Genomic DNA, 121,896 nt, shown 5'->3' on the forward strand with positions numbered 1-121,896 from the left:
AGCAGGCAGCAGTGCAGGCAAGCAGGCAGCAGCAGTGCAGGCAGGCTCCCACCTGCTGGAGACAAGCAGCTCCACAGCTACTTTTCCAGGCTGCCTGGCAAGAGGGTTCCCAGCAGATGAGGACCGGGCAGGGATGGCCACGCTGTGCAGCCCCAGCATCGTCGTCCAGGGGCCAGGGTGGGTCGGGGAGGAGGTGAAGGGGGTTTGGGGGGCAGCTTGGGGCTGGTTCTGGGTTGGTCACACTGAGCAAGCCGTGGCAGGAGTGGAAAGGAAAGGGGGAGTAAAAGCAATACAAAAAAATTCTTCCTAAGGGGAGGAATAATTTTTTCATGCAAAAAAAAAAAACACAACCAGGAGACTCTTCTTTAGTATACATGTGGCTTTTGAGGGTCTTGCTCGGGTACTTTGGTGTAGCAGGGGAGTTTACACCAGCATGAAAAAGAGACAATAAGCAGATGTGTATTTGTATCTGGAAAGAAACGAGACCTTCCTGGTACCCTCTGGGGAAGGGAGAGGGCTGGGGAGGTCCCGCACAGCCTATAAAACTGCCCAGCATGGGGGAAGTGTGAAAAAATGCAGGTTGCTACAGTCCATAGCCACCTTAATGGTGGATAACTGGGGACTTCGGGGGGGGGGGGGGGTTGGCTGGGCTGCTCCTGCGGCTGGTAAAACTCACCCAAAGATGAACAAAACCAAAATAAAATATACCTATCCTTTCTTCCCCCTCCTTCTTCAAAAGACACCACTCTGATTATGGAAAGCTGCCTAGCATTAGTGGTTTTGTTTATGGCTTTGGTTTGAATGGCAGTTTCACTGAACTCTCAGGTACTTGAAAACAGTCTCTGATTTCTTAGGCCAAATCCTTTCCCCTCCCTCTCTGGCAAGAGTGAATTTGTTATCAGAGGCTTGATACTAATAGCATTTGAATGGTTTATCTTTAAAGGAAAATAATGTAATTATTTCAGCGAGAAATCCAGAGCAGAGCTAATAGAAGGGGAGATAGTGGTTGGAGAGGCTCTGGGCAAGGGCCCAAAAAGCAGACTGTGGGCAAGTAGTTGCAAGTTTATGGCTTTGCAGCACAGTGTGCTGATGTCAGCCCAGAAATAGTCCAGGAAAAGCTCTGGAAATTCAGCCCACGGTATGTAGGAACACGATGGCAGAGTTTTGTGCTGAATATATAAAGTATAACATGTCTGGGAAAACAACATGCCCTTGCTAAAAGAAAGAATATTCGAAGATCAGACTTAAGTTTTGATTTTATCAGGAAGAGAAAGTTGGTTTTCCATGATCAGCAATGGAAATACAACATGATTACACTTGTCCATAAATTATAGACCTGCAATCACTGTAGAAAATGGAACTGCATGTTTTTTCCAAACATGGGCACTTTCAAAGTGTGACCAAGAGACTTGGGCTGTCTCATTGGGTTACTGAGCATACTCACCGCTGCAAGTGAGTACTCTTTTATGGTGGTGATACTCTGCTTTTTCTGCGTATGGTGTCAGAGGAAGGAGACATGTTTCTTTTTGGCCATTGCACTGAAGACTTCCCTGTGTAAGAGGAGCATATGGGACAGACCTGCTTTCCCCTGCCTACAGTGGGCCTCAGGTAGGATCACTATATTTCTGGCAGAGAAAAGAAGGAGTGGTAGAGAAATATCTGGGAGCCCTGTGCAGAGCAGGGAGATGTGGAAGAACTGCCCCATGTGCCTGCGAGGTCCCAACACACACACATTATCATCAGAGGTCAATGCATGGTGTCCTATGCTACCACCCAGAGCTGAGGTCTGAGAGAACTGCATTTAAAAAAACAAAACAGAGAAAAAAAAAAAAACCAAACCCCAAATCATCTTCCCCTCTCCATTAAAACATTTCTGCAAGCTTTTCAAACTTTTTTGCTTTTGTTCACTTCCTTCATTTCCCTATCTTCTTTTAATAGTAAGACTGAGCAAGAAAATGAAATAAACCCAGAAAAACGACAAAGCAAACATTTCTAAAGCAGCACGTTTTGAGACAGAAAATGTTGGTGAACTTTTTGTTAAGACTTGATTCTTTTAAAACCCCAAAGCTCAAGAACATATTGGGATTTCTGCAAAATGTTGTCTGTTCTTTTTTGTCTTTAGTGCTGGAGCAAATTAAAAAAATGGATGTTATTAATTTGTACATGTTTTTTGCACATGGCTTCTGCAGCAACTTGGAAGAGCTCATGTCTCCATTTGGCATTAAAGGTATTTTGCAGTGTGCCAGAGCCAAAAAAGCCAATAACAATCTCCAGGCTGGCATCCCTTTAACAGTAACTTCTTTCATACCCCAAAGTATTAAAGAATATTCAGCATTTTTGAGAGATGATTAAGATGATCTAATAGGGCTGTTCCATCTTGGATGTCAATAATCAGAGATTTTCATCTCTTTGCTCACTTTGTATTGGTGTCACAAAATTTTCTGTTGGTTATAAATGTGGCCTGTAATTTCCATTACAGCATATGCAGAGTTGCCCATGAGTAAAAAGAGGTTGGATTTTGCTTTGTACTGAGAAGCATAAAGCTGCTCATGGACTTTACTGGTAAAAAACAGTGTGTGAAAAAGGCTCAGAGAGGGGTTGATGACTGTTTTCTCTGCTCACATCAGTACCCAGCCCCCATTGCTTGCATGGCAGCCTGCTGGGAAGCCTTGTTTGCACACCCGGGTACCATGGGCTGACAGCCCTTTGGTGGTCAGGGACTTCTGGAGATGTCTTCCCGGAGCAGCATTAGCCTGAGCAGCCCCATGGTGTTTCTTCTCATCTCTCTCATGTGCCACAGTGGCTAGTTTAAGCCACGGCGGGTTTGGGGGTGCTGCTGGTCAGGCCGCTGCATTGGTAGCATGATCGCGCAGCGGTGGAGCCCCTGCCCTCCCATCCCTGGGATGCGGGGAGAGGGGAAGCCCTTAGGGGGAACATCATGCTCCCAGACACGAGCACAGGGCTCTTCCAGGTCCCCTTAACACAAGTGTACATAAATGGCAAAAACTCTAAGGAATCACTTAAATAGAAATTTGCAGAGTTCAACCTCACTCACGCAGCCTATGTACCTCGCTCCAGCTGCAGCGATTAGTTGCTAAGTTAATCACCTGCTGCACCTCTTTTGAAGTCTCTGCATATGACAGTATCTCCGCCACCAGCCTTTTTCCCTGTTTGAAGTCCTTTGCCTGCACAGAGCTTACTTTGTTCTCACATTTCTTACAGATTTAATCTGCTTTCCACAGCTTGGCATCACTGTGCAAAAGCAAGGTGAAACAGAAAGGAGATGAAAGAAACCCCGACATCTGAGAGATCCCATTTTAGCTGCTGAGGACCCACGCTGCTCAGGAGATGCGAGTCTCATTTGTCTTCTCCTATTCACATGTCACAGCTTGTGGGGCTTCTCCTACTTTATGTACGTTTATTTTGTGTAAGTCAATATACTGTAAAATATAAAAAGCACAGGTAAAATGGAATAATTGTTGCTTTAAGCCATAACTGTAAAATTCCTTCCAAATCTTTCCTGTGAGATCATCAGTAAATCAGTAGGAAGATTCCTATCAGATCAGGAGTAAGATTAAATACAGTAAAAAAACCTGTCCTCACGAGTACAAATCACTTTCCTATATGTGAATCAGTTTTATTATATCCATATGCGTATATCACAGGATAACCATAGCGATTTTTCTTTTTCAGTGGTAGAGTAATCATTGACACTATTTATTGATGTTCCAGTGGATTTGGCTTTCTGGTGAGTTTTGCTTTTGATCTCATGGCTTTGGGAGAATCTCTCAGACCCTCTGCCGGGGTGGGTGCAGGTGCTGCTGTAAGTCCCCCCTGTAAGAGTGACACTGGCACAGCCTGGAGACACGGTGTCACCTGCAGAGGAGCCCAGGAACCAGCTCCTAAAGCCTCAACTCAAGGAATGTCTTAAAGGAAGGAGAGGAACGTGAGTCAGTGTGAAATGCATTGCTCTCTTGCAAGTGGAAGTAAAGGTCCCAGGAGCCTCCTGATGGCTGCAAGGGTGAAAATCTGTGTGTGTGCATCCACTACGACACCGGCTGCCGGGATCTGGGCGGCTGCGTGGTCCCCTGCCAAAACCCCGGCTGCTTAAGCTGGGTTTGACCTCCTGCTTTTCACAGCTGGTTTCCTTGTGGCTGCTAGAAGGTGAGGGCTGGATACCCTGGCCCCCCCCTGTGCAAGCACAGCCCAACACAGCTGCACCCCTGCTCCTCGCACCTTCCTGGGGAGACACGGTACAACCCGGCGTACTCTGACACCCACTGGCCAGCTGCAAACACCCGTGGCCGTGGGCAGGGAGAAGGCATCATCCTGACAGATGCAAGAGCCATGGCACAGCTGGGGCTGCACGAGGCCATCTCCTGCATCCCCAGGGCACGGGGTCCGTGTGGTGCCCCCCTCACATCGGCTCCTCTGCCTCATCTGCATCACCAGGCTATGGTGCAACATATTGTATTCTTTAGGAAACAAGCTCAGCGCTCCTGGAATTAGGATCCGAGTGACGCTGGCTGAATCATAACCTTTAAAAAATAGCAGATTTTTTTTTTTTGGTCTATTTTTCCTGCAGTGGAACAAAGCCGGATTTAAAGGTCTGCTGTGGGTGGATGATTGCAACCCTTGATCCCCAGCCAGAAGCATTACATTACATAAAGAGTTCTTTTCTTCATTAGGAATTAATCTGTGCTAACCAACTGTCAACTGCTGGTAACGACCGTTTATTAACGTGCTGCCCTCCCCGGACTAGGGGCATTTAACTGACTTATTACATTAGATGTAATATGAAAATGCACTTATGCATATCCCAGGCACGCACGGGGCCCAGCTTTCCACGTGTGCTGGTGCAGGGGAGCGAGGGCAGCCAGGTAGGGGCTCAGCCTTCCTCCTGCCTCCCCACTGCCCAGCTGCAGGATGTGGCCCCAGCTCATCAGAACCTCCCCGATGGAGAGTCGAGCTGATAAGAGACCCATCCTGTGAAAGTCCTGCTTTGGATTAGACTGGGGGCCTTATTTGCCACCATGGTAGGAACCAAAGTTTGCAGCGATGCAGAAGGCATGGAAAAGCACTTCTATGCGTTTATGGAATGTGTGTGTTTACTGATGATTAAGTTGGGAGAGGGATTGATTCTGCCTAGTAGAATTTTTGTAAATGTTCAAAACTAGTCACTTCTGGGCTGCCAGCTAATCTTAGCAGGTGTTATGGAAAAGATGAGGCTGTTGTTCATGGATGAGTTATCACCTCTATGCAGTATAATGAGACATTTAACGAAATAGCTGAACAACATATATGCAAAAAAAAAGTCAAATTCCATCCTCAAACCATGCTGCTGCTTCCACAGAAGGAAATGTTGGGGACGAGCAGGGCTCATATGGCTTGATTGCAGCAAGGCTGCTGTGACGACTTTCTGTAGACAAACTGGGGGGGCTTCGAGGAAACCTGACTGATAGATATCTGCACAAACTTAGGTACATAAACTTTCCTTCATACCCACTGCAGGTAGCACAGGGCGTAACAGGCCCAAGTTACAGCAAGAGAGCTCCAGCCTGGCTGCCAATAAACACTTTCTAATTTTAAGGCTGGTTAACCACTGGTATAAGCTGCCTGGAGAGGCGGTGGGATTGCAGGTTTTTAAGAGCAGGCTGCACGAGCCTCTGTCAGAAATGATTTAAGCACGGCCGAAGCTGCCTTTGGGTGCGGGAGCGGGCTGGCTGGCCTCCCTGCGGCCCCACCGAGCCCGTTTCGGCCTGGCTCGGCACGGCGGCCTCGTCCTGGTGGTGGGGACGTGCCCCAGGTCTGCCGGTCCTGGGCCAGCAAGGTGTTGATGTGGGAACCGGGCTGGGCCTCACCGTGCCATGCCAGAGCCCCGGCACCCACCAAACCTTTGCGCCAAGCACCCAGGGACCGAGCTCAGCAGCTTCACCCTCTCCAGCCGTCTCGTCCCTTGAGAAACACTTTTCAGGGACCGAGGTCAGCAGCTTCACCCTCTCCAGCCGTCCCGTCCCTTGAGAAACACTTTTCAGCCTCTTTCCCTCTTCTGCGGCTGCCCTCGGCTTTTTTCTGGGTGATTCCTGATCTCCTTTCACAGCCTCACAGGGATAAGAAACGAGGCTTAGACACCAGAAGATGGCCAGAGAGGTGGCTGCTCGGCTGCAAGTGCCTGTGAAGTCTTTGAGTGCGTTACCTGCTCTAGTGGGCATGGTTAATGGTTGGACTCGATGACCTTGAAGGTCTTTTCCAACCTAAATGATTCTATGATTCTAATGACAGTGGAAGGCGGGGAGGCTGGGCTGAGACATGGGCAAGGTGCTCAAGGCGTTGAGGCACGTCCAGGTTCGGGCCGGCAGCTGGGAAATGGCACCGGGGCAGTTTCACACCACAGGGCTGAGCAGGGTGGACCAGCCTGAAGGCTCATGAGAGATGAGTGTCAGGGCTTTCAGCTCCATGCAAGATGAACCCGGGACCAGGAGCATGCCTCAGAGCGACCACGAGGGTCCAGGGCAGCCTCCATACCGGGAACGGACACTCCTGGAAGCAACGGTGAGCATTTTAGGGCTTAGGCGGCAGCCCAGCAGCGTGGGATGGAGAAGCTGAGGAATGAAACTCTGGATCTAAAGCGCTTCATGGGTGGCCGCTCCAGTCCTGGGTGCACTGGTGGTTCCTCCTGTGGGCTGAGTCCTGGACCTGCTCCCATCAGCCAGCAGGGCCAGACCTCTCACGGCTGCGTGCTGTGCATCTGCTCCGGGCTGCTTGATACCTGAAGTGAGGGTAAGCCTCGGACTTCTTTCTGAGGCTGCTTCCTCCTCTGTGAAATCAAACTGAATATGTTTTTTTTTTATTTGTACCAGGCTGCTTTACCTCCTCCCAATTAAACTGCTTCAACTAATTGGTTTATTGGATTCACACAGTAAGGAAACGGCCTTACGGACAGGGTTTGTACTTGTAAAGCAGCCTTGATGGTTTCTTCCCGTGGCAGAGCACCAGCACAAAGGTGGCTTGCACTGGAGCTGTTAGTCACATATTTTCATGGCTTTCATCACCAGCTGAGACGTGGGAAGAATATTGACATGCTGTAATGTTTACGTCAGCTGCCAGAGGACTCAGGAAGAGAAAGCACAAACATTACAGCCATGATTAAAGAAAAGCTGGAGAAGTGAGGAGCAGCTAATGGCTTGGCAAAATACTGCCTTCGGCACAGTCACAAAAATACTTACTTTCATTTGGGGGGGGACATTTTTCCTCTTCTTACCTCTTTCCCTTTCCCTTCTTTTTTCTCTTTTTTAAGGAAGCCATGTCCTGCTAAGCACTGCAGGAGATGGGGAGAGAACTTCTGTGGGAGGCTGAGCTTGGGGAAGGCAAGCTGATGGGCAGCATAGATCCTGGTAGCATCACTGCCGGGCACCAGGCATTCCTGTGTGTGTGAGCGAGGTAAAGAATGAGCTCCTACCTACAGAGCTCCTACCCTGGCCTTACTCGGTGTGAGTGGCGGTGAGGGCTCCGGGCAGCTCAGCAAGCACCATTTCTATTTAGCAGCTCAGTTCAAAATTGGGTTTCACAGTTTTCATGTCCTCTGTCATTTAGGGCAGAAGGCACCTGAGAGCCCAGGGCAGACCATTTGACCCCAAGTGATCAGCAGGGCTTCCCATTTTGATCCTTTCCTTTGCTTTCTGTGCTGTTCAGCCCCTTTCCAAAGGAATCAGCAATCCTTTGAAGCAAGGGCTCCTCCTTCTCCTCTTCTGAGCCATCACCAGGAGGAAAGGGAGGTCTGGGGTGGCAGGAATCTGACAGCAAAATCCTGCAAACAGCCACCACAGCTGCTGACCAGGGCACTGACCTCCCTGATGGGCAAAACACACATGGAGAGCCCCCCCACGCCAGCCCCCAAGGAAGAGAAACTTTTCCTTCAGAGCACTGTCCGGGGCCAGATCAGAGCCGTCTGGGGCAGGTGGACACCTTCCCCGGGGTGGCAGTTTGTACCTGTGTCACCGTCACGGCTGGGGATGACCACCTGAGACTGTTACTGTCTCCAGATCTGGCCCAAGCAGGAGCTTCCCTTCCTCCCCATACAGTCCCCCTCAGCACTGCGCCCGAGCACCTCAGCGTTAGGTGCTGAGGCTGATATCTGGTGCAGATGAGACGGTCTTTCTCTTGTCTCCCTGCCTAATGGCCGAATAACTCTGCCTGTCCTGTTTTGTAGAATGGCAGCCCTCTTAAAACTCTAGATTAAAAAAGTATTTTCACTTGGAGGCTGCTGCAATTACAGTCTGTGCACGACACTGAAAGTTTCCTCCCAGCCGTACCTATAAAAATGTGGTCATTATGCACCTTAATAAGAAAGGTTTAAAATTTCATGGTTGAAATGAATTTGGACCCTAATAAAAATCCAGATAAAATGGAAAGAGCCAGGAGGCTAGAGAGTTTTACAGCTCTAATGTTCTGTCCCATTTCCCAAAATATATTTGTTCAAGTAATTCAAACTGTCGTTACAATTAACTTGTCCTTTCATTTCCCTCTCTGAATTCCCTCTAAGCTAAACACACAGTTTTCTTCTATAAATCTGCGTGACAAGTAGAGCAGTAAATTTTTTTTTCATGTCATTTATATGCATTTTGCATGGACTGAGTTGCCAGGCACTTTTCCTAAGCTAATTTCTATGGTTGCAATTGTGTATATCCACACTGAGAGCTCCCTAAGAGACTCGTGGGAGAAGTCCAGTTTGGACAACTGGCCAAGACGAGTCTTGTGTGTTGTCTCAAAGATAGGAAATCTTAAAGATCAGTCTTCAGATTATCTGCTGAGAGCTTTGTCGCTTGCTCCGAGGAGCAGGCAATGCAGGGCTGTCCTTGTTCGGGTGTCTTCTTTTATGGGTGCAACATAGGCTAGTGTCAAAAGGCGGTGGCGTGAGGCACGATTCCTTTAGAGAAAATTTTGTGGACAGCTGTGGGTGCAAATATTGCTTAACTTTCCAGGTCCTCCTGCCTCAGGCACCAGCCCACAGCCAGCCCAAGCCTAGCTTCCAGCAGAAGAAAACATTTTCTTGCCCAAATCAAAGAGTGCCACATGGTGATGTGTGATGCCCAGGCACAGAGTGCCTTGGAAAAGCTGGGTCCTCTGATCCGCACCTCCGCAGCGGGCTCTGCTCAGCCTGGGATCGCCCCTGCCCTACCACAAGAGCTGGATGCCAAGAGCAGCACCTTGCCCCCTGCTCGTGCACAATTTCCCTCCCCACCCTTCTTGCTTCATCTGCAATGGCAATTCCTCTGACCAGGAAAGTAATGACCCTGATACATTATTTCAAACGTCATTTTTGCAAAGGAATTAATCAGCTTAGTGTCAGACGGGATTACATTTTAATTTTAATAGTGCTAAAGTCTTGCTGTTTTTTAAATACGTTTTTCTGTTCTTTAAATTTCAGCAGGGCAGTATCTCAGTTAGTTAGTCTGTACCTTGCTGTAATCTCTTCATTGTGGAAATTTGACAGACAATAGCCATTATTCAGTGGTCTGGGTATCAGCCTCGCCCATGCGCATTTACTTTAGTCCCATTGTCTGCATTAGGGATAATAGCTGAGATCGGGCAGCCAGGACCTCAGAGCTGTTATATCTTCGATTGGTAAGTGTGGAGACAATCTTTTCAAAAGCACAAAGGAGGAATTAAATGACAAGTTCTCATTTATAGTCAAATGGAGATTGGGATATATACCTACCATTTGGGCTTTTTAAAATGTGCCCTTAAATATAAAGTAATTATTGAAATTTCTTCAGTTGTGGGCTGCAGTTTTCACAAAAGGTCTCTGTAGCTTATAGCTGTAATTAACAGCTCAGTTTTCCCAAGGAGCTTTGCATACTTCAAAGTACTTGCATGCTTCCACTACATTTCTTCCATCTTTTGAGATGCTTTTTATTTTAAATCAATTACAAATGAGTGTTTATTCAAATCCTTTACCCCTGGGCATTAGCTCATAGGTGACAAATCTCCAGACAGAATTAAAATCGTACTTTAAAGTTCACACCATGAAATGGATTCTTTTCCACCCTTTCCATCTGTTATTTTATTACCAGGTTTGATTACAGTGATCAGCACAGTGGATTGTACCTGTTGTACAACCAGTTTATCATCAGCCTTTCTTGCAAACTTCTCAACACTTCATTTTTCAGAAGGAAAATGTGAGACAACCCATAATTTTTGCCAATACCTCATTTCTTGGCCCTTAGCTGGCAATAAGAGCCTTTTTTCAATTCAACATAGTAAGTTTTCTGGGCATAATAAATGGTAATTTACATACAATATATTACAACTTCACATATGTACACTATTTAACATAGGTACACATCCCAGTGTCTTCCTTTGTTATATGCTACCTGCATATGCATTATACATCTGTGTACATATCTATATACAGAGTTACCTTCTTTCAAAGGAATGATTTGGTTAGAAGTAGAAGTACAATGGAGCCAGACGCAGAATGAGCGGGGCCAACATTTTCTCTCTTTGCAATTGGACCAGGTTATTCAGAGAAGGCGTATTCATCCATGGGCTTCATCTGCCCAAATCCCTTGCACACTTCTGAAAATCCTGTCCTTCAGTAGGTTAATTGTTCAGATGCTCAGTGCTTCACAGAATTGGGTTGTATCCATCAAACAATACTATTCAGAGCCTAGCTTCAGGCACTATTTCTCAAAACATGGATGGATCTTGCAACTAGAAGTTAGACAGTGCTCATTGAGTCTCTTGTAATCCAGGGGAGATGAAAGGTGGAATACATTCTCAATACCACACTTCAAATATTTGTTCTAGCTTCATGCCTAGCCACTTTCCTCCTAATAAGCAGAAAAATACAATTCATACGCTGCCTGAAGGAGATGTCTTGGTTTTATTTGCATCTATACTTTTCATCTATTGTTTTAATGAATAATAAGTGTAAGTGATGCCTAAGATAGAGATGTTTTTTTCCTTCAGTGGAAAAATACCCTCCTTGATGGTTTTATAGGCTGTATAATTGTGCCTGGTAGAAACAGACAGCAATCTCTTCAGTTATGTACACATGCATATAAAATAACAGTAAGGTAGCATCTCCAAAAAATGTTTACTAGCTAGCATTTAAACTACAGGCAGTGCTAGTACAAAGACTATAGGATCTAAAGGACTGTCTTTGTTGCCGCATAACTTCTAAGGGAACAGGAGATGTAATAAAAATAATAAAAACAAATGGCAAAGTAAAGCACTAGGATTTCTCTTTTTTTATATGCCAGGAGGCTTTATTCATTGACAGTGCTCACTTTTTGGCTGTTGGGCTACATTTATCTCTGGTTTAATATCATTGTAATGCGAGGGAGCTATCTGGCTTAATATCACTATAGGGTGGGTGACATACGCACTTTCTTCTAGCTGGACTGAATCAGAGGACACATTTGAAGAACTCAGTGGTAACGAAGACAAAAACCTTTGTATTTCCACTGGGTGACTTGCTCAGAAATCGTAACTGTGCTCCGCACACGTGCTAGTTAAGCAAGTTAAGCCCCTCGGCACCTCATGAGGTAGGTACAAGTTATTGCTCCCCACTTTCCAGATGGAGGAGATGAGGCACTGAGAGGTTAAATGGCACGTGGCATGAGTGATGCAGAAAGGCTGGCAAAACGGGGGGCACAGGAGCCGAGTTTCTCACTCCCCGCGCTGGTGACTTCATGGGGCAGTCCTGCTGCCTTCCCCCAGCCAAGGTCCCTTCGCTGCACTGTCCTGCTGCCAGCTGTGGCGTTGGTTCCTGTTTTACACTCAAAACTCCTAATGCTGAAGAACGCACACTGTTCTGTCCAGGCTTTAACCTCACAAAAGATGAGCGGGCTATTTCTTTAATATTTTTTGCGTCTTTATTGTAGTGATCTCCACCTGTCGATGTGAGAAGTATCCAGATTTCAGGTCCAAGAAGAGGGGTGTGTGGTAAATGCACTGATCTGGTGGCTCAGGAGAGAAGTGGCAGGCTGGGATACAGGGCAATCCTTCCTTTCAGATACTGTCCTTCCATGGCTCCTCTTCTTGCCAGCAATTTCAGGGCTGTGTTTTCTTACTTTATAACCAGACAGAACTGCATTCAAGTCAGTTATTAACATGGCTGATGAAAGGGGAACACAGTTGGTAATTTTAGTTTCTCTCATCAATTTTGTTTCCAGTAAATTAGTGCAACCTTCAGTGTAATTTAGGCAGCAATATTTGAGGCACAAGGGAAAATCTGGGTGTTGCTGACAACCTGGAGTTAACAATTCCTTGCCATATTCCACATCCCTTGAGATTTAGGACATAAGAATTACTGTTACGGTAAGCAGAAAATTTCACACGCCAACAAATTGTTACAGTTTTATTAGTACTTTTGTTTGCTTTTCCTTTATTCATGTGATTTATCTGAATCTTCATGGCCCAACCCCAGTCAGATGTATAACTTAATCTTATAATTGAGTCAGCTTCTAACCTTAGCCCTGGGTCTTCACGCTTCAGGCTCTGCCCGCCCTCCCAAGTTTCAGCTTGGTAACCAAATATTTTGATGAACATAATCTCCACCACAGCCAAAAAGTCACGGTGTTTTCTAAAAATAAGGAGCACACAAACCTGGACATTGTTGTCCTGTTGCTATCATGTTTCCACATTTGGGTTTTGCTGTCAGCATTGTTAGTAAAGGAAAGGGACATATCGCGGGATGAAAAATGAAATGCCAAGCACAGAAGCTTGTTACAATGCTCTCCAGCAGCTTCAAAGGACTTACATCGACCTTGGAGCCAGAGGCCAGACAGGGTCTCATTGAATCCCACAGTATTATTCTTGGCCATTTAATCTCTGATATGCCTATGTTTCTGCAGAGAGAGGTTCTGGCAGACATCTCTCCCTCTTGATCCAAAATGCCTGAACAGAAGGACAATGTGTTGATTGGGAGAGGCACATTGGGATAAACAGTTTCTCTGTGGGCTGCACTTTCCTCACAGGGGTGAGGAAAAAAATTGAAAGCCACCAGTGCTGCCCTCAACACTGTTTTCTGCTTCTGGAGAGAGAAAGTAATGGTCCCAGAGACACTGCCTATTCACCATGTGCTAGCGGTACATGCTACATGTTGGCTTCCCCTCTCATTTTAGAGGGCAAGTGCTACATATCATGTGCTGTGCTCAAGTTATATGGAGAACACATGCCTAAACCTCCCTGTTTTCTGTTACTCATGTACCCTGGGAGCCATCTTCTCATGAGTCTGTGGGCTTCTTTGCTCTGTTTCATCATCACTCCTTACTTCTAATCTGGAACAAAAAATAACTACTACCTCAAACATACCACCTGCACTCTGTAGCCAACCCTGTTGATCCTGGCCAGTCAACTGTCCTAATCGTATCAGTGAAGGTCCTTTCCAGAGAAAGCAGAATTTGGACCCTAAAAGGAGGTCTTCTTCATAAACCAATGGAAACAAATACGATGTTCATATGCCAAAGAAAAATAAAAGGATTTTCTCAAAAGCAGAGCTTTTGAAAAGGAAAGCCCTCATTCAGTTCCCGTGCAGGAGATGCACTGTCCAGACCTTCCCTTGCAAGCTGCGTTTGTCTAATCCCTGGCAGCCCACGTGAGCACTGTCTCTGGTTGTCCATTGCACAGCAGGCACCACCAGTGCGGCTGGCCTCAAATGAACTTACAGCACCTTTTGGGTGAATGGTGAGCACATATTTTCAAGTATGAGAAACGACATTGTGTCATAAAGCAAACGGGAGCTGGGGTGTGGCTTGGAAAGCAACCAACACAGCAGGTTCCTCCATGATGCCTGTGCATGGAGTTGCCCGCTGGAGGATGTCCCCTCCCCTTTACCCTCCAAAGAAGCAATAAAATAATCAGTTTTCTGGCTTTACATCCAGATTAGGCTGAAAAAGAACCAACAAAAGAGAGTTTTGTAAATATCTTCTGCTTCAGTCACTGCTGTGCCAGCATACTTAGCTAAAGACAGACCAATATATCAAATTAAAAAATATATAGGTGCCTGGAAATATTAATCTTGAGTATTTATCAATTGCATGACTGTTCTGGATGATGCGCAAGCCCACATGGCCCTTCAGGCCTCTCTTCCTTGATGAATGAGATTCATTGCTCATAGCTAAGTGCACAACCATCTTTTCTTGTTTTTCTTCCTCTGGGACCATCTGGTTTCTTGTATATCCTGCCAGGCTGTTGGCATCAGATTCACTGTAGTTTCCATCCAGCATCATAGTTTTTGAATGAGGTATTCCACATGTACATGGAAACTAGGAACATAAACAAGAAATATAGCTGAGCACTGGAAGAACACATTAGCAACAGAAATGATGCCTTTCTATTAACAGACAGCTTGTAAACAGTTGAGCTTGAAATTTTAGTTGAGACACTATAAGTTTCTCTTTGAACAAAAAAGTCGCTTTTTTTTTGCTTGTGTTACAAAAGGAAGAGACATGGTTTAGCTACACTGCTTGGACAAGCAGCTTCAGAAAAGATTAGAAAAATGTTTTAGCAGACATAAAAACTAACTAAAAGGTTTTGTTAGCTAGCTCTGTTCCGAGTTGCTGTCTTGAGATTCCTTATTTTGCAATCTCTGTGTTTATAAATATTCAAGGACAAGATGCAGTTTTATCTGTGGAAATGGCTTATCCAGTACATGTTATGGAAAAAAAAAAGGGCTGAGTTCTGGTTTCACAGATACATATGATTTCTTTGTAAATCTGATTTTAAACCAAGGAGAGGACCAGTTAAAAGCCTAATGTAAAATCCCAGCTCTGTTAAAGTTAATGTCAAAAATTGCATTGACTTCATCAGCACCAGCATGTATCCCACAAGTCTAAAAAAACCAATGAATACAGGTAGAATTTTGAATAGCAAATATTGTCTTCTACTGTTTAAAATCTGCAGGTTTTCTGTCCCAGCAATATGGATTACATATTTGTATGCCATGAAAATGGACTCCAAAACCTCCTTTCTGCTAGGAGTTCCAGCCTCTGATACCCCACAGACTGCTCTCCTTACCCAGTAATACTCTGCCCCCCAATTCCTTCCTCCACCAACTTTCATGTGTGGATTTTCCAAGGACTTGTTTTCAAGGATAAGTTCAACTAAAATAATTAAGTATATATGCACAGAAATGTATATATCCTGAATATTTATATATTTTTTTAAAAAAATTATATATACCTGAATATGTAATATTCAGAATTCCACTGGAAAACTCTGCACTCAAGGTTTTTTCTTCAAATTATTTAACCAACAGGTCACATTGCTTACCAAAAACCTGAAAATCAACTTAGGAATTGTTTTCTGTGTTCTAGTCATAACCAAATGATTTGGTATCAGCAGATCATGTGCAGAAAAACATGAGAAGTTTGTAGTTGAGTTTTAAAATATATTTTATACTAAGCAGGTGTACCTCAAAAAAACAAACAAACAAACAAAAAAACACCAAAAAACACCAAAAGAACAGAGGGAAGAATTGCATCAGGCTCTTTATCATCAGCTGATGACAGGTCTGGGAGACGGTGGGTGGGTGGAAGGGAAAGCGGTTAACGGCAATAAGCTAATTGCTGCAGGACCCAGCAGAGAAAGAAATTCTGCAGATTTATTCTTAGCCCCCAGGTCAAATTACAGTTCCTATTGCTTCATGTACATGTGATGACAGTCAACTCTATGGACGAGGGAGCCTAACGTACTAGAAACCCACCTCCACAGAGTCTTAAATTACGCTCATAGGCACATACATGGAGAAGTATGCTACATAATTTCACCCTGCAGCAATTTTAGTTTATGTCTACACTAGTAAATTAAACACTGCCAAAGAGCCTCCCTGGGCACGGGAACTCAGCTGACAATACTATTAGAGTGTCAGAAATGTCTCTGGCCTGAATTTTGTCCAGGCCAACAAGCACCAAAAAGTCCAAATTTCTCCCAGTGTCAAAGGCAGTAGGTGACCCATGTTACCTGTGAACTAATGTGGGAAGTTCCTAATGGGAAGAGAGAAGCTGTAAAATATGGCAATGTTCTGAGTCCGTGAGGACTGAAAAAATTTGGTCCCAAGCCTTAGTGTTCAAAAGGTGATGGTGTTTTGTTTAATTACAAAGAAGGGCTCACAGGTCTGTAGGATAATTCATGCTGGAAAGGGCCTCAGGAGGTCTCTAGTCCTATCTCCTGCTCACAGCAGGACCAGGCTGCTCAGGGCTGTATCTGGTCAGGTGTTGAAAAACTCCAAGGATGCAGGATAAGACTCTTCATAGCACATTAAAAAGTACAAGCATAAACTTGGCTGACTGTTTTTTGTGTTTGGTAATGGGGAACAACTCCACTATTACATCCATTGAATCCAGTTTCCAGCGTAAAGCTGACCGTAGAGGGAGAAAATTAATTTGGTCGGAGTAACACCGTTAGCTTAAAAATATAGAAATTGTGGCGGCTGCAGTGAAGTATCAGATTTGATACTTTCTCCTTTTGTCAGCCCCACACAGTTCCAGGTTGCAGTCTTCCCCAGTTCAGATCACACTCTCCTCTTCTCTGATGTTTCTGTGAAGACCCATGAGATCAACTGTTGTTTTTCTGGTTTTAGCAATTCAGCCTGAGGTGGAGCAGTCTAAACAGATCCAATTATACACACATGGATGTCAGTGTTTTCCCTTTTATAGACACAAACCAGTCAATATAACGACCAGATCAGCTGTAAGAAAAAAAGGAATAAATGGATGAACAAAACAAAATTTTTTCTCACCCTCTCCCGCAGTTTCCTCTCCTTCCGCTCTTGCACCGTAGTCAGGTAATTCACTGCCGCGTATTCCAGCACCGAGAGGAAGACAAACACAAAACTGACCCACAGGTAAATGTCCACAGCTTTGATGTAGGAAACACGCGGCATAGAGGCGTTCACCCCAGTGATGATCGTGGACATGGTCAGCACAGTGGTTATCCCTGGAAAGAACCAAGAGAAATAAATGTTATTGACTGATACAGTCCATAAGGCTTTTGTCTCAAGAAAAACAGAAATTATACTCTACATGATGCTGTAAAAGGTGTTAGATGTGAAATAAAATTGTGATGAGTATCTCTCCTGCCATTGCAGAACTGTTCCACTGCCTGCATTTCTGTGCGCATGGTGGGTTTAGCTTTGTGGAGCAGCCGTCATTTTGGAGCAGCAGCATTTAACTCCCTCCCTAACCTCTAGGGTTTTAACACAGTGCTTATAGTCCGTTCTGCTAAGGCCAGTGGTGACAAGGACTCCTGTTTCCAAGCTGTACCACTCTGTGTTACAGGCACTGCCAGGAAGCAACCTGGCATTGACTTTTGGTCACAGCTAAAGAGGATCACTGATCTTAAAAAGGATGTGCAATAATGCTAAAATGTTTTGCATGAAACCATGCAAAAGAAGAGCATTACGTTTTTACCTCAAGGACTGTTTGTCCACAGTTCAGGCTGTGGGAATCAAAAAGTTTTGAACAACAACCGTTGTATTATATAGAGAGATATGTGCATGTGTATGTGTTCATAAACATATATGTATGTATGTTTATATACATATATGTGTGTGTGAATATGTGTATATATATACACATGTGTATTTGTATATATATTTAGACAGCTATAGATAAAGTCCTGCAAAATAGTATAAGTTTTGGATCGTCATGGAGAGAAAAGTATTTACAAGTTCCCAAAGCCACTTAAATAGAGAAAACAGAGCCAAAAAGAATTTATAGCTACTTCAGACTGTAGGGGTGAGCAGTCAGTGCTGGGCTTTGTGCCCCCAGCCCCAGCATCCCTGTGGGGGGCTGCCCCGGCCCCCTCACAGGGATGCTGGGGCTGGGGGCACAAAGCCCAGCACTGACTGCTCACCCCTACATCAGACATTTCAAAACAGTGACCACGGTAAACACAGCTACTGTTGTTCACTTTTCATCAGGATCTAATTTTTCTTTAAATAATATCCACTGAACACATTTCTTTCAATGGAGCAGACTCTCAACTGCCTTTTCACATATGTTTGCTGCAGTGCATAGCTTTCTAAGTGAGACATACTCATGGGCTAAAATACTGTTTTTACACTTTTAGTATTGGAAGCCTTACATATTAAAATTCAGAGATTTTTCCTGTTACATTTTTGCCTTCCTCTAACCTATGCATGGAGTGATAAACAAATCGTCTCTTTTTATGCTCAGCTGAAAGAATTTCCTCCAGTCCTGACGCAGACAAAGCTCCTCCTGATGGGTTTTAGTTGTCCAGAGAGGCGCTGGATTTTCAAGCAGCTCCTTCTTCGCTTTCCCACTCCTTCAAATGAATTGGATCCTCAGTGCCAGGCATCCTTGGGAGAGGAGAAACCCAACTCCACCTCACCTCAGGGCTGGTGGCCTCTCATCCTCAGCACTGCAGATGTGAGAGGAAAGCCACGTTCCCTTCACTGCCCAGCTGTGGTCTGATGTCACAGAGATGCCCTGAGTGTCCCCAGATGGAGGGACACCTGCGTCTGCAGAAGCTGAGAGGACTAGATCCCTTGCTGCTTTTCTTTCCCAGCTTTGTGAAGATGCGCCACATTGGCGATCTCCAGGCAGCCTGGAGAGAAACGCCGGCCACAGCACCAGTGCCGGCTGGTTGGGAAGACACATACCTGGGCTGGGACACCCGCTGTGGCAGCTGGGACGTGGCAGGATCCTGCTCATGAAAGGCATTCACGAAAATTGTAACAGAAGCCTTTAACTCCCTGTAGGTGTCTAAACTCCGGTGAAACTCTACCCTCACCAATGGCAATGTGTGTCTCAGAACTGCAGGACTGGACAACAGGGAAAAATCTTGATTCATTGACTTATAAATACTGAAACCTCTCTTCTCTGCCCAACTTTATTTTTAAAACCACAGCCCTTTCTGTCCTGAGCTAAGTGTAGATCAGGAGGACTGCTTAGCGATGAAGGACTTAAGGCAAACTGCAAGTTTTACATTATATTAATCATCAGATAAAACAAACATTTGCTTGCCCAATATATTTAACCATCAAAACGAACAGTTCCCTTTCCTGCCAAAACTTTCACATGCAAAGATTTTCACGCAGTCATGGCTTGTTGCAGTTGTTCTCACCCAACGAGACTCTGGCAGGAACTGCTCGGCGATCGATCCAGAAGGACACCCAGGACAACATGACCATGAGGGTGGCGGGGAAGTAGGTTTGGAGCAAGAAGAAGAAGATGTGTCGGCGTAAAGTGAAGTTTATATAGAGGCGGTTGTACCAACCTTTGAGAGAGGAGGAAAGCCAGAATCAGTGAGAACAGCCTGGATGGTAGGCATAGAGAGACAAGATCTTTTTTTTTATCTTGTATTTCTAAAGGGTAGTGAAAAGAGAAACTGATCTTTCAAAACATGTATTGTCCAGACTGTGGAGACTACATTTCAGTGACATATAACGTCACATTAATGTAGTTAATACAGCATTAGGTTTAGCAATAGCATTAAATCAGAAAAAGCCAGTACCCGTGCTACTGTAGAAAGCCAGTCTTGATGTAGTGTGGAATTTTTGTATCAAAAACTGAGACAAAGAAATCTTTTCATCAGTTTTCAGAGATTCATTCCCATTTTTCCAATACAGCATCAGATCTTCATCAGTGTAAGCATCTTAGGGAAAGAAGAAGAATGATGTGATGTGACTTTAGCTTGGAGGGGAAACAAACGTTAATAGATCCAGTCAAAATTAACAAACACAAAGGCATCTTTGGCATGAAGTAATGCCACAAATAAGTTTGCTAACACCAGTGAGTTAAAAAGATCTTGCCATATGACATACCATGACAACAACAACAACAACAACCAAAATCCAGGTCATCCTGATTTGGGGAAACACATCTTCACACTGATGAAATGACAGCTAGAATGGTACTTTTCTGAGCATCACATATCAAAAATCATAGACAAAGTATTGCTAACTGATAAGAATAACTCAGGAAATAGTTCTTCCTTAGAGGAAGGAGGAAACACAGACTCCTCGAACTATCTTAGAAAGATAAAAGCAAAAGTGGCAGGTGTGATTTGAAGCAAAAGTCTAGAAATATTTGAAGGCTGTAAATGAAAAAAAAAAATAGTCCACTAAGCAGCAGGAATGGGGAATGAAAAAGGGGTTATCAAGATGGTCAGGGGGCTGGAGCACATGGCGTAAGACAAGAGGCTGGGGGAGCTGGGTTTGTTTGGCTGGCAGAAGAGCAGTCTGTGGTGGGGTCCAACTGCTGCCCTGCTGGGGGTCATAGAGAAGATGGCAGCAGGCTTTTCTCACACTCTGCTCCAAGATGCAGAGCAAAAGGACAAGAGGCAAGGGATGCAAGTTACCACAAAGGATTTTTTCCGAGCATGTAAAAGGAAATTTTTTCAGGATGAGGGCAGTCAAACATTTGAACAGGTTACACAGAAAAGTTGTGGAGCCTCCATTACCTTGGAGATGTTCAAAACCCAACTGGACACAGCCCTGAGCAACCCACTACAAAGTTCTCCGTGCTCTGAGCAGGGTATTGGAGCAGCTGAGCTCAAGATCAACATAAATTACCCTGCGATTTTGTGATTGTGTTATTTGTAGAGGAAAATTTCAGTTAAACAGCTGGGAGGACCTCAAAACAACTGGATATTAGTCTGGACAAAGTTCACAGAACAGCCACAAAAATCTTACTGTTCACATCACTTTCTCCACAGAACAACTCCTTCCCAAAGAAACTGAGTCCAGGTCACAGTGTTTGCAGATTCAGGATTATATCATACATAAACCACATTAGTGATGAAATTTAGATAAAATCAGTGATCATTACAACCAACTTTTTATTGTGACACTTGAAAGCACCACCTTCCAGTCAGAAGCAATGAACAGAGCAAAACTTCTCCCCCCCAGATTTCTCATCAGCAAGCTGCTGAGAACCAGGATATGTTGAACACTTCTGTTGGTGTTTTTTTTGAAAGTGCCATCCACTAAAATTCATACAAGCATGCTTTCCTTGCAAATTCCCCTGTACTGCAGCAGAAGGGCTAGATATACAACACAGTAAGTCAATAGAAAGACTCTTAGTAACTCTGATGAACTATTTTTTCTGGCTCTAAAATAGACTGTATTCTGAAATGTGTCCAGTCTATGTGCATGCAGCCAGCCAGGGAGCACGTCTACCTAGAAACACAGATACAACGTACAGCTTTCCAGCTCCAGAGAACACGTCTGAGAGTCCAGGGGGAAGCGGCTGAAGTCCATGTTGCACATTGCTGTCACTGTGATCCTAGAAGTCAAAAAATGAGAAAGGTTGGTTTCTATGAGGAGCAACAAAGGGACAACATTATCATAAATAAATCATTCTGCAGCTTTAGAGCCAGCAATTATGCATAATGTTAGCACTAAATCCCCAGGAAAATGGCTACCAATTCTCCAAGTCCAAGTGAGATGGATTATACACAGAAACTCCAAAGGAAGCTGTCATTTCAATATCTATCAAGGAACTAAAGCACTATATTGTACATTACAGTAATACTAATGTCAGCACAAATACTTCCACTGTGTTTTATATCTGACTATTCCCCTACAAGGCAACAACATAAAATAACCTCACCGTTTACATTCAAAGGTTCTCTTATGTCCAGTTTGATTAAGGTTTCCTCGTTTTCCCCATAGCTCTTTTCCCTCCATAGTCACCCCCAAAATGACACAAGCCTGAGGGACATGACCATCTTTATCACAAGCCACAAAATTCCTCCTGTATATATATTATTAAGGCAAACCCAGTTTATTTCAGTCCTTGATCAAACTCTTTTAATCTGGGGGGTGTATTTCTAGGGCAGAGGGTATAAAAATGGGTGCAGCTGTTTTTCAACAGGTGAGATTTACCTAAGTTCGTGTCTTAGCTAAAGAGCTCCAGCAATCACAGCTCCCATTTTTAAGCGAGTCCAGTTGTGCACAACATTGCATAACAAGTTTTCCAGTGGGTCAGTGAACTTTCTCTTGTGGACAGATTTGCAGTGGAGCTCCCGATTTAGTAGGAGCAAATCAGCTGTGAGTCATCGTTTCGGAGGCCGACTTACGTTGGCTGTGACCATTATCTAGATTCATTGCAGATGTTGATAAAGAACTTTTCTTCTGTTCAAGGGATTGTGATCCAAATCCTACACTGACCTATGCACTCATCACCCCTGAAAAGCACATGCTGTTCATTTTGACTATAAAACTAGAGCAAAATTTTGCCATATGAGCAAAACTTAGAGAAGCTTTTGGGGGATATGCTCCAGAAGCTATACTGTAGCAGTGACCTGCCCTAGTTGTGTGTAGCACTTAAGCATTTTATAACTCAAGTCTCATTACAATGTGTTATTTTCTTTCCTCTGGGTCACCTAAACCGTGGCACAACCTGTGGTCATGAACATTTTGTTAGTCAGGGACAGCACAGAAACTCAGCTCATCAATAAGATAGTCCTCAATTAGAGTGCAGTGTTCAAGTGATCTTGAAAGCCCAAGGCCCAAATGAGGAATGAAATATCCCTCAGCCCAGTGCCAACCCCATGCAGACATCTCAAGACACCTGAAGGTATTTCCAGTGTCACTGGACGCCCATGCTTGGTCAGCTGGATCATGTTCTGAGTGTCCTAAACACCACCAGGACCAAATGCCATGCAGATTCTCATTCTCTGTGGATTTTACGTATCAAATCATCCATTTAACTCCTGTGCTGTCAGCTGTGGTTAACTCTCACATCCTTCTCTCTTGTAGGTAACATTAGAAAGTCACATCACCTCCTCGACAGCTCACAGAAAATTTTGAAAGTAAATACTCTGCATGTAGGCAAATGAGCAGATCTGAACAGAGGCAATGTTTGCCATTAAAAATACTTGCTCCTTCATTTTTGTTGTTGAGCACTACTAACAAGTGGCGTGCTGCTGGCTTTAGTGCGTGAGAACTGCAGGGTATGAGCAATGGAAACAGATATTCAGTTACACCAAGCAACAACTGTGGAGAAGGTCCCTACCCTCCTCCTCCTCTTCTCCCCTCGCTGCTGACCCAAGCTTATGCCTAACCTCCTTCTTCATTTTTCTTTCTCCTTCTTGTCTCTCCTGCTGCGTGGCACCTTCATCCTCATCTGGTTCTAATAAAATACACAGTGTCTTTAGGTGCTTAGTTAAGGTGTGGCTAATCAGACCTTTCATGCAATAAATGGATTTATTAAATGGGTTCAGAACAGGGAAAGTGTTCCTAAGTGTTTGGTCAAGATGGGATTTTCATCATTAGGACCAGGCAAAATGAAGTGACCATATAGTGCATACTCTTTTTCTTACACACACACACACACACATTTCTTTGTGGTTTTAATAATTTGTCCAGGGTTTTTTTTAAATAAATTCAGTAGGATTATATTTAGACTATGAAACCAGTGAACTTTATTGCCCCCTGGTTCAGTGGGATATTATCCTACTTGGGACAATATTGCCCACTATGCTCATTCTTCAAAGAGAAATAGCCTCCTGAATCAAACTTTATAGAAAGCCTTTCCTAGTTTTTAAGAATTACTTTACCATAGCTGAAGTAAGTAAGTTCCAGAAAGATCCTAGAACAGAAATCCTTGGCTGCAAAGCATTCAAAGGTAACTGTACACTGAGAGCATGTTTTCTGTCCTAGGGAAATGTCCTTTTGTCTGGGCTCTCGAGCTTTTCTCCTCCGGCAGTGTATTTTTCTCTGCATCTCTTTTTGCATTCTTCTGAAGGAAATTAAAACTGCTGGGATGCTGATGTGAGCAGCCATAAAGGTGGCCTTGTTAGAAGGGGGAAATTACTGAGCAAAAGAAAATGTCTGCTTGAAAATATTGACAGAGAAAGGCCTGCCAGCCTAGGAACCAGACACGTCTTTGAGAAGTGCAGCTGGATTTTTTGGAGTGCAGACAGGGTACCTAGAAACTGGACACATCCTGAGATACCATCGATAAGTGCAAAAAAAAAAGGGGGGGATTGTAAAGGCAATTGATTGTCTGAAAAGGTGGAAAACAGTCTGGAAAATAAAAATTGGCCTGAAAGAATAGGAAACATCATCATCTATTGGCTGTCGCAGATGAAAAATAGAAATTAAGAGCACCTATTGGCTGCTCAGAGTGTCCTACACCTTCTTATATCTCTGTCATATAAGGAAGACATAATTTTTATCCAAAATGGAGCATCTTTCTCTGAGGACTTCCCATGCTGCACATACTTTTCCATTCCTAAACAGGTTGAATTCACTGCATGAACTTTCTAACAGCTCTTGGACTGGGGATGCCCGGCTGACTCCAGACCCTGTGACGCAGAGCATCTCTGAAGTGAGACTCTCTCTGTTGTCTCATTCGTCCCTGTCTGGGCTCACTTCTGCGGTTGTTGTGGTTTGTCCTCCCACCCAGGGGATGATTTGGCTTACTTGATGATGATATCACTTGATACCAGTATTATACACCTATACAAGCAATCTAACATAAGTATGCCTGCTGTTATATTGTTGATGAGATGCTCCACTAATGGTAAGTTTGTATTAACCTCTAACAGTATATACCTCGTTAGTTATTGCTGTTATTTTCTGTTGCTACACAATTGATTGATACTATATTATGGATCACTGATAGTCATTTGTAATAGCACGATTGATACATATATTCACTTTATTAATCATACATATACTTGCTAGTGGTGATTTTGTGGTAGTTTACTTGCTCATGGTGATTTTTGTGGTATTTTTGGTAATCTGTAATAAGGTAGAGAAGTTTAGAGGATTAAACGTCTCTGTCCTTGTGTATTACAGAATCCTGCAAACCCATGGTCACAATCTGTGTACACCCGCAGGCCGGGTAACCCTTCAGGTCATGACAGACATATCTCAGGATTCTTCCAGCCAACAAGTCTGCTAGGGACTATAGGATGTCTTTAATACTAAACATTTCAGCTTCAATAAACTTAAACCTTTACATCAACATGGCACCACCACCAAAAAAAAAAAAGTTTTTCTAGACAAACAGGAAGCAAAATAGGATAATTATAGAGGTCACCATCTGGTATATCAGCAGCTTCCAGTTTAATCACACACTGACCCTGGGACCAACATCCCCGCTCGACTAAGCCCTCCTCTGACTGCAAAGAGTTAGGGGAATGCTTCCCCTGGGAGGAGATTATCCTGTTATTGCCCACAGCATGGTTTCTCGCAGCTTCCTGCAAAGCATTCTGTACTGGACGTGCTGGAAACAGGGCTCTGCATCAGCGGTGGGAGTAGTAGGGCTGGCAGTAGCAGTCCTGGTGGTCACCAAAGCCATGCCGGGAGCAAAATTGCCAGTGAAGCCCCAGGGGATGCTCAGGAGCAGTAAGGCTGCACGGTTACCTCATGCTGTAGAGGACATGACCGTCGGGGAACACTCGCAGCATGATGTTGTCCGTGGTGGTATCGTGAATGAAGGACCTTTTGGAATGCACGAAGAAGACATCGGGGACCCAGATCTTCTTTACCAGCCTGCCGTCGAAGGTCATGCTCTTGTTGGTGGTGCTGGGAAATGAGAGACGCTCATCCTTCCAGTAGTGCCTTAAGTACAGAGTCATAGTGAAATCCTTCACAAAAAAGGAAGAGAACCAGAGAGAGGTCTGTCAGTGTTGCTCTCTACACCTAGGAAACACCAGAAAGAAAACTCACTCCTGCCAGGTAGATGAAATCCCTCCCCTCTCAACTCCTGTTTCTGTCCTGGACCAGTGCTCTCTGTGAATAGATTTTCCTGACAAAATAATTTCAGCCAAAACAAAACATAAAAAGCCAATCAATGTAGTACAGTACCCACTAATGTTCAGACCCCAAAGGGATATAAATATGCCTCAAGAGGAGCACCACCCTGCAGAAATGATTCTTCAATCCTGGCAAAATTATCTCAAAGGACTATGGTATCTGTAGCATGTTCAAGAGGAAAAACTTTCAAAATTAGCTTAGTGGTCAGGCTAAACACTAAGAAATTTATCCCCCAAAGAACTAAATTGTTGCAAACAGCAACGAAGTGATGGAACTGTTTTTCCTACCATACAAGTGTATAAATAAAGCTCTCTTTTAAGCTCGTTGAGGGAGCAGGAGCTTCAGTCACACAAAGGAAAACATCTGTTTGTTGATCCCAACCTGGCAGCTGCTGCTTTCAGAGCTGAATCTACTCTCTCATGCTGAGAGATCAAATACAGTTGTTTTCTTTATATTCCCAATTAAGCGAGCGGTTATGGGAGCTGCAGCCGCCAAGCCTGGGCAGGCAGCGACACAGGCTGGGATCTCTTCCTAACCACGCGGCAACTGTTTTCTAAAACCACCACCTCATTTTGCTTTGCTGACGACAAACCGCCAGTTAACCTGACTCACCGTTTCAAAGGGCTGCCTGGCAACAGTCTCGCGTTACCAGCAGGTTTTTCATTAAGTTGTGGAAGAAGTCTCCAGTGCCAGCCCTCACCTTGCTGGCTGGACACCTCCCTCCCTGGTCATGGCAGAGACTTGCCAGAGGGACGCTTCTGCTCACCCCCCTGCAGGTCTCCACCTTGGCAGACTGGTCCCAGCCTCCATCCCCGCTCCCCCCAGGGATGCTCCCAGCTCCTGTTCCCTACTGGCCACCAGCCACCTTCCCCTTACAGCAATAGTCCCAAAGAAACACTTCCAGGCTGCGGCTGCGAAATGCCTCTGTACAGCTCCATCATCAGAGCACAGGGGGACAGGGACCGATGTGGCGTCAGCCAGGCACCCTCGGCACGACTGAGAGCCACTAGGGAGGAGGGGGAGATCCTGCCTGCAGGGACAGCGCGGGAAGGGCCACACCACTTTCCAGGCCACCAATTTCCCTGTCCCACCGGACAGGAGCCCTCTCCTCTCTCACCTCCAGCTCCCTTCTCTCTCCTAACAGGCCTCCAATGGCCAACACACAGGGCACCAAACAGAGCTGCAAACGTGAAGCCAAAGTGGCAGCTGATGACAGCTTCTAAGTATACAATCCAACTTATGGATGTTCTCTCGTAGCGTGAGTCAGATGAGACGGTTTGCAATCACTGACAGCTTGTTCCTTTCTGACCAGCACACATGCTAGTTACAAGCCCAGAAAAGGAGTTTATTTCAGCACTCATGAGTAGGAAAATCCCTTAGGAAAGAAGTTTTACAACAAACTGAGAGAACAATAGTACCTGCTGGAGGCATAGCAAATGCACACACACAAGTTCCTCACTTCTGGCAGCACTTTTCATGTTCATGCCACGCTCCAGGCAGCCTCAAGAGCATGCCCTGCCAGTGCACACAGCAGCAGCCCATCCATGCCGACCGGCCAGGCACCAGTTTTAAAACCACGTGCTTTAAACAGCCCCTGGCTGCTGCCATTAACGCACACTGTCTTGCTGGTACAGTGGGTTGCGGCTGGTGATGCTTCCGTCTGGTGCCTCGTCGGGGCACCGGGTGCCTGCTCAAGCAATGATAGGCAAAGACTGCCCAGCCGAGGGTACCTGATTTCTAGGGCCACTAACCCTTCAGAGTGGTTTGAAACAAGCCCTGCCTGCAGCTCTGCCCTGCCTGCAGCTCTGCCCTGCCTGCAACGGGGAGACGAGGAGGGCACCCTGCTGCAGGCACAGCCAGCCCGGGTGCCCTGGCCGTGCAGAGAGCTTACTGCCCGCCCTCCTCTCGCAAACACCTATGCTGGGAAAAACTGCTGGAAAAACAAACCAGCGTAACCCAGACTGACCTAGGAGACCATTCTTCTACCCCAAATACAAGTCAGCAACTGCTGTGGAAAGCACTTGTCCTGTGGTGGGAAAATAGAACTGCGGAGCTATCAACAGCAAGGGGAGAGAACTGACCTCAAAGCTTTCTGATGGGCAAGATTTTTGTTGAAATCAGATGCTCCTGACAGAAAGCACTGCCAGTTATTTACTTGCACTAATCAGGTCTCTTTGCTGCTCTGACATTATCTTGATATATTGGAGCCTCAAGTCTCCTTGCGATGGCCATTTCCTGCACCGACAGCTCCCTCCCACGCGCTTCATTGCATCCCCCCAAACCCTCTCTTTCAATATCCAGGCAGGCAAGCTCCCTTGTTTTAATGAAGATGTAATTGCACCACAGTAAAAACCAATCAACCTAAAGCTCTTCCTTTCAGTCTTCAGGCAGAAGGAGGAAGGAAGCAAGAAGTTTCCTCTTATCCTCTATGTTCCCCTTTCCACTTCTCTTTCCAGTATTTTTATTCCATTTCCCATATTAGGAAAAAAAAAACCCAAACAGGAGAATGCGTGCGAACACTCCTTTTGCTGGCAACACCTTGAAACCTGTTGAGGGTTAACAATTGCATGTATTTCTTCCTCTTTTTTAATTAATAAAAAAAATAAAGATACTAAATCACAGTTGAACTTGGTGCAAATTTCCTGAACAGCATCATCAGTGACTGAAGGACTATTCCCCCACACCAAATTCCACTTTGGCAAAGGCAGTTCAGGCTCCCCCTGGCAGTTCCCACTCATGCACCTCAGTCACGTTACTCCCAGTGATGAAGATGCAGGAGCAGCTCCTTCTCATTTACATTGCCAACTTAATTTTCTAATGTGCCTCCCAGAATCATGCATTTCAAACAAATGGACTTAATGATTCCCTAAGGAAGAAAACCCTTGCAGTAAGCATGGCTTATATGAACTTCACTACGTACCTTCAAACCTTCGTATGCAGCTGTTTATAATTTTGGTTGTGATAGATACTTCATAGCACTGATTATTCTCCCATTTAAGATCCCTTTTTCCTTTATACTTCTAATCTTTATCTGAAGATACAGAGATAAGCCTTTCATCACCTGGTTTTTTCAAGTCTTTAGTCCTGAGTACAAGCCTCTTTGAATTTGCCAAACACTGCCATTACTTTCATCTGACCAATAATTTGAAATCTATAGGTTTCAAGTAGGAGGGACTTTTTATGACTAGGAATAATTGAGGCTTAAAAGAGGATTACGTACCATGTCAACCTCAGAAATACTGTCCAAGCTTTCAACTTGCACATCCACCCCAACAGGAATTGCAGGGCCTGTAGGAGAATGAGATTTAGATATGTAAATTACTGTTCTTTTATATCATCTGCATTTAATTAGCACTATAAGGTAACATGCAAAACATTTCTGAGCTTATGTTATACTTTTCTGTCCTTGATTCTTCACGAGAGGGCCGGGGGAAGAATCAGTGAATAACCATGTAAGGCCCCTTTTGAAACACTGAATTATCTTCCCCTTGGCATGCGCTATGATGGTGACACTGCCCAGCTAATCCAGAGCTTGGATAAAACATTTGTGTATGTTTTTAAAAGCTGAGCCATCCCATCATAAATTTTAGGCCTTTATGAACAAATTTGGCCCCAAGAACAGGGGATTGAGAAGAAGAAACTGCAAGCAATGAGCTTTTCCTTGTGGGTTTCTCATTTCTTATCAACAAGACAAGCTACATTAAACTCTCAAGAGCCCATCACCATTTTCATTCATACAATTCATTGATGATGTTAGTAGTTTTCGACAGCAGTTTTAAAATTAGCAACCAGAGAATTCACAAAGAGTAAATAAGCGGACAACATCCCATAACAAATGCATACTGCTCTATTACTAGAAAGCCTGTATCAAAATTTCACCGTAGACTGCTGCTTATTAATGACCAGGACCTCCTCAGCTGATTCCAAAGTTCCCCACAGCATGTCCTCACGCAGCCTTTTCCCTTGCTGGTGCGCTGAGGAGGTCAGCGCCTACAGCGACGCACACACCAAGCACAGCCCACCAGGGCAGGTGAGCGGGAACTGCTGAGGAACGGTCCAAGAGGATCAGCGGTTGCCTTGAGCTCTCAGCGTGTGGCAGCGGGTCTCGCAGGGCTCAGGCTGGTGTGGGTATCCAGAGCGTGTCTCCAGCCTGGGCACCGTCAGCCAGACAGACCGTGGGGAAGGAAGTAGCAGCTCTGCAGACAAGGCTGGGACTTGCCCAGCAGAAATGAATTTTCCAAGGACCATAGTGGCCTCCATGAAGGTTTGCAAAGATTTTTAGCACCTAGATTTTGAACCTGATTAGCAGTTCTATGGTATTTAAGAGGCACCACAATCGCTTGGTAGATCCACACCCGTATTTGCGCAGTGCCATGCACAGCAGGGCCTGCTGCATGCATGTGTTTAGCTACAGTAGCATCTTCCTCAAGACCACATCCAAGATCTGAATATGCTGTAAGCCTAACAAGACAGCAGAAATGTTTTGAGAAAGCAGTGCACATTTGCAAGCTGCCACCCATCCTGCCCCGGTACCTGCAGCAGCACACAGACTCCCACGCATCTTCAGGGCTTTTGAACACAGCTGCCCTGGTCTCAGCTGGGACAGAGTTAATTTTCTTTCTAGTAGCTGGTATAGTGCTATGGTTTTGAGTTAGGTGTGAGAATAACATTGATAACACACTGATGTTTTCAGTTGTTGCTAAGTAGTGTTTAGACTAAGTGAAGGATTTTTCAGCTTCTCATGCCCAGCCAGCAAGAAGGCTGGAGGGGCTCAAGGAGTTGGGAGGGGACACAGCCAGGCCAGCTGACCCAAACTGGCCAAAGGGGCATTCCATACCATAAGATGTCATACCCAGTATTTAAACTGGGGGAGGGCTGGCTGGGGGGCACTGCTCAGAGACTGACTGGGCGTCCATCAGCAAGTGGTGAGCAATTGCACTGTGCATCACTTGTTTTGTACATTTTAATTCTTTTATTATTACCATATTGTTGTTGTTATCATTATTATTATTTTCTTCCTTTTCTGGCCTACTAAACTGTCATTATCTCAACCCATGAGTTTTACTTTTTTTTTTTTTTATTCTCTCCCCCATCCCACTGGGTGGGGGGAATAAGCAAGCGGCTGTATGGTGCTTAGTTAGTGGCTGGGCTTAAAGCATGACAACAGCATTATGTTTGCCTCTGCTGGAGGAGTGTGGTGGGTTGACCCTGGTTGGGTGCCAGGTGCCCACCAAAAGCCACTTTAATCACTCCCCTCCTCAGCTGGACAGGGGAGAGAAAATATAACGAGACGTTCATGGGTCAGGATAAGGACAGGCAGAGATCACAGAGATCACAGGCAAAACAGACTCAACTTGGGGAAATTCATTTAATTTATTACCAATCAAATCAGATTAGGGTAATGAGAAATAAAACCAAATCTTAAAACTCCTCCCCCCCACCCTCCCTTCTTCCCAGGCTCAAATTCACTCTTGATCACTCTACCTCCTCCCTACTCCACTCCCAATTTTCTCTACCTCCTCCCTCTCAGCAGCACAGGGGGATGGAGAATGGGGGTTGGGGTCAGTTTGTCACACGTTCTCTCTGTCCTGCCAGCAAACCTGCTCCAGCGTGGGCTCCTCTCTCCACGGGGCCACAGGTCCTGCCAGGAGCCTGCTCCAGCTTGGGCTTCCCACAGGGTCACAGCCTCCTTCGGGAATCCCCCTGCTCCGGCGTGGGGTCCTCTCTCCCCGGGCTGCAGTTGGAGATCTGCTCCCCCGTGGACCTGCCTGGACAGCAGGGGGACAGCCTGCCTCACCGTGGTCTTCATCCCCACGGGCTGCAGGGGAATCTCTGCTCCAGCGCCTGGAGCACCTCCTGCCCTCCTGCACTGACCTGGGGGGCTGCAGGGCTGGTGCTCTCACATCTTCTCGCTCCTCTCCCTGGCTGAAGTTCCTGCTGCGCAGGGCTTTTTCCCCCTCTCTAAATCCGTTCTCCCAGAGGCACTACCACCATCACTGATGGGCTCAGCCTCAGCCACCAGCAGGTCCGTCTCGGAGCCGGCTGGCATTGGCTCTGTCAGACGTAGGGGAAGCTTCCAGCAGCTTTTCACAGAAGCCACCCCTGTAATCCCCCCACTACCAAAACCTTGCCACGCAAACCCAATACAAGGAGAAAGAATCACCAACTCAGCTTCGGTAGGGAAAGGGTAATCACAAAGCCCATGAGACAAGCTGATTACTGCAACTGGCCCTGATACAGATTTTACTAGGGCTTTGATAAGCCAGCCTCACCGAATTACCGCAGAGCATGCTGACGGTGACACCGTCCCCCTTCCACATGCACGGTTCTGGGCAGTTGCGCCTGCGCCGTCCATCAGCAGCTGTGCTGGGTACCGACACCCTGAAGCAAGCCCTGTGGAGCAGGACCAGACTCCTCAGCACCACCAATTCCAATTTAAGTGACTGTTGCCCCCAGCAGTGAAGCTGTAACGTGGCCAACCCAGCACTTTTAGATGACTCCTAGATGCTAACAAACACCTACACGTCACATTCAGACACACAGCCATGCACTTCATGCTTTAAAAGAATGCCAGCAAACATTTGCTCACTACTATTCGTGTCTTGGTGGTGTCTGTTCAAGCTGAAGGGTGTTTGCCACAAAGATTCACTTGGGGTGAAATTCCAGTTAATCAGCACTGGCATGTTTCTCAGGAGCCCAGAGACTTCAGTAAGATTTTTCACCCAAATGACACAAGCCCATCTTGCTCCCTTTCCCGGCTCCCTTTCAGTTGTTTATGTACTATAAGGAGTCACAGGAGGCCAAGGAAATTCTCACCCTGTTGGCATTCCGCTCCCCTTCTCCCAGGCATTTCCCAAAACAGGAAAACCCACAAAGGCCCAGTCTGCACCTGCCGATGAAACGCAGACGTGCTGTCACAACCGCATCCAGCAGCGGGGCCGAGAAGTGCTGAAGACTTTTTTTCTCTTGTACACAGGTCTTCGTAACACAGGCGTGCTCATTGAGCAGGCGAGAAGAGTCCTCAGCCTCCTGAATTACACAGGGAATGACTTTCAGCAGAGGATGAGGTTGCATGGAGGAGCAGGCTGAGCTTGCAGTGGGACCTCCCTTAAGACTGTTTAGCTCACCGACCCATAGAAAATTAACCCAGCCAAAACCAACAGCAGCAGCAGCAACCGGACTATTTTCTTCCAAATCAGGGACTTGAATCAGCCCAGGGAAAGACCTGTCAGGCGGCCGAGTCTGCTGCCAGGGTCAGAGGAGAGGTGTGGAGGAGGCCAGCAGGTCAGAGAGCCCTCTGCCTTTGGTGGCACGGGCTCAGCTCCTCACGAGCCGGTCCCTGCCTGCCAGGCCAGGAAACATGCTCAGTCCCTACTCATCTGGCCACGAGATGGGACCGTTCATCAGCCAGTGGATTCCTTCCACTGGATTCTCAGACCATCGTAACTCATCAAAGAGAGGCAAATCCATGGCAAAATCACAGATGTCTTCTCCTTGCCACGTGTCCTTTCTTTTGACTGGCTCCTTGCCCTGGGAAGAGACACTGCTTATGTCCCTGGCAGATGTGTCATTCCTAACATGCAATTCAGCATCCCGCAGACATGACCAGCACATGGTCCTTCTCTCACCCCACAAATGCATCATCTTCTGGTTTGGCCAGAGGAAGTGATGGCTTCGTTACATGGAAATATTGTAGCAACGGCTCTGCAGTGTTCTGCTCCCCTTCATCCTCTTCAGTTGAGTAGTTGTGGAGTATGATAAGGTCTAATAAGCAAATTAGCTTATAGAGTGCTGTTTTTAAGGAGGTGGTTTGTTACTTCTGGTTCTTTCAGTTGACAAAATAAGTCATGCTACGCTGCTCTACAAACCCTGCCTGTCTTATATACGGTATTTTAATGCAATCCTTTTCAATCTGAAATTACTCTATGAGTTTATACCTTGGTTGCAGCCACACTTCTTCCTACTCTCTATGATTATTTAGGACACTGAGTAAACAAAAGTTAAAAACAACACCAAGAGAAAGAATTCCTATATGACATTCCTCCTGCTCAGTAAAATGTGGTCTAGGTTTTTTTTAACAAGGTAGACTGTGTAGCAAAAAGCACTGTATTTGTGGTGATAACACACATTTTGATGTGCAGTATAATCAACAGGGAAGCAACACAAGCTTGCTGGTAGGCAGTGCCCTGTTAGCAGCCAGTTAGCCTTTCTTTGCTCAGATACCTCATAAAGTCATGCATGGTAATCAAGGAGACCCTGGGAAATGACTCAAATACTTATCTATTCCCTTAATGCCTTTAAATACCCAATAGCTCTTCAGTGTAGCCATATTTTTGATACTTAACTTGGGCCTCTGCAAGAGCAAGGCTCAATGCTGAGGGTAAGACACTTCAGAAAGGCTCCTCAGTCCAACACAGCCCGCATCAGGGCAGGCACAAGGCTGCCACCAGCCCTGCCTCTGGCTCTGGCTCTAGAAAGCACTTGTAATTAATATTATCCATTGTCACACACAGCTGTTCGCATTGCGGTGGCGCCCACAGTGCTGCCATCCCAAACTGCCATGTTGCGGTAGGCACGGTGCTAACAAGAGAAGACGTGGTGTCTGCCAGGACGGCTTCACAGCGCGGTCAGGTTGTGCCAGAAGAGGAAGGCAGCGGTCGTCCGTGGTGCTTCCCGCTGGGTCTCCCTGGTGCCGAGGGGCTGCATGGCCAGCACATGCCGGGAAGCCCCCCCAGCTTCCAGGCTGCAAGAGACACTTTCCGTGTAGGAATGCTTAATTTAGCCTTGATTCAGGAAATCAACACCCATCCAAAGTCTATTTACTGCTGTGATTTCCATGCTTGACTGAACACTAATCACAGATTTAAAAAAAAACAACCGAAAACCAAACACAAAAAGCCAAAACCAAAACAGAAGAACACTGCCAAGTTGGTATTTGTCCCTCTCTCCTATTCCTTCCCTATCTGCTCTTGAAGATAAAATACTCTGCCCATGTTCTTTTCTTTTTTCATATTCCTGCACCAAATGCTCAGTTGGGCTCGCGGATAACCAGCCGTTACCTCATTGCAAGGCCGAAGTCTAAGGTTCAGTCTGGAGCTGCCATGAAGCTTTATTAAACCCAAAATAAAGGGTGTTCAGTGTAAAGCCAGATGGTCTGGAAAGCCCTTGAGAGGAGAGGCCTGAGGTTGGGTTAGGTGTCTTGTACATCAGTGAAACTGCTTTTACTTTTTTTCTTTTCCGCAGTTAATCATGAATTTGAGGGATGATAGAACAGTGAGTATAATAGAGAGTGGGAGAAATCAGCTGTACTCTGGACTCACACATGAAGTTCTTAATACAGACAGTATGAAAATGAGACTGTAAAACTTACTTCTCAGTGGAAATATTTACCCTGCCCTTCTTCGGCAAAATCCTACTACAATCAGCAGGAGCCGTCACTGCTTTTCCCTTCTCCCTGCTCCTCATTCAGCACTTGGGGCTGAGGCGATGACAAAGCACATGAATGGGAACGAGGGCACGTTGAGACACCAAGACTCTTTGGAGGAGGCTTGGACAAGAGGTTGGGCTGAGCATGGAAGAGTGGGTGAAGAGCCAGAGGGGCCAGCCCAAATGTTGCTGCCTGGGAGCTAGTGGCAAGAACCAAACGATCACCAAGTCCTGCTCTAGGCAATGAGCATAACTGATAATGATAATTACGTATTCACTTGGCCCATCCCTCTTCAACACTTCTACTAAGATGCGGTTTTGCAGAGGCACTTGATGCGAGCAACACTGTAAATGCATGCAGTGTCTGAAGCAAAACAGAAGCCCTGTAAACAAATGCCCTCTTTAAACCACAGAAACAAACCCTGGGTTTCCTTAAAGGTCATCTTGGCTACAGCACATACCATTGAATTAAACGGCTGTTGATCAGTCACAGAAAGATGTCAAGAGATCTTTGGTCTCACTAATCCTTGGAGTCGATTGGGAACTGCTAGCTTTTTAATCCTGTCCCTCTGGAAACTATACTGTTGAACCACTGGTGCTCCAGATGCTTTGCCAAATTCCCCATCAAATACCACTAGGGATAAGCAAACAGAAAAAAATCTTTTTATTGAGAGGGAGCAGAGGATGAGGAAACTGTGAAGGGGAAGGGGAAAGAACAGCTGAGATAGTATCTGACACATTGAGCAGGTAGACAGAGGACAAGTAACTTAGATTATAGCATTAAAAGTGAAAAAGCCCCCATTGACCAGCTTTTCCTTGTCATAAACAATGTTTTATCAATACACATTTTTTTCTTCAGAGAGAGGAAAAACAGAAGGGTCAGCTTGGAGAATTACAAGCAGGAAAAGAGCTGAATACTGTAATACTAGAGAAATCTCAAAGCTCAGGCTCCTCTCTAGGTTGTTCACTGCTGGATGGGAACTTAAACGGATCCCATGTGAAAGCTGTGGATTTGGCTGAGACGAGGAAGCAGTGCTGCTTTGCTCAAAGACTGCAGGCCCAGCAAAGCTTTTCAGCTCATACTTTAGGGTCTCTGAAAAATGTCAGCCAAATTCATAGAATTTTTCAAATTAAACATGAGCTCAAGCATTTATAGACCAAGGTCTAGAGAGAAATCGTATAACCTTCAGCTGAAGCATTTCTTCCTGAAACAGCAAACACATCGACATCAATTACCTCCATCACTGTCCACAGCAATATCTTGCAGAACTGAAATCCTAATTCAGCAGGACTGATACAACCAGAAAGCAAACCCTGGAATCTTAAAAAACTTCATAAAAGTCACAGACTTTTATGGCACAGACTTCCACTTGCAACACAGAAATGAACCCACGAATAGACTATTCCCCTTGCATCTCAGACACAGCACAGCAGCGGTTTCCACTTAAGACACTCACGCAGTCACCAGCAAATTTGATGATATGAAAATTGGAAATGGAAAACAGGAGATTTTTCTTTTGAAGGAGTTATTTGTATTTGCATGTTGAGAGAGGATGTAAGTGACCTGAAGCACAATCCAAGGCTGATAGGAGTGCTTCTACTTTCTCTCTTGTATTAGGCAGCATCCATTAACCACACAATTTCTGCACAGGATTTACATGTGACATGGTAGAGCACCCTTGCATCTTCTTACTGTAAAGCAGTGTCTTCCGAAACTGAATCAGCGACAACTTATTTCTATAAATTCCTGCACGTCAGTGTCCTTGCCTTACATCAAACTTGGGTGTTATTAAAAAGACACTCAGGGACCAGGCTGTCAAGGTGTTTGTGGCTTTATAGGTATTTAGTCCTTTGCCAAATTCACAACCCAGTGTCCTGAGAACCAGTGGTGAGAGTACTCCTTCATTTCTCTTTCTTCTGCAGTGATGTGCTGTTTTGTGACCTACTCTTCAGTGAAAGCCATTACGCATTCGACTTAGGTGCCACATACAGAAAAGATGCCGTACAGAATACCTTTAGAGAAGACCCACTTTGCATCTGCATTCAGTGGTTGTACAAGGAGAACAGACGGACACAACAAGTCTCCATTTTAGACACCAAGATGACTTTGTGCCTTGTTTCACCTTGCAAAAACTCCAGTTTGAATACTAAACTCTGTCCCAGGTTGCATGGCACGTCTGGTCTGGAGCTAACCCCTCCAGGGAACCCAGGAGGTTTCCACAAGTGCTGTTCAGGAATGACTTGAGAAGGTGCCCAGCATTAAAACCTGTCACGTCCCAGGGTGTCTCAGTACCTACAACCACCCACTGAGGAGCAGCATGAAAGCTGCAAAGGACCAGCCAGTTCCCAGTCAGAAACAGGTACTGCACACAAACATGGTTTTTATTTTTTTAACAGTGCAGCAGGCTTTGGAAGATAGGGAATAGCATGCTACCGTGAAAATGTCTGGAGTCAGTTTTCCACTCCAGCTCTGAGACTAAAGCTTTGCAATATCTCTTTAATTTTTCTCTTTGGCAGTGATTTCAAAGGCACATTGGTTTTCTCTGAGACTGTCTCTCTGTCGCCTCATCTATCTTTGAAGGAGTGAGGCAGACATAGGCCCTGAGATAAAAATATCTACATGGGAAACAAGCAGGTTTGAGACTTCTTTGCTGCCAGATACATTGCACACACCCAGAGAGGCTCACAAATGTCCATACGGGATCCCATGTCTGCAAGCTGCAAAACAGTCTTCGGTGTTTCTGCATGTATGTGTGTGTGTATATATATTTATTTTCTTTTTTTTTTAATGTATGTATGTATGTCTGAGACTTCTTAGGTGTGGGCAGCTCAGCTTCCAGGCAGTCACAACCGGGATACGCTCATCCGCTGCCACATGACTGCAGAGACCTTCGTTTCTCCATGTCTCATTGAGGGAGAAGCAAGTTTTATTCCAGCCCTTGATACAAACCCTAAGTGAACTACTGATGCTTCATTCACCCCGCCATTCATCCATCCTGACAAAAATACTGCCAAGAAAGGGCAGCAAGGACCAGCTGACATTAGGCTATTAGGCTATGAAGAAATATAATAAAAGTACAGCATTAGGCTGTTCCTCAGCAAAGAAGATACAGCTATTTTAAGTATCAACTAAAGCTGCTTATTCACAGGCTCCCTGTAAAATACGAGATGTCATAGATGAAATGCTTAAAATGGATGTTTAAGGAAGGCAGCAAACCAAACATTTACATAATCCTTAAATATTAATATTTGTAAATAATACCTGAACATCTGCTAGCTAGAACAAGGTCACTGACATGGAGATAACTCCCTAACGGTCATAACAAATGCAGTCTATTTTAGCTTATGGAGGCTACTTTGAGCATCAGCAAAGCAAAAATCTTTGTCATTACCACCATACCCAATAGCTTGTCTCTAATGGGCTGAGAGCAGGCAAGACAATCATGTTTATTGGGCTGTTAATAACAACTTACACAACACTTGCTTCCTCACTTGCTCTTTACAGAGATACTCTTTCTTGAAAAACCCTTCGCCTTTCTCTAATGTTTTTCTTCCATTTCACCTTGCATAACCCCAGCCTGCTGTGTCCAGTGGTCACGGCTGTGTTGTGCTGACAGCTTGCTGACTGTCCTTTGCAGACCAGCAAGAGTCACCACGGCCACCATAAAGCAGATGCAGACCCCTTTTTAGCTTAAAGTTCAATGGTGAAGGTGTAGACTGGTCCACCAAAAATGTTGAAGGTGAACAGCTGCCCGTTATTTCACCAAGCTTGGGAACCATCATATTTACAATACTGGGCTTCTTTGTAGTCTAATGTCACTCACAATTTCCTTACGATATTATTTATGTTTTCCAGAGTCGAGTTGCCTTTTCCACCTGCACCATAACATCACAGGCCCAACGCAATGCTATGGGGCTAGGCTCTCCTTTAGACCGTGGTGCTTGAGCTGCTCTTAGACAGCAGAGACAGTCTTAGGGCAGCGACCAGGTATGGTCACACACATCCCACAGGCTCCTCTCCTCTGCTTCTGCAGTACAAAAGCCGTTTTATCCTACATAGGTCAGACCACATCAGTTTGATTGGCATTGCCACTGCAAAAAACTGGAAGATTCACAGTGCATAGCAAATCACTGTGACTGCCTGACGAATAACATTACAGGAGAAAATAAATGGATCGCCTCTTACCAGACTTTTGTTTTCTTTCCCTTACGTTTTTTTTCCGTCAGGCTTATGATCTGACACTAAAAATACACTGCATCACGCTGCAGCTGTGCAAGAACCTGTACCACCTGAGCTATCTCCGTGTGTGAGAGTCATGCTTTCCAAGGCTGGAGCCTCAACAAAGCTGTTGCCACGTTTGTTCCTTGTCACATGCAACTTCAGCACGACTTTGCTAGTATCTCACCTTTGTCCCAGGTAGCTCTGCAAGATAAGGAGGTTTTGAGCAAAAATTAATGAAAGAAAAATTAAAGAAACACCATGTTTTTCCTTTATAAATAAAGTCACCTTCTCACTGAAAGCTGTTAGGATATTTCCTAATTTTATAGATGTTACTCCAAGTTTTTAGGCTCTAGGAGTATTCTAATGCCATGATGGGGTATAGCATGGGAAAACAAGACAAGAGGGAGATTAAAATGCAGTTACATCAGCACTGGAAGAGTAATCATGTGACTATGTGTGTCTCTTTGGTGTGAACTGTGCACAAAGTTGTTCCTCCCAGGCTCTGTGAAACTGATTAAAACAGTAAAAATTTGGTCTGTTTACAGAAATACAGTGCAGTGGTGACACTGGACATCAAAACCTAAACCATCAGCACAACAGAACAAAACCCCTCAGGTTCCCCAAAAAGCATAGGCATCATGCCCTGACATACATCCAGCTAGGAAAAAAAAAAACCAAAATCACAGTGGCTCCCCAGCTATCTCCAACCAAGTCAAGGGAAGGAGCCCAAATCTCCTCCCAGAGAAGCCCTGTCATTCCACCCCATCAGAGCCAGGAACCAGCAGGTCTTTTGGCCAGAGTGGTAACAGCTGCACCGAGGAGAGATCAGTGCTTCCAGTCTGTCCACATCAGGCATTCAGAAGTCATCAGCCAAGCTCCAAAAACTGAGGTTGGCTTAAAATAAATAAATAAATAAATAAATAAATAAATCTGAAAGCCTGACACAGCGCCCCAGACTTTAACAGCTTGGCTTTCTAAGGTTTTGGGGGCATTTGCTTTGAGGCTTTTCTCTGCTGCCTAGAAGACTAGAAAATTCCCTCTCTGACACTGACACTAACTTTTGCCTGCCTAAGGGAAGATCCCTTCCTTTTGGGATGAGCAGAGTTTGTCACTGACTTCGCTGGCTGGGAAAACCATTTACTGTTAAAACCAACTCTGTTCAACCTAGAGTCACCAAGACAAATATGGATCCCATAGCTGCACTCTCTGTCTCTCTGAGCCAGCTATTTTTCTCTGCTTGCTCTATTCCCTCGCATTTTAACATGACAAAGTACGGTTTGGATGGCCACCCTCAGTGAGACTAGTTTAGTAGCGACTGCTGTCTCATGAGCTGGCAAAAGGCAATCATTTGGGATTCTCCTCCTTCCCACTGCCGTAATTTACAAGCTGTGCGTGATCCTGTCCACTCGGTGCCTGCAGCTGCATACAATGCGGGCAGTACCTGTCCCAGGGCTACCAGCCCGGGGTCCTGTGCGCCTTCAGATCTGAGCTTGCCTCTGCACTTCGCTTCTCCCCTCTCGTTTGCTCCAGGAGAGCCGCTAGAACAAGCACGCTTACCTCCCAACATGATCAGGGGCAAGCAGGGCTGATCTTCAGCACCAGAAACACTATCTTCTCTTCTCTGAGTGAACAGGAATAATTCCAGCTCAGGCACCAGCCTTGCAGTAAGGAGTGAAAATGGTCAGAGGAAAATGTATGTGCAGCCAGATTATTATATGGTAGTGGTTCCTATCTGAATGTGGGAGAAGAATAAAGCCAAGAAAAAGTTACCCGCCACAGGAGCTTTCCACACTTCTCTCTTTTAAGGCCTTGGGGAGTGAAGAGGAGAAGGACAGAGGATCTACAGGATGTGAAGTAGGGGGGGATCCTCTGAGCTTATAGCAGGAGAGGGCATACCTGGTATTTAGGGGTGTTATGTACACTTTAGTGAACTCACTCAACAGAGCATGGTATCTACTTCTCAGCATCTAGTCTTCTGTTAGGAAAGGTGAAGTGTACCAGATCAGCAATCCATCTTCACGTGTGTGAAACCATGCAGCCTCCTATCCCCCTTCAGAAGACAACATACAATCTAGTGAAACAAATCAATGAAGCGTTGATCGAAATCAATGAAGTGTTGATCCCATCACTGGAAGTGTTCAAGGTCAGTTTGGATGAAGCTTTGAGCAATCTGTTCTAGTGAAAGATGTCCCTGCCCATGGCAGGGGGGTGGACTAGATGATCTTCAAAGGTCCCTTCCAACCCAAACCATTCTGTTAAGCTGTGATAAAGCACTGCTGTGCTGGGCAAGCCATGTGGGATCACCAATATCCATAACAGAGCAGCATGCCAACAAAACAAAGCCAGACTGAAGGTGGTGGACATCCAGCCAACACCTCACAGATCCAGGCTTTGCAGGCAGAACAGAAGAATAGAAAAAAGAAGGCTAAAAAGTCAGGTAAAGAAAGCCAAGACCAATAAACAAACAAATGGGAGACTGAGCCAACAAGGTGGTTGGCTGGACAATCCTGATAGTAACCATCTCCTCCTGGAGCCAAGAGGATTTAGGTCGGTCCCTGAAAGCAATCTCACGGCTCCCTGGTCTATTCATCTTTCAGAGGTCAGGTTCCTTCCCAAATCCACCCTGCTGAAAGGCTCACCTTCCTAAAGCAGCAACCCAGCAGGAGAGGAAATACCAGCAATAAGCCATAATCTCCCTTTCCCTAACCAGAGGGTGAAGCACTATCACTGTCAAGGAAATACCCACCTGCAGCTGGTGAGAGGCCCAGGGGCAGCTCGTTCAGCATCGCTTTTACAGACGATTCAAAAAGAAGCGGGCATGCCCAGTGCCTCCCGAGCCAGCTCCCAGACCTCAGCCCAAAGCCTCAGCTGCACGTCTGGGCTTGTCAGATGTGCTCACGCCAGCCCCAGGGAGATTTGCCTATGTTCCACCCAAAGGACAATTTAAGGCAAACTCTTCAACCCTAGAAATAGCAGATCAAGTTTACCACTGACTACCAAAAGAGTTACCTCCAATGGGCAGTAAATTACAGTGGGTTTGGGGCAAACCACTGGTGATGACACATTTTGGGCTCTGGAGATATATAAATTGTGAGCATGGGGACAGCACCGTGCTGTCAGATCAGCACGTCTGCGCTGTGGGATGAGAAACATCTTTCCAGCCACACCAGGAACAGGCAGGTCAGAGAAGTTCTGTTCTATGGACTAGGTGCAAAACGCAAAATACCCGTGTGACCCTCTGGACAGGGAGATGTTGCACTTCATCCTAGAAGGCAGACTGACAAAGGATGCAATATTAGTCATTCAGCGAAAATTGCAGAAAACTCGGTCCTTCTGTCTGGGGAGGCCTGGTTATTGATCTAATCAGAAGAGGGATTTCCCTACTGGTATTCCGGCACATTTTTTATTCAGGTACTCTCTTACCTCTGCAGCAGTGATTCAAGAAAGATCAGGTGAGCACATTCCTGTAACTGGGTACGACAGAAGACAGAAGTGAAGGTGACGGAAGCCTCCCCTCCTGCTCTTTTGGTTGCTTTAGAGAGTTTGAGACAAGATTTTTCCTGGACAAAAATACTCCATTTTCTCCTAGCAAGGATGGGATGTGATCCACCTAACGAGTTCTTTACTTTGCAATTTGATCGCATAAACTGAAAAGCTCATTGCAACTTCACAACTACGAACGAACGTTAAAACCTGGAGCTTGTTCGACTTCTCAACAGAGTGAAACACTTACTGGGAGGGTCCATCGTGAGCTCTGGGGAACACTGGCCAAAATAAGAGCCAACTTCAGCAACAGCAAGGAGCACAGGAGCTGTACAGAGGACTATGAGGTGAGGATGAGGCCTCTCTGAATTGCCTCGAATATCTCCTAAGACCGCCCAGGTCCTTTCCCTTCACACCAGTGCATCTGGCCAGAGATTTTTCCATCTTTTTAATTAGAGGATTAATGAGATAATTAGATGAGCATGAAATCAAGAGAACCATTTTATTCTCACCTCCAAAAGCCGGCCGCATGGTGAAGTCATGGTCGTCCACTCTGAGAAGCTGCTCCGTCTTTCCTTTCCAGGTTTTGGTCACGTCATGATTCTTCTTATAGATATGACTGCAAAAGACAGCGACAGCATCGGTCTGACGGGGTCTCTGGGGTCCGAGCGGTGCCCTGCAGCCCACTCCTGCCTGCCCGGTTTCATCGCCGCAGGAGCAGCGGCTTTGCGGGCGCAGCCCGGGGAGGGCAGCGGGGTTGTTGCCGGCGTGGTGGCCCCAACGCTGCTTCTCGGCAGCTTTAACCCAGACCAGCCCCCCCAACCCTTCCCTGCGGACAGCCCTGCTGGCTCCGAGCGGACACGGTGCTCTCTCCGCCCTGGACGCCACGGCTCCCGGGGAGGCACGAGGCCGAGAGCGCAGCATCTCACGGAGGAGCCGGGATGCAGCAAACGTGACAGGGCAAGCAACAGTAGGAGCGGCTGACTCTGCCCCACACGTTACCCAGCCGGGACTTGGCCGGGTACCAAGGCAACATTATCGTGAGAAAAACTCTTTTCAGTGGCGGTCACGCAATGTCATACGCTATTCTGAGACTGTCTGCCCCACAAACATCGGCTGAGTACCAGCAGTTTGTGTGGACAGAGGGCTCGCTTTGCCTTTTGACTATTAACAATGACAAAATCACCCATTTCCCTCCACAGCAGCAGGAAAAGAGGGGGTTTATCTAAAGAAGTCAGCAAGATCTGCAATCCTTCACTTTTCTGAATATTGAGCGGGGAAAAGTCCTAATTTTTTATCTGAGAGATCATGTAACAGTAGAACAAGGATGACAACAACCCCCTGAGAAAAGTGTAAGAAAGTCACTAAAATAGCATAAGTAGGTAACTAAACAGCAGACAGAGAGATACTGCATGGACTTGCGGAAGAAAATCCAGATCAGCATCCCTGGCGTTCCCCAGCAGTGCAGGAAGAGAGGACTTGGACCATTAAGATTCCTCAACCTCTTTGCTCTGGGCATAAGATCTGATAAAGTTGTAAGTACTACTGCAATTAGCTGTTTGTCAGCAACTTACTAAAAAGAATAATACTAAATAGAATGCTGTACAAAAGGGTTCAGGTTTGCCTGTGTGGGAGAAATATTACTGGCTGGTAAAGAACAAAAATCTTGGAGGAAAAATAAAGGGATTACTCTAATAGATAAAAAAAAATGAGGGTAAATTAGGCTTAAAACCTTGGTCAAAAATTCAGAGCTTAGAAAACCATCACCACACGCAGAAGTGTGGCTGTGGAAGGGCCATGGATGTGCTTTAGGGTCATTATAACACAAGTCGTGATGAGTATGAGCAAAGGGAACATAATTCACAAATCAGAAGAATAGTTTCCCATCAGAGCATTCAATTCAGAAAAGAAATGATAAAACCTAAGGGGTGTTGATAGCTGCTGCTAACCTGTTTACTTTAATAAGGAGGTGAAAAAGAAGCAACAGAATTTAAAAAAAACTGTTTTAAATGGATGTTTTGAAGGAATATAAGCCTTTGTGCTCCAGGGCACATGCTACATAGGAAAATTTGGATCCCCCTCACCTCACTTTGGGCTCCTGTTTAAATTGGGATGTCAGAGCATCTCTCTCCCTGCTAGCTGTAAAAGAAGAGCCAGCTGGAGCAAGTGCACTCCCAACACGGCTTGCATTAATGTTTTCTTAAAAGCAAAGGGATAAACCCAAGCACAGCCATTAATGGGAATGGTTGGAGGCAAAAGTTTAGCTTTTTATTGCTTGCTGCAGGGGAAGGTTGTGTTTCTTTGCAGAAGTTAGGGTTGCTGACAAAGCGCTTCATGTCACAAACCACAGTATTGCCTCTGTGCCTGAAAAGCTGGAAGCGGAGAAGAATGATCTTCCTGTGTCTCCTTGACTTTAACCATCAGGGCAAGGCCTAAGTACCAGTGAATGTTCAATCAAACCTCTCTACTCAAAGAATGGGGGAAAAAAAAAATCAAATTAAAAATCCAATAAACTTTGGATTGCATGCTGTGTGAGGAAATAGTATGGAAAACCCTGACTGTATTACAATGCCATCTTGTAAATTGATGGCACAGCCTCACTGAAATGCCAAGCTCAGATCACTTCACTTAAAAGTCATCAAACAGCAAATAGCGTACGCGAGAGTTCCTAAGAATAAGCCTGTGGCTGCAGACGCTTCAGAGGGCTGGCTGGGGCCACCGACACTGCCTTAGGAAGAAAACAGAGGTTTTCAGGAACTTCCTGAGCCAGGGTTTGCACTTAATAGCCAGAATTTAATCATCAGTTCATGCCCAATCCTTCAGGTACATGATGGACGACTCAGAATCGAGAGAGATCTGTCATTTAATTTTTAATCAATTTAATCCTACAAAAAAAATTTGTATAGAGCTATTTTTAATGACAGGCAGACTATGCAGCCTTTGAAATGTCTAACAACTATTTTTGTCAATTTAATCCAAAGGCAAGACCAAGTTTGCCTGAAAAAAACCCCATTCTTTATAACACTAAGTGACAACAGCTATGCTGGTATCTCCTGATCCTCTCGGGCAGGTATCCCATGCCACCCCCACCACTGCTTGGCATAGGAAGTATCTCATTATTTGCAGCAAAGGTGAATACAGCCGCCAGTGCCTTTGCAGAGCCGAAGGATGCACTGAACGCTCCTGCCCATCAGGCGCCTTCACTGACAATCTGATCACTGGTATCTCATAAATCCTCCCTGATGTACTTAGGGTCTTCAGCACTTCTGATTAGAGATTTGTCAGGGTTTCTTTCAGCTTTATGCATTCTCTGCAATTCTCCACTATTCATTTAAAGCGACCCATCTCCCCTTCTCTTTTTTGCCATGTTTTTGATATGTAATTTTATTGCTATTTACACTTAGCTCATGTGGGATGAGTTTGATAAAACTGTCTTTTGTGAGGACTTGTTCCTGTTTACAGAGGAGAGAAGGGGACAGGTATCTCATCGAGGTCCTGTAAAGGCCTTTCCATTATTGTCCTAAATTTTTTGTATATTTTCCTTTCCAGTCACTTTTATTCAGAATTGTTCTCAGTTGCATAAAACAGATCCTTTTTATATTGCCAAATAGATCAAGGAAAATTAAGTTTGGATAGCATGAGAAACCAGATAACAGCTCAGCAGGACTCAAAAAAGCAGCAGGTATCTAAGCAGACATTCGGACCTTCCCGGAGCAAGATAAAGAACATATAAAATTGGAAACAGTCCTTGTGCTGTAGGGCATAAGGCAATGGCTAAGTGGTGAGCCTGAAAGGAAATATGATCTCCGGCGGGAGCATGGTGCAGCTGCCGGCAGCCAAGGTCCAGGAGGTTTCTGCATCTCCCTCAGGAGAATTCAGCATTGACTTCGGTCACAACAAGATGGTATCTCATGGTCATGGGGCATTGGCTCCTATTATCCCATTTCCTATTGGGATTTGGAAAATATTTCTACAGTTTCAGTGAAAATCTTACCGCACTTCAGTATATTCTCTGGGGAAAAAAAAAAACCAAACCAAAACGCATTAATTGAAGGTGTCATTTACTTTGTGTAGCAGCCACAGCAAGCTGGAGGAGATGCACACTGTGTAAACCTAGCACCAAGAAAGGTACAAAACCTACTGTTTTTCTAACCAGCAAAGCATACGACTGCTGCAAAAATCCCCTAGAAGATAAATGAAAAAGAGAAAGTACAATAACAGTTTATGACTGCCATAACAATTAACTTGCTCCTAGATGAGCATTCCAAATCTATTATCTCCAATATGCTATGAGTGTATCCCCACATAGATGCGTATCTTTAATATTGATGTACACGGATCACATGGGATCAGATACGGTTGAGAACTTTCTGACAAGCTGGGAACCTCAGGGTCCTTGATTTTGGGGAGGTCTCCTTCCACCCCCTGTCAGGGCCAGCAATTCGAGGGCTTGACAAGTCCCAGTTGCCCAAGAGGCCCCGGTAGCTCCACACCAAGGCGGGTCTATCCTGGTTTACATGGATGGCCACACCAGTCCCGCTTGTCTCCAGAGCCGCAGGGGAGAGGGACTCTGTTGCCCTACCTCTGGATGTAACACACTCCACACTGACACATCTGTGGTTTTATGCCTGGAGCAGGAAGGAAAGAAAAGTGACATTCCTTGCCAGATTTCTAGAAAAAAAGCTAAATCGGATTCTGGAAGATTATGGACGCAAACATTCACTGTTATTGTACACATTAGGAATATCTTATGGTTACATGCACAACACACCTTAACATCTACTGTTTGGGACCTTCCATTTTTGCTTGGTTTTATAAAGTATGGTTTTTAACCAGGAAAAAAAATAAATCTGTTCTATGGTTGTTCACGTTTTTAGCTTATTAAAGATGAATGCAGAATACATTTGTTCTTCACAGCAATAAAAGGAGCCTTTTTTTACCAAGCGTATCCCAAATCCTGTACTCCTTGCCTCTTCCTATACCCATCCAGCCCAAAGCCAACAACAGTAACATAAGCAGAGGGTAAAATTCTCAAAAGATGTTTTATGCAGAGACACTCCCTTGCAAGGCTAAAAAGCTCAACCTTTTATTTTCACTATTTCAGGGCAGAATTATCCAACCTGCCTGGCTGTCCCCACTCCCCCTGCCACTTAAGATGTCATCTTTGGTTTGCAAAAACAAAAAACAATTACAGGCAGTCCTCACTGTGAAATCAGTGCAAGTCACACCGGTGCCAGCAGAAGCAAAAGGAAACCAGCGTGTTCAATTGCAGAGGTACAGCACCGTGATAACGCTCAGCTTTCCAGCGTAAATAGGCTGCTGGGGCAGTGAACGCTGCAAAGAGCCAAAAGCAAGAGCCGTGGGGGATAACGGGTCTAGCCAAGGGAGCCAGCGGCCACTGTTCTGCTGAAGAGGCAGGAGGCACGACTGTTTAAGAGACTGCACACAGGCTGGTGAGGAAGCGGTGCTGAGGCTCTAAAGATCTCACAGTCTACAGGGACAACTCCACGGCTGCAGCCCGGTCAGGGGGGGCAACATTACCAACAGCTGAGAAGTCGTAACTGCAAACGTGAACCACCGCTGAAGCACGCTGCCAAGATAAGGCACGAGGTTTCCTTCTCAGATCTGCTGTTGCCATTCGTGTGCATACATCTCTCTCCCTGATTTTGTTTCACGTTGCTATTTGGTCCTGCTGCGAAGCTGTGGTGTTGGTGAATAAATCTCAGGAGGCATCAGATCTTGCTCGACTAGAGGCTGTGCAATGCCCTGCACTTGAACCCTAGGCGAGCAACACACCTGTAAAAAATGGTTATCAACATTTTAACCACTGAGCCACTTACAAATATCACGCTTTCTGAGAAATCACTGGAGATCAGAGGGGATCAGTAGGGGCTTGGAGGTATCACAGGCCAGTGGACTTGCCAGCTGCACCTGGTCAAAAGTTGGGGGAAAAAAATGCAGTCCTGCAAGGCAACAGAGGGAGCACAGCGGCCAGCAGCGGCCATTTCAGCAGGGATCAGCGGGCCGCTTGCCCCAGGGGATCGCTGTTTGGAAGAAGAGTTGTGTGCTGAGTTTCACGCTGCCATGCCCTGAGGGTCTACTTCTGCTTCTGGGTCCCAACCTAAGGCTGGTGTGTAGCACATCCTGAAAATTACATCTCTAAGAAATACTCCAAATCACTGACAACTTCTCGTGGTTTAACCCCAGCCAGCAACTAAGCACCACGCAGCCGCTCACTCACTTCCCCCCCACCCAGTGGGATGGGGGAGGGAATCGGAAAAAAAAAAAAAAAAAAGTAAAAGTTGTGGGTTAAGAACTATTTAATAGAACAGAAAAGAAGAAACTAATAATGGTAATAGTAACACTAATAAAATTACAATAGTAATAATAGAAGGGTTGGAATAAACAAGTGATGCACAATGCAATTGCTCACCACCCGCCAACCGATGCCCAGTTAGTCCCCGAGTGGCGATCTCCCTGCCCCCACCACCCCCAGTTTCTATACTGGGCATGACATCCCATGGTATGGAATACCCCGTTGGCCAGTTTGGGTCAGCTGCCCTGGCTGTGTCCTGTGCCAACTTTTTGTGCCCCTCCAGCCTTCTCGCTGGCTGGGCATCAGAAGCTGAAAAATCCTTGACTTCAGACTAAACATTACTTAGCAACAACTGAAAACATCAGTGTGTTATCAACATTCTTTTCATACCAAACTCAAAAACACAGCACTGTACCAGCTACTGGGAAGACAATTAACTCTACCCCAGCTGAAACCAGGACACCACTTGAAAAACCTCGGCAAGACGTCTTTAGCTAACGGAAGCTCAAAGCAACTTCTATTTCAAAAGTGCAGTGTTTCTGCTGGTTGAAGCATGAGGCTTTGCACAACTGTTAGGAGAGAGGAATCAGCAGACTCGGAGCCAGACTGTTTCTGTCTGTCTGTCCAGTGCAGAGGCCATTGGAAACACAGCATTCACAGGCACAGCTGAGATGGCAAACGTCTCCTGAGCCCTCTCATCTAGGACAATTTATGCAGAGCAATAAACGTTACCAGAAGCGTTATCAGCAATTTTTATAGAGCAATAAATATTAACAAAAGCACTAGTTTTCAGAGTTTCTCTTTTTCTGTGTGGAAGTTCCGTCCAGATGGATAGTCTAGGACTACCAGCATTTGCAGTTCCTCAGACAGAGCCACCACAGGGCTACTGAAGAGCACCCCGAACTGTTGCCAATCCAGCGCTGGACACGCCAACAGCACTTCCTTGGCACTTACGGTAAGGCTGATGCTCCGAAGAAGCTACAAGCACACATACACATCACTGTACAGCCAGTACTACACATTGCAAGTCTGACATGGCCCGGCAGGAGTACGCAGCTCCCTGGAAAATCCCGGCTAGCAACATGGCAGCACAGACCATGGCCCATCCGGCACATCCGCCTGCACCTTTCCACACTTACACCATCTCCTTCAGCACCAAAGTCTTTACCTCCCCTCTGGAAATTTATTCCCTGGTGTGTAGGTAATGCTGGGGCCAACATCCCCTGCCCAGCAGTCACCCAGGTGACTCTGACAGGTTTTATTCTGCAGTTCATTTATCACTTGATTTCTCTAAAACAGAAATAAATGCAAAGGCTTTTTTACCAACAAATGTCCTGTTAGTTATGAGCCCTTGGTTTTGTGCACCATTTGCCAGCTTGTACATCAGCAAAAAGGCTCTCAACTTCACACAAACGGGTGTCACTGAATCCCTTCACACAGATTTTTAAGAAAAGAGGCAGGGACTGCATCCCTGGAAAATGTAAAAAACCTACCATCGAAGTACAAAGCCGGGAGCTGCTGCTCAATGAGCACACACCAATTTCCTGCGCAAAGCCCAGGCTCTCCAGAGCATAACATGAAGCTGCTCCAGGCAATGGTCACGGCAATGCTGCACAGAGGCAGTTCCTTCTTGGAGTCATACCTCTGTTTTGTAGAAGAGTTGCATTATCAGTGAGGTGGGGAGCGCAGGAATAAGAATATGAAACACGACGCAGTTTTTAATTAAGCAAGTGTTATCCATTCAGCACGCTGAGGTACCATTTCCATATTAAAACCAATGCATTACAGTTCAAGATTAACGTAAAACGAGGGGAGTAATGAAGGATGCAAAGGCAACCCTTAACCTGGAATTTCTTAATTTGGCCACAGCCCTAACCTGGCTTTACCATTTTCCTTTCCCATGAAGGCACAGGCTCAACCTCTCCACGTACACTTAGCAGAGAGCTGTCTTGGTGCCTGCAGGACCGGTTACCCCAAGCCCGCAGAGCTCCGTGGGTAAGAACCTTTATACAACATTCAAGTAATGAACTACTTCTTGAACTCAGTATAAAGATCTTTAGATCAGATGGATGTATCACCTTGAAGGACACGAAATATCAGACTTAGCAAATGTAGATTCCCAAACATAGGAATAAATTTTCTTGGCTAATACGTTTACTGCAAAATTTACTCTATTTCTTATTGTAAGTTAGCAAGAGAAATGCTAAGCAGAAAATGTGATGAAATTATTGAAAAGGACACTGTTTTCATTTCTCTTACATGATTAGAAAAACAGCAGAGGAACTGGCTTTAATTTACTTTTACTAGGAGAGCCTACTATTCATTGCTGGTTTAGAAACAACTATATTTTTTCTGCGTAACTGGAAATTTAAAATATCAATGTAACCGCTCATACACTCTTTTTTTTTCCAGTATTGCAGCATTCTCTGTATTTAAAATGCCATTCACATTTGATAGTCTCTAGAACTCCATTTTATATACTTTTAAATAAGTACCTTGCATAGGAAATGTGTGTGTGTGTATAATATAAGGCATATAGTTCCAGCAAGTTCTACCTTGCTGGAAAACTGTTCATGAAAATCATTATTCCACAAGAAACCAAATGGTATCAGTTATTCTTTACAGTAAATTCATTTATCTAAATAATTTTAGCAGTACTTTGACTTCCACTCTATCACAACTTCACAAAAATAACAGCACTGGAGAAATTGTAAATTATTTATGCAATGTTTAAATGAAGTACAAAATAGTCAAACAACTTTTAACCCAGAGAATGGCACTACTTTTGGACAAAGTCATGTTTAAAAGAAGGATTTATACTATTTTGTTACTTCGGAGTCGATGATCTCTACTACATGTGAATGGTTTGCAAGAAAATGCTACTGTTGAATCTCCTGCATTTCCCAGAACATAGACTTGGAAAAATTTTCAGAGTTAAATGAAAGATCTCATTCAATAACGAAGATTCTGTGGAAATCAGTGGTAAAACTTCAGTTGGCTTTAGGATTTCAGGATCAGGCCCTAGCTGTTTCAGCTTTATAACATTTACGTCACTAAAAGCATATGCTACTGTATTTTTTCAATAAGTAGTATAAATCTGAGAGCATATTAGGTATTCTTTGCTTTCAATTATATCACAACACTTCTTTGTAAAACATTTAAGTAACAACACTCCCTATAAAAGCATTTAGTGTTAAAACCAAAAAACCCAACAAAGCAAATGAAAAGATGAAGGTTTACAGCCATAGTGAAGCCATTTAATAAGATGGATTAACCCAATTTTTTTTTTTTTTGAGCCCTTCAAACAATGAACAGTCTTGTAAGATATAATTGCTACTGGATGACATAACTACAAAAAAGGATAACATACTTTGGACTGTCTGACAGGTTTGGAAGATTATCTTTTCTAATGTAAACCTCGAGTCAAATCTCAGCAACAGTAAATCTAATAAACTTTGCTAAGACCTTTAACTCTTTCTTGTGCCTTTGCTTGACTTTAAAATATTTTTTTTTTTTTTTTTTAAAGTTTCCATGTATTTCTTCAAAACGTATTTTTAATTTTACAATCCCTGGGTAACTTCCAGGGATTTATTTGTTAGTATAACGCATGCTAACGAACATCCCCACGTCAAATTATTACAGCATAACATGCAATTTCAAGTCACCATAAGTAGCACAGACATTCCAGCAAGCAGGGTAAATAACCTGCTCTTGAAACAGGCTGAAACAATACGTAGGTTTTAACATCTCTATTAATTGCAACTGCCCTGAATTCTCTCAGTAATTCACATATAGGGCTGAGAGTATTTTTACCACAATCCATGCTGAAGTGGTCAACTTCTCTGCAAAACCTGCCTCGTTAAGAGTTAGTTAACATTAGCATCGAATATGCCCATTTACAGTTAAAACCGATTATACTATCCAAGACTATTATAAAAACATCATCGATAAAGCTTTTTGCACATACCATATACACAAAGACAGTGGCAAGGCAGATTTTTATGTCTATGTAGTAATGGATTTCTAACACACCAGGAAAAGAAACGTATGTGTTTTAATAACCCTTACCTTGCCCTCTGCACCTCCAGCTGGCTTGTCCACCTCCTCCTCCTGTGTTTTCTGCTTTCCACAAGAAGAACTAAGCAAAAGATTAATAAAAGGAGTTTTGCAAAATAAGGCATCTTGCTGGAAATAGGAGCCGGGCACTCTGCACTCCAGTAACCTCCTGTAGTACAAGTCCCCCCGGGTTTAAGCATTGAATCAACTCTAATTCGCGTGTTCGTCGGCGATCGGTGGTAGAAACACTGCTTTCCCAACGTGATGTTTTCGACAGGCATTCAGGGGCTTCTCACTCAAAGCTTTTGCCTCATCACTGCTTAATGATTGGCCATTACTCATGAAGTTTGCCTCACCAAACATTTCCACTGGGTCCTAAAGGATATTTACTAAAGCCATTATATAAAACCCCACAATTCTGCATGCCGGCTTTTTGCTCAATCCCCTAATCTCAGGGCAGCGCTATCCTTCTGCCAGACTGTGTAAAACCGGGCTGTCCCTTTTCATTAGGCTTTCCAGATTTTCTGTTCCTTTGCGTGGCATCTTTTTCAACTGGAAAGAGCCTGTGCCATGTTTCAGACGTGTATCATTGTAAAATGTACATATCTTGATGGTTCTGTAGCAGTTAAGATTTTATTTTCCAGTTTAGTCTGGCTCTTTATGCTGTTGAAGATAAAAGATGAGCTATTTCCTCTGAAAATGATTTTATTTACTGTTAACTTTTAAAGGAAAACTAAAACACAGTAACCCCCAGAGTATCTATACATGCCATAGACTCTTTACATAAATCAAGTCACCATTAATATTTATTTTTTCAAATAGGTATTTGCACAATCAGGCATTTTAACTTTTATTTTAAAAGTCTGAAATAAAAATGAAAAGCTACAAAGCAGCTATTTCGTTAATCACAAGGAAGAGGCTGTTTTCAGAAACCACTCAAAGCTTATTTTCTCATAACCCATTCAAAGGGCAATATAGACTGCCTCTTTGCAGAAGACTTAGCTGCTTTACTAACAGCCAGCGTGTGGTACAGGTACGAGAGCAAAAGTTTGCCTGGCACAGCAGCGAGGCTCTGGGAAAAGAAAACCACATTCAGAGCAAACTTCGAGGACCAGGTGGGTCAAAACCCAGCAAAACTGCCTTTTGGGTCAGACCTCCTTCAGAACTCTCTTCTGTGAGCCCAGGTTTGCAATACTTGAATAGAACAGGTATTCAAGCAACATACCAACTAGGAAACACAGGTACTTTTATATTTTAGGCTACAGGATCTGGAGAGGTTTTTTGGGGGTTTGGTGTGGGGTTTTTTTGTTCTTAATTTCTGATGAAATAAATATACAAATTAGGTGAAAACACATCAATTAATATATTGACATTAAATTGTTCTGTAGCAGAATGTGTAAGTAACTGCTGAACTGGCTGAACAAACTACATACTTTTGTGTGAACTTCTTAAGAAAACTATTTTTTGATCTTTGTTCCATTGTACCTGCAAACAAGATTATCAACAATCCACAAGAAGTGCTAAAAAGGAACTCAGGTTTTGCTTTTTTTAATTTCCACATCCCCCTTAAACACACAATGGGCCTTCCTTATTTTAGAAGTTGTTACAGCTACTTTAATGTTTCACAACACTAATACATAATATATTTAACAAAATTTAGGAAAGCTGTAGGTAGCTTGATAAATGCTGAGAAACAGGATGAGAATCTCACTTAAGTCAGTGCTATCGTGTTTGACAGCAATGAAACAAGTTAGCTAAATTTCATTGTCTTTGAAATAAACATGCTAGAATACATTTAAATGTGAACAGTAATACAAGAGGAAAATTATCCCACTGATTGCTTTCTTCTACTTCACCGCAATACTTAAACATTGACAGACAAAACCTCTCAAAAACCTAACAATTGTAGGTCTATTGCTTGTATATGTGATTTCACAGCATTCATGAATATTATGAGTTACTTTTTTAATAAACTAATAATACAAAAAGCCTCTGGGTCCAATATTGATTTTTTGTTAAAAAAAAAAAACAAAACAAAAAACAAAACACTGAAACAAAAAAAAACCCAAAACCCCCACAAACCAAAAACAAAAGGCCATGTAATACTTGAAACAACTGAAGGCTGGCTTGAAACTGTTTATTACTGCCAGGGTTTTAATAAATATTTCTCTTAAGCATGTTCATATATATGAGAGTTTAAGTATAATAAGGTTTAAATTTTCTTTAGTAAATAAAACCACATATGAAACATTCAGTTCAACACATGTATATTTCTGGTATAATTAAAAGACAATAGCTCTGGGTAAATAATTATATTATATATTTATAACTATTGCAAGAATAGACATGTTTTATATAATCTTCAAATTTAAAAAACCAAGATATACAATTGCGAGTATTAGAAGAGGACATTCAAATCTTGCAAAAGATTATCCAATCTTTCTTCCAAAAAATAAAATCAAAATAATGCAAGTAGTTTTCTGGCCCCTGCTTTCCTCCCCTACTCCTTTCCCCCTTTCACACACACAAAGCAGCATCACAACCAATTCGTACATGTTCCCCTTCTAGAAATGCGTCACGGTAAATAAAAGTGGTTACAAAACCGTATCCCCTCTAAATTAAGAGTTCACTGGACACAAACACATAGTAGTGTTTCATTTTATAATTCCTTCTCCAATGTCAAATCTTTTACTAACTTAGATGGGGTGATTGAATGCATTTACACTCCATAAAAAAGTGAATCAACCACTTTTTAAAAATTGTCTTTTTCTAGTTGATAAATTACTCAAATTGACTCCCCTCCTACATGCCTTAATGTTACTATTCCACTGCACTGTTTCTCCAAGTATCTAGTGGGCACTCAATTAACACTTGTTGGTAGTTAAACTTCCAACTTTGCTTTTCTTACAAGTAATGTATCTGTAGGTACATTAACATTCATAAGAATTTAAGAGTAAATACAAAAAGTAATCTTTGTAAACAGTTCTTATGTCATACCCAATACAGAATGTTCAATGAAGCATTCAAGTCACTGCTCTTACGATAAACAACCCTATAACTCAAATATATACTCGTTAGCCAAGCATATTCTACGAAATATAAGAGCTGCCAATGCAAAAGTCAGAAGGACAATCAGAACGGTTGATCCAGTGTGGTTCATGTTGACTCTTTGCTGCTGTACCCGATTAAAGTCAGTCGAAGACGGAGCCCGTCTCTGACTCTGCTGCTGGGCACGGCGCTGCCGAGGACTCATAGACGTGTTAGTGGTCACAGGCGGAGTGTGCTCTTGACTGGCCGCTGCGCTGCTGTTCTGAGTTTCAGACTGAAAAGGAAACACAGAGAGTTGTGAAGCAAGATGGTGTGTAAGATTAGCAAGGAATAAAATCATTAGGACTAAAATGGGCTCTTTGGATAATTGTTAATACTTGAAAGCCTGTTAATACATGTCACTAGTAATTATGAGATTGTTATAGCCATCACTTTTGTCCATACACTACCTCGAGAAGAAGTCTATTTCAAGCTGCAAATTAGCAGTTCTAAGGACAAGGAAAGTCTGAAGAAAGTCTGTCAAACAGTATTTGAATTCTAGATTGGTTCCAAATCCAGAGATTTCGAATATCTTTGTCTAGGATTTGCGTAACTCTTTGCAGTTCAAGAAATCTTTAATAATCCTCCAGATAGTTAAGTCTCTGAGGATTTGTAATGTCACCTATACTGACAGAGAACCACGTTCGGGAGGGCAAGAAAGGAAGAAGTCCAGAGAACTATAATTAAGCAATGCTGCACTGCTTTCTGTGGACAGCTGGGTCCAAAAGTCTGTTCTCATCACCACCACCACCACTGGAAAAAACAAAACAAAAATCCTGGATACAGAACACCCAAGTGATTCCAGCACGAATTATTGAGCACTGTATTTATGCATGCACATACCTATTGCCCTCTACTGGTCAAACGTTGGTCTACCATTATATGTAGTAAAAAAACATTAACACTGGCAACTGATGTTCAGCTCAGGAGAGTATTATTCTAAAGAAAATAATTTTTCAGTCTGTAAGATTGAAACTATGCGTTCTGATATTCCACCGGCCTAACCCTGCTTGCAATACTAAATCCAACATTTTAATATTAAAAATAGTGACTCAGCACAGTTGTTGGAAATTAAAATTGAACCTTGTCAAAATGTTTGTGTTTAAAAAAACCAGTAGCTCTGAAAAAGTTATTTTTTTGAAGTCTTCTCTTCACTTCTCAGAACAGTTTGCAGGCATCAGGTATCCCCACTTAAAGCAACCTGCAGCTATTTTCCAGAGTTACCTTTCTCCCCGCTCCCTTCTTCGAAAAGATTGATTATCATTACAGCAGGTAAAACTAGAATTCTGGACATTTTATATTTGCTTCTAAGCAAAGGCCTTTTAATGGACACAATATCCATAACCCTATGCACTGTTTCAGCCAGCTGCTACATCCACAAAAGATATCCTTTCCACATGGCCAGACAGGGAATGTCCTCAGCTGTGTATCCCATTTGATAATCCACAAAGCAGTCAGTAGCCCTTGGTCCTCTGACTCTTTGGTCACATATTCTGCGTGTGGGAGAAGCACTCCAAATTTTCACCTAATCAGTGACTTGACTAGCCCGGGGAAGAGACCTTCCTTTCCTATCTCTTCATCGTTAGTATTTCCTACTGTTTATTTTCAGCAAGGAAGACTGATGTAATTACTTGCCACATTTGACAACTTGCCTGTTTACACAGGTTTCTTGCCTAAGCAAGCAAACGGCTCGGGTAGCTTCAAAGAAAAATGTTTTTAAAAGATTTATTTTATCAGCAGAGACAGCCAAGAACACCACGAGCAGCTTGCCATGATTTCCACTACACTGCAGAGGAAACTCATTCTGCTCCGTACTGAACCCATTTGAAAGCTCCTCAATGCCAAGGAAAATAAAGACTCACGGAAGCTGAGCTTTCGAAAAATGAAATTCCTAGATTCACCTACACTCCCATCTTTCAGAAGGGGAGAGGTAAAGAATTGAATTCAGGAAGCAAGAACTGCAAATTCAGCAGGCAAAGGGTTATTCTTCTTAAAGTAGCATTTAAAAAAGGAACAATTAAAAAAAGAAGTCTAGGAATATTACTGATCCTTCATACTTACTAAGAAAAGTAACTAGCACTTGCTGTCACACAGCAAGTTTTCTTGGGTTTCTTCCCAACACAGCAAATTTTTAATTTAAAAATAAAACAAAAAGGCCCTGTTCTGAATGAGACAAGGTGCCATACACTGACATGAAGGGAGCTGTGATTCAAGAGAAACCTCACTGACAATTGCAAGGCTTTAAATTATTTTTTTGGAGGAAATTATATAGATGCATCAGGACAGCAGAAAACTGACTGCTTCACCCAAAGCCAAGCTAACACACTGCCTTGGGATTTCCAATGTAATCAATGACCAAGTATCAGCAGACATGCAGAAGTAAGTTAGATAAAAAAGGAGTGATCACTACGCAATATAAATTCGGCACCAGATGCTACTATATCTTAAATAATATATATATCTAGATAAAGATTTTTTTTGTTTGAAGACTTAATTGTTAAGAATCCCACAAATGGCAGATGGGCTTTATTATAAATTCAAAAAATCACAATCATCTTGTCTTCACTTATGGCAAGTTTTTAAATTCTCCTTAAGCAAAAAAGTCAAGATTTTTAGACTAATGCAACACCTCACAAGACACAGTGTCCATTCAATTTTAAGTCATTTTCTGCCAAACCATACTGGAAATGCTGGGGATGAGGGCTTAATAAACTAAAAATAAAAATGTTTAATAAGAGCTATGTTGTAGCCACCTTTAGCATTTGATCTTTACAGTCACTGAATATGCACTTTATGTGTCATATTAGTTCTGAAGCTTCTGAAATTGTTAGAACTAGTAGAAAACTTTGCTCCAAGGACATCTGAGTTCAATGAGTAAGGCTAGTTCACTAAAATGTACATATATTAGAATTAACGAAAAGTTCTATCATATAACAAAATGCAAGTAAGGAAATTTACAGTATGTTCAGTCTACTGCAGAATGGTAGCATTCACTGCATCATTTATGTCTCCAGGCCACTATTTAAAAAATTTTTATCGGAATGCTGGAAGTATTAAATAATCTTAGAAGGGATGTTTTAAAAATATAGCAAACTCTAGGAACTCAGAACCATATAAATCCTCTGGGTTACTGAAGCCTCCTTCAGTTATACTCATGATGTCAGAGAGATACAGAAATAAGAAGGTTTAAGTATAGGTGAAAAACTTGGTTTGTGTATATAACTTCCAACTGAAGAACAGCTGAAGTTTGACACAGCATAGCTTAAAGGCTAATAAGAAAAATGTCTATTTTTTAATGAATCAAAGTTGGGCCAAGTACTCCTGATTGCCAAGACACTTAAAATTGTTGCTGTAGTATTACAAAACTTAAGACACCACTTAATAGTGATAAAAGGAAACACTTTTTAACAATGTATCATTCAGAACATATCATTAAAAATAAGGGCTTCTCTAAATCTCATGTATCAGAACATAGCCTCATTTCCTCACAGAAATCCCCCTCATCAGTTCAAGATTAGTTGACTTCAGTTATACTGTTTATTTCATTACTCCTCATTATAACACTTCATCTGGCCAGTATATTAGTGCAGGACACTACTATAGTATATTGTTTAATAACAGGTGTACTGAGGATTAATGTATTCCCAGGTTATCAGAAAAAAAGTCTAACCACAGTTTTTAGCTTGTCATGTTGATACTTAATAATAATCACAATTTTATTCAACGACTATAAGCACCAAAGTGGGACATCATTCCACATCAAAACCCTAAATGTAGGTTGCTACAGGCATGGTAGGAGTTCAGACTCCCATGACGGTCCATGTGGATTTAGTCAGTGTGATCAGGGGCACAGACAGAGCAACGCAGCCTGCCAGCCTCTGCTTCTCAGTGAGCTCCAGTGCTCTCCAGCCTCCACTAACCAGTACCATGGACTGTGATCAGAATTTTGTACCAACGTTTAGGTGACCACTGGCATAGTAGGTGACTTAATCTGGACCTGAGTCCAACCTGACTGTCTACAACATATTAATTCTAAAACATTCTTCTGCTCAGATGTGGAAGAATCTCATTTTCTTAATGCTAAGGGCAATTACTTTTATCAAGCCAACTTTCAGCAGTACCTTGCTTGCAATATGAATACTCAAACGGGAGTAATGTACCACTACTTTGCCCTGAGTAGACATCAACAGCTACTACAAACTGAAGAAAACAAGGAGAAACAAGGAGAAACAAGGAGAAACAAGGAGAAACAAGGAGAAACAAGGAGAAACAAGGAGAAACAAGGAGAAACAAGGAGAAACAAGGAGAAACAAGGAGAAACAAGGAGAAACAAGGAGAAACAAGGAGAAACAAGGAGAAACAAGGAGAAACAAGGAGAAACAAGGAGAAACAAGGAGAAACAAGGAGAAACGAAAAAAGAGAAAAAAGAGGGGGAAAAGAAAAAAGAAAAAAGGAAAAAAAAGAAAAAATATGTATATATATTGTCAGAAGTAGTCTCATCATAGATGTTTTCTGCACTGGCTTCAGACTCCTCACAAGTACTATGCTGCATAATGCTTTAGGTAGCCTATTGTTTAGTCTTAATAACGCTTAATGCCTGTTCTTTGCAGCTCTGGATCCTTTTACCCAAGCTGCAGTGGCAGCATTTTCCAGACCCTCCATGGCAGCGTTGTTCTTTTCATGGTTCTCATGCTGTTGTACTCACTGCCTTGTACCTGCAAACCTCGATAATGTTGTTATAAGTTCTCCTGGGAAGCAACTACCACTGGTGTGAGAATCATCACCCCCCCTCCTCTTTCTTCATTCAAAGATAAGTTACTTAAATATTTGATAAATATTCTCTAGTAATATAGGTGCACAAAATTTTAACAGGCAATGTGCAACATTTGTACTAGTGGTGTACTCTTCAGTCAGTGCTAAAAGGGCCATGAATGGGAACAATCAATGCACAGGTCTTGACGAAAAGTATGGCAAAAAGTCATCTTCATCATCACCACGTGCTATGCTGGAGACACAACTTCTATCCCTCTGTCTGCTTTTTAAACAGCAGGAACTCAGGAAATATATATTCAACATTGCACTGGGAAGGTATTTAGTCCTCTGCTAGAGTGCAGACCAAAGTGGACACTGTAGTAATTAAGCGTGGCATTAAGATACTGGCTGTTGGTCTGGCAAAATGACAAGAGAAGGTGGGGAGGGAGGGAAGTGACCTAGAAGATGAGGTCAGGCAGGGAGAGCCCAAAAGTCAAGAACACATAGTGCACCTCTCCAACAGCATAGACAAACACATCCATGCAACAATTACACCACACAGCAAGTCTCTTCACAGGCAAAAATCAGGAAGACTAAAGTACTGAACAACACAACAGTTCCCACTATGATAGCATTGCTGTTAATGTAACAACTGCCATTACTAAACCAGAAACCACTATTTCAAATTGAGTTTTGAAAGTAAAAAAAAAAATGCTTTACTGACATACTGTAAGTCTTGTGGTTTCTTCAGTCAGTGAGGCTATGTTCCTTTTCCTAAGTGAAAGCTGACAGAAGGGAAAGTTAATTCAAAATATCTTTTTTTCTGATGGAAAGAGAAATTCTCTCTTCAGGAATAAGGCCCCACGTGGAACATGGGGAATGGACTCAAAGCAATGCCATGCCACAGATCCATTTCAGTGTGCTCCTCACACAAGAATTCAGTTAAATCTATCCCAGGAAGGGCATCACAATTGCCCTGCCATTAATTAATTGCAAAAAATCTTTGTCCTTTCAAGGAGCTTAAAGGTAAAAATCATGGAATAGACAATTGTTGCTGGAAAGAACAAACTCGCCTGTGAAGCAGGCTGTAGATTGGTTTTCCCATAGTAAAACATAGCCTACAGATTCCCTCCTCTTCACCTACAGGTAGACCCTGTCCTTAGCATCTATTTACCACCATGTTTTTAATGAAGACTAGTTACAGCTGTTCTAAGACCAGAAGAAAGGTAACACTCTGTTCTTCCTGCACAATTACTGCTATTTTTTCCCTCTGTATTGTGTAGCAGGACATAAGGTCCCATGACTTCAGAGTTCGGCACATTAAATCTACTATACCAAAAGGAATCATGCAAGCTAATACAAGGATTCAGCATTGGGTCTACCTCTGCCCTTTTTATTCTCAAAGGGCATAAATCTCAAGTTCACAACAGGAAATTTTGTACAATAGCTTTTAATTAAACACACATTTGTAGTGTAAGTGGTAAACATTTTATCTAAGAAGAGAAAAAAATAGTTTTGATGTTGCCCACATCTAACACTTACAATTTAGTAAGGTAGAATTAGGTCTTTACACAACAAGAACTAACCCAACAAACTGATTTTACACATGCAAGAAGCCCAGCTGAGTAGAAAGGGTCTGAGGTTTGCATGGATACTCTTTCATATCTATCAGCAGAGCAAGGCCTCCGGCCCCCTACTTTGAGATTTCTATTAACTTTTGCATGAATAAGAACACAAAAATAGCAAGCTCAAATTCTTTAAAATAGTCTTTCCTGTTACGCATTTCTTTCTTCCACTGTGTGGCTCTAAGTTTTCACTTCCCAATGGCTCCAGAAGATTCCTAACGCTCAAAATGTGGCAGCTCAGACACACAGATATTGCTTCAAACTCAAACTAACAATCCTAAGTGTGACAGTATGATCCCTTAAAACACAAATCCACGTCTCTTCATTTACAGTTTATCACATATATTTTTACATACATTTATATGTTTAAAGGTCTCATTTCACATGGGACTGTTCTGTTGAAAATTAAGTTAATCATTTCTTATCAAATCAGCATAACTGATTAAAACAAATTTCTTGGAAATGGGATTAATCAAAAAAAAAAAATCATTCTCTTTTTCCTCAAGAAAATGCTAGCAATGCCTTGGTATTTTGGCTAGTTCTACTATATTAGCCAGGATTTGTAATAAGAAGAATAAAATAAAATGGTTTATTAAATCCTGAACAATCTGGAAAAATCCTTATTGGGGGGGAAAAAGTATGCTATTAGCATGTTTATATTTCTACATAGCTTGAAAATATGTTGCAAACACGCAACAGATGGTCTGACGTTATTTGACGTGTTTTAGTTTTTTTAAATGATCTGCAGCCCCATCCTCTGTAAAAAAGACAGCTTAGCTGGGATTTGCCTGCAATTTATCAGTGAATTTAGATTGCATTTGCCACAGTCATAACAGCAGCTGCCTTGGCTCGCCACCAGGCCTCGGTCACTTCCGAAACCATTATGTAAGCCCTACACCTAGCAGCATTAAAACGTGTCATACTTCAAATGGTAAGAATATTTTAGTCAGATTTACTTAATAGGTTATAAGAACCAGGAAGATATCCTTAATTAATATTTAAAAGCTACAAATTATCACTGAAACTTTTTTTGCCTCTGGCTAAGAATTCTATTGCAAAACCCCATGATATATTATGCAGATGGTAAATTGTAGTACTTCAGACACCATAATATTTTAATGAACTGTTAACACATACATTAAAGGAACTAGTGGGAACAAGAATTGCTAAAAGAACATTATTTATTGTTTTTAAGAGAAGGAAGTAAAAGCAGAGAGACTGCTATTTCTAAAAGTGATCAGCATACTATTTGCTAAAGTTTACACATAGATTTTATATAAAAGTATGCAGAAGTTCTAGAAGAAATGTATGAACTACATACTCTTAATGAAGCCTCCAATCAGCTTAACAGTACTGATTTCATGTTCAGACTATGCCTGTACTTGCGCTGATAGAGTTCAAAGACAGACCATACCGTTGCACTTGTTGGATCCTGGAATGCTCTAGCTGCACCATCCTGCTGGGGTTCACGTGAAGCTGCAGAGTGGTTCAATCCTGAAATGTTTGAGGGTCCAGCATCAGGCTTCCTGGATGCATTGACTTCTGCCTACAAGGAGTACATATGTATGCTTCAGAGACAAGATCGAAGTTCCTCCAAAAAGATCTGGCTTATTTTGGAATGTGTGTTTTAACGCATGGAGAATATGAGACTTACTGAAATGTAATAATCAAGTATCCCAACCGCAGTTTAATTACATACCAACAATTAAGAAATTCTCATTCTTTAGAAATAAGACTACAGATGTGCAAACATCAGTTTAAAAAATAATTTTGTTTGTGTATAACAACAGGTATAACATTCAAAAAACACAGAGATGTATAGAGCAAAAAAGAAAATTCTTTAGAAAATCCAGGACAACATTATGCCAGAAATAAAACCATTTTTTAAAACTTTTGTTTCTCATGTCCTTAAGTGAATGCTGACTACTGTTGTTACAAATGAACTAATACAGCCTGTTTCTCAGCAGGGCTAACTAGCCTCCAGTAAGTGCTAATTTAATGTGGCTATACTTGTTCTAGTACTGAAGTTGCCTCACAGCCAGAGTGGACATATATGCATGGCACTACACTGTGTCAGGCACGCATACCTCAGTTTCCACTATTTAAATTTCAGCACAAGCAGAGCAAAAGAAAAAATACAAGTCTTATAATAGTGCTTTTGTACACCTTTATAAAATGTCAAATAAGCATTCAATTCCCAGAATTTAGGTTTCACTCTTTTGGAAATTTCAGACAAGAGATCTGTAGTAACATGTAGAAGACCACGAACAAACCTCTTGTTAAAACAGTATATATGCCTGCAATAATCCATTGGGAATAGAAAAGGACATAACATCATAGTCCTGGACTGAAGCACTTAAAAATTTATACACATTTAAAAAAAAATGTCATGACCAGATCAATTTTTATCAGCAAGCAAGTCATCTCCCAAGTCATATATCTAGATCTCAATTTATTGTAAAGATGACAATTCCAAATCTAATACCTGTCTTCAAATGCAGATATAAGTAGTGGTAGTAGTAGTAAGAAATACAGTGTATTAGAAAACAACCAACTATGCTGATAACAAGCTAATAAGATCACAACATAATAATATTCTTTCATGATAGTATTTTGTGTGAGGAAATTAAATTCCCTGTTTCTTGATGTATATTACCTCAGGAGAATCTGAAAAATATGTCAATGAAACAACCTGAACATTAATTTAACATTTAAAACCACTTACAAACTGACAAAACTGCCTTCCTTTTGCACTTGACTATTATGAACTTTAATATCAGACAGGACAAGTTATGACTCAAATATGGACTAGCAACAAAGCAACACAGGAATATGAATAATTTAGGTTGCAATGAACCTCTAGATGTCACCTGGTCCAACTCCCTCCTCAAAGCAGAGTCATATTCAGTCAACTTTTGAGCATCTCCAACCCACAGGGTGAATTTCCCTTTCCCATATCCAGTTGTAAGTTGCTTCCCTGGAACCTGTACATACTTCTGCTTTTTCCAAGAAAAGCTCATTTCATCTTTACCGTTAATCTCTATAAAGCACATACACTACAAAATGTGAATTTGATTTATTTTAGTTTATGAAAGTACTAAGTCTAGTATGCTAGACTGAAGTCAGACTAGCATTCAAAACAATAAAGCACTTGAAAGTTCCCAAAACTGAACTATCTTTTTTGTCACCTAGTCTCTCTATTCTCAGCCCTTACCTTCAAGGAAAGAAGATGAACATATGTATTTGTTTGCACAGCAAGGTTTTGGTAGCAGAGGGGGCTACAGGGGTGGCTTCTGTGAGAAGCTGCTGGAAGCTTCCCCCATGTCCAACGGAGCCAATACCAGCCGGCTCCAAGACGGACCCACCGCTGGCCAAGGCTGAGCCCATCAGTGATGGGGGTAGTGCCTCTGGGAGAACAGATTTAGAGAGGGGGAAAAAGCCCTGCGCAGCAGGAACTTCAGCCAGGGAGAGGAGCGAGAAGATGTGAGAGCACCAGCCCTGCAGCCCCCCAGGTCAGTGCAGGAGGGCAGGAGGTGCTCCAGGCGCTGGAGCAGAGATTCCCCTGCAGCCCGTGGTGATGAAGACCATGGTGAGGCAGGCTGTCCCCCTGCAGCCCAGGGAGGTCCATGGGGGAGCAGATCTCCACCTGCAGCCCGGGGAGAGAGGACCCCACACCGGAGCAGGGGGATGCCCGAAGGAGGCTGTGACCCCGTGGGAAGTCCACACTGGAGCAACCTCCTGGCAGGACCCGTGGCCCCGTGGAGAGAGGAGCCCACGCTGGAGCAGGTTTGCTGGCAGAACGTGTGACCCCGTGGGGGACCCACACTGGAGCAGTCTGTGCCTGAAGGACTGCAGCCCATGGGAGGGACCCATGCTGGAGCAGTTAGTGAAGGACTGCAGCCTGTGGGAAGGACCCACGTTGGAGAAGTTCATGGAGGACTGTCTCCCATGGGAGGGACCCCACACTGGAGCAGGGGAAGAGTGAGGAGTCCTCCCCCTGAGGAGGAAGGAGCTGCAGAGACAACTTGTGATGAACTGACCCCAACCCCCATTCCCCGTCCCCCCTGTGCTGCTGTGGAGGAGGAGGAGGTAGAGAAAATCGGGAGTGGAGTTCAGCCTGGGGAGGAGGGAGGGGTGGGGGACAGCAGTTTTTTTAAGATTTGGTTTTATTTCTCATTACCCTACTCTGATTTGATTGGTAATAAATTAAAATAATTTCCCCAAGTCGAGTCCGTTTTGCCTGTGACGGTACTTACTGAGTGATTTCTGCCTGTCCTTATCTTGACCCATGAGCCTTTCGTTATATTTTCTCTCCCCTGTCCAGCTGAGGAGGGGAGTGATAGAGCGGCTTTGGTGGGCACCTGATGTCCAGCCAGGGTCAATCCACCACAACAAATTTAAAAATAATAATGAGGGTGAGTGGAGAACTGATTTTACTGCAAAATATGCCTTGTGATGGCAACATGTAGATAAACCATATTGTTTTATAGTAATGTGTATGCTATTAGTTGTCTATCTTTTAGGTTTTGGTTTGTTGGTTTTTTTTTTAAAGCCGAATGGAATTTATGGCATATAGCACCTAAAATGGACAAAACAATTTGCAAGTCAATGTAAAGTTGATAAAAAAAAGTAATGTTGTATTAAACCAGACAGGAATAAAGGTGGAGGCTCATAGTAGCAGGAAAACTGTAATGAGGAAATGTGGTTTGTTATTTTTTCTCCTGAATTTCATATTCCTTTCTCAATACCACACATGGGGTTTTTTTATAAGTTACCATTTTGCTTAAGGCTGGTATGAAATAATTTCTCGTAATCCTAGGATCATCTAGAAAAAGTTAGGATATCTCTTCTTTAAGGATCAAGATAATGCAGAGACTGCTAGTATGTTTCCTAGTAGAGAGGCGCTCTCCAATTACACACTCCATCAGCAGTCTGATGTTAAATCTTACCCCATAAATTGACATGGAATATATTCAAATGATTAAAAACTTGTGTATTCTCTGCTAGTAATTCATACTATTAGTTTACTACAAACACATCAATTGAATGCCTCAGCCTAACATCAAACAATAACAAAGTCAAGCTAAGCAGAGAAGCAGGAAGCTTAAAAAAAAACCCAACCCCCTAAAATTTTATTTGAGAAAGGGAGGGAAGGTGCAACTAGAGGACAGACTTGATTTACCTTGTAAAAAACCCACAGTGGATTGGAAAAGGCTGCAGAAACCTGAGGCTTTTGTTCATTTTTCCCCTGCTGAGTGCTTGTTCTTAGGAGGTGGAGTTAAGTATGTGGATACATGGGACGCACCAATATTCTTTACAGATTGATGTCCCCAAGTCTTTCATTTTAAAACTGAAAAAGGTATGAAATGTGAGTTAAGAGTTCTTTCTAAAAAAAAATTATACTCTGATATTTTTAGAATTTCTGTGAAAATTAGCAGTTCTTAAGTAAAAATTAATCCTACATTTTTTAACCCATATATATTGTAAAAAAGGCAGGAGCAGGCAGTCCATTGCTTCTCTGAGTAGCTAAACTTTAAAACTCTGTCCCTGTATCTCTTCACCTTTGTAAAATATTTTGAGATGTTTTTATCATAAGCATTATTACACACAGATCCAACCATGTCAACATGTCTAGATGTGAGATCGCACAGGAATATGCAGGTCCTGAAAAACTGGCAGTAATGCTCAGGCAATCTTTACTCTCATGGCACGCACACAAAAAAACCAGTAGTCTTTAGGACAGTGTTAGGAGAACATCGGTGGTAAAAGGGGACATATTAGCATCCTGACCTTAGTGAGGATATATTCTGCACCAATGCCACATTGTCATAATGTATTTCACTGTAGTTCCCTGCCCTCATGCACAGCAGTCTTCCTTAGTGGCTGATTTAAGAGTTTAGAGGAAAACCCAGTGAAAAACAGCACTGTGCATGCAAGACATGCAATTTTCTAAGGCACATATTTGGCTAAACAAACCTTACTTTCACTGAAACACAAGCTAGAGAACACATTTCTGGGTAACGGCAACTTCCATTCCAGAGTTCAACTTTCAGTATCTTCAGCTGCAGAGTAGTTCAAAAGAATTTGCAACCATTTTTCAGTAGGAATATGTTTTATTCCTTCCATAAGCCAGAAGGGGGGGGGGGGGGAATCACAAAGATAAAAAAATTTAGGTTAGCTTTGCCCAAACTTTCCTAACACTTTTATGATAAGGCTAATTCTGGAGAATTTAATCAAGTTATTAGTGACGGAAAAAATAGAAATAAAAGCAACATAGTTACACAGTTCTTACCACAATGCTCACCACTGAAATTAAAACTAATCAATCAGTGCTTGAGATGCACAACTTAATTGGCTCATTGCAAGAGATCCACTCCTATTTTCCTCTTTCAGACTATCCTAAAAAATCAGGTTTCCATGTAGTGATTGATGAAGGTTTATGAAATGATGAATGTTTCTAAAATTTACAAGTTCCCCCCCCTTTTTTATTCTATACAACAGAGATAAAAAGTTTAAAGAGTGACTTCACCTTGAAGCTAATTTGCCTGGCAAGTTCTTTAGCCTCCTTGTCCGCCTGGCTTGACACACTTCCGGATGTTAGTGGTAAGAGGGCTGTCTTCATAGATGTGCCACACATTTCACAACAGAAGTCTTGTGACCTGGCCACAAATGACATAGCTCAGAATAGCATGTTCTCATAACGTTCTTGTGTGCTTGTTTAAACAAACTATTTGCAAAACAATCCACAGAAAGACAAGTGGTGTCAAGACCAGGAGCTTAAAAGTACTTCCCCCTGCCCCAAATCACACTGTCTTGAAAAAATATGTTGAGAATTATCTATACTACAAATACACATTCTCTCATGTCGTTTAGGAAAGTATTAACAACTGACTTGCATATTGCTATTATCTATATTTTATTAATAATTTGTTACATTTTAAAACTTACTTTATACCTGCAGCAAATTAAAATTGTAAACTATAAAGGCCTAACTATTATTACAAATACTAAATTGGACCCAGGAGCTTGAACCTTAAATCCAGGAATTTCAGCTTCTGCAAGAGCACTGCCTTTCCTCCCCTGCACACATAATTTGTCCATAGGGCATACTGCAGGCAGCTCTCCAGGACAATGAGAAACCACACAGCCTTGATAGTACAGTACCAAGACCAACCCACGAAACCCTACCTTCTCAGCAGGGTTTATTAGCTTTGACTCAGTGCCATGCTAACAGGAAAGTTGCAGCTTCCAATTTGTAGGCAGGTGTGAGCTTATTCTGCCTGTAGTCTGAGCCAAATAATGTGCTAGTTACAATTTGGAATACAGTAACTTGGCTTATTACATAGAGATAAGGCCTTTCAAGTACCTTCTCCTTCCAAGATGGGAAAGGAGAAAGACCAAAAAAACCCCCACAGGTATAAGATTTCATTTAAGGATAATCATAGAATAGTTGAGGTTGGGAGAGACTTCTGGAGATCATTTAGTCCAGTCTCCTTGCTCAAAGCAGGGCCAAACAGAGCACGTTGCTCAGGTCTGTTTCCAGTTACATTTTTAATACCTCCAAGGATAGAAACTCCACCACCTCTCTGGGCAACCTGTGTTAGTGCTTTGACCATCTTCACAGTAAAAAAAGTGTTTTCTTGCATTCGGATTGAATTTTGCGTGTTTCAGTTTGTGCCCATTGCCTCTTGTTCTGTCGCTGGATGCCACTGACAAGAGCCTGGCTCTGCCTTCTTTACAACTTCCTTTCAGATATTTGTACACATGGGTAAGATCCCCCTAAGCCTGCTCTTCTTTAGGCTGAAACTCCCAGCTCTCTTAGCCTCTCCTTGTATGAACCATGTTCCAGCCCCTCAGTCACCTTCATGGTACTGCACTGGATTCACTCCAGTAAGTCCGTATCTTTCTTGTACCCTGACACAGACACAGCCCCAACCTGGACCCAGCACTCCAGACGTCTCAGCAGTGCTGAGTACAGAGGAAGGATCACCTCCTTCAGCCTACTGGCAACATTCTTCCTAATGCAGCCCAGGATACCATTAGCCTTCTTTGCTGCAAGGGCACATTGCTGCCTCACGATCAGCTTGGTGTCCACCAGGGTCCCCAGGTCCTCCCCTTCCAAGCTCCTTTCCAGCTGGTCGGCTGGTGTTATTCTTCTCCAGGGGCAGAACTTTGCTCTTCTCTTTGTTCAACTTTATGAGACTCCTCCAGCCCACTGAGGTTCCTCTGGATGGCAGCACAACCTTCTGGTGTACCAGCCACTCCTCCCAGTTTTGTATCATCTGCAAACTTGCTGAGGGTGCACTCTGTCCCATCATCCAGGTCATGAATGACACTGAATAGCACTGGCCCCAGCATTGACCCCTGGAGTACACCAGTAGTGACCATTCTGCAGCTGGACTTTGTGCTGCTTACCACAATCCTTTGAGCCAGGCAGCTCAGCCAGTTCTTAATCCAGATTATGGACCCCACTTAACTAGGCTGTACTTCATGAGTTTTTTCTATGAGGATACTAAGGAAGAAGCATCAAAAGCCTTGCTAAAGTCAAGATAAACAACATCCACTGCTTTCCCCTTGTCCATGAAGATAATCATTTCATCATAATCACAAATCTAATTTTAAGTTAATTTCCAAATTAATTTCCTAAAAATCATTCAGAAACAGTTGCTTCAGACTTTTTAGTTGTTGTTTCATCATCATCATCATCATTATTATTATTATTATTTACTTAAGAGAAATGATGCATCATTATTTTGGTTGTTTTGTCCCCACTTACACTTACTATCAATTCCATCATACTCATTTTCCCTCCACACTGCAGTTACCACTGTATCACAACGTTAATTACATCTCTAAGCCTGAATTTCAGAAGAACCTCTAATTTGACCACACAATGCTGGAACACAGCCCTCTCAAAGTATTTTGTTTGACCGTAAGTTCTGAGTTTGCACAATGTTCAGGGGGAAAAAAAAAAAAGAAAAAAAAATATATATATACACACACACACAAAGCATAGAACTTTTTTTATATTTGGAATAAATGCAAAAGAACAGATTGAAGTGACTGACTGACTTTCTACTCAATGCCTCACCCTAAAAGACAGTGTGTGTATATATATATGTACCTACAGTAACAAACTTAGTGCTTACTTCTTTGCAAGAGCTCTTCTTTCTTCTGGCGTATAATCCAGAGATCCTATTGCTCCTTCACCTTTGGTTGGCATAAATCCAATAATAGCTAGTAAAGCCGTTCTTACTAAAATGGGAAAACAGAGATACAAACAAGGTTGCAGAAACAACTGATATTTCATCTCACTTTACACTCAGTATAGAAAAGTTGCAGTTCTGCCTGCAAAACTTCATTTTGTCCAAAGGAGTAGTCTGAATTTCATACAAGCAGCACTGGGTTTTTTGGTACACAGCAAGGCTTTCTTCATTTTTTAAGCTTCAAATTATAAATGAAAGGTGAGGCCTTATTCTTCCATCAGCCAACACAGAGAAGAAAAGATAAGTTGTCACAAAAATGTTGCATCAATATAATAATTAGAGTTCCAGACTTTAAAAAGGGGTTCTGAAGAAAAAAAAAGGTAAGGGAGAATTAACATATAAATGGTGGGGGGGAAAAGAGGAGGATTCATAAGGCATTCTTCTTTTTGTGCGTGCTTTCTACTAGACACAATTTCTGCAATTTAGTGCACACAAGCTCAGTGGTTTTCTTTTATGCAGTGTACCACAGAATTTGTTCCTTTTATGTCATCATGCTGGGGAAAGAGCTTACTTAAAAATACTAATAACAGTTCATAACAGAATTGTCATCTAAAACATCTCTTTTGACAGTATCTATCCTTCAATTTTGTTTTACATAGTCATGAAATTTAAGAATTCAAGACACTTTGCTAGTAGATTTGGTAAATAAATATCATATGAAGATAAGTACCACAAACCAGAGACAGGATATTTACATGTCCTACTTAGAGGACAGTATTTTCTACTCTTTAAAAAAACATAGATTTTACAAAAGTTGAAGAGTGGTCTGCTAGAAAATTCCTAATATCTTACCAACATATTTTAAAAGCGCAACTGATATCCAAAGAAATAACTGATATACTGTACTCAGCAAAACTAAAATTATATAAACAGAAATATTGCCTTGGATGAATTGTGCCAACTCTCAGTTTCTGTGATAACGAAACTTTAAAAAAAAAAGGTAGAAAACATTCAGTTATTCTGAACTCAGACCATATTGGCTTTCCCCTTGAGTGTTCAGAAGTACAGCATCAAAATTAAAAGCTGACCACACTCCCCACTATCAATATTCAAGCTGGTTTTAGGGATTATACAAAAACAGGGTAAAGTAATAAGATTTAAAGTATTTTCACATAAGAACAAGTTAAAAAAAACAAAACAAAACAAAACCACCAAAGAATATTCTAAGTAGTCTGAGAATTCTTACTGCTTGTGCATCCAAATAAATAAGAGCTTACTATCACCCCTCAGTTTCTCAACCCGTTCACTCCACATTTAATACCATTCCCAAATCCTATGTCACTCTTTCACTACTTTACATTTCTCAAATTCTCCCATACTTTTATTCCCTCAAAATCTGTCTCCTCTTCTGCTATAAACATTCTTTGTGAGATTTTTTCAGTTTAAAGATCTAGTTGCTTGATGGGGTGACTTGGTTTCAGCTGGGGATAGAGTTAACTGTCTTCCTAGCAGCTGGAATAGTGTTATGTTTTGGGTTCAGTATGAGAAGAATGTTGATAACACACTGATGTTTTCAGTTGTTGCTAAGTAGTGTTTAGTCTAAAGTCAAAGATCTTCCAGCTTCTCATGCCCAGCCGGCAAGAAAGCTGGAGGGGCACAAGAAGTTGGCACGGGACACAGCCAGGGCAGCTGACCCAAACTGGCCAACGGGGTATTCCATACCATGGGATGTCATGCCCAGTATATAAACTAGGGGGAGTGGGGGCGGGGGGAATCGCCGCTTGGGGACTAACTGGGTGTCGATCAGCAGGTGGTGAGCAATTGCACTGCGCATCATGTGTACATTCCAATCCTTTATTATTATTGTTGTCATTTTATTAGTGTTATCATTATCGTTATTAGTTTCTTCTTTTCTGTTCTATTAAACCATTCTTAACCCATGAGTTTTACTTCTTTTCCCAATTCTCTCCCCTATACCACTGGGGGGGGGGGGGGGGGGGGGAGCAGTGAGTGAGCAGCTGTGTGGTGCTTAGTTCCTGGCTGGGGTTAAACCACGACATGGGGGTAACATTTTCCAAATAATTGTTACTTACTACTCCATGAAGGCTGCCATGTTTCAGGATGATGCCCTGAGATGCTTAAACAAATTTTCTTCCCCACTTCAAACCTGCCATTGGCCTTCAAAGGAAGAAGGAGGATATAACAAAACATGCTGGAAGTTAACTCTTGGATTTTGGTACAAGTTGTAAAAATCATGGTCGAACAAATCTATATGCAAACAATACTTCATAATTATATTACTGCCAACCTCACAAAATTTGGATTCAGCTTTCTGAACAAAGAAGTCTGCCACCTGCCTGTATTCATGCATGAAGAAACCCTTAACTGATACCTCACATGTCCCAGTGTGACATGGTGGCTTTCCTGTTGCTTCTGTAACCCACACGCCACATGCAGAGAGCCTGAAAAGCTATAGCTCTGTGAAACTGTACACACATGTGGGCCTTTGCCCCAAACCGTATGTCTGCCCTCCTACATGCAACCAATGTCTCCAACAGAGACCAAGCGGGCCCATGGAGAGAACAGGAGGTTAGACAATCACATCATCAATGTGATTACTCCCGGAGGAAATTTCCATTTATTAGGTACAAAGCTTCATGTTACAGAATACCAGAATTACAGAATACCAGAGTCACCTTGGAAGTCTTCTGGTCTTAAATTGGCAGCATTAACTGTATTATGCCACCTTTCTTAAAAAATAACATTACCTTAAATGCCAAGAATCTGTCTCTCAGACACCTACAGTTAAATTGATCACATAAAAAGGAAAAACTAGTAAATGTGCTTACCGTCAGCAAAATAATGCTGGGTGGTTTCATAGGATATTCAGGTGGTAGTACTATTCGCCCGTGATAAATCCCTCCATCGAAATCTGAATCTGGAGGGCCTCTAACAGTAAAGTGCCATTCAAAAAGATTATCCTAAAATGCCCCCACAAGAGGGAGAAGAAAAAAAAAAAAAGAAGGAAGAGTGTGTCAAAGTAGAAGACAACTAAACACCATTCCTTGAACAAGGACAGGCTAAAGAAACAGCGCATAGCAGAAGTTTTAAGAAGTCAAAATCAAAAGGAGAGTAAGACAAGCAACACACTATTAAGATTCTGGTTAAAAGGATAAAATATTGTAGCTTTCTGGTAATTTTCTTACCTAATGGCTTTGCTGAAACCCTCAAATTCATTATTCAAGCTCTTCACTCTATCTGTATCAATTATGACAAAAGTTTTATTACCCAACAGATGGAAAACTGAGTCAACTAAGGGAAAACTGGGTCTTTGCCCCAGCGCATAATAATTTCTGGAGAACTGAGGTGAGACCCATGCCAAGAAAGAACATTAATGACAGCCTTCCCAAAGCCCCTTCTATGCCCAAGTCAGCACAGGGACTCAACTCACACCCCAGAGAATTCCCATCCTTTTTTGCTTCTCCACAAAAAATTTTGAACAACTACTGTGCCCTACTGCACAACAGGTACACTTTGAAATTTGGAATATTATTTTCATTGGACATATAACTTCTTTTTAAACATTATTTCTTCGGGGTTCTGTGTTTAGCTTTGTGTATCAGATCTTGTGATGCCCACAACTTCCTGAATACTTACAAGCAGGACAACTCCCACTGTTAGGACAGGAGACCATATGAGGCTTGCTGTCAGTGAATGAGATCTCTCAACTAATGCTGAATGCTGATATCACAGGGCTGTCACTACCCACCTAGTTACAATTTTTTCAAGGATGGGAGGTAACTGTCAACATTTCCAGCATTTCCTTTCATCTGCCACTGTTCTCTTCCCAGTGAGTCACTGTTCTAACCCAGAAATGAGACCTTCATGTAAGTTACAAGTAATAGCATGAATTAAACCTTACATTTCACCACAGGAAGGGGAAACACAAGGTACAAACAAAAACTAGTCAATAGTGAGGTATATTGGATAGCACCTAGGAACATGCTATTTTCTGTAAGCATGTTAAGTGTGCTAGGGCTTTCTAGGAAAAGCTAAATCAAACCCTCAAACTGAATACCACAGAACACTGCCTTTTTTATTATTCCAGTGAAATAAGAAGGGGTTTCTACTTAAGCTTCTAACCACCAGAACTTCATTGTCCTCTCAGCCCAAAAACTTAACTGAGTGTTTAGAAGACTTCGGGAAGCTACTATTTAAGTGGAATCTAAACATTCTCTCTTAAAATGCATCCAGAATTGTACCCATTTATGTTTTTCAGGGGTTTTGTATGCAAAATAGCAAATCCTCATAGTTCACCTAGGTTGAAGTGTTTGGTTGAGTGCACTGGGTTTGCATGGCAAGGTTTTGGTAGCAGGGGTGCTACAGGGGTGGCTTCTGTGAGAAGCTGCTAGAAGCTTCCCCCATGTCCAACGGACCCAATGCCAGCTGGCTCCAAGACGGACCCACTGCTGGCCAAGGCCGAGCCCATCAGCAATGGTAGTAAGGCCTCTGGGACAACAGATTTAAGAAGTGGGGGGAAGGACTCACATTGGAGAAGTTTGTGGAGGACTGTCTCCCGTGGGAAGGACCCCACGCTAGAGCAGGGGAAGAGTGTGAGGAGGAAGGAGTGGCAGAGATAACGTGGGATGAACCGACTGCAACCCCCATTCCCCATCTCCTTGTACTGCTGGTGGGGAGGAGGTAGAGAAATTTGGGAGTGAAGTTGTGCCTGAGAAGAAGGGGGGGTTGGGGGGGAGGAGTTTTAAGATTTGGTTTTATTTCTCATTGTCCTACTCTGATTTGATTAGTAATAAGTTAAATTAATTTTCCTTAAGTCGAGTCTGTTTTGCCCATGATGGTAACTGGCGAGTGATCTCTCCCTGTCCTTATCTCGACCCACCAGCCTCTCCTTATATTTTCTCTCCCCTGTTCAGCTGAGAGAGGGAGTGACAGAGAGGCTTTAGTGGGCACCTAGCATCCAGCCAGGGTCAAACCACCAGAGTTGAGCAACTCAGCAACTGAGCCAGATGTCAGGTTTGGGTGCAAAAACCTTGACTTAAACATAATGCATTTATGTAATGTCAGGAAGAAGGAGGGGAATAAACATATTATACCTGTGTGATAAAATTACTCAGGTGCAACATAAACCCAGTATTATGTACTTGCACTAACAACCTGGAACTACAACACTGTTCAAGTAGAATTCTGCTGTTGATTTCCACCATAGGACAAAAAGAACTGAATCAATTTCCAACGGTCTGCTAGTATCCAAGTATGTACATTTTAAATACATATGTATACAGAGAACTTAAGAGTATATATAACACAGCCTAATTACAAGCTCTTGCAAACATATAGAGAAACAAACCTCCAAAGGCTGTGCATGATAATGATCTGTAGGATCCTTCAGTTCTGCAGCCTCTTTCATCAAACGTTTGACAGCTGAAAAAAAGAAAGTGTAAGAAATTAAAATAAAGAAAAAAATTAATATGCATTGCATACAAAAAATACATAAACATTTCTTGAAGAGCTCCTTTTAGCTAACTAATCTTCATCAGCACATCCCAGTTTCTCCACTGGAGTTAATAATCCAAAACACAATATAAATTACTCACACTGAATAAATCTTAAATGAGTTATACAACCACAAAGTTATGTAAAGTATGTTGCACGGTCACAGAGTTTCTCAACACTGAACACTGGGACTAAAGTAGTTTTACATTAATTGCACCAAAGACACAAGGAAAAACATAGGTGTCATTAACAGTGTTTCAGACTTTAAATACAAGATGTACAAGACTAATAACCTCAATATTTTATCATTAAGGACATCATGTGCATCTTTAAACAACTGCTGAAAAGCTTTATCCTGACACCTCCCATGACTATCACACGACTACTCCATTAATTATTCCAAAGGAGGTCATGATAAGATTTGAGAGAAACCAACACATTGGCAGTACGAGGAGATGAAGTATTAAACTAGATTTGAAAATGCGTATGCCCAGCCAGAAAAATTTACCCAGGGCCTTTGTAATTTGAACCTACTACTGAGTGTGGACACACTGATATTTTTCTATCCTTAATTCAGGATAGTCATTAGTTACCCTCTCCAATCTTCTAATTCAGAACCACCACCATCATCTGTATTTTCTGCATCTCCTTTTTCCTTCCCCTTTAGTATGTTCTGTTGCATCACTTGTCCTGCCAGGTGCCCTCATGTGCATCATGCATTAATGCCTAATAAAGAACTCAGCCAAACTGAAGAGCAGACTAAACGTAAGAACTACAGACATGAAATTCAAGGATGCCACCTCATGAATAAGACTAGGTAGAAAGTTCTTACTCCTTCCTACTTACTGGAAAAAAAGTGCAAATACCAGTTACCTCTTTCAGCAACTACATAGGAACAGGATCCCTTAATCCATCCTCCACAGTCAGTTCAAAGCACAGATGTCCCACCAACTCATGTAATCATCTAACTTCAAAGAAGGAGAAACACCGACCAAATTCCCTTACATTGTAAGCCTAAAGATATGGTGAAAGTGAACCGTAGTTCCTCAGTTTACAAAGCCTGGCATCACCAGCTGACTGTAGGCTGTGTAGCATGCTCAGACTCCAGGGTTTCACTTGCTTTCATGATGCTGTGAGGGAAGCCACTCTAACCCTCCTGCAGAGAAATTCTGATTTCAATCTACTGCAAAAAGTTCTTTTCCTCCTTCGCACGTCTTGACAGCTATAAACAACAGCTCAAAGTTTGAGAATGTCACTTCTTACAACCCAAAAAGCAAACAGACTATGCGGAAATTTGCTGCTGCCAGTTGTCCCAATTGTGCTGCTGCCAGGGGGAGGTGTCAGTCAAACACCCTGCAGAGCCCACGAGGTCACGTCACAGACAGCGGCACCCGGGCTCCACTGAAAAGCAGTTTGCCTCTTCCATCTGCATTAAGGTTTACCGGTTCATTAGCGAGGAATAAGAAGAAAACCAGTTTGGACCAGAAAAGGCTTCAGACCCAGCACTGCTTCACAGCCAACAAGCCTGGACACTTGCCTTCAGAAGAAGAGTGGCACGCACCAGGGTGAGCTAATTCAGGAGCGAATACCCCATGAAGTAAAAGGGTAACCATGAGAAAACTGAGAACGTATATAACGAAGCCTAATGAAGACAGAATAGTCGTGGACAAGGCAGACAACTCTGTTACTGAGATTTCCCAGACAAGGGACCCAAGATAGAAAAGAAATGCAGTCCCTCTGTATCAGCATCACATGCAGTTACCCATGTTAACTTAGGGAAAGCTAACTATTAGAAGGGGGAAAAAAAAAAAAAAAAGTATTTCGGGACCATTCTACAAAAGTCTACCGACACCCAAAGAAAGGTTTGTACCCAGCCTACCAGCCTAAAACTGGGCAAAGGATCTTTGGCAGTGCACACTGGCACTTTGGATTTGTCCCAAAAGGAATAGCCTTTTTACCACTTTAGCTCCAAGGCTGTCCCCAGTGCTGAGTGCCAGCAGCTGGCAGGCAGAAACAGAGAAAACAAGATTTTGAACTGAGAATAGAGACAGCAGCCAGGTGGGGACAACAAGCAGGTGGGCTCCTGTAAAGTAGAATTTAAAACAGAAGCAGTTTAAAGCATGTTTTTCTAACATATTTTTGTATTTAATTAACAGTGACACTGTGTTTTTCATAGCATTATTTTATTATCAAGAAGCCAGACTATAGATATTTTAAGCCAGCAAAAAATACACTGAAAGAATGTGAAATACTATTCCATTCTTGGAACATGAAATACAGAAAAACATACAATTTAGCTTTTGTATGCCATAGAGATAACTTTCTTAGAAGTTTTCAGTATTAGGCAACCTAGGATATCTTAAGAAGCACATACGAAGAAAAGCTGAGAGAGTCAGGGTTGTTCAGCCTGGAGAAGGGTATAGGGAGACCTTACTGTGGCCTTAAAATACTTACAAGGGGCTCGTAAGAAAGACAGAGTGACTTTTTACCATGGCCTGTAGTGACAGGACAAGGAGCAATGGTTTTAAACTGAAAGAGGGTAGGTTTAGATTGGACAGAAGGAAGAAATTCTTTATGATGAGGGTGGTGAGGCACTGGAACAGGTTGCCCAGAGAGGTTGTGGATGCCCCATCCCTGGCAGTGTCCAAGGCCAGGTTGGATGGGGCTTTGAGCAACCTAGTCTAGTGGAAGGTGTCCCTGCCCATGGCAGGAAGGTTGGACTAGATGAGCTTTGAAAGTCCCTCCCAACCCAAACCACTTTGTGGTTCTGTTTCCACATTGCTGAAAAACACCAACTGACAGGCTGCAGAGAATAGCCTGGACTGACAAACATTCATTCTGAGAACGTGCAATCCAGTGAAGAAAGCATCAAATTGTTTGTTCTTTAAGCATAGCTGCAGTATTCATGAACACAGTCCCTCCTCTAGCTACTGAAAACTGCAACGGAAGAAACGTAATTCACAAAGTCTGCCTGCAATGAGTACATAACATTCTTATCCAAACTTCATTAAAAAGAGTTTTGATACAAAATATGGTATTTCAACCCACTTAAAATCACACTGAGTCATCTGAGCAAACGTTTGGCAATGGCAATTCTGAAAAATAAGAACGGTTTGGGCCCATTCAAAATAAAGAATTGCAAATTGTCAATAAAGTAAAAAGGTATCACTAATTCAGCCAAAAAAAATTCAAATCAAGACATTCGATTTGTCCAAGACAAGTTTGAGAGACAAAATAATCAAGGTATTTTTTAATGTGGCATGACTGTCATCATGAAAAATAACCATGCTTTCACAGGTACACTCGACAACTATTTATCATAACATTCACTGAAATTAAATACTGCAGAAATTAAGTTTCTGGGCTAACTAGAGAGCAAAGGAGAGTTCCCATCCTGGCAGTAGGCGTAGGAGCTCTCCACTGCTCTGGGGAGGAAAGGAAAGAGTGGGTGCTATGGGCCAGAAGCTCTGTTAGACAATCTGCCTCTTGTATTACACCAAACTTACCAAATTTTTCTGAAAAGCAGAACATGGATGTTAAAAATCTGAGAATCATATTTAAAGCCACCAGCTTGCTTTAGGATTGAGCAGCGGTGGAATAACACAATTAATAAGCAAAATTTGTGTAATGTATGCATGTATGATTTGTAGATTTATTTCTGTCAAAAACTGTGTCCTGGTCAAATCCTACTTCTTATGAACATTTACCTTAAGCTATCCTGAAATTTCCGTTCAACACAACTGCTTCTCTTGGTTATATCTTGAAGTCACATTCAAGTACTCCTGCTATCATGCCCAACTAGACTGGTCTGCACCTCACGGCCCAGGAAACCCTTCTGTACACAGAAAATGCAAGCGATCAATCTTCATAAATATCAGTATTACTGCTTAAGGAGACAACAGGATTTGAACATCGGTGGTGTTCTCTTAGTAAAATATCATGCCTCATTTTTAAAGAATCTGTTGTCATGAAAATAAAAATAGTCTTAAAGCAATTACATTTAGCGTTACAGAGCTTTGTTTTGTTAGTAGTCTTCTGTATTTAACAAGGAAGGATTTTAGTTCATTTTTACATTATCAGTGAACAGTACACGTGGCAATCAAATGAGCTGACCAAGGTTATATTAATGTAAACATAGCACACAACATGGCAACAAGATTTATTTCAGCATAACAAAGTTGCATGCCTTTTGCTCACTGGAAGTTCAGAAAATCAGATGCAAGTTCCAACCCCCTCCAACACTCGAAAACCAAAACCCGAGACACTGTTACAAGCTTCCTGAAGATCTGCCACAACCTGTCTACAAAAGGCAAGGGTACTCAGGTACAAGAGCTGGGCAGGACAAAGAGCTGGGTGAGGGCAGTGCTAGAGGTGAGGTGGGTGACACTGTAATCAAATCCAAGGTGGGAAGCACGGGGAGGGTGAGGTCTCAGTTCAGCAAGGCTCAGCCTCTACTACTTCATCACATCAAGAGACAGCATTTCGTGCACATGAAGATGACTGCAGGATCATCAGTGAAACAAATTCATATTTAAGTGATATGGGTTGTGCGTGACAGTATCTTCCTCAAGTGGATAGCAACCATTTCATTCTACCAATTTGCAGTTCTTCTGTTTGAAAAAGAAAGTACATAATAAACAAATGAATAAAGGAACCCGAAACAGCTGGCATAAAGCTAGAGATCTGCTAACCTTTCAAGTTGACTTATCTGATCTGGAAAAAAAAAGGAATAAAACAACCTGACAGCTTTTACTACTTCAGCAAGTGCTTTCTACTTTCTTTTTTTTTTTAATGGCTGCTATTATTTTTTTTTCTTCACCTTAAGTAAGATTTAGAGGTCTATGCAGCAGAAATACAGAAAAAGTAGCAACTTTTTCCCATGGCTCTGCTGACCAAGACAGCATAATTAAGGATGCAATTTACTTATCGAATTCAGGTTTTCCAATGAATTAGTAAAACTCTTATAAAAAAGAGTTTCTCTGGGGTGAAAGGGTTTATAACTACTCAACCCACTTGAGGTATTAGTAAAATACAAGTCATCTTCATTTCATTACTTGTTTGTCTATTAGCGATGCTAAAATATTAGACAGCAATATTAGAAAAATAAAAAAATTGAAACCGCACAAACAATTTGAGACAAGCATCAAGGCCCTTCAATTAGATGATGCATATGTCACGGATGACATTTTGGGAAAGTCTTTTTAAATCCAGCTGGCTTTGGTTTTTCCCCCTCCCCTCAATACCCGACCATGGAGCCAAGAGTGCCTGACCATGGCTGGTAACCGCTGAGCAACTTCAGAGCTCACAGTGCACAGTGTCACCTGCTCAACCACCACCAGTCCCCGCAGCCACCCAAAGCACCTGGGAACCCGTTCACCCAGACTGCCTGTATTCGCATTCAAAAGAAAATCCTGTTTACTAATGGTAAGTTTAAATTTCACATAAGGGGAAAAATAACAGTGAATCCCACTCAGTTAGTAGTTCAACTGCACAGTGACTGGATCACACAATAAAAAAAAAAAGAGGATTAAATTTGTGTAAAGTACGTAGGATTTCTCGTAAGATGACAACACTCGATGAGCTTTGACATTTTAAGTCAAAAAATCACTTTAAGTGATGTGGTCACTAAAGCATGCACGAAAACACATTTAAAGCAAAGAGTCATTGCAGACTGGAGAGTTATGAAATACTTCTACTACAGCTCTTTAATATGGAGAATGGTATTCTTTTAAGTAGTGCTGTACTCACTAGAGAATGGTTTATTAAATCTAAACATACAGAGACTCCAACGGGTTCACAGCAACCTGCACAGTGTCACTAGGTAACTGTGTGTCACCTACTCTATCATGGATGTGATTTTCCTGGACAGCTTAGAACCTGTGAATGATCATTAGTGATCATCAGTGATCATTAGTGAATTAAAAAACAGTAAAAGGGGGACAAAAGGGGCTTGAGACAAAAGTACTCTGAAACATAAATTACAATCCTTTTGCAGAATAGAGTGTCAAATGGTATCTACTCTGGAAATAAACCCATGTTACCACAATTCCAAGTGAGCCCCACATTACTAATGCTCTTCTCCTCTACCTCGGCATTCCTCGTGTTTATTCATTTTGCCCCCACCTTTCTTAACCCTTCTGAGTTCACACCTGTCTTTAAATAGATTTTTTAGTTCCCGTATATATTTCTGTACGTCATTTCACAAAAACGTGGCTGTATTTTCATAAAAATTTGCATAGCAGTTTATAGTCACTTGATTTTAAATCAGGACGACATTTAAAGTTTCACTAGGACCAAGATACCTAATCTTTATTCATAAAAACCCCACACGTTCCAGTCACATCCAAACAAAACAAAATCCCTGGAAGACAGATGAAACTTTCAGTTGGGTGTGTCCTTAAAGCACTGATGAGGAGAACATACTACGTAATCTGTTTCTTTAAAACTCTTTTCCTAAGCATTCCCTACTGCCTCTGTCTATGATGGGACAGTGGACTACACAAATCTTTGCTCTGACAACTCAGCAACAGCACTGTGTAGAAACAGGCATACAGGCAACAGACCATGCAAAGATTTCCAGATTTTTCAGTCTTCTGGAACTAGAAAGCCTGCAGCAGAAGCAACCCATAATGCTAACAATCCTTCCCATACTGCCAGCAACCACCTTATCAAACTTATATTCTCCGGTGCTAGAGGAATGAACAAAATGAAGAAGAGTTAAAACTTCAGTCTCAGGTCAACAGCATCACCAATTTAAAGTCATCTCTACCGAAATCTACTATAGTTTCAAGTTGATTTTAAACATCATAATCCACGGAATGCTGTTTCGCGATACTAGAGAAACTCTCTGTCTAAATAAAAGCAAATGGAGACAATGAAGTCGTTCATCATTCACTGCTTCTGTGATGTTCTCCACTGCTGATCTTGCATAACAAGACAAAACAACTGTTCTTACAAAACCAAAATGTGCGATTGCAGAACTATAACAACTGTCTAGGGCAGCCATAGGTTCCAAAACGGCTTTTATTTTAAAATTTGGTTTGACAGTTCCTTTGACTTCTGCTACAAAACAAATGGAAGCACTGTTTGCCAAGAGACAGGCCAGCTGCTTTACATCTTCAGGATCTCAGATACATCCTTTCCCAAGACCCACAAGCCTCCTGTACTCATATAAAGTGTTGACAACTGTAAAAAAAAGAATACTTTTAATTAGACTATTCTCTCTTTCCTCCCACCCTCAGAAACGACAGACCTTTAGTCCCCATTTCCCTCAGAGCAGCAGGAAGTACAGTACTCCTCCCGTAGTTAAAATTCGAAAGAATTGTTCAGTCAACACAAAGGGAGATAAAACTTATCAAATGTAAGGTGCTTCTTGAACACACAAATATTAAACAATGTCTTCAGCTTTAATAAATTTTTAACATCCATTCAACTTTTCTATTTTTTAAAAATTCTATCTTTATTTCATACATGGAAGATAATAAGCAGCACGGTACCTACTGCCTATTTTCTTTTAACTGTTTTTAATTAACAAAGAACTGACGCATGCTTGTTGACAAGGAACACTTCTTACTGGTAAAAAGTATGGAGCGGAGAAAGAAATATAATTTGTAGGAAAAACAGTAAATGTATTGAAGATGACAGCTAAGAGGATCACAATCTCTGCACACTGTGTTCCCTGTGTGTTCAAGATCCAAAAGCACTGTCCCTGTGCAGCAAATGCAGGACACACACACCATGCCTCCCTCCACATGCTCTCCCCAGTCCTCCAGTGCCCTCGCTAATCAAATTCTAGATGAAAAACAAAAAAACCCACCCAAAACAAAATAAAAGCACTGTTGTTTGTGGGCTCTATGTGAGTCACTGTAAGTAGCTGTTCATAATTCTTCAAGTGTGTCTGTGCTAATACCCGCTCAGAAGACTGGTAACATCCTACATGAAAGAGGGAGACTGTCACTACAAAAATAGTGACTACAAGATTTGGTGTCTGATCTTGCAGCAGGCTAAGGGTCACAGCTCTCGGAAAAAAAAGTAAAGAGATTATTCCAAGTAGCTGCCTTATAAATTTCAGAAAATAGGGATGTTCCTGAAGCATGAAGAGGATGAAGTCTGTGCTTTAGTCAGCTGAGCTTTAATATTGATGGGAGAGGTTTATCAGCCATATGGTAGCAGGCTGATATACATTGACTAATCTATTTTGAAATCCTAAGACAGAAAATAGCTTGCCCTTTTACAAGTGCCAAAAATAGACACAAAAATATGAAGCAACAGCTTAAAAGGCTTTGCCTTATTGAAGCAATACAAAGAATCCTGAAGTGTGGAGTGTGAATTTTGTTTCCTTCCAAAATTAATGGTCTTTCAGGGAAGGAATAAAAAAACCCACACTCATAGATAGTGTGAGGAGACAGCTTCAGGTGAATGCCCCCATACCTTCTTGCCCTTATAGAAGGTAACTAACCAACAGGAGCCAGCAGCAGCTTAGCACAGCACCCTCACCAAGCCCAGACCTGCAGTGGCCACGATGTGTACCTACAGTCAACCAAGAGCTGCCAGAGCACCAGCTGCACTGCCTCTCATCGACAGAGACACAGCGTGCGGGGGAACAACTTGTTCTGTGCTGTGGAGAGTTACCATCTTTTAGATACGTTGGGATGGACTAACATTAGCTGCAGAAACTGGGATAAGGAAGAAGATGAATATATTGAATAGGAGCAATTAGCAGCAGGACAAAGCTGTGCAGCAATATTGCTCTTTATGTGGTCTATTTGAAAGCACACAAAAAGAAAGGCACTAGAGAGCCTAACTGATCCTCATTCATCAGTCTGGTTTAGCACACCTAGTCACAGAAAAGGGATCCATGTAGTCATGTATAACCATAGAAGAACTTCAGCTCCTGTCATAGCTCTACAGCAGAATATGCCTTAAAAGGAAAATCAATAGAAGCACAAGTTTCTTTTAACAAAATTTTCATATTTAAAATGTGTCTTCCTCTACAACATTTTGGATAAAGTCTACTATAATCATTAAAATAACTTATACTAAAACTCTAAGTAGTATTTGCTCTTTTTGAAACTAGTGAGCAGATGGAAGTCACCATCTGCAACCAGAGTTTGCGCAAGTCCAAAAGCAGATTTCAACAGGAGAAGCCTCTTGTGCAAGTACAAAACTATTACTTTTTTTTCCCCCTCTGTCTCAAGAGAGCACATTCCAAATCCTTAAAGCTGACCAGGACCTAAAGGTTAGCAGCCTGGTTCTTCCTCTATTCAAGTCAGAGCAACTAGAACAATGGGCACAAGGACAGCTACTAGTTCTAAAGCCTTAGAGGGCTTGGTTACCAAAATAATCCCTTCAGTCCACAGATGACACAATCATTTGAAACAGGAAACACGGTGGATTTGGTTTTATGTATTTCAATGCATTTACATTAATTAAAGCCACTCTAATATTACAACACTCTACATTTCCATTTTAAGCCTTAGCTGACTAGCAAGTGTAAGATACCATCATCATTAAACTGCACATGTAACTGCAACAAGATAAGAATTTGTAAAACATATACAAAAATATTAAATAATTGCATATGCTTATCTACCTGATTAGCAAGAAAAGTTCCAGACTAAAAGCAATGGCTATACATAATTACAGTGAACTCATTTTAATGGACAGCTACTGTTGAAGAAACAGTATTTATTTAAATCTTTCTTGGTATTTATTCAATACCTTTTTGACCATCTTTTTTAATGGAAGATTTCAGGCATATTAAGTGACTATTGAAATGAGTGTCTTAAATCATGTTATAGAGATTTAAAAAGTGATTTAAATCTTTCATAGACTTTCAGCGTCCATATGGAAAGAAATAATTTAATACACTAATATGCTATAGAGCATGTTTAATTTGGGGAAGCAATCCTGACCCACTGTATGAATCATTCACCTTTGCCAAGTAAGGTTCATTTTGCTATGGAACAGCACAAGTGCTCAAAATCAATTCCAGTAAAAGTAATTTGCTCTTGAAAACAAGGGGGACTAGTAACAACAGAGGGGAAGAACATTTCTAAATTAAACCACAAATATTTGCCCTCTCCACCCGGATCCCAGGAGCACGTCATGGAGCACACCAACACTATTTCCAATGACGTGGCAAACCGTAATTAGTGAGCATGTTCACGTGGCCTTGTAAATTCACATATGCAACATATCCAGCATATCTCCCTTAAAAAAAAAAAAAAAGTCTTCCTTCCTGATATTTTAAACTATAACAATTACATCATTTGCTTTGTGATCTTTCTTCTCTTTCAGTTATGCAACATGGGTGCGAGGGCAAGGGACATAATTTAGCAACAGATACATCATCCACATGAGGCATGTTTTGTAAATAAGCCTGCCATTTACCTTTGTAAGGTACAAGTCATCACAATGTTAAGTTTCTCCCCACCTCCCATGCTGGTAATTGGACAGTATAAGTAAGGAATAAAGCCACTATTCATCATAATAATATGAAGCGGAGAATAGGGGAAGGCAGAGGTAGGACTGCAACCGACACACAAACCTAACTAGCCCTTACAAGCTGCAGAAAAGGTTTTGCTTTAGCAGCAACAGGCCTCCTGCTGCCCATGCAGCTCCCAGGGGGTGAAGGCCAGCACAGCTGGTGAGGAGCCACTGCTCCAACACAGGGCTGCGGGAGGGACCCCACCTGTCCTCAGTTTCCCTTCCTAGGGAGCAAAACCTTCCCTTCCAGCGTCGCCTCTCAAGACATCTCCTACATCTCTTGAGGCATCCCTCTCGCTTCAAGGATTCAAAAGAAAGGAGTTGTAAGGCATGAGTTTTAACACGGAATCCCATGAACAAACACACACGCATGTAAATACGGCGCGCACATTAACGCTTCTGTAAAACAAACTCACGCCACACAGACTAAGCTACCGTTGGCAGTCTGTCCCCTCACACGCACCCACCTGGAAAGGAGACAGTACCCAGGGGAACAGGGAACAGCCACCTGACAAAAAGTTCAAAGGTACGCTTCCACGAACCGGCAAAAAAGCGTGTGCATTCCCCCCCTCCCCGGGTATCCAGGGTGTTCTAAACCGAATTACAGCTCGGAGGGACTTTTCACGGCCACGGCACTGGGAAGCCGAAGCGACCCAGCCGGCCTCCGCCTGAAGGCCTCCCCGGCGCGCAGCTGACCCCCCCCCGCGGGCACCGCCGCGGCCCGGCGCCTCCGTCCCTCCTCCCCGCCGCGGCCTCGGCCGGGCCCCTGCACCTGTCCCGCCGCGCCCCCGGGAGCCGATCGCCGGTCGCCGCGCCCCGCCAGCGGCCCCCCGGCCCGCCGCCAACGGCGGCAGCCCCGCGGAGGGCACACCCGCCCGGCCGTCCCCCGCGGAAGGCGGCGGCCCGGGGTGCCTGCAAGGCAAGGGACGGCCGCGCACCCCCGCGCCCGGCCGCGGCCTGCAGGCGAGGCCGGCGGCCGCCTCCCTGGGCCCGGCGGGGCCTCGCCGCGCCGCCTACCCGGGCTCTTGAGGTTGTAGCGGGCCTCCATGGCAGCGGGCACCGCTCGCCGCGTCTCCGGCAGCGGGGGCCGCGGCAGGGGTCGGAGGAGGAGGAGAAAGGCCGGGCCCGGCCCAGCCCGCCTCGCCTCGGGAAACTCCCCCGACGTGGCAAGCGGCGGCCCCGCCGTGACCGCGGAGGGAGGCACCTGCCGCGGCGTCCCCGCCCCGGGAGCTTCGCCGTCCCCGCCCCGCGGCCTGGCCCGGCCTGGCCCCGCGGGGTGGCCCACGGCAGGGCCCGCCTAGGCCGGCACCGGAGCGGGCCGCGCAGCCCGCGGCGGCCCCCGGCGAAGCTTCCCTCCTACGGCTGCGTTGCACAAAAGCCCGCCCTTCTCTGTCGTAGCGTGGAAGCGGCAGCCGGTTTCCAGCAGCGATGGCTGACCCCCGGGCCCCACGGCAGAACGGCAGGCGGGGGGGGGGGGGAGGTGGGGCCGCCGCCATCATCACCGGGCCGCCGTTCCGCCGCGGTGGCTGCAGCAGTGAAAATGGCCCCCGCCGCGTCTCGGCCTTGAACCGCAGGGGTCGTGGGGGGAGTCCCTCACGGTACGACTCGACTGGTTTGAAAGTGGGGGGGCTTCGAAAAGGGGCTGCCTTTTCTGGAGCCTCTAAGGACCCTGCGGACCCGCCGACAGCCCCCCCAGAAGACTCAGCCCTACTCTAAGACTTAGTAGCGTCCTGTTTGTTGGTTTTCAGGATCACGAAAGGCTGAAACGGTGTCAGACAACAATGATTGTTCGTCTAGGCAAGAATTAATCAGCAAGAGCTTGACGTGGTATGGAGATCACCTTTTCCGTGCCGCAATGCCAGAGGAACATTTGTTTGCGCCTACAACTTCGGTTTCTCTGCTGCCTGGTTACAGCCACAGTGCACCTGGGATAGCACCGCTAAGGAAATACATACATTAAAGTGGGCATAAGCTCAGCAGTCTCAGTTTCCCTTTAATTCAGTACAAGTCATAAAGAAACATGTCTAAGATTTTATGTGCTTGTCTTCAGCAGCATAAGCTTGAAACCCTTGTCTCTAACTCATGACCTGTCCCTAATTTCATCTATGTTACTTTTATATTCTTCCTAATCATCTTTAAAAAAATAGTTGATGTTTTGATGTCTTAGTTCTCTTTCCTTCTTTGATTGAACAGCAATGGAAAACAGTTGTAAACAAAAACTTTTGAGTAGGTATATTTTTTTCACCTTCTCATGTTCTCAGTATGGCAAACCAAGGCATTACTTTTCCCTTTCCTGCTCTGTTGCACAGTGATGTTGTGGTAACAGCAATAAATAAATAAAGCAGCTTTACTCCACCTTCACAAGTAGCTGAACTTTCAAAGGGGCAAAGTGATCTTCCTTTTTACAGGACAAAGCACTACGAATAATGTAAAGCATCAATAATGTATATAGCAGAAAGGAAAGGATGGCATCAGACCTTGAGGTTCCCTCTTACACCACAAGCACCCCAGGGTACGTTTAATGGGCAACAACTCTTGATGACATCTCAGCTTTTCTGGCTAGCATCGGCTGATCTGACTGCTCGAGATGGTGAGCTGCAGGCACTGGGTGTCATGTTTGCAAACTATTTTGGTCATTTTTAGCAGGTATGTCCCATCTTTCCTCATTTGCCGGGCCTTCTTGCTGTGCAGCGGGAGAAGGGCTCTGGGACCATCTGTGACTAAATCTTGCCCTTCCCCAAAGTAGGAAAGCAGTATCTTGCATACGGAAATCTGGATTTTCATGTAAGAAGTTCTGAGATATATTTTGATAGAACACAATTTTAAAAATGATATTATAATGTGAATAATGGCATGAATTGAGAAGTGATAGTTATTATGAACTAGTTAAGGGTAATATGGAATTCAGCTTTCCCTTCTGGGCTCTGGCCTTTGACCCCGGCCACGCTTACAGCATCATTTTATATAGTTCAAGGAAGAAGAACCTGTAGTTAACATGAAACTTGGGCTTTTAGCTAAAAAAAGAAAAACACTGTCACTGTAACTACATGACAGCTAAACACTACTGAAAAATAAGCTGAGCAGACTTCAATTTTAAGTAACAGAAATTCACTCATAGGACATATACATTTTCCGCATTTAAGTAAGCTACGTTGTGGCCTGGCTGGGTGCTGGGGTAATCGCCACGTCAAATTATGCAGAGCTGGCAGTACCAGAGCGCTTTCATTTTCAGCTGTATTATTAGTTAAAAGAGCTGCAGGAGGTGAATGCTGCCAGATTCCTGTGAAGCAGTCAGGGTACGGGTAGAAATCTGGAGATTAATTCCCAGCCCACATGTCAGCAGCTGCTTGGAGCAGACGAGGAGCAGGTGCTGCAGAGCTCTTGCACAGTCAGTGTTGCCAGTCCGGAGCGGCAGCCTCCCTCCTATTCCTGCCTCTGGTCAAAAATGCCCTTTGGATTTGTGTTTTCGTCTGCTTTTTGTTTAGACTTTTGCATGGATAAGCCATTTTGTGCTAGGACTTGTGGTTTTTTAAAATCAAATGCCAAATATAGTAGCAAAATTGCCGTCAAATCCTACACGCTGGCAGCACTTCATGTAGCTTGTGTATCCTGTCATATGATCTAGCTTGGTGAAAAAATAAACATGCTCAGCTGAAGCATATAGAAACTGAAAGTTTGCCTGAACACTGCTGCAACAAAGATTTTGTTATTTAATATCACACTGAATCCTTGCAGAAAGATTTTGCACAACTTCACCAAATCGGTTGCAAGATAGCAAGGATCATCAGTTTTGACAACTCAAAATATTAAAAATTGTGTGGCTTTAGTAAATGTTTTACATTGAAGTAAGGCTTCAGTATGACCAAAAAAAAAAAATCACTAATAATTTCTTTTTTTTTTTTTTTAATTTCTAGTTTCCAAGAAGATGTTTTTGCTCATGTTTCTATGTACTTTTCTGCAGTTGTGGTATACTGATTTTTTTTTTTCTTTTGGATGAAAACAGGCTCTGATACAGCCACCTAGCTTCAGAGCAAAGGAGCATATAGGCCACTCTGTTGCAAAAAATGTAACAAAGTTAATGACAATCATGAGGTCTGATAAAATGCACATTACAACATTAATGACAATCATAAGGTTTGATAAAATGCATAATTCTTCAATTGCAGCCATTTCCTCTGTGAAAGAAAGGCCAAATCAGAGTAAATATATGGGCAGAATTCCACTGGACAATTGCAGCCTATGGATATACATTTCTGAGCTGATTACCAGAGGCTTACTTTATAGCTAATGGAGAGAACCAGGAGCTTTTACAGCAGAGTTCATCTTGCCTGGAACAGATGTTAGCTGTAGATCCAACAAATCGTGCTTTGAAAGTTCCTGGATTTCTCTGTTAGCTGCAAAGGGGTATCAGGCCAAGTCACCTATGTTCTAGACTGTCCTAGTGAGGTATTTTCACATGTATGTGTAGCCGCCTCTGATACATATAGCTCTCTATATCTGACACAAACGTATCATGCATTTCCCCTCAGTTTAAAAGAATTACAAATATCTCAGTCGATAGAGCCTCTTATTTTTAACAAAAAGACTCCTGATGAACTGACTTTAAAGGTCCAAGAGGGGAGAGAGCTCAGCAGGTAGGAATGAGTTCAGCAGGAGGAGTTGGGGGATGGACTCCAGCAGGAGCCCCTGAAGAGGGAGTTACTCCCGAAACCTCCCCTTTCTCTTGGAGGCAGGACTCCTGTGTGACACAGGGGCTGTTGTTGCACTTGGGTCTGATGCACCAGTGTATATTCTTGCAGATCTCAGGGAATTAAGCTAGGTAATGGGACACTGAACTATTATTTATTTCTCTGTGCAGGTCATATAATTGTGTGATGTAAGGTACATTTCAACAGTGTATTCCTTATGTTAAGTGATTACTTGAAGTCAGTTCAGAGTGGGGTTTGTATGCTTTGTAGGCTGTCTCATAAACTCAGCTACAAATAATTTCTTCTAGAGAAGGTTTGAGATCACAAAAACTCATGAAAATACAATAGTTCTTTGTATGAAGCATTCACACCCTGCTTTCACCAATTCACAAAATGTAGAGCAGTTTGCTTCATTTAGAGTGCTACCCTTTCAATACAGACAGTTGGCTGCAGAAATAAACTCTAATGGAATTAAGGAATCTACTATTAATATGCCTATATTATCAGCGGGAACAGATATGACTCACTTGGAAGAGAAATCATTATTATGCTCATTGGTGACTAATACAGTCTGAGCTTTTAAAATCCTTTATGTGACTTCAGACCTGGTAGATCTGGATTCAACAAGTGCACCTCCTCCTCACGGATAAAAACAAGCACGGCATTGTGTAACCAATGCCCTGTAGCAATTGCACAGATGCATGGTGCTTCTCAAGAAAGCGATTACTGTCTTTTCTTCAAGCTTAGTTCTAAAGCAACCATCTCACAAAACGGGTGGCTTTGCCAGCTGACGTTTAATTAGTGTTATTTCAGAAATGGAAGAAAGAGAATGAGGGAAGAAGTTACCATATTGCTCTAACTGCCCAAGCGAGCAAGTGCCTGATCTGGACCACCAGCGCAGAGTTTGTGGAACATCTTGCAGTAGTCCACACTATGTCAAGTCAAAATAAAGGTACTTATTTTTCACTTCCCCCCCGCCCCAAAGAATGGGAAGAGTCACGCCAGTCACTTGACTCACTCCCCTCTGGCATCATCGTTGTAATAATTCAGATGGTTTCCTGGTTCAGAAGAAATGCACAAAGGCACAAGTCAAAGCTGAAGCTGCTCTCCGAGTAACAGCTGCTCATGACTCTGGACTTCCCTGATCTAGTTACTCTATCTTTAGCAACGACAGACAATGACAGAAATTTTCTTTACCGTGCGAATTGCAGAGCGAGCTAGATAGATGGAGAGTAGTTATGAACGACTCTGATTAAAAATTATTTTGCTCCTGTGCCACTATTTAGGGAGAAAATACCAGACATAGCCTTTGACTCATGCAGCCAGTTTTTCACGATTCTCCCTCTTCAGAGCTTCAGGCCCCAGATTTTCTTTTTGTCACTTTTACCTTATGTGAGTTGCTCCCCATGTCCCTTCACTTTAACTTACTCCCATAAGCTTCCTTCTGGGAAGGGAGCATCTGTCTTCACAATTACACAGCAGCCAGAGGGAAAGCAGTCAGGATTACACCTGTTAGACTGCCATCAGTCTTCCCACCCTATCCATTCCAAAAAAGTTACTCACGACTCTAATGTGAACTTGCATGTACCTGCTTGCGTACAGCTGCTTGTGTACAGCTGCTTGCATACAGCTCCTACTGACTCAGCAATGGGAATAAAGGATTTACGAGCAGGCTCTTAATTTAAAGCTCCTCAAAAAGTGTTTTACAATTGGTGTAAGGATGATTAAAGCTTACTGTGTCATTAACCAAGCTATATTGAGTTATCAGTCGTCTCTACCAGCCCTCTGTAGGTATCTGGGACACCCAGGAGTTTCTCACGTGGTTAGTGGAAATCTAGGACTTGATTCAATTGCACACACATAAGCAACTGATGCCATATGAGGGATCCCAAGGTATGCCATATGGAGCAGGAAGGTATGATATGGGATACTGGTGCTGTTCTGAACGAAGCAGTAGCTGAAGGCCAGGCGGAGTGCCTAGAGCACCTCCAGTGACACGAAGGACCTACGCGGGCAACTGGACTAAACCCCTAATCGCAACAGCCAAGAGAGCCCAGAGAGCGGCTCCGCTGACCCAACACGTCTACCTGCTGGCAAACTGCCGACTGCGTGAACTCCATCGCCACCCCCTGCCAGCAAGGACCCCCTCTGCCGGTTCAGCTGCCTGGGCTCTGCAGCCCCGCAGCCTTGGTTCGGCACGCTCGGCAGATCGCTTCGCCGTGAGAAAGGGCTGCACAGCAGAGCCAGGCCAGGTAAGGCAGAACCAGAGATGGAGGCAGGGCTGTTGAGATGAGGCCCAGGAGAAAAACACCGATGTGAAAAGGTGTAAAATACTGCGGGGAAAAAGCGGAGAGTCAGAAGATGGCAGTTTGGTGACACTGGCCAGTGAAGTCTCATCTGGTGTCTTGCAGGGGGAGGTGAGCGTGTTAATGATTAGTCTAGTAGCTTGCTAGTCATAGCTACCTGTATTAACCAAAAAATTATTACTTTACGCTCTCAAACTGCGTGTACCTGCTTGCAGGGTTTTTTTGCAGATGGTGAAAGGTGTCTAGCAAAGTGATTCACGGCGGTGCAGACTGGCAGGTGATGCAGGCTGCAGAGGAATTTTGTTATTCCGAAAGAGAAATAACAAAAGCTGAAAACAATTGCGTAGTCTGGTGGTGTCATAACTATTCAAATTAGATATTTATAGCTTGGATTTTATGGGGGCTATTAGTGGTAGCAATATAGAAGGGAATGAACTTCTCCCATCCTGGGGAACTTCTAAGGATGCACCCAGTTCATGGGAGCGGGAAGCTTTCATGGGAGCCAGCGCACTGAGAAAAGCTGGAAAGGCATTTATAATCTGTCAACAGAACACTAAATTTAAAGCCAATACTCAAGTTTCTGCATCATGGGCTTTATGAAGAATTGCAGAACTTGGAATGACGACTGCTGCTTTATAGATAGAATATATGGAACTGAAATATGAAATGAAATTGCTGAAGGAACAGGACCAGAAACAGTGCTGAGCAAGGGGAACAGGACCAGTGGGAGTGAGCCCGCTTGTGTGCCTCCACTGCAGAGCTTGCATTCAGCACTTAGGACCCGAGACCGGGCAGCGTGATGAGTGGCATACTGGCAGTCGAAAGAAGTTCAAGCAGCTGTGAAGGGAGTATTGACAGAGAAGCAATTTGTGGATCAGATCATTTGGCCTGCCAGAGGATGATTCAGTCTTTGAAAAGGGCACTGCAGAAAAGCATCAGAGTATGCTTCCACCTCTCAGTGCAGGATTTACAGACAAGACGTTGGCCCCTGGGACCTTTTGATTTGGATCAACTAGATTTCCCAGAAGGCACACCCCTGTTCTCTCTGTATACTGCTTTGCAAAAGGAATTGAAACAGATTATGTTTCTCACGGCTCAGATGGCTCTGGTTGTTATCAAAGTAGTCCCCAAAGCTGATGTGGATGAGCATGAACAATAGGGGAAAATTCCATCAATAGTTGACTTAACCTCAGAACAAGTTGGAATTATATCAATCACAGGTGTCAGGTCCCTTGAGTGACACCACTGCAAAGTGGATGGTGGGGCTTCTAGAAACTGCAGGAGTGCTGGATAAAGATTTTAACTTCATTGCTAGGACATCCACCACTCCAATCAGGCAGTTTTATCAGCAGCATTAGAGGAATCCCAGCTGCAGAAAAGAACTCGCAGCACTGGATGCAGAGGACTCTGAAAGCATTACTGGCTCTGTCCTGGTTTTGGCTGGGACAGAGTTAATCTTCTTCCTAGTAGCTGGTATAGTGTTATGTTTTGGATTCGGTAGAATAATGTTGATAACACACTGATGTTTTCAGTTGTTGCCAAGTAGCGTTTAGACTAAGCCAAGGATTTTTCAGCTTCTGACGGCTGCAGGGGCACAAGAAGTTGCGATGGGACGCAGCCAGGGCAGCTGGTCCAAACTGGCCAAAGGGATATTCCATACCATGGGACATCATGCCCAGTATTTAAACTGGGAGGATTTGGCTGGGGGGGGCAGATCGCTGCTCAGAGACCAACTGGGTGTTGGTCAGCAAGTGGTGAGCAATTGCATTGTGTGTCAATTGTTTTGTATATTCCCGCTCTATTGTTGTTATTATTTTCTTTCTTTCTGTCCTACTAAACTGTCTTTATCTCAACCCACGGGTTTTACTTTTTTTTCCCTGATTCTCTCCCCCATCCCACTGAGGCAGGGGCAGGGGGGAGTGAGCAAGCAGCTTGTGTGGTGCTTGGTTCCCAGCTTGGGTTAAACCACTGCAGGTTCCCAAACTGTTGGATGGCTGTTTTATCGGGAATAACAGAAAGCTGAGGAAGGACTAGGGCAGTATTTAACAAGGAAGCACGCACTAGATATGAGACTTGGGTTTTGTGTGGGAAGGAGCGATGAGACAGCCGAATTAGGAGGGCCAAGAACATAAACTTGCAGTGATGAATGGACTGGTACTGGGTGAGTGGACACCTACCTGACATCTAAACACCTATACGCAAACATGAGTTAATCTGGGTCAGAAACTCGCAGTGCTGATGAGAAAGTGCATTAGGACTATAGTATTCCCTGATGCTAGCGCTCTCAGGTAACTGGTATGCTCACCACAACTTACACCCCTCTTCATTGACAAGCTGAGGTTCCTCTTGGACATAGTCAGGCTGTCTGCTCTCTCTGCCTGGAGCTGAGCAGAGCCTCCAGAACATCACTGCTCTCTTGCTTTAGAAATCCATTTTTGATTTCCAGCAGGAACATGTTCATGCCTGGTTTATACTATATTTGAACCAACACTACCCTTTAGTTCAGCAGAGTCCAGAATGGCTTTTAGTTCGCACTAAGTGGAGATTAAAACCTATATATAGGGTAAATCCTGCTACAATAGCAAACGCAGCTCTGATGCTGTCCTGTAAGTCACTGCCGGGGCACTGCTAGGTGGGCCTGAGGACCATACGGTGCAACTGAGCTCGCCCAGACCACCTCACCATGGTTCAATGTACACGCGTGCATCTTGGTGTGATAAGCCCATCGTCTTTTCTTAGCCTGCCTTTTGTGAAAGAAGGCAGCTTGGAATACACTGTGAAATGTTCTGGCCTATACACTAGGACACTCTGTATTATTTTTTTTTTTTGTCTCTCATGTTTGCACTCATCTATGAGGTGTTTAAACCCAACCCTTCTCAGTTTAGGCCATGTTTAGTTGTTGGTTTGGTTGTTTGTTTTTTGGTTTTTTTTAAAAAAGGACATGAGTGTTTTTTTCTCTGCCTTCTGGTTCTCAGCAATTCTGAAATAATCCTTCTATCTCATAGCAGCTCCTAGTGTTATTAAGGAAAATATTCAGTAGAGTTATCTCCTCTGACTAGTCTCCTGAAAATCTTTTACCTTATCAAAACCATATTAGTTTAGTCCAAGAGACATTGTGACAGACTGCTGCATGAGATCAATTTTTTTCCCTGGACATATATGAATCTCTTCTTTTAAAATATGTTCTGCAGACGACTAAGAAGTGTTTAAAATCTGATTGCCAGCATAAACTGTAACTTGAATATGAACACATATTTGTATGGTGTGCATACGTACCAAGATTACATAAATATGTTGTATCTTTTAAGGACGTTAGTAGCGTGTAATGGATTTTATATAATTTAGATATTTTTGTACTCAATATTCAGTAGCTTTTTGCTCAAGACCTAGCCTGTAGCTCATAACACTTATAAGCCAAAGAGAATAGGCTGGTAAGAACAAAGGAGACTGGGTATCTGACCTGTTTACAACAAAACATGTATACAGAGATAGCAAAATGAGAAAGTTAACACAGAAGATACCAGGGAGAAAACAAATGAAAAGAAACAGTCTGTTAAGAGTCTTTTTAAAATGTAGCCATTTGTGGATATGTGCATGAGCTAATATGGAAATATTAATACAGTGGGAAATCAAGTGGGATGTCAACCATATGCCACCATAATAGAGGAGCCCAAAAGAATTTCCCAACCAAGCTTATTTCTCATTTCCCACACAGCTGAAATGGGTGAAGTTGATGTGTTTGTCTGTAATTGAGTAAATTCACATGTGGCTATCAATAAACATTCAGAATAAGACATTTTGGTGTTAATGATCTGATTTCCCCATCGGACAGGACAGAGGTAAAGCTGCAGCAACAAAAAACCACTATGTAATAACGTCATGCACATCGTTCAGTACAAAAATGGAAAAAACCCCAATGTTCAATTTAAGAAAAAAAATATTCTGTAATGACTAGTGCAAATGACAGGGACAGTAAATGTGTCATTAAAGCAAAGAGTTGCTACTGTATATGATGACCTGTTCAGGGTTATTCTCTTTAATTCTTCAACTTAATCTGATGATGCATAAAAATGGAGGGAGTTTATAGGTTAAAATTTCTGTTAAAAATCACTACAGTACTTTCACAGAATGAACTCCCTTAGTATAAAATGTTATCACAGGAGTGCACTTTCACATGCAAGAAAACCAAGAATTTTTGTTTTAATGAGAAAAAAATTGTTCCACCACAAAACAAGAGATCTCAAATGATCCATTTGAATTACGCTTTATCAGAGTAGTTTGCTCCTGTCGATTATACTTCCATGCTAACGCACAGCATGGCTGTAATCACAGAATTTTAGAAAGACATTCCAGCACTGTCACACTTTAAATAGCCACGTTCCAGTGCATGCTCAAGGATGCTTTTTAACTCTTCAAAGAATCCATTAAGTACTCTGGGCTGCTGGCTATTGAATTACTTACAGAGATTTCCTGAACTACAACAAGTTGTTGGAACCAATGTGTTATAGTTATTCAGCTTCTGACTTTAATGTGTCTATGGGATACTAAATTGGTTTGGGTTTATTCTAAACCAGTGTTTTAAAAGAGACATATCTAGTTCAATAATGGTCCCTGCTATGCCTAGGCAACACCAACAATATATAAAAAAGCAGACTCACAGATCAGGTATTTTGGAAATACTACACTATTCAGGAAGTGATGACTTCTTGCACAATTTCTAATTTTAAAAAAGGTATCTCAACATTGCCTTGTCAGAATTCACTCTTGTAGTATATGGGGTATTTCATCCCTTTAAAATAAAAGCTAGAATCTCAATAAAATTTAAAGAAAAAGCAGGAGATTTGAAATAATATGTTCTTTAAAAAGAACGACCTTGCATGCCTCACTCAGTGCTCAATCACTTCAGCTAGAACATGAAAATCTGAGGTACTAATTAGAAAATGATTATTCAAAAGTGGAACACACAAGTCATCACTTAAACTGAAAATACCAAAGTTAAACAGTAAAACTAATGCATTTTTAACATTCTTCCAATTTTATAATTAAGCTTATTTGAAACATAAGTAATGTGATAAAAATTATGCTTAATATCCAATTAGAAATTTTACACATTAGCTAAAGTCACCTTCACTAAATTATGCAACCTAGTCGACATCAAATTCTGGAGAGGACTACAGGAGCTAACTTAATTGTCTTAAATAAGTTGATAGTCCTAAATACATGGGTATGCATGACTACATAGAACTTAGGCCAAATATATGGAAACTACATTCTTTAGTTATGATTCATACCACAGCCAGTATGATGAAATACTTTATTAAAAGAAAAAAAAAAAAGTGTCTGGTCCAGCCTGGTAGGTGTTCTTTGTCCCACATAGTCACCTGTACCTGAAGGAGTAAAGGGAGAAGGCAAGAAATTATGGCAGCCCTTCAATGAAAGTCCTGTGGACTGGAGAGCTGTCAAGAGCTGGCTCTTACCCACCACTGCTTTGGTGAACTCTGAAGACAGCTTTGTATTACTTTAACTGAAGGTTGGTCAGAAGAGCTGCCCTCACCCAAGGTGACAGATGGTGACAGTACCAAAAGGAATGCGAACTCTCTGTCATTTTGCAGCATTCTGCTTTGATTACAGCTACTGTCATCCTGCACACTGGCACCAGGACTGGTACTTTTTGCTATTCTCAATGTTTTTCACCTTCCTGAGCACCTAGAACTGCATTACTTATCAAGTGAGTCTTGACGGAGCTGAGCTCCATCTATCGACTAGCACTTTTTTTTCTAAGGACTCCACATATATTCAATAGATTCATGCCAGAAGAGCCAATTAGTTCTTAAAAGATAAGTTGCGTGCATCAGTCAGCAGTAAAGGGTTTGGAAAGCACCGGTCTCCCTTTTGGCAGGTGTTTGTGTAGAGAGCCTTCGCACTCATGCCAACTGGCTCTCCCAGCTCTTGTATTCCGTATAGTACTAGAGCTTCAAGATGTGACAATACATGGCACAGAGAAACTCTGCATTTGCCTTCAAACCACAACTGAATTTACACTTGCTTACAGGTTAAATCCCTCCTTGTTCAAAAGAAGCCAGCAAACACTGGGGGCTCTTAACTCACTGACAGACATGCAGCATTACGCCTTACCTTGGCTAAGAGAAAACTTTTAAATTCCATCTTCCCACCTGTCCCCACAGCTAGCTCAGCTAGGGGCAGATTAGTTATGAATGAGTGAAGTACAGCTCCCCTTACCTGTTTCTGGTCTACAGCAAGCTGCCTCCCATTCAGGTCAAGCTCTTCCCACTCCCAAAACCTGCCGACAACACCGCTGGACCGCACATGCAATTGGTCTGCAGCAGGACTGGCAAAAAAAAGAGAGTTGCTCTTCTGACTAGAAACTATAATTTTGTATCATTAATGAAACAAAACCAGTGAATACAGAACTCGGAAAGTAAGTTTTACTTCTTTTTAGGTTTGAGAGTGCTCTGCTGGCCGATCCTTTAGTAAGTCTGCCCATGTTCAATATTAAAATAAAAAGTAGTGATGTACGTCGATTACTACAGCAGGTAGATTGTCCAGTCCTCATTTTAATGGTCTCTTCTTGATTTCAGTCACAGACGTGTCCCTATTAGAGGGTATCAGAACCCAGTGCTCACATCTTTAGGACTTTCTATCAGTACATCAGAACGTCAAGGTGGAAATAGGTATAGATTCTTCAGTGCACCAACTGTCGATGTGCAGGCTCTCAAAACAAACTCAGCAATGTAAATTCAACCTTTCAGATACAACACCCTCCTCTGAAGCCTTACAAAAATACCAGTGCAACATAGAGCCATTTTACAAAACAATTATCTTTATAGAAAGGTATTTTAGTAGTATATGCTGAGGTAAATAATAAAAACAGACCCAACAGAGGGCATGACCAGTGTTATAGAGAATTCCGGATGAAATTTGGCCAAAAGCCTGTTTTATAAAAGCTAATATTTACCTACCAGTTATGATCCCTGGTAAGGTGCTTATTGCTGTAATACTTCAAAATTATTCTTCAGTTTACAAATTGAAAAATATATGAAATTAGATCTGTATGAATGTTAGGTATTAGCTGTCACAAATTTTAAAAGGCATTGTACCAAGTTTTCTTAATTGTTTACTAACCAATTTGATTGTAGCAGGTAAATAAACTACAGCATACATTTTACCTGACACCATGCATCAAAATCACCATAAAAACTAAGTTTATCAAAGTCCAACTCCACAAGGAAAACATGAAAAAGTGCAAATTATGTACCCAGTATCTCTGTCACAGCTGTTTTTTCTTAATATGGCATGAAAAAAGTTTACAGCATATATTAAGAAAATTCTTACAAGTGTTCACCTCAATGCTTATATATACAACATTTTGCTCAAAGTGCTCACTATATGAAAAAAACTGATTGGATAAAAATATTTAAACAGTGCTTTCTGAACGTTCAGGGAAAATTCATATAATACATCAGTCCCATTTGTTTTCCTCTTCACCCAGTGCAATGAGATGCAGAAGTCACACCAACTTCACGAAAACTTTGCTTGCCACATTGCCAGAAAACCTCAGTTACAGTGGCATTCTTGGTGTCCCATTGGGAGTGGGTCTTTTGTTTTTTTGCATGTGGCTTTGATGTTTTCGAGATCTTACTACTTTCATTCTTACTTCAAATACTTCTTGTATGGCTTTTCGAAAACAATGGAAATTGTAGTCTATTAATCCTACAGAGACAGAAATGTTTTCCATATTAATAAAGACAATTAACAAATTAGGTAATGAAAAAATTGCTTATATTCTACATTTAGTGAAATACCACACTGTCTCTCTGGAGGTCATAATCACTGAATTTTCCAGGCATTTTCTTCTGTGCTAAGCAAAAGCACGTTTGATAAATACAAATAAATCAGTGAGCATTACAGCTTCATATTATGTCCAATATTAAATATACTTCTTAGTCTTAAGAGAAAACAAATAGAAGTTCATTGGCAGATAACAAAGCTTTAACTTAATAAAGAGCTTTGAAGAAGTGCTCAGTATACTACAAGAAAAATTAAATTCTTTCATAAAATATGGTGTCATTCTGTAAATTTGCTTTACAGAATAACTGTGATAAAAATAAATAGCATCTAGTAATCAAAGAATTTTTATTTTTTGACAATACATAAGCTTTGAAATGGATACTTGATAGAAATATTACCAAACAACAGCCAGCTGTATTTCATCTTACATTGTAATTGAAAAATAACACAATAGACATGCTGCTAGATTACGTACATACATAATAGGCAGATAACATTACCATGTGAGTGGGCTGAATGTGATCCCACAGAAAAGCTGTAAAGCCATACTGGTAGTCAATTAGAAGACTTACTGGGCACTACAGCTGTGTAATACTGCAATACAATTTTAGAATTTTGGTACTGAGCTTATGACCTCATTGAAGGTTAATGATGTAAGCTGCCTTAACTCAAATACCGCAGTGTTTTCCACTTCAATTTCCCTAACAGGACCTGATACATATTTTAAGTGGTTTAAATCTACTGTGTTACAGTTTGATTTTTTTCCAGGAATTACTTTCCTTCTCCCTAGAGTTCAGACAAAATATTATGTGGAAGTCACCAGACACCAAAAGCTAATCTGCATTATAATACCAGAGCTGTACTGTTAAAGAGTACAGGCTACAGCACGAAATGTCCCAAACTATGTAGACACAACAACCTGACACAGTTGTGAGAAATTCGACCAGTTGAAGTTCTATAAAATAAAAGCTAAATAGCCTGTCAAACAGCCCAGCAGACACAGTATGAGTACTGCATTCACAAACACACCAATACTGACTGGTGAATTAAATATCACAAGATGGGGACACAAGCTCAGATGATGGCTCATTCTTTCACTGCTCAGTTCTAGTCTCAGGGCATTTCACTAAGACCAGTAACACTGAACATCATGCCAGCAAGCAGAGCTATCATGAGCCAAGCTTTCAGTATTGACCTTGACCAGGGTCAGAGAGATAACCAAGAAATTTTATGCACTTTAAGTGCAAAATATGAAAGCCACCTAGGTCCCAAATTTGCAGCTTTTCAAAAGCCTCCTTTCAGAGATGAAAGCAAGAACATATTTATTTCTATCCACCAGTTTCAGTAATTTCCCTTGGTTATGGCACACAAGCTGTTCCAAATGCGTATGCTGGCGCCAACAGGTACAAATCAATGTTAGCCAAGATAAACTGACACATTCTACTGTTGCAGATGGAAGCTTTACTGCACTGGATATAAAGTTTCATACGCTTTCATATCAGAAAGTTGTCAAATACACTTACGATTTCATCTTATCTTAATGCCACCACAAATACTTCCTGCTTTAAACAAGTTTTGTAAGCTCTATCAAGCTGTACTTACCTTTAGTATTTGTGATACAGCTAGAGACTGTTATCAGCTAATGACAACCACAGTCACTCATTAACTCACTAATATAAAGGAAAAGTAATGTGATACTAGAAAAGAGAAAAATACCTTTTCTCTCAAAGCTTTCTTCTCTGACAAAACAAACAAGAGCAAGGAATTTTGTCACCTCTTTTAAATAAAGGACAGTCGTATTGTTCAGTTTTATGATTGCCATTGATTCTTTGTCATAAGGAGTTCCAGTGCCATCATCTTTAAGCCTAAAGGGCAATATTCAAACAAAGAAACAAACAAACAAGAAAAGATAAGCCACCAGATGAGCTAACAAAAGTACTCCCACATTGGTTCTTTCACTAGATAATCTCAAACTTTATGAAATTTTCATTTTAACCTTTCAGAGAGACTTTATTCAAACTCCACACTATGTAAACTAAGAAGACATAGAGATTAAATAACTTATCGAACCACACAGCAAATCTTAGATCTGGTGCTAGAAATTGTTTGATTGCCAAGTACCTGAACTGGAGCCTTATTTTTTCCTCTGTTAGTTACCAACCATTTACTACAAGGTTGTGTTTTCTTTTAATCAATGCACTATATTATGACTTTATCTAAAACTCATGAAACAGTAAGTCTGTACTGACAATTCCAAATGCAGTAACCTTGCTTGAGCGATGGCAGCTGACTGATGGTTTAAGCCATCTTGAGACTTTCCTCATGAGATGTTGCCTTTTGCAACACCATAACATGAAAAGAGATTTCTCTTTCACAGATGATGTGTCATGATGATCACTATTAGTTTTGTACCTTGTAATTTTACTGTTATTCCTGAATGCACACACAGATCTTGTTAAATGGGTAGTTATCACCAACCTCCCAGAACAATTAGTATCAATAATATTAAGGTAGCAAGTTCCACAGATGATCCAGGAACAGAGGACAAGGAATGAATTGTAATATAATTTCTTTAGTCTATAGCTAAAGCATGGCAAGCAGATCTCTGGTGATAAATGCTAAAGGGTTACACAAAGACAGTGCCAGAGTGACATTTTGTGAAAAGAGCACCCCACAAGTGGTGTTGTACAGAGAATAATTAAACACATAGTCTTTTGAACTACACAGCAGCATCTTTCTCTGTACAAAAAAATGCCACAGAATCAGCATCCTTTATTGTATACCTCTGTAAAACACAACTTCTTGTACAGTGACTTAAGTGACCAACTGCAAAATCTGAAACACACAGTAGAATATACAATCATAAGAAATTTTAGAAAGGTATTCAACAATTTGTTGGTCTTTTGAAGTTCTAATGCTTATTGCACATCTGCACCAGGATTCTCCTTTTCACCTTCTCCAAGAGTGCAAGAAGTCTACCAATGGGTAAGAATGCAAAGCTACCAAAGAATACCACACTCTAAGCATGCTGCTGTTTAGCCTCCAAGTCTATGCATCTTAATGCACTAATTCTTAATGTGCCCCTACCTTTCCCAGGAATAGCTGGCATTACATTTGGCCAAGGGCCAAGCCATTTGAAACATAACTTGCAAGGAGACATACATGCTAACCCAGGAGATCTCCAGTTGGTAATGTGTAAGGAGGGGAAACTGAAAAAAACCCCACAAAGATCATGAAGGGAAAAGAGGACAGAGAACTGAAGCAAGAGTGAAGCAGCTCTCTGAGGCCAGTAGAGGCCACCAGCTATTAAAGTAAACAAAACTAAATATGGCCCCACTTTTTTTTTTTTAAATGGGAGGCATCCTTCTGTTGAATTCATCCCTGGAGAACAAAAAGATAATGTTTCCCTTTATTTTAGGTTCGTTACTTCCCACTCCTTCCTCCAAATAAAATTATTAGCATAGAAAGAGGAAGCTGTTAACAAAAGAGGATGGGCAGGGAACTGTGCTTGTTGCTAGCAGTGGATCTGTACCTCAGAGGCTTGCTGTTTCCTCCTTCTTCCCTGTCCTGACAAATTAGTCTGGCAAATTACACATTCTCATTATTGTTTATACCCACATCATTCTAATTTTGAGGCCGTTCAGATTCTAGGTACACAGTTTTACGAAGAACATTAACAATTTACTTACCCATATATACAAGAAATGTCAATCACAACATCTATCATATCACAGCAGAGCTCGTAAGTTTGCATATCCACTGGAGTACTGTCCGTTGCAATATAGATCTTACTGACTACATCAAATAAAAATGCTTTTTCAATCCCAGAATTCTATTTAAGAAAAGAAGAAAGATAGATAAAACGGAAGCCAGGTCTTCAAATTGATACCAAGCTTTTTTGTTCCCCTACTTGCCTGTTATACAAAAAGCTAGGCTGAAGAAGTGGAAGTTAAACTGCAATCAAGCTTGTTGGGAAAGAACAGTACATACAGCACTGCCATATTTGTAGCAAACTGATGCTCACAGACCTTCCAACAGTTTCTCTGCCTCTGAGCAGACATAACGCCAAGTTACACTCCCAAACTTCCTCTCTCTGGAAAACATCTGGAAAGATTACATTTATTTTCAGTGGAAACTGTGGGGGAAAAACATCTTCGAAGATCAAGCTTTTGGGTTTTTGATTGTAACAATGGACATAAAAAGAGGGCTGTAATTTAAAGTCATTCTAGCTGCACAGGTAAGGAGGTGAAAACAAGGGAAAAAAAAAGTTGATGGACAAAGAAGGCAGTAGTGTTCAGGAACTAATTTCTCAAGGAAACTGAGAAATTGTCTCATTGAGGTCTGTAGCTGTTTTACTGTCAGGTTCCTTAGAACATCTTTTAGGATCACAAGAGAAAGACCAGTATTTTGATGGTGCTCATTCAGTTTTCGTGTAGCACTGGTGGTTAAAGCCATGTTTATAATGCTAAGGCTTACTAATGTGATGACAGCTATGTTCCTGTCATCCTGCAAAGCTGATTAAGATTCTCTCCATACTGGAGATGTATTGTATTCACAGCTCTCAGAGGCTAGCCAGGAATGCTAGCTCATACTCTTCATGTAGATAAGGTAAACTGCCATAAGCGTCTGCTTCCTGGAAAAAAAAGAGGAAAAAATGGGTACTGCTTAGCTGAAAACAGTAGCCTTGCCTGCTGATATCAAGGGATTGCACCTGTGCAGCTGTCCCAGCATGAACACAAACAGCAATTTCCCAGTATTGCTAAAGCTCAAGCTATAAAATATGCTTCAGAATCCACCTACACAGGAAGAGAAGCAACTTTCTCCCATCAAACTGAATTTTCTCCATATATGGGCTTACCTTTTTAATATGGTTTGGGACTGCTGCCACAGCAGTTTTGTAACTATCAAAAAACACACTGAAAACCCCTAACAAGTTTTAATAGCTTCAGCTTCCTTTGTAGTTGCAGAACTTTTCCTTTTTTCTTCTTCTTTCTTTTCTAAGTCAAACTATTTAACACATAGTTAAGAGACTAAAGGGACCCTCCCACTTTCCAAATTTCCTGAAATAGAGAGACAAATTTCAATTCTAGGTATGCTATTGAACACTGGCCAGCAATATTTTGGGCATTTGCTTCTTAAAGAGGCTTAATTCTTCCACCATCGCACACACAGCTAAGGCTGGAAACATCTATCAATAATAAAAGAGTATAGCAGTGAATTTCTTGCATTTCATTATGGAAAAGACTCTGTGAGTGGCATGTTTCAGTAAGTCATTAATAATAAAAAAAAATATTCAAAACAAAGTATACACGGTGGATACCTTACGTACATGGGCTGAAGCACATGATGTACAAGGAGAGTCTCAGAGAACTGGCTTTATTTAGCCTGAAGAAAAGAAGGCTTGTTGCTATCTACAAATACCTAATGTAAAGGTGCACAGAAGACAAAGCCAAACTCTTCTCAGAGCTAGTGTTGAAGGGAAAGAGGCAAAAGGCACAAGCTGAATTATGACTTGATAGAAGAAAAAACAAAATTTAGCATGAGAGTGGTGAAGCACTGGGAGCATGCTGACCTAATACTATAGAGTTTCCATTCCTGGAGACACACAAAGCTGGACTGGACCCACCCATGAGCAACTTGCTCTAACTGGCCTGACTCTGAGCAGGTCCCTTTCAGCCTACATGGCTCTATAAGTCTACGTTCTTTGAGCACTAAGAACAAAAATGTATGCATATTTATTTTGGTTATTCTGGCCACACATGATAGTTCTGTAATTTTAATTTTTAAATAATAATTCTGACAGCACCTCACATACTTCAACAGATGCTGTCAAATAAGATTAATCACAAGATTTATCTGTAAATATCATATAAGTATACAGCCATAATTCATTGCCAAAATATGTATTTGAAAACACAAGTCATTTTAGACAAAAGAAGTTGGAACTCGAGCCCTGTAGTGACATTCATGAGGAGTCAATTATAAAATTTTGTACTACATAAAGAGAGATATAGTGACAATTTCAGCTGTACAGATAAGATATACTTTAAATTACTAAGATGCCAGTGACAATATAATAATATTTAACAATGAGCAGTGATTTTTCCATCTCAGAACTCCAGCTGCTGCAGCCTGCCTGTACTTGCAGTGACAGTTAAAAAGGTTTTCATCTCAAGATGTTTGCCATGCCAGCAGTTAGGCCTGCTGGTAAGGGCAGAGCTTGGTGTTTTAGCTTAAACCATGCTTGTTTTCAGTTGAAACCAATACAACATGGTAGGACCTGCTGAGAAACTGGCACATATTTGCTTCTGTTGAACTTTGTATGGTAACAGAAACCTCTGCGAAAGGGTAGGATGGACTGCCAGGAGTAGTAACCACTAAGTTGTACCCACATGACTTCAAAGATTTCATTTGCCAGGGTTTTTAGCACAACTTCAACTGAAAAAGCAAAGGATTTGCCAGAATGTTTGTGAGGAAATTGCTCAAGGGAAAAAAAAGAAACCAACAGTACAAACAATAATTACAAGTCATAAAAAAATCAGGAACCAGTGGATAAAAAATACTATTCAAAGAGACATTACATCATTAATGCTCAGTCAGGGAAAATGACAATAAGAAAACAACTGTTTCTGTTACTAGAGTAGGAACATTCCTTATTAGAGAAAAAAAGGCCAACAGCTGCCTTATGCAACTGAATGAAATGCTGCCATTGATGTCAATAAGAGCAGGGTCAGAATAAGCACTAGTTATCTCTGATGCAACCCTACAGCCTGGAAAGAAGATGCAACGTGCGCTAGAAGCTCTATCAAGTGCTCTGAATTGATCTAAGAGTATTCCATGGCTAATCTGAACCAAGAGAGTCATGCGAAAAGTCTTCTGCCATGAATATATGAGATTTTCTTTTGGATAGGTAAAAACCATGACATAGTTGAAATTTAAACCGTGTTTCTCAACTATACTGAGTGTGATAAAGTAGAAGGCAGTTTCTATTCTGGAATGGGTTCAGTAAAACTGGTAGTATTACTCCAATTCCTAGGTTAGGTAACAGGGCCTATCTTTTTCCTTCTTGAAAGTATGAAAAGTAAGCCAGAATTTGGCCCTAAAAAGTAATTTTTAAAAGAACTTACAGGATATCACTAGTCAGTTACAGTTAGAGATGAATTTCAGACAGTTATTTAAAAAGGTCTTGTGGCAAACAGCAGATTTTGTGGATGAATTTTCATTTTAAATAACATGTTTGAATTTAGATTATGAAATTTAAATCATTAAACAAAACTGAACTTCATTTTATTTTTATCATGATAACTCGTTTTTTGTTTTTACACATACTTTTTAACATCCCTCACCCCCCCCCCCCCCCCCGCCAACAACCCTAAAATGAAAATCCACATTCCCATGTCACACAACTTGATTGCTTGGTAAGGCCACAGTAATTAAAAACCAGACATCCTTCTATATGAAGCTGATAAGAGTGTTAGTCAAGTAAGATTTATGTGGGTTTTGAATGCCAAACCAACTGTTATTTTATAGTTTACAAGCAGTTACATTAAAGAATGTAGAAGCAGTATTATCACACTGATGGTTCCTCAAACGTACAAGCTGACACACTGTGGCACTATAAAGTTAGTCAAACACCTGCTGTGAACTTAAGAGTGATCACAGATTTATTTTTGTAATCATCAGCTTTTTGTGTTAGAAGTCTTAATGGCATAAATGAAAACACATCCTCATGAATATTGCTGCAAAATCCAAACTAGAACACCAATACACCCACACTTTGATATCCAACACACTGGCTTCCTGAGGTAAGGCATGACCAAAATCCATGTCAAGATTTGCTGTCACTAAGTTGCTAAAGTAAAAGAGGCACCTGCTAACTAATTCTATGCTGTGGAATGACGTTTAGTCTTTCTGTGGTTGCAAATAGAGTCATTCCGAGTCTCCTGTCTACAGGTAGAAGATACTCATAAAAACAGACAGCAAGCATGCTGAGGACACAGCTACAGCAGCTACCCCTTGCCCTAGGTCATTAACAAACTGGATTTTGCTCTGTTTGGAGCTAAGAAACAGTCTGAGACTGTTTCTCCTACTGAATAGAGGAAATAGCATACCTTGCTCACTTTTTTGGACTTCCCATTCATTTGAAAGACTTGTTCTTCCTTACAAATTACATCTGATATTCTAGATATTATTGGAGCTGCCTTCTGGGTGTTCCAGACACACAAGCAACTGTCGTCAGTCATTCAGGAAGCAGCTCGTGCTTGATTCATCTGGTGGTTTGGCAGAAATTCTTCACCAACTCCAAACAGCGAGGAGACCCCATACAGAGATCTGACTCAATTATGAGTGACTGAGGTGACTCTGGCACAAGGAGGACTATCATTCAGACAGCGTTCTCTTTAAGACTTGTGTAGCATATTCAGTAACCAATTGCTCCAGAACTGTTATCATCACTCCTTCATTACCTTTCTGTCCTAAGTGGAGTTCAAGACTGGGTGATAACTGGTATATGGTCCAGCCATTTTGGCAGAAACAGATCTTGGTAACAAACCATTCATTATGAAATAGCATCATTTATTGCCTAATAGTAAGACAGTAAGTTTTGGAAAGACCTTCCTCTAATCCTAGCTCTCTCTTTCAGCAACGCATCCAACTTTTCTCTCTCTCCATTTTCACACCCTACACGGAGAAACTGTGAAGTCTAATTTTATCTAGTAGGCTGTTGTATGATATTAAATAATTTCATTACTTCAAAACCACAAAAAAGACACAACAAAATACCTTGCTTGGAAATCAAAGCTTGACAAATTAATGCTAGATGCAAGGTGCAAAATTAGAATACTGTGAGAAAGGGTGCAGCGTCAGGAGCTGCTACAGCCTGACTTCACCACCATCAAAACAAGGAGTTCCCCCTTTTCACAGCCTACTCACTTTGTTTCCCTTTGCTCATGGCCACATGTTCCCACCTCTTATCTTGTGCCAAAACAAGAGCATGTTGGACTCCTCCATGACCTGCTATTAACTAAATTCAACAGTGCATTAGTGTCTGTCATAGTGACTCCACGAGGGAACAGGTGAGTATCAAAACCAGTACAAAGGAGAGGAAGGGATCACACATACAGGAAGAGTGGAGCAAGCAATTACCTCCACAGCGATAACAAGCCACTAGATCTACAAAGCTCCCTAACTGGCCTTCAGAGTAACTATGGAAGTGGTGGAAGTTGTGATGCACTCTACCTCTAAAAATTTCAAGACAAGAGAAGATTTTCTTAAGCGGGGTAAACTTCGATACTACGTAGAATTAATTCTAGGAAGCACTATAGACAGCTCTACATAGGAGGTCAGACTAGATGGTGTTTGTTTAAGAATTCATTTACACAAATTTTAAGTACTACTTAAACAAACGCATGCAGCACAGACCTTTGCAACATTCAGATTAATGTATGAGCAGAAAAGTGATGACTGCTAATCCACTTTCTGTGATTCAGGAAATACTGTATCTTGGCAGCTCAGCAATGCTGTTTAATAGACAGGGAGGTGAGGCCAAGCTGCATGTGGGTGCATTTCAACTACATTCTGTTAATTTCTCTGAGAGTTCAAATTACTCATAATCTCTCAGAAGGCAGTGAACAGAGTGTCTGAACATGCATGTTGGACATAACTGGATCTACAGACAAAGTATATAACAAGTACTTACTGAAATAAAGATGTTAAGCAGGTTTTCCAGTGTTGGGAGCTGTGGAATCAGTTTCTGTACCACTTTGCTAAACGCTTCAAATATAGAATGATCATATATGCTTGTCAGATAAAAGCTGGAAAAAAACGTCACCACATTTTCCTTTTAGCCACATACTGTGAACATGATGTACCTTTCATAATATGAGTGAAATGAAATATTGTCAAACAGCAAGTGCCTACATTTATGCAATTACCCCTTGTGATCAAAAGTCATGTTATGATTGAAGCATAGGACTTCATGTCTATACAAAAAAAGCCTAGACACTGCAAACTAGACCTTGATGTAGAACTTCATGATGCAACTCCCACCTTGGTATTCTTAGGAAAATATTTTTCAAATTGCAGGAGAGGAATATTACTGAGTATGTCTGTTGCAATCTACTCTTTGAAAGCTGTGGACCCATTTACCAATGCAATGATGCAGTCAAGTAGTTAAGAGCTCTAAAGAGCTGACATGTTCACAGAGCAGGTCTCTCTTTTTAATGTATTCGTACTTGGCTTTAAGTGCTAAGAAAGCCATGACAACTTGATGTCCTCTAGTTCCCAGTCTGCAGAAGTCCACTATTTTTCATTATCTGCTACAAGAATCTGCTTTCTCAGCAGATATAAGGCAAAGATACAGCACCTGTCTTCCCAAGTGGCTCCAAGCAGGCTGCAGCAGTGAGGACTAGTGATTGGGAGGGGACTGTGAGACAGAGAGGTTTGAAAGAAGGCAAAAGTCATGCAAGTGGCATATACACACTACTGGCTGGAGCTCTACCGGTTGCTGCCACTGTCCAAGCAACTTATTTCAAGACAGCAGCTGCAGCAAAAACTGGTAGGACTCTGGTTTATTTGTCATCTGTTTTTAAGCACATCTCCTCTCCATCTTTCCCTCTAAGAAAGCAATCAGAAATAAGATACTTTGGATCAGGTCAAATGCAATGTCTCTGACTATTCATTTCCTTCATATAGCAAAAGCTTTTTGCCTCCTACTTCAAGAGAACCGAAAATGGTAACTTGTCAAATAAGCTGCTCTCCTCTTTAGGATTCTCTGCACAGCAGCTTTTCTCACCTGAGGTGAATCTTCTCTAATCCAGCATCTGCAAGGTCATCATTTGCCCTCTGGTGAATATCTCTTTGCGTTTCAATCTTGTGATCATCAGATAAACCATCCACTTTATGGATAAAGATTTCAAAGTTGATATCTGGATTCACTTTATAGGCTCTGGTCACAGTAAGATGCAGCCGAGCTAATGCTTCCATATAATCATCCTAATGAAGGAAAAAGAAAAGTTACAACTGTAGAGAAGTTCTTAAAAATATACATAAAATTTTATGACACTTTTAGATAATGCTACAGTTCAACAACAGCTTAATTTTTTTATTTCTTATAAGTAGAAGCCTGAGCTTACATCCAGCATGTGCACCAATCTCATGCTGTCAGCACTTAGGAATCTGAGCAAGAACCTTGAGATGTTTAAGTAAGTTAGTTAACTTTTGAACGTACTGCAAAGATATTAAAAATAGTAAAGCAGTCCTTCAACTTTTAATTACTTTCTTTTAATGTGTGTTTGTGATGTAAGTTAAGTCATCTATTTGCTTCGAAAAAAAAAAAAGTCTATGCTTTCCAACCCATCTGTCTATTGCTGAAGGAAGAAAAGAAAAAGGTATCTTAAAGCCCACTTTTTACCTGAGAATCGATAACAAATATCAGTGCTCCAGTGCCTCTGAAAATCATCTCATAGTCAAACGTAGGGTCAAAGAAGTCAATTTGCCCAGGAAAATCCCATATCTGAAAGTTGACAAAGGAGCTGTTGGAAACATCCTCTCTGCAGATCTTGTTTGTGCTCTCCAAGAAGAGAGTCTCATTCGGCGACATTTTGTGAAAGACAACTTTCTGAATGGAAGACTTCCCACTTCTTCTCAATCCCATGAGCAGGATTCTTGGCTTAACTTCAGTACTGAATGGATCATTGAAATCCAAAACTGAATAAAAAAAATCACACAAGAAGAAAAGTAATATACTATGGGAATATAATTAGTAACTGCCAGATAACATGCATTTTATATTTATTTTCATTACATTTTTACTTGGATTTATGCAAATGTTAACAATTTTTAAGCTTGGGGAGCAGTGCTACAGGCATTTTAACTTGAATTATTTGCCCCTTAGGCTATACTATCAGAAAATCTGCTTCTCACCTCTAAGACAGAGACTGCAGAAGGCTTGATTGCTCAGTTTGTATGTGAAAAATGTGTTATAACACACAGATATCCTGAAATTTCTAGTTTTACTATAATTAATGCTATCCCACATACATTCTAACCCAACTTTAAAAGAGTATCATCCAGTAACAAATACCATTGACAACTTATAGCTACATCACACTGCTGGAAGAAAGGAGTAAGTTTGTGTTAGTTACATCTGTGTGATCTTCCTAAGGCTATATGAGGCCTTCCTTCCTATAAAGTAAGTAGTAAATAAAGTCACACATCCCAGGAGCTATAGGAAGAGGACAACTCAGAAGGCACATAATTCCTCTCTGTTGGGACTTCGGTGCTGAGCTGAAAATGGTACTGCACATAGATGTAAAAAGCTTTCAGACACCTCTGTGATACCCTGTCTGCAGTGTCAAACACAAGCAATGCAAAAAACTGAGTTGTCAATCCTAAATCTGCAGAGTAAGGCTCACAGAACACAGTGGTCAGATTTAAAATACTGATCAGAAAACAGGCTAAAAACACTTGCTGTCAGGCAGGCATTCTGCCACCCACTGAAGTACAGACTATTCAACATAATTCAGAGCATAACATAATTGCATTTCTTTCTCTTTTTCTGCTGGGATAAATTTTGAATTGCAGAAAACTGGCACACATTTGCTCATACGCATCCTTCCTGCATATGCCCTGCATACTTCAAGTGATCAACTTTACTCCAAAGGTATGAAAATCCAAAACAAGAAACCTCAGCCACAACAATTTGAACCTGTCAATTTATTACGTAGCCTTATGGGCTGAAAAACACGGAAAGCTTGAAGGAATCCTTTGCCTAGGAGGATGTTTTGCGCCCAGGGGTGGTGATCACATCTGTCCTCCTGTGTTCCTCAAGCCTCACTCACAACTTTCAGAAACACAAGAGCAGGACGTGCCTGCCAGGAGGGCACAGAACCTTGGTCGCATCCGTTTGTGCCTCCTGAGCTTCAGTTATGGAGAATTTGGGACTTCTCAAGGGAAGGTCTTGCAGTGTTAGCATAAAACATCCCCTTGGCACCATCTACTGGCTCCTGCGTGGTTATGCCACTCGGTGTGGGCCCGTGTCACCAGTGACTGACAGGAGTTGAAAACTCATTATCAGTGGTATCCTATCCATTTTAAATACATTTGAAAGGCCTTGACGGGTATTACCACTTGCTGTACTCTTGTCAATTATCACACATGAAACACTGCCAGGCTGGAGCAGTGCGCAGATGAAGCTCCTTCAAGCAGAATAGCAACAAGTAACTCTGTAAGAATCTCATTCTCCTAAGGCAGCAATGGCCAACTTCTGCTGATCCACAGACAACAAATTTAGGAAGTAATAAGCTGCAGTCAACACGCTGCTCTACTCTTCCTGTCAATCTGAACAGCGATAGTACCCTCCTGTGGCTGCAAGAAACATGTGCCTATAATACTTCACACCTGTAAAGGAATAATAAACCTCTGCTCTAGGACGATGTAATGATATTTTATGTTTTGGGGGAACGGTCTTGTCAATAAAGCAAACCAAAGGTACAGGATTTAACGGTGTTTCCTCCACACCACTCTCTTCTCTAATGTACAAATTTTCCACAGCTGCCAAATGTATAGTCCCAGTTTCATTAATGTGCATATATCCATACATCATGCAGTTTGCATTGTGGCCATCAGAAGGAAAAATAATTTATTCAAAGCTTTACAAGAACTGGTTTGAATAAAATGCTTTATAAAGGCATATAAAGAACAGTCTTCCAGTTGAGGCTTTATTGTGTGTTTCAGAAAATTAAAAAACCTCCCATTTACTCTGTACGCAACAGAAATTACAAAGTCTAATTTGCTAGATTTGTACTTTGTGTCCCCTTCCTCTACCCACCACAATAACACCAACTTCCCCCTGTATGTCTTATGACATATCCTCCAAATAACAGATATGACACGCTGTGGCCAATCTGGAGCTCAACACATGCTGGTTGGCCAGACCGTACACGCTGGTTTGCCAGCTGCAGCCACAAAGAACACACACATCTGCTCGCCTGTCCCTCTGAGGACACTTTCATTTGGGTCTCTTCTCTCTTCTGGATGCCAGTTTTCAGCAAATTTGTGGGAACTTAATCACCTTTGAGACATCTTTCGTTCAGATTTGGTTGAAGGTGGACAGCAGTTTCCAAAGTTCTGACCAGTGATGAGACAACCAGAAGACAGGCTACCTACATAACTCCCTTTTCTTTAAGAAATAGGGTAAAAAACTCATATGTATCTAAAAAAATATTTTAAATAACTTGGGGTTTTACATTGTTGCTATATTAAATTATTCCAGACTGTTGGATTGTTATGGACTATAATACTTACTAGAAAGAAATTGCTTTATAATAAAGCCATACTAAAAAAAAAAAAAAAATACAGTGTCAAGTGCAAACAGAGTTACCGATGAGAAGAATGAACACCAGCTCTTCTGCTAGTAATACTTACTTAGCTTTTGAAATCCTGCCAGTTCAAAGACAGGGAAATGTAAATGAGTATCATCCAAACCTGACTAGATAGCAAGGCTGCTATAGCACTTTCCTCTGAGAGAGAGTTAAGAGATTACCTTATATGTAAAGGAATTGGACGATGCACTGCCTGCCCACATTCCTTTGCAGAGTACATGACAACTCCTTCTTTAATTTGCCACAGAAATGCCAGTAGATGTATCACTGCAACTTCCCAGACTAGGTTACTGAGTGAGATCATAATATGCCTAAGAGAAACACTAAACTCTTCTCTATTCTGTAACGGGAAAGATAATTTTCCCTATTGCGAGATGCAGCACATTTCCTGCTTCATTCACTTTTGCAAAGAGTAAATGTTATAAAATGCCAGTTTCTAATGCATACCAACAGTTCTTCATATTTCAGCTTCTCTAAGCAGACATAAAGAAGTCATGCTAGTTAGACACCATATCCTTTGAAGTATTCACAAACTAAACTTAAACCCAAAAGCACCTTCCCCACAGAGAAGCAGTCAATTCCTTACAAAATTTCTGTAATTGCAATTGTGTCTTTGCTTATGGAGTGCAATTTGCTTGTGTTGCAACATGCAGAAGAGCCCAGCTCTGAGGAGTTAATTGAGAACTGCACGTAGTAGTCCTGACCTGTCTCACCAGGATGCACAGTACACAATAAATACTTTAATATCTCCTTCAAGCTATTAGAAATATTAATTGATAACTAAAATAGTTTTCGAAGCCCGTCCTGAATTCCACATCAATTGCAATTAATTGTCAAAGCAGGTGACTATCAGTGCTTCACAGGCATATGTGACAGGGATCCCACATTGGAAGGTGTATTTGTAGATCTCGCCAGTTTTCAAACGCCCAAATAAAGCATGGCTGTTCATCTGCTCAAGTGATGTCAAGCCAAAAGAAATTATTTTGCTCGTGTTACCGTCCATACAGTAACAAGCCCCTGAGTCTCGTTTTAAACTAATACAGCTAATGATGATTATTTTTTTGTCCACTAATGCAATTATGTTATTTTTAAGTTTCAACCTTTTTTGTGTAAAGGAGAATTAGCAGTCCCAAACTTCCCACTCATGTACCTTCAAGCTCACTGATCTCGTAGCATTTCCAATACTACGGTGACTGTGATATCTGCAGCACTTTGGAGTGCTGTTGAGACAACAGCCTTATAAAACACACACAATGAACATCTCTAATGCTAACAGATTGCCTGAGCCTAAAGAGTTAACAGAAACAGCTTATATGCAATCAAGAAAGCTGTTCAGCTACTGTGGGTTCATAAACATTGCAGAAATGCCTGGTGGAAGGAAATTCTTGTGGCTAAAGAAAAGACTCAGAACCAGAAGACCTGGTTCCACCCTGCCACAAGAGCGGCACTGTGCAATGCTATGTCTTAAAGCTACTTTCTTGGGCACTCTGCAGAGGGCTTCCTAGCTTCTAAATACTTTTTAATTGCATATACCAAAAATATGACTAGGCTTTATGTAAACTAAGTGCTTTACTGAATATGACCCCATGTGTAAAGTAAAAAGATTAAGAGGACAAGAGACGTGGTTTCAGCATTCGGGCTGGAGACAAGAAACCAGTATGGGGTGAGAGATAACCAGTATGAAGTTTTCAAATCTCCTGTATGCCTACAAGGACAAATTATGTTTTTACTTTTAAGTCTGGCTTCTCCTTTCGCTTTCAACAGCCATGCATTGAAGCTGTTCTCCTTGCATCACCCTTTCCATTCTTTCTTTGCGGAAAAGTGGAGACTGTGACACTGAATTTTGGACTACTTACTGTACAGATCCAGGAAGAGAGAGGATGAAAGCTGGGAAAATGAAAGCCCCTTGCCCTGCAGGCCGGTGTTAAAATACACAAAACACACACCCAAACCCCAACCCCCTCCATTACAGATGCTCTATACCTCTTTCTCCAGAGAATTCAGAATGTAACAGAAAGCCAGGGGATCTGGACTGTTAAAATGGCCCCTTGTTTTAATTCTGCATAAAAAAGGTCCCTTCGTGGACTGTCTTCTCCTGCTATTCAGGATGTAAAGCTTTGTTTCTGTTAAGAAATTCTGTTACAATATTCTGGTGTTACTATGAAGAAACAATTGAAATCTGTATCAGTCTAGCAAAGTTCCTATCGAAAAATACCCAGATAAATTCCTCTGAGGACAGAATATGGATTACTTCTCTACAGAAAATGCTAAGTGAGTTTAGCACTAAAGAAATACGCTAAATATATTCTCCTTGGATTGAAATAAAGGCAATTTTTAAGCAGTTTCAAATAAGACTTTAATTAGTCTCAGCTACATCTCTTACATCCTAGCATTCCCACAGCCTTTCACCATGAAGGCTTACACTCAAAGCCCTGACCTTCTCTCCTCCCCAAAATCGTGTTAGTCAATGCAGTACCTCCCATGGCAGCCTGTGGGACTCGGCCTTTAAGGAGAAGGGTTCTGCGTGCTAATAATCAAAGTAGCCTTAAAACATGTGGCCTTTTATTATGCTCTTATGAAAACGCAATTCTTTTTTCGCCCCGAGATACTGAGAGTTTTCCAAGCTCCTTTGTGAAATACCTCTCAGAAGAATGAATTCAGGCTCTGAATGAAAGCAACAGGCTCTGAGCTGGCGTTGCCTCTTTTTACTGAATGAGGCTGCTTTTCCTGGTAAGCCTGTCCTTCCTCGCATCACCATCCATCCCTACTGACACGGATACGCAGCGAGGAGCGCGGGTCCTCGCACGCACAGACACACGGACAGCAGACATCGAGCAGCGCCTGCCACTGTGGGGACTGACATTCGCAGCTGCAGAGCCGCCCTGGACACAGAGCTGGGTGCTGCCGCTGCCTTTTATAGCCTGACACCCAGCCCCCCGCCTCCCTGGCACACTCCAGTCACATCACCCGGCTGCGGCCACTAATAACTACTAACTCTTACCCCAGACACGGAAAACGCTGAAAGGCGATTACTCCCTCCACCACCACCACTCTGCCTGCGCTCCTTCTGCCTCCTCCCTCTTTCCCGACCCCTCCTGCTACCTGTCAGCCCTTGCCCCGCTCCCGCCTCAGAGCTCCCCACTCGCACCCTGTCCCCGTCCCGTCCCCTCCCACGGTCACCTCCGCAGCATCCCCGCTCAGCCTGGCCTCTGGCCAGGCAACCCACCCCCGTCCCCAGCGAGGCCTGCCCCCCCTCCGGACGCCTCGTCCCCCCCACACCGCTCCCCCTGGCTCCCTTCTCTCCCCCCTCGCCGTGCCCCTAATCCCGCGGGGAGCCTCGCCTTCCTCCCTGACCCACGTCCGCAGAGCCGCCAGGCCCGACCCCCGGCCGCCAAACCCTCACCTCCCCAGCGGCGGCCCCGTCCCGCCCGCCACCGTCCTCTGCCTCGCCTCGGCCCCTGCCCCGCCTCACCCACGTCTCCGCGCTCACGGGGCCGGCCCTGCCCCGCACCTCGCCCCACGCCGGCGCTCGTCGCCAGCCGCTGCCCCGCAGCCCCCTCCGGGGACGATGCCCGCCCCCCCGCTCCGGTAGCTGCCGCCGCCGCCGCCCCCCGCAGCCCCAACGGCGGCCGCGACGCCGCTCCCCGCCGCCCCCCCCCCCCCCGGTGCCGAAGCCGTTGCGGCCGCCGCGGGTGGCACTCACACGCCTCATCGCCGCCGCTCTCCGCGTCCCCGTCCGAGAAGGACTCGGCCCCGTCGGCGTAGCCGGCCAAGCCCACGATCTCCTCCTCCTCTTCCTCCTCCTCGTCCCCCTCCTCCTCCTCCGGCAGCTTCCTCGGCACCTGGCTCATGCCGGCCGCGCTCCCGGCGGGGCTCCGAGGGCCCCTCTGCCTCCGGGCGGCCTCGGGGCGCGCCTGTGCCGCGGGCGCGGGGGGGTAACCAGGTGCCGCGCTGGCGCCGTGCCCCGCCGCCGCTCCCCGCCGCCGCCGCCGCCGCTCCCCTCCCCCGCACGGCGCTCGGCGGAGCGCGCGGCGCAGCCTGCCGGCGGGGCGCGGAGCGAGCGAGCGGGCGGGGGAGGCGGCGTGACCCGCGTCACCTGACGCGGCCGGTCACGGGCCGGCGGGGCCTCCGCGCCCGACCGGGCCCCGCGGCCCGGCCCCGCCGCCGGCAGGCAGAGCCGGGCGCTGCCGCGCTCGCAGGCGGGCGCCGGGGCCTGCCGGACGCCGCCGCTTCGCGCCCCGGCCCCGCTGTCCCGAGGCGCGCGTGGGACCGGTGCACACGCGAGGCGCTGCCTCTGGCGTGCGGGGGGGGGGACGACGGACACGCCGCGGCGCCGGAATTACTGCTGGCCTCTTTATTACAGGTGGCCCTCCCGGGGCGGGGGCCTCGAAGTCGGTCAAATCCTGCAGCCTCCCGCCGCTCGGAGCCCGAAATGGGGCTCTCGGGGCTCTCCTGCATCACCCCCACACGCGCCTCTGCCTTCACGTGTGGGAGATGGCGGGACTCGGGGCACGGCCCCTGTCCGCCCGGCACCGCTCGGCTCACACACCCGCCGTCCCTGCTCGGGGCCCAGATGGTGCCTGCGGCCTGACCGGTGCTCCTTCCGTGCCGACCCTGTCGTCGTATGGCCGGGCCCAAAATGTTAAGCCAGGCAGTAGTGGAGGGTGGTAACTGATTCGCAGTGTGGGTGAGAGAGATTATTTTAGAAATAATACTCTGGATGAATAAGGAAGACTACAGAAAGCCACAGGAGTGAAAACTCCTTGGAAGAGTGTGGGACTTTGAAGCCCCTG

At 42.8% G+C, this 121,896-nt stretch overlaps 3 protein-coding genes across 6 annotated transcripts; all 3 read right to left on the reverse strand.

Moving 5' to 3' along the window:
- Nucleotides 1-13,964: 13,964 nt before the first annotated feature.
- On the reverse strand, nt 13,965-53,387 carry GABRR2 (gamma-aminobutyric acid type A receptor subunit rho2). The gene is made up of 9 exons (XM_075046365.1): nt 53,260-53,387; nt 43,388-43,494; nt 28,965-29,032; nt 25,352-25,575; nt 21,175-21,257; nt 19,486-19,626; nt 19,096-19,248; nt 16,748-16,944; nt 13,965-14,273 (listed from the first exon to the last, which is right to left on the reverse strand). The coding sequence occupies exons 1-9, from the start codon at nt 53,370-53,372 to the stop codon at nt 13,965-13,967; spliced, it is 1,395 nt and encodes a 464-aa protein (XP_074902466.1). The 5' UTR covers nt 53,373-53,387.
- A 648-nt stretch (nt 53,388-54,035) lies between these two features.
- Nucleotides 54,036-101,337, reverse strand: UBE2J1 (ubiquitin conjugating enzyme E2 J1). Of its 4 annotated transcripts, none has more exons than XM_075046604.1 (9): nt 101,154-101,337; nt 77,286-77,359; nt 74,767-74,898; nt 74,011-74,095; nt 71,861-71,966; nt 69,241-69,370; nt 68,693-68,773; nt 64,126-64,257; nt 54,036-56,569 (listed from the first exon to the last, which is right to left on the reverse strand). In XM_075046604.1, exons 2-9 carry the CDS (start codon nt 77,343-77,345, stop codon nt 56,300-56,302), a joined length of 996 nt encoding a protein of 331 aa, XP_074902705.1. In that variant the 5' UTR covers nt 77,346-77,359; nt 101,154-101,337; the 3' UTR covers nt 54,036-56,299. The 4 variants fall into 4 exon arrangements, with proteins under 4 accessions (XP_074902705.1, XP_074902704.1, XP_074902706.1 ...); XM_075046603.1 differs by lacking the exon at nt 101,154-101,337 and adding an exon at nt 88,937-89,104; XM_075046605.1 differs by lacking the exon at nt 101,154-101,337 and adding an exon at nt 88,387-88,405.
- A 395-nt stretch (nt 101,338-101,732) lies between these two features.
- RRAGD (Ras related GTP binding D) lies at nt 101,733-121,093 on the reverse strand. Its single transcript, XM_075046602.1, has 7 exons — nt 120,807-121,093; nt 114,133-114,428; nt 113,515-113,714; nt 112,420-112,534; nt 106,412-106,554; nt 104,439-104,587; nt 101,733-102,644 (listed from the first exon to the last, which is right to left on the reverse strand). Exons 1-7 carry the CDS (start codon nt 120,952-120,954, stop codon nt 102,493-102,495), a joined length of 1,203 nt encoding a protein of 400 aa, XP_074902703.1. The 5' UTR covers nt 120,955-121,093; the 3' UTR covers nt 101,733-102,492.
- Between the last annotated feature and the right edge of the window lie 803 nt (nt 121,094-121,896).

Source organism: Buteo buteo, chromosome 15 (assembly GCF_964188355.1).
Source record: "Buteo buteo chromosome 15, bButBut1.hap1.1, whole genome shotgun sequence".
NCBI classification, from domain to species: domain Eukaryota; kingdom Metazoa; phylum Chordata; class Aves; order Accipitriformes; family Accipitridae; genus Buteo; species Buteo buteo.

Coding starts and splice junctions, on each gene's coding strand:
- GABRR2 (XM_075046365.1), bottom strand. CDS start 53,372: ATGCCTTATTTTGCAAAACTCCTTTTATTAATCTTTTGCTTAGTTCTT. Junction 21,258..25,351: donor CATGTCCTCTACAGCATGAG/GTAACCGTGCAG, acceptor TTTGACTTCTAG/GATCACAGTGACAGCAATGT. Junction 19,249..19,485: donor GGCTTTCTACAGTAGCACGG/GTACTGGCTTTT, acceptor CCTCTCTCAAAG/GTTGGTACAACCGCCTCTAT.
- UBE2J1 (XM_075046603.1), bottom strand. CDS start 88,967: ATGGAGGCCCGCTACAACCTCAAGAGCCCGG. Junction 77,360..88,936: donor CTACAACCTCAAGAGCCCGG/GTAGGCGGCGCG, acceptor TCTTTTTTTCAG/CTGTCAAACGTTTGATGAAA. Junction 64,258..68,692: donor TAGCTTGTGTTTCAGTGAAA/GTAAGGTTTGTT, acceptor TACTCCTTGTAG/GCAGAAGTCAATGCATCCAG.
- RRAGD (XM_075046602.1), bottom strand. CDS start 120,954: ATGAGCCAGGTGCCGAGGAAGCTGCCGGAGGAGGAGGAGGGGGACGAG. Junction 113,715..114,132: donor TATTTGTTATCGATTCTCAG/GTAAAAAGTGGG, acceptor TTCCTTCATTAG/GATGATTATATGGAAGCATT. Junction 106,555..112,419: donor TGCTTAACATCTTTATTTCA/GTAAGTACTTGT, acceptor TTTCTTAAATAG/AATTCTGGGATTGAAAAAGC.